This window comes from Cervus canadensis, chromosome 4, assembly GCF_019320065.1.
Source record: "Cervus canadensis isolate Bull #8, Minnesota chromosome 4, ASM1932006v1, whole genome shotgun sequence".
Classification (NCBI taxonomy): Eukaryota; Metazoa; Chordata; class Mammalia; order Artiodactyla; family Cervidae; genus Cervus; species Cervus canadensis.
In genome coordinates this window covers 510,659-651,662 of record NC_057389.1, presented here as the reverse complement: position 1 = coordinate 651,662, position 141,004 = coordinate 510,659, and the positions used below count along the sequence as shown (strand labels likewise).

The following is a 141,004-nucleotide window of genomic DNA, read 5'->3' as shown; positions in this document are numbered from 1 at the left end:
CAAAGAACAGAGCTTGCTGGAACCAAGGCAGTGTGTTCAACATTATCGTGACAGCTGTCAAAACAGTATCAGACAGAACGAAAGGGCAGAAGAGGGGGACTTCTCTGGGATGAGAGAAGTTTCTAGGAACCCCCGACTCGTTTCCGCCGTTAGGGCCCAGCCATCAGGGACCTGGTGTCCTAACCAAGAGTCACGCAGCCCCAGATGCAGGGTTTGGGGACCGTGTGGGTCTCACCCCATCCACACGGGTCCGGATCCTGTGCCCAGAGACCCCGTGTCTGCTCTTCACCTCTGTGTGTCTTGCCCCTTGGAGATTCCCAACATCTGAATGGAGGATATTGCCCTGATTAACCTGTGGTCTTTCTTCGCTTCATCTTGTGACATTCACATGAGGTCAGGCACCTTTGAATGGGTTGCTGCTCTGTGTTCTGCTGGGTGAAAACCTTTGGCGGTGTCATATTAACATCATAGTGTATCACAGACCTAATCTGTAGGGTCGCCACTGTCTGGGGTCCCCTAGATGGATTTTCTGTAATTTAATTTTGATTTTCTATTGGAGTCAGGTTGATTTCCATTGTTTTATTAGTTTTAGCTGTACAGGAGCTGAATTTGATTTTACATAGAAGTGAATCTATTCTTTTTCCATTTTTTCCCTCATATAGATTATTACAGTCTCTCTAGTAGAGTTCCCTGTTGTTTTCACTAGGTCCTATTTGCTCATCAATTTGTTAGATCTTAGTGTGTATGTAAATCTTAAACTCGTTATCTGTTCTTTCTTTCTTTTGATACTCATAATTTGATTTTCACAGGCTGTGAAGTCCGTTTTGTACATTAGGTCATTGGTATGAATTTATAAATTGTGCCCATAAGTGATATCTCATGATATTTTTCTTTCTGTCTCTGAGTTCCCTCACCTGGTGTGATGATTTCTTAGCACACCCATGCTGCTGACAGCATCCTTGTTTCACTCTGTTTTATGGTTGAGTGGTGTTCCTGTGTAGATGTACCGCCTTGTCCTCACTTTTCTTCCACTGGACCTTTTGGTGGATTCCATGTCTTGCCTATTGAAAGAGTGCTGCCCTGAAAATCAAGGTGCACGTGTCATTTTGAATGGTGATTTTCTGTGGACCACGCTTCCTTTATAGCTCAGTTGGTAAAGAATCCGCCTGCCATGCACGAGACCCCAGTTCGATTCCTGGGACAGGAAGATCCGCTGGAGAAGGGATGGACTGCCCACTCCAGTATTCTTGGGCTTCCTTTGTGGCTCAGCTGGTAAAGAATCTGCCTGCAATGTGGGAGACTTGGGCTTGATCCCTGGGTTGGGAAGATCCCCTGGTGAAGGGAGAGGCTACCCACTCCAGTGTTCTGGCTAGAGAATTCCATGGACCGTATAGTCCATAGTGTTGCAAAGTGTTGAACACGACTGAGTGACTTTCACTTCACATTCTCAGGACCTAAGCCCATGAGTGGGATTGCAGGGTCATATGTTACCTCTATGTCTTGTACTTCTTGGAAGCTCCATGCTGTTTTCCATAGTGCCTTCACCATTTACATTCCGAAAAAGATTGTAGGAGGATTTCATTTTCTGCATATTCTCTGCAGATGTTTTATTTTATTTATTTATTTAATCTTTATTCTTTGTAGATCATTTTGATGATGGCCACTGTGACCAGCGTGAGGTGATACCTTAGTGCAGTTTTGATTGGCATTGATTTAATAATTATTGGTGTGGACTATCTATCCATGTGCTTTATTATTTTACACTTTGTGAGTACAACATCTCTTGAAACTGGCCTCTTGCAACTTGGCCTTGTTTGGAATTCTTTTCTGATGAAATACCCCAGGACATTTCTTGAGGGCAGATGTCATTTAAAGCTCTGTCAAACTTGTGACTATTTAGAGCCCTTCAGCACCTGTTTTATGGCTTCCCTGCTCACTCGGTGGTAAAAGAATCCACCTGCAATGCAGGAGACTTTCGGAGACCTGGGCTCCATCCCTGGGTTGGGAAGATTCCCTGAAGAAGGAAATGGCAAACCACTCCAATATTCTTTCCTGGAGAATCCCATGGGCATGCTTTGTCCTGGCAGCCTACAGTCCATGGGGTTGCAAAGAGTTGGACACGGCTGAGCAACTCCGCACAGCACACAATTCACTATTAAATTAACTGATGGTGAAGTTTGGTATAGCACAGACAGGGGTGCAAGTTTTTGTCATGTTCATAGGGTTAAGCGAGATGTTAGTAAAATGTCTTGTATACCTTCTGGTACTCCAATGTGAAATGCAGATATTTCCAGTTTTATTCTTAATGCTATTGTTATTATTATGGATGCTGTTGGATTAAATAGTTTTGCAGCAGTCCATTGGCCTGAGAATAATAAATAATGACAGTTATCATGAGTAATATTGATGTGGTGGATTGTGTCAAGTATTTAGTTGATGCTTCTGTTGTTCCTGGGTTGAATTATTTATTATGATGGGGATCATGCCTAATATATTTATTTCAAAGCCAAATCAGATAAGTAATCAATGGAGATAATTATAATGACAATAGATCCTGAGAAAATAGTTGATAGGATAATGATAAAGATGGTGGGACTTATTAGTACAGAAAGGATATAAATGAACATTTTTGGGGTACAGGCCCAATAGTTTAATCAGTTGACCTTACTTATAGAATGTGGTGTAAATTGGTATCACAAAGAGCCTTCAATTCTTAGGGGTATGTTCAATTCCTATAATTCTAGATATAAGAGGATTTAAACCTCTATTATTTACTCTCTCAAAGTAACTCTAGTCAGACACATTTCTTATGCTTGTGGAAGAGTACTTGATAATAGGATGGATAAGGATATGTGTCATATGTATAAGGCTTAGTGTTAGGGATAGAAAATATTTGAGAGTAAATGTATTCATTGGTCATATTGGAATCAGGGGTATAATGCTCAAATTGATAGGAAAGAGACTGTTAATAATAGTGATTTGGTTCAGTTCAGTTGCTCAGTCCTGTCTGACTCTTTGTGACCCCATGGACTGCAGCATTCCAGGCCTCCCTGTCCATCACCAACTCTTGGAGTCGACCCACACCCATGTCCATTGAGTCGGTGATGCCATCTCACCATCTCATCCTCTGTCGTCCCCTTCTCCTCCCGCCTTCAATCTGTCCCAGCATCAGGGTCTTTTCAAATAAGTCAACTCTTTGCAGCAGGTTGCCAAAGTATTGGAGTTTCAGCTTTAGCATCAGTACTTCCAGTGAATACCAATGAATATTCAGGACTGATTTCCTTTAGCATGGACTGGTTGGATCTCCTTGGAGTCGAAGGGATTCTCAAGGCTTCTCCAAGACCACAGTTCAAAAGCATCCATTCTTCAGTGCTCAGCTTTCTTATAGTCCAATATTCACATCTATACATGACTACTGGAAAAATCATAGCTTTAACTAGACAGATCTTTGTCGACAAATAATGTCTGTGCTTTTTAATATGCTGTCTATGTTAGTCATAACTTTTCTTCCAAGGAGCAGGCCTATTTTAATTTCATGACTGCAGTCCCCATCTGCAGTGATTTTCAGTTCAGTACAGTTCAGTTGTTCAGTCGTGTCTGACTGTTTGTGACCCCATGAAGTGCAGCACACCAGGCCTCCCTGTCTGTCACCAACTCCCTGAGTTTACCCAACCCATGTCCATCGAGTCAGTGATGCCATCCAACCATCTCATAATCTGTCATCCTCTTCTCCTCCTGCCCTCAGTCTTTCCCAGCATCAGGGTCTTTTCAAATGAGTCAGCTCTTCACATCAGGTGACAAAAGTACTGGAGTTTCAGCTTCATCATCAGTCCTTCCAATGAACATCCAGGGCTGATCTCCTTTAGGATGGACTGGTTGGATCTCCTTGCAGTCCAAGGGACTGTCAAGAGTCTTCTCCAACACCACAGTTCAAAAGCATCCATTCTTCGGCACTCAGCTTTCCTTATAGTCCAACTCTCACATCCATACATGACTACCTGAAAAACCATAGCTTTGACTAGACGGACCTTTGTTGGCAAAGTAATGTCACTGCTTTTTAATATGCTGTCTAGGTGTGTCATAGTTTTTTTTTTTTTTCCCAAATAGTAAGCATCTTTTAATTTCATGGCTGCAGGCACCATCTGTAGTGATTTTGGAGCCCCCCAAAATAGCCTGTCACTGTTTCCAAAGTTTCCCCATCTATTTGCCATGAAGTGATGGGACCAGATGCCATGATCTTGGTTTTCTGAATGTTGAGTTTTAAGCCAGCTTTTTCATTCTCCTCTTTCACTCTCATCAAGAGGCTCTTTAGTTCTACTTCACTTTCTGCCATAAGGGTGGTGTCATCTGCATATCTGAGGTTATTGTTATTGCTCCTGGCAATCTCGATTCCAGCTTATGCTTCCTCCAGCCCAGCATTAGTCATGATGTACTCTGCATATAAGTTAAATAAGCAGGGTGATAATATACAGCCTTGATGTACTCCATTTCGTGTTTGGAACCAGTCTTTTGTTCTATGTCCAGTTCTAACTGTTGCTTCCTGACCTGCATATAGGTTTCTCAGGAGGCAGGTCAGGTGGCCTGGTATTCCCATCTCTTTCAGAATTTTCCATAGTTTTTTGTGATCCACACAGTCAAAGGCTTTGGCATAGTCAATAAAACAGAAATAGATGTTTTTCTGGAACTCTCTTGCTTTTTCGATGATCCAGCAGATGTTGGCAATTTGATCTCTGGTTCCTCTGCCTTTTCTAAAACCAGCTTGAACATCTAGAAGTTCACAGTTTATGAACTGCTAAAGCCTGGTGGAGCCCCACCCCCCAATAAATTCTGTCACTGTTTCCATTGTTTTCCCATCTATTTGCCATGAAGTGATAGGACTAGAAACCACAACCTTAGTTTTCTGATTGTTGAGTTTTAAGTACACTTTTTTCCAAAGAGGGTGTTTGCTTTTACCAGTGCATTCACTTGGCAGAACTCTATTAGCCTTTGCCTTGCTTCATTCTGTACTCCAAGGCCAAATTTGCCTGGTACTCCAGGTGTTTCTTGACTTCCTTCTTTTGCATTCCAGTCTTGCAGGTCTTCATAGAACTGTTCAACTTCAGCTTCTTCAGCAATACTGGTGAGGGCATAGCCTTGGATTACTGTGATATTGAATGGTTTGCCTTGGAAATGAACAGAAATCCTTCTGTCGTTTTTGAGACTGCATCCAAGTACTGAATTTCAGACTCTCTTGTTGACTATGATGGCTCCTCCATTTCTTCTGAGGGATTCTTGCCCACAGTAGTAGATATAATGGTTTCAATAATACGTCAACTGTGAACATCGAGATGTTCAAGCTGGTTTTAGAAAAGGCAGAGGAACCAGAGATCAGATTTCCAACATCCACTGGATCATTGAAAAAGCAAGAGAGTTCCAGAAAAAGATATATTTCTGCTTTATTGACTATGCCAAAGCCTTTGACTGTGGATCACAATAAATTGTGGAAATTTCTGAAAGAGTTGGGAATGCCAGACCACCTGACCTGCCACTTGAGAAACATGTATGCAGGCCAGGAAGCAACTGTTAGAACTGGACATGGAACAACAGACTGGTTCCAAATTTGAAAGGAGTATGTCAAGGCTGTATATTGTCAGCCTGCTTATTTAACTTATATTCAGAGTACATCATGAGAAACGCTGGGCTGGAGGAAGCACAAGCTGGAATCGAGATTGCTGGAAGCAATATCAATAACCTCAGAGATGTGGATGACACCACCGTTTGCAGGAAGTGAAGAAGAACTAAAGAGCCTCTTGATGAAACTGAAAGAGTAGAGTGAAAAAGTTTGCTTAAAGCTCAATATTTAGAGGAGAAGGTAATGGCACCCCACTGCAGTACTCTTCCCTGAAAATCCCATGGTTGGAGGAGCCTGGTAGGCTGCAGTCCATGGGGTTGAGAAGAGTCGGACACGACTGAGCGACTTCATTTCACTTGTCACTTTCATTGATTGGAGAAGGAAATGGCAACCCACTCCAGTGTTCTTGCTTGGAGAATCCCAGGGATGGGGGAGCCTGGTGGGCTTCAGTCGATGGGGTACTCAGTTGCACAGAGTCGGACACGACTGAAGCGACTTAGCAGCAGCAGCAGCAACATTCAGAAAACTAAGATCATGGCATCTGGTCCCATCACTTCATGGCACATAGATGGAGAAACAGTGGAAAGAGTGGCTGACTATTTTCTTGTGCTCCAAAATCACTGCAGATGGTGATTGCAGCCATGAAATAAAATGACGCTTACTGCTTTTAAGAAAAGTTATGACCAACCTGGACAGCATGTTAAAAAGCAGAGACATTACTTTGCCAACAAAGATCCGTCTAGTCAAGGGTATTGTTTTTCTAGTAATCCTGCATGGATGGGAGAGTTGGACTATAAAGAAAGCTGAGTACTGAAGAATTGATGATTTTGAACTGTGGTGTTGAAGAAGACTCTTGAGAGTCCCTTGCACTGCAAGGAGATCTGACCAGTCCAGCCTAAACATAATCAGTCCTGACTGTTCATTGGATGGACTGATGTTGAAGCTGAAACTCCCATACTTTGACCACCTGATGTGAAGAACTGACTCGCTGGAAAAGACCCTGGTGCTGGGAAAGACTGAAGGCAGGAGCAGAAGGGGACGACAGAGGATGAGATGGTTGGATGGCATACCAACTCAATGGACATGAGTTTGAGTAGACTCCGGGAGTTGGTGATGGACAGGGAGGCCTGGTGTGCTAGAGTCCATGGGGTCACAAAGCGTCAGACATGACTGAGCGACTGAACTGACTGACTGATGTTTCTATCATATGCTGGAGCAGCAACTGCGTCACACTCGAGTGACTCTGCAGAGATACCCCACGTCCAGGGGCAAAAAGGAGAAGCCCCAGAAAGATGGTACAAGGGGCACAGTCACATTCAGAACCAAACCCCACACCTGCCAGAGACACTCAGAGGCTCAAACGCACCCTGTGCACACCAGGACCTCAGCCACACGGAGACTGAGACAGAACTGTGTCTGGGTGTGTCCTGAGGAGATACGGGTCAGCAGTGGGCTGCCGCAGGACCAGGGACTCTGGGTGCAGTAGACCTGGGTATGGCATAAGCCCTCTGGGAGAAGTTCACCGTTAACCCACCACAGAGCTGCCAGGACGTCCACAGGACTGGGGAAGCCGACTCTTGGAGGGCACAACAGAACCTAGTGCACACCAGGACCCAGGAGAAAGGAGCAGTGACCCACAGGAGACTGACCAAGATGTGCCCGTGAGTGTCCAGGAGTCTCTGCTGGAGGCGTGGGTTGGTGGCGGCCTGCTGCAGGTCTGGGGGCCCTGACTGTAGCAGGGCCCGCATGGCATCTTTTGAAGGAGGTCACCGTTATCTTCATCACCTCCACCATAGTTTGGCCTCAGGTCAAAAAACAGAGAGGGAACACAGCCTCACCCTTCAACAGAAAATTGGGTTTCCATCAGAGGGCAGACAGACTGAAAACCACAATCACAGAAAGCCAACCAATCTGATCACATGGACCACAGCCTTGTCTAACTCAATGAAACTTTGAACCATGCTGTTTAGAGCCAGCCAAGATGAACGGGTCAAGGTGGAGATTTCTGACAAAACATGGGCCACTGGAGAAGGGAATGGCAAACCACTCCAGTATTCTTACTTTGAGAACCCCATGAGCAGTATGAAAAGGCAAAAAGATAGGACACTGAAACATAAGCTCCCCAGGTCGGTAGGTGCCCAATATGCTTCTAGAGACCAGTGGAGAAATAACTCCAGAAAGAATGAAGAGACAGAGCCAAAGCAATAGCAACACCCAGTTGTGGTTGTGACTGGTGATGGAAGTAAAGTCTGATGCTGTAAAGAGCAATATAGCATAGGAACCTGGAATGTTAGGTCCATGAATCAAGGCAAATTAGAAGTGGTCAAAGAGGAGATGGCAAGAGTCAACATTGATATTTCAGGAATCAACGAAACAAAAAGGAATAGGATGGGTGAATATAATTCAGATGACTATTATGTCTTTTGGGCAAGAATTCCTTAGAAGAAATGGAGCAGCCCTGATAGTCAACAAAAGAGTCCGATGGAGTACTTGGATGCAATCTCGAAAACGACAGAATGATGTCTGTTCATTTCCAAAGCGAACCATTCAATAGCACAGTAATCCAAGCCTATGCCCTGACCAATAATGCTGAAGAAGCTGAAATTGAATGGTTCTATGAAGACCTACAAGACCTTCTAGAACTAACACACAAAAAAGATGTCCTTTTCATTAAAGGGGACTGGAATGCAAAAGTAGGAAATCAAGAAATACCTGGAGTAACGGGCAAATTTGGCCTTGGAGTACAGAATGAAGCAGGGCAAACCCTATTAGAGTTTTGCCGAAAGAATACATTCATCATAGCAAACACCCTCTTCCAACAACACAAGAGAAGACTCTACACATGGACATCACCAGATGGTCAATACCGAAATCAGGTTGATTATATTCTTTGCAGCCAAAGATGGAGAACCTCTATACAGTCAGCAAAAAGAAGACTGGGAGCTGACTGTGGCTCAGACCATGAACTCCTTATTGCCAAATTCAGACTTAAATAGAAGAAAATAAGAAAAACCACTAGACCATTCAGGTATGACCTAAATCAAAACCCTTTTGTCTATATAGTGGAAGTGACAAATAGATTCAAGGGATTTTATCAGCCAGAAAGAGTGCCTGAATAACTATGGATGGAGCTTTGTGACATTGTAGAGGAGTCAGTGATCAAGACCATCCCCAAGAGAAAGAAATACAAAAAGGCAAAATGGATGTCTGAGGAGGCCTTACAAATAGCTCTGAAAAGAAGAGAAGTGAAAGGCAAAGGAGAAAGAGAAAGATATACCCATTTGAATGCAGAGTTCCAAAGAAGAGCCAGGAGAGATAAGAAAGCTTTTCTCAGTGATCAGTGCAAAGAAATAGAGGAAAACAATAGAATGGGAAAGATTAGAGATCTCTTCAAGAAAATTAGAGATAAGAAAAGAGAGCATTTCATGCAAAGATGGGCCCAATAAAGGAGAGGAATGGTAGGGACCTAACAGTAGCAGAAGATATTAAGAAGAGATGGCAAGAATACACAGAAGAACTGTACAAAAATGATCTTCCCGACCCAGATAATCATGATGGTGTGATTACACACCTAGAGCCAGACATCCTGGAATGTGAAATCAAGTGGGCCTTAGGAAGCATCACTATGAACAAAGCTAATGAAGGTGATGAAATTCCAGTTGAGCTATTTCAAATCTTAAAAGATGATGCTGTGAAAGTGCTGCGCTCAATGTTCCAGCCAATTTATAAAACTTAGGGGTGGCCACAGGACTGGAAAGGTTAGTTTTCTTTCCAATCCCAAAGAAAGACAATGCCAAAGAATGCTCACACTAGGGTACAACTGCACTCATCTCACATGCTGGCAAAGTAATGCTCAAAATTCTCCAAGTCAGGCTTCAACAGAGCATGAACCATGAACTTCCAGATGTTCAAGCTAGATTTAGACAAGGCAGAGGAACCAGAGATGAAATTGCCAACAACCACTGGATCATTGAAAAAGCAAGAGAATTTCAGAAAAACATTTACTTCTGCTTTATTGACTATGCCAAAACTTTTGACTGTGTGGATTACAACAAAGTGTGGCAAATTCTTCAAGAGATGGGAATACCAGACCACCTGAGCTGCCTCCTGAGAAATCTATATGCAGTTCAGGAAGCAACAGTTATAACTGGATATGGAATAACAGACTGGTTCCAAATAGGAAAAGGAGTATGTCAAGGCTCTATATTGTCACCCTGCTTATTTAACTTATATGCAGAGTACATCATGAGAAATGCTGGACTGGATGAAGCACAAGCTGGAGTCGAGATTGATGGGAGAAATATCAGTAGCCTCAGATATGTAGATGACACCACCCTTATGGCAGAAAGTGAAGAAGAACTAAAGAACCTGTTGATGAAAGTGAAAGAATATAGTGAAAAAGTTGGCTTAAAACTCAACATTCAGAAAACTAAGATCATGGCATCTGGTCCCATCACTTCATGGCAAGTAGATGGGAAACAGTGGAAACAGTGGCTGACTTCATATTTTTGGGCTCCTAAATCACTGCAGATGGTGAGTGCAGCCATGAAATTCAAAGACGCTTGATCCTTGGAAGATAAGAAAGGAAAGAAAAGAAGAAAAGAATACCTAAATGGCATATTAAAAAGCAGAGACATTACTTTGCTAAGAAAGGTCTGTCTAGTCAAAACTATGTTTTTTCAGGTATTATGGCTGTGCGAGTTGGACTATAGAGTAGTCATGTATGGATGTAAGAATTGGACTATAAAGAAAGCTGAGAGCTGAAGAATTGATGCTTTTGAACTGTGGTGTTGGAGAAGACTCTTGAGAGTCCCTTGCAGCACTGAGATCCAACCAGTCCATCCTAAAGGAAATCAGTCCTGAATATCCATTGGAAGGACTGATGCTAAAGCTGAAATTCCCATACTTTGGCCACCTGTTGTGAGGAAGTGACTCATTGGAAAAGACCCTGATGCTGGGAATGATTGAACGTGGGAGGAGAAAGGGGTGACAGAGGATGAGATGGTTGGATGGCATCACTGACTCCATGGACATGAGTTTGAGCAAACTCCAGGAGTTGGTGGTGGACAGGGAGGCCTGATATGCTGCAGTCCATGGGGTCACAAAGAGTCAGACATGGCTGAACGACTTAACTGATGGTTTGTCAGTTAAGTAGAGGAATTCATATGGTTAAAGTTAGGCTCAAGGCAAAGATAGGTTCAAGGATAAGTACAGAACCTGAGGATGTGGCTGGTCATAGGGCTTCTTTAATAAATAATTTGACTGCATCGCCAATAGTTTGGAGTCGGCTGTATGGCCCTACAACATTTGGGCCTTTTCAGAATTGTGTATAGCCTAGAACTTTTCATTCTACTAGTGGCAAGAATGCTATAGCTAGAAGGATGGGCTTCACTTTCACTTTTCACTTTCATGCATTGGAGAAGGAAATGGCAACCCACTCCTGTGTTGTTGCCGAAGCATCCCAAGGATGGAGGAGCCTGGTGGGCTGCTGTCTATGGGGTTGCACAGAGTCGGACACGACTGAAGCGACTTAGCAGCAGCAGCAGCAGCAGCACGGGATTATACAAAACAGGTCCACACCCCCCCGGCCCCACTTTCTCACATCCACGCCCCCGTGCCCTGCATCCCCACATGCACCCAGTGCAAGCCAGCAGTCTGCCTCCTCTTTCCAGTCAGTCTTTGGGCTTCGCTGAGGTGTTTTGGCCCTGGGGAAGGAAATGGCAACCCACTCTAGTGTTCTTGCCTGGAACATCCCATGGACTGAGGGGCCTGGTGGGTTACCGTCCTTGGGGTCACAAAGAGTCGGACACAGCTGAGCGACTGAGGTGTTATACAAAATTGCCTGTAATGCTGCCGTGTTTGCATCTGCCGTCCACACCATCATCCAATGAGCAGGAAGGACATAATCCCGGCTCCTTCTCAGCCAGTAAGTAACTGGAAGAGATTATTAGTGGTAACAAGAATTAGTATTGTAACAAGGAAAAGGAATGTTTGAAGAATCAGTTAATGTTGGGGTCTGAGTGAATGGATCATATTGAGAAGTCTATAGTTGATCATATGACAAATAGGGCCACCAGCACACATTATTGAGAAATAATCTATTTTAGAACTGAATGATAGCTTAAGGGTTTGTAGTGTGATTCAGTGCCAGTTTGAGATAATTATCTCTTGGTCTGTATACATGAATATTATTGTTGGAACTAAGCTAATGGTGAAGGCATATGAGATAATCTTACATATAGAGGGTATGTGGTGGTTTTATAAATGTTAGTGCTTGTTATTATGATCAATGATGTAAATAGTGAGGCTAGAGTGAAAGAGGAAATTTAATTTATTACTTTTATTTGGAGTTGCACCAATTATTTGGTTCCTAACACCAATGGATAAAAGTTTGAAAAAGCCATGCTGTTAGTCAAGGGAGTAGAAAACCAGCAATTCTTATCTACTTCTGTGGTAAATAAGAAGGTATTGTCTTCTCTTCCTAGATTCACAATCAAGTTTTTTTTTCTAAACTATGTATACAGTATAAGGGGCCTAGAATGATTTTTGGGTTTAAGGATAGGAGTAGAAGAGGTAGGATGGGTAATGATATGAGAGCATTTTCTCCTGTAAAAGATGGAGAGATACTGTTTATGTGGTGTGTGTAGTTGCCTCACTGTGTTGTAATGACTATATATAAAGAGTATAGGGCAGGAAGTATTATATAAATTCCTATTAAAATAACTGCAATGTTTGATCATGAGAAGGATATTACTACAAATAGCTCTCCAGTCAAGTTAATAGTTGGGTTAGAGCTAGGTTTGTTTAACTTGCTGGTAGTCATCAGGTTGCTATTAGTAGGAGGAACATTTGTAGGCTTTAGGCTAGGATTATTGTTTGGCAATGGACCTGGTAATTTGAATTTCCCAAGCAGAACAATACAGAGGATGTAAGACTATGAGCAATTATTAGGGCTGTGGCTCCTATAGAACTTCAAGGTGTTCGGGTAAGGATAGCAAAGTGCTATGTGGCTGACAGAAGAGTATGCAGTGAGTGATTTTAGGTCTGTCTGGCATAAGCAAATTGAGCTGGTTATAATTATACCTCATAAGGACAATAGAATGAGTGGATACCCTATGAAGTCTGTTAGTGGGTTTCAAATTATTGTGATTCGTAATTCGTAGTATACCATAGCATCCAAAGTTTAGTAGTGCTGGCAGCATAGCTAGAACTATGAAGCCTGCAATAGGGGCCTCTTCATGTGCGTTAGGTAGTCAAAGGTGGAAGCCATAAAATGGTATTTTTACTATAAAGGCAATTATGCCTACTAACCATATGAAACCGTTGGATCAAGAGTTGGATACTGATTGGGCTCAGCATTAGAATATTGAAAAGTCCTACTGTATTTTGAATGTAGACAAGTATTCCTAAGAAGGGGAGAGAGCTTTCCAAGGTATAAAATAAATAGAGAGCTGCATTAACATGTTCTGCTTGATTTCCTCTTTGGGTAATGATGATGAGTATGAAACTAGTGTTGCTCCAAATAGAATATATAAAAGAATTAATTTTATGGCAGTAAATGTTATAATTAAAGTAATTATAGTATGACTAGCAGTGATAATATTTTTCTTCTGGTAGAGATTCTTTTAATACATAGTGTTGACTATTAGTATAAGGGGTCATAAGCATGTAGTTAAAATCAGTGGTGGTGTCCATAGGGAGTGGGAGAAAACTAATGAGAAATTGAGGCTGTTATTATTGATTAAGGAGGAGTAGGCTTGTGAGTCTAATTAGTAGACTATGCGTGGTGGTGTTAATTCAGATTATCCTGGTGATTAGGTTAGTGGTATTGTTGCTGACCAAAATCTTGGCCTTCTCTGCCCGCTGAAGCTGAATAAAAGAACATGGAGACTGAGTCTGGAGGAAATACAAAGCTGGCTTCAATTCTCAGCTGGCAGAGAGGGGAACCCAGCAGGCTCATGCCTCAAGACCTGTGCCTGCCCGCCTTGAGGAGTCTAGGGGCTCATAGAAGGAAGGGCTCACATTCAGGAGGCAGTATGATAAACAAAGGGGATAGGACTTTGATTTCTTCCTCTTGCATTTATTCACAGTTGCATCAGTTCAGTTGAGTTGCTCAGTCATGTCTGACTGATGATGGGAAAGACTGAAGGCGGGAGGAGAAGGGGACGTCAGAGGATGAGGTGGTTGGATGGCCTCACCGACTCAGTGGACACGGGTTTGAGTAACTCCGCATGTTGGTGATGGACAGGGAGGCCTGGTGTGCTGCAGTCCATGGGGTCGCGAAAAGTTGGACACGACTGAGCGACTGAACTGAACTGAAACCACTCCAGTAGATTGTTCCAAGTGTGTAGCCCAGAGCGTTCTGCCTGAGGGAGCTGAGATCACACAGGTAAAACGTGTAACAGCTCACAGGGTGCTCAGGACTGTGGAACTGACAGCCCATCCCTGAGCAGCGATGAGAGCCTCGCCCCCTCGTGGTCCCCGGGAGAAGGAAGCTGATCGGCCTGCCGGCTGGTCCGAAATACTGCTGGGAGTTCCCTGTCTACCCTGACCACTGGAGCAGCCCAGGGGCCCACTCTCTCGGGCCCCACTGAGCCCCTGCCCCACACCCATGTGGAGAGTCCTTCCAGGCCGTTGGGACAGGAATCTGTGGTGGGAACTCAGCAGAAAGGGCGTGAGGGCAGCCGGGACCTTCCTTCACCGAGAACGTGAGATCGCCAGGTACACTGAGGTCGCAGAGGTGGCGGGGAGGCCGTTTCAGATGGTGGTCTGTGCTGAGAAGGACACAGGACTCGGGGAGGCAGGGGCTGACGGGTGGCGAGTCTAGAGAGGCGCCTTCTTGGAGGAGGGGGGATGCTCAGACAGAACTGCATCTGAGCCTGGAGCTCCAGCGGCCTGGCCGGTGGGTGAGGAGAGCAAGGCTGCGGGTCGGCCACAGTAGCGGTGCATCTGGCCTCTGGTAGAGTTTCTGCTCCCCAAGGACTGTGGTTATTGTCTGTCTCCTCAGGCTGTCCCGTGCCTGGAACACGACCTGGCCAGAGGCAGGTGCTAAGCAAATATCTGTGAATGAGTGGACGGTCCAAGAGTGGAGATGCGGAGGACAGGCGGCGTCAGGCTGCAGAGTGGGGGTTAAGTAGATTAGGAGGCCGAGACTGGAGAGAGGCATACAAGGTTTTTAAACCCGTACTCCCAGCCCCCTTGGGCTCAGCTCCACCCAAGCCCGTCTGTTCCCCAGACACTCTGTTTTCTATGGGTACATTCCCTCTGGCCTTCACTCACCTGCATGTCCTGCCCTGCATGACTTAAAAGCAGCTCCAAGTCTGTTCCTACCACCTGTGCCTGAAGCCTCTTTATGCTTAAGCTGGGGGATCTCAAGGGCGACCCCTGAGATGGGGCCCCTTCCCTGCCTGGGGACGGGTGCACCTTGTCTGTGCCGTGGGCTCTGCTCTCTGCAGTTGTCTGCCTGTTCGGGTCTCTGCCTGACCCAGGGCCGGGAGTGTTCATGGGTCGGTGTGTCCCCGCTGATTCTAGCAATCTGCCAGGCTGAGACCTGCTGGCCTGCATCGTGACACTGCCATTTACTGGTGACACTGGGCCCACCCTGGAGCACCACTGACAAGGTGCCCGCTGGTCTCAGCTGGACCTCGCTGTTGGGCCGGGAGCCAGATGGTCAGAGCTGCTGGTGCCTGTGGGCATGGCTGCCATCACAAGCCTTCTCCTTGGGGCTCAGCGGCTGAGCCGTCAGGGTGTGTGCAGAACGCGCTGCAGACCGGCCCAGGGGGCCAGCGCTGGGCCTCAGCCAGAGAGCGGAGGCACGGACTTGGGTCCTGCCCTCCATGAGGACACTTTCCGGCCTCCTGGGCTCTGTTTTGTCCGACCTTCGAGGAACGGGCGGAGCTGCTGCGCTCATCCTGGCCCACCCGCTCCGGAGCTGCCCTCACAGACCTCCCCTGCACTGGGGTCTGACCAGTACATTCCTGGTCCCAGCACCAAGCCAGGGCGTCCCGGGGCCCCTTCAGTTAAGGGGTCAGGGGAAGCAGAGCCGCTTTGTTTTGAACTGGAGGGGAGGTCGTGTGGGTAGAGTTCTCATTTCCTCCAACAACACTTGTGGCTTACGGCGCCCAGGGCTCCCAGCCAGCCTGTGGGCCGCCGTGGGACCCCGTCTGCTGTTGGCCCCTCTTCTGACTGGTTGGTCCATGTTCTGACTGCTCGGGACTTGGTGCTCCTGGGTTGAGTGTCTATTGTAATTGGCTAGGGTCTGTTCTTTTTTTTATCTTTTTTATCAGTATTTTTTTTTTTTTTGAAGTATAGCTGGTTTACAATGTGTTAATTTCTGCTCATAGCTCAGAGATACACTTATACACACATATACATTCTTTTTAAAAATATTCTTTTATAGTTTATCATTGGACACTGAATATTGTTCTCTGCTATGCAGCAGGGCCTTCTTTAACCATTCTACTTACAAAAGCTACATCTGCTGACCCCAGCCTCCCACTCCATCCCTGCACCGCCCCCTCCTCCTCGGAGAGCGCCAGTCTGTTCCCTCTGTCCCTGAGTCCATTTCTGTTTCATATGTGTGTGTGCTCAGGTGTTCAGTTGTGTCTGACTCTTTGCGACCCCATGGACTGTAGCCCACCAGGCTCTTCTGTCCATGGGATTCTCCAAGCAAGAATTCACCGCTGGGTGAGTGCAGGCTTGTGGTCACTCTGACCTGTCTCAGACCTCTCAGACGGCATCCACTGGGTGAGTGCAGGCTTGTGGTTACTCTGGTCTTTCACAGACCTCTCAGAGGCCATCCGCTGGGTGGGTGAATGCATGCTTGTGGTCACCCTGGTCTCTCACAGACCTATCAGAGGCCATCCGCTGGGTAAGTGCAGGCTCATGGTTGCTTTAGTCTGTCACAGACCTCTCAGAAGCAATCTGCTGGGTGAATGTGGGCTCCTGGTCACTCTGGTCTGTCACAGAACTGTCAGAAGCCATCCGCTAGGCGAATGCATGCTTGTGGTCACTCTGGTCCATCACAGACCTATGAGAGGCCATCCACTGGGTGAGTGCAGGATCGTGGTCACTCTGGTATGTCACAGACCTATCAGAGGCCATCTGCTGGGTGAATGCATGATTGTGGTCACTCTGGTCTTTCACAGAACTCTCAGAGGCTTTCTGCTGTGAGTACAGGCTCATGGTTGCCTTAGTCTGTCACGGACCTCTCAGAAGCCATCTGCTGGGTGAATGTGGGCTCCTGGTCACTCTGGTGCACAGTTTCCACAGGGCTGTCGAGAGGCACTGTGTGGCTGCCCCAGCTGGGGGCCACTTATTGCACTCTTGCTGCCCCCAAGCTACGTCTGGAGAAGGCTAATCCCAATGAGAAGCTACTTTCAGACTTCAGCTCACATGCCAGGAACTAGTCTTCCAGCCTAAGCAGGTCACTTGGGATTTCCTTTGTTGGTGTTCACAGCTCACATTTCCTAGAGGGTGGGCTGGATCTGGGGACACATGTCCTCTGCTGCTGAAAGTGACATTAGACTGTGTTCCCAGGGATGGACCACAAGGTGAGATAGGAGAACGTCTGCCCTACCTGCTTGGAGGCACTGTGCCCCCAGCCCCTGCCTTCTCCCCACTCAGGTACGGAATGTGGGAGAGCAGGAGGGGGAACCTGGGTCCCCAGTGAGACCCTCTCAGCAGAGCTGGGCGTGGGTCAGGCTTGGAGGGTGTGACCGAGAGTTTGCTGGACAGGACGCCACATTTAGAGGGCCTCATGCAGTGCAGGTTTCAGGGCTAAATAGCAACTAAGTGCAGAGCATGGTGGCTGAGCTGACGGCTGTGGATCCTGCAGGCTGAACGCTGAGCCCTGAACGTTGGAAGGTTGTCTGGAGTCACAGGACGTGCTTGCTCTCTCTGCTGAGATGATATCAATGGGGACCCAGGTTCCCCCTCCTACTCTCTCGAAGCTATCAAACTGAAGCCACTTCACATGGTGAGCTCTGAGGAAACTCAGGAAAGAGAAGAATACCTGCTTTCCAGCAGCCATCAGACTGCAGCCACTTCCCACTGTGATCCCCGAGGAAACTCAGGAAGGGGAAGTCAGGATGCTGGTCCCAGGTGGTAAGGTATGTATCAAAGGGGATGCTTTCAGTGAGATGGCTGGTGCATCTTCCCACACATAGAAAAGTGCTAAGTTCCTTAACTTTAGATGCTGCCCCCTGGTTTTGAAGTCCTAAAAGATTTGTACTGAATAAAACAACTCTCAAGTCCTGTATTATAATATTATTATGTCTATATATATGAACTAGAGACTTTCCAAAGAACAACAAAGACAGATCTCAACATTCAGCACACTGGCACCAGTGGTGAGCACTCCCCAAAACATGCAACTAGTGGAGCAATTAGAAAACTCATCACCCCTTTTCCCATAAGATTGTGGAATGGACGCTGACACTGGGGAATTGTTACAGGGAAGAACAAAATCTGACTCCATGTTGAATCTTTTACTTTAACCTTTGCTTCCTATTGGTCTGTTTGCTACAGGGATACTGTCCATACATAATGGCCTGCCTCAGGAAACCCCGCCCTCTGCCTCTGTCCAGGACCTGTCCACCTGTGGATGGCTATAGCAGGGAGAAACTAACACATCTCCCTCAGAGGCTGGACATTCCAGATATTTGCCAGATTAGTGGCATTTTTACTTTATTTCCTCACCTCCCAGCTCTGTGTTCTATGAAAGACACTGGCATCCAGACGCTGACAAAATGGTTTCTTGGAGATATTAGTCTGCTATCTTCTCAGTCTGCTGGCTTTCCAAGTAAAGTCATCTTCCTTGCCTCAGTACCTCGCCTCTGATTTATCACCCTGTTGTGAGGCATGCAGAGTGAGCTTGGACTTGGTAACAACCCCACATACCTTTCAGTCAAAAAATCAAAACATAAAATGGAAGCAATATTGTAAGAGATTCAATAAAGACTCTGAAAATGGACCATATAAAAAGATCTGAAACCAAAAACCAGAAGGAACTCAATGGTTGTCTGAAATATTTAGAAAGGATTTAGTACCCCTCTTGCCAATATCCCCTGAAGCTACAGTAGACAGTTAGGCCCTGTTCATTCAGGACACCCTCTCCAGACTCCAGCTGGAGGTGCTCTGCCCCCAATGCCCTCCTGGGTCTCAGGAGTAGAAGAAACACAACCTATGGGGTCTCCTCTGTGGTCCAGGGGAGCGTCACATCAGCCACCCTGTCTCCCTGCCCTTAATAAATAAGGAGGGTTGTCAGCACCTGGGCAAGTGATGCTGTGGGCACCTGGACTGCCTCATCCTTGTGAGATTTGGTGTGAAGACAACACAAACGGAGAACCAACCAAGAGGGATCCAGGGAGCAGTGAACCCCTCTTCACAGGGACCCTGTGAGACCCAAGACTCACTCTGCCCACCCTGCTCTGACTTTTGGGAACTGGCCTTTGCCATTCTCTGGGCAGGAGGTGGGAAGGTCCACAGGGCCTCTCTTCAACCTCTTGAGACCCAGGTGGGCACCAGGGGAAGCAGCCCTCCACCTGGGGTCCAGAGAGGGTGTCCTGAGTGCACAGGGCCTAACCGTTCAGTGAGGCCGGCCCTCGTCCACAGTGCACTGACCTGCTGCAGGGTCTCGGGTTCCCTGGCATCCAGCTCCCCCATCGCTAACCCCAGCTTGGTGTTTTGGGAGCCCCTCACTGGCAGGCACCCAGCAGGTGAAAGCTGCATGCCCAGCGAGAAGGAGGAGATGCCGGTGGGGCAGGGGTCCAGCGTGCAGTGTCCAAGGCCCCTCTGCTCCCCCAGGAACACCCCACCCCGCCTGCCATGGGCTTTCTCCTCTTCAGTATGTGTCTTTGTGGCTGATGTTGCCAAACACCTTCCCCTGGAAGAGAAGGCTCCATGACCGTGGAAGGGGTGGAGGTGAGGAGGTGCTGTAGCCCTAAACCCAGAGAGCTTCAGAACTAACTTCCCTGAGCCCTGAACGTACTGCCTGTTACATCTGTACCAACCGAGGCCAGATCCAGGCAGATTCTCTGTGGAAACACTTTTCTGTCCAACAAGAGAGGACTTGTTAACCCACAGCTGAACCCCGAGACGTGGGACGTGCTGTAACTGTGGAGACTGCAGGGAAGGTGTTTGAGAGGCTTCTTCCCGGGCGGCTCCCCGAGGCCCCTGGAGTTACTGGACCCAGAGGGGGAGCACTCGCGCTTCTCTCCTCACTGCAGGCCAGACGGTGCCCCCAACCACACAGCCCTGCTCCTCCGCCTCCCTGAGTTCAACAGAAACCCCCCGGTCACGAGTCCAAAGCGCAGTCTTCTTGGTGAGCAGAGCAAATGCCAGTGGGAAGGGGGGTGGAGGCTGAAAGCTTCTTTGTAGAGGAAAAACACGGACATGTGTTCCCGTGTGTGGTGGCCGCATGCTGCAGTGATTGATGTTCCCCACACATTTATGGGTGGGTTTTAGTTTCTGTATTTTCAAAATTTCTTTTTTTTTTTTAACAGCTGCATATTATGAGAAAATTTTTGCAATCAACCATGAGCACTTGCAAAATAAGCTCTTGTTTTTTTTTTCCTTTTCCTACAATGTCGCAGTTTTCTATGGTGACAGATGAACAGCCTCCTACTTTTAAGTATTCATTTAATTGGCTGCACTGGGTCTTAGCTGTGGCATGCAGGGCCTTCAGTTGCAGCATGTGGGAGATAGTGCCCTGACCAGTTATTGAACCTGGCCCCCTCTGTTTGGAGCTCAGAGTCCTAGGCTCTGGATCAGCAGAGAATGCTGTGATCTCCTACTTAAAGCAAGGTTATTTATTTATTTTCGGCTTGCTGGGTCTTCGCTGCTGTGCGGGCTTGTCTCTGGCTGTCGGGCATGGGGGTTGCTCTCTCGTTTCTGTGCTGAACTTCTCCCCATGGCGGCTGCTGTGTTTGGGAAGCAGAGACTCTAGGCTCTTGGGCTGCAGTAGTTGTGAATGGACTTAGTTGCTCCACGGCACGTGGGGTCTTCCCAGATCAGGGATTGAACCTGTGTCTCCTACATTGGCAGGTGGATTCTTAACCACAGCACCACCGAGGGAGTCATTCCCCTCCCTGCTTCCTGCCAACATCCCCCTTTTAAAAAAGGCTATAAATAATCTGTTAAGTAAGTTTTCAGGAGTCTGAGCTCTGGGCTCAGCGTCTGTGGTGTCATTCTCCCAAAGGCATCTTGGCTTCAGATACTGGCTGGGCTCATGAGTCCAGTAAGCAGGGCAGGTCTGGTGGCTGAAGACAGGCTTGGCCTCTGAGCTCTGCCCTCAGCGACTCACCCAGGGTCCCTGAGCCCTGGCAGCCAAGCAGAGCCGTGCCCAGGCGGGGCAGGTACAGCTATGGGGCCGCCGTGGTCAGGGTGGAGCGGGCAGCGGAGGCAGCTGGCTGTCCATCCGGTGACTGCTGGTGTCCTGTCTGACCGTGCAGGGCAGTCACGGTGTCAGGTGGGGCCTGGCCGCTGTCCTGGGGACAGGATGGGACCTCAGAGAGCTCGCTTCCCCACTCCCCATCTCCCAGCTCCGCTTCAGATCATGGCTTGTGGCTGCTGGCAGCTCCCTGGGCTGGGAGGCTGTGTAAAGCACCAGCCTCCTTGCTCAAGGTCAGCTGAGACCCCCAACTCTGGGGGTCACACACCATCTGTGCCACCATCCAGGTCATCCCACTTCTGTGAGGGAGGGCCTGTGTGGGGCTGTGGGTGATGGGGGATTTGGGGGTGTTGTGGGCTGGCCCCTGGAGTCAGCTTTTTGAGGGGACGGGAGCACAGGGGAGGGGAGGGGAAGCTTTGACCTGCTCAGCCTTCCAGGGGATTCCAGGCCCAGCTCTGGTGGGAGGTTCAGGTGAAAAGCCCCTGCAGGTTTCTGGATGCCCACCGTTTTTCAGTTGAAGCCCCTCTGCCTGCACCACCCCTAACTCTCCCTCCCATGGCCCAAGCCTGAAGCCACAGAAGATGGGGAGTTTACATGGCTTCCCTTCCTGTAGGGAAGCCAAGCCAGAGACAAACACGTTCCTTTAAGAAAGCATAGAAACCGGAAAATAATAGTGGGTGGTTATTACTGAGGCGGTTCATGTAGAGACGCTTCACAAGCCTGGCACATGGAGGGAACTGAGGGCCGTTGCCCCGAGTCCTGGACTTCGCACCCTCCGCCCCCCTCCCCGTGGCCCACTCTCCCCTTGGTGTCTTCTGGTGGCCGGGCGGACTTCAGCCTCCTGAGCCCCTTCTGGAAGGATCAGGCCAGGGCAGAGGTCATTCACAGAGGGGAGGGTGTGGTCAACCTTAAGAACCCCATTGCCCCCACTCTGTGTCGGAGCTCAGTTCCGGGTCTGAGCAAGCGTGGCTTCCTGGTGCTGTCCCCATCCTCACTCACCCAGGGTGGGGGGGCTTTGTGTCCACTTTGTCCCCTCGTGCAGCCTGGTCACCCCGGGACCCGTGATGTGTGTGCATCTGCTCTGCTCACAGCGCACCCCGGGGCCCATCAGACTTCACTCATGACAGGGAAGTGTAAGGATGAACTTTTCCATGGTTAAGAATTTCAAGGTCGCGACAGCGTTGCCCAGAGCGAACGGGCACAGGTACGAGGCCCATGCAGAGAGAAGCCACGGTGTGGGCTTCAAGGACCCTCCGTGTGGGGGTGGGATGGGGGCGGACAGGGATTTCCTGCAAACGCGGCTCCAGGCTCTGTTCTCGGCAGGGGGAAGACTGTGGGCACTGCCTGTCTGTGGAGGGGCCCTGGGGCTGCCCAGCTCAGCAGGAACAGCAGGGGTGCGAAGGGAGGTCGGCCTCCCTTAGCACCCCTGACCTCACACCCCCTCATCAGGGCAGCCCAGTGCCTAAACGGACCCTTCCTCGTCTAGCTCTAAAGACCTGGAAGGTGTGGCGGCTGAAGGACATGCAGGAAACAAATTCTGTAAAGCAATTATCCTTCTATTAAAAAGTAAAAAAGATTGATGAAAAAAACGCAAAGGACAGCAATGGTGGGGCTTGCGTTCTCAGCCAGCCACTGCCAGAATCCGCCTGTGCTTCCACATCAGAGCAAAATGCTGGTGCTCCCACCCCGAATCACAGATGAGAATAGAGACACAGAAAGGTTGAGCTCTTGCCCCAGCTCACAGAGCTGCTGTGGGCAGGGTTGAGAACTGGACCCCTGTGGTCGCATCTGGAGTCCAGATGCTCTGATGACCCTGAGGGGGCGGCAGAGACCAGACGGCCCATACTGAGTCAGGCGCGCGCATACACACACACACGTTCACGTGGCCTTCACCTTTGCGGCTATAGAAGTCAGAGGGAACCAGAGGGCCACCAGGAGAGGCCAAAGGAGAGTCGGGGTCTATAAGGAGGAGGGGCCCCACTTCGCAGGAGGCCAGGGAATCCCTTTCCTAGTGAGTCTGTCTCAAACCCTAGATTCCTCTCCCTGGACCCAGGAACTGACTGTCCAGTGACCTAACTGACTTGTCTCCAGAATGATGCCTTCCCAGGGGTTCAGCTACGAGTGGACCCCACTGATGTCAGTGATAAGTGGGGAATGAGTACATAGTCTGGGATTCAGATTTGTTTGGAGACAAAATTTATTAGAAGAGGAGACCTAAAAAACCACGAAGGCAACTGGCATGAACATCTCCAGAAGACCTAAGAAACCCTCTGCGGTTTATCTACCTCCTGTCCTGTCATGAAGGTGGAAGGTCTATATAACAAGTAATTCTTAATTAAAAAAAAAAAACAAAAACAAAAACAAAAAAAAACAAGTAATTCTGTGCTTATCACACTTTCTTTAAAATATTTATTATATATTTATTTACTCAGCTGTGCTGTGTCTTAGTTGCAGCCTGTGGGAGCTAGTTCCCCAATCAGGTATTGAACGTGGGTCTCTGCATTGGAGTCTTGACCCCTGGACCACATGGGAAGTCTCTTTTCTTACTCTTGTGGACAGTAATGGGTCACAGGCCTCCTCTGAGGCCCCCTTAGAGCTGAGACATGGGGTGGCTGCAGTAATCCTCCTGTGGCTAAGGTGTGGTTTGTTGGTCATGACTCACTCACACTCCCTACAAACATAGGGCTACTCTCCTGTGTGTGTCCTCTGGTGTCTGATGAGGGCGGACTTCCGACTGAAGCTTCGCCCACACTCCCCGCAAACATAGGGCTTCTCCCCTGTGTGTGTCCTCTGTGTGTGATGAGATGAGACTTGTGACTGAAGCTTCGCCCACACTCCCCGCAAACATAGGGCTTCTCCCCTGTGTGTGTCCTCTGGTGTCTGATGAGGGCTGACTTCTGACTGAAGCTTCGCCCACACTCCCTGCAAACATAGGGCTTCTCCCCTGTGTGTGTCCTCTTGTGTGAGATGAGATGAGCCTTCTGAATGAAGCTTCGCCCACACTCCCCGCAAACATAGGGCTTCTCCCCTGTGTGTGTCCTCTGGTGTCTGATGAGGACGGACTTCCGACTGAAGGTTCGTCCACACTCCCCGCAAACATAGGGCTTCTCCCCTGTGTGTGTGCTCTGGTGGGTGATGAGGACGGACTTGTGACTGAAGCTTCTCCCACACTCCCCGCAAACATAGGGCTTCTCCCCTGTGTGTGTCCTCTGGTGTCTGATGAGGGCGGACTTCTGACTGAAGCTTCGCCCACACTCCCCGCAAACATAGGGCTTCTCCTCTGTGTGTGTCCTCTCTTGTGTACTGAGACTTGACCTGTCCTTGGAGCCTTGCCCACACTCTCCATATGTGACTCTCATAATCACTGAGACCCCTGCCCCCGTGAGCAATGTGTCTGTGTCCTCTGCATTCAGTTTCTGGCTTGTGCTGGGCTCGTCTTTCATTCTCTCATGCACCCCAGGACACCCCATTTGTCCTCCGGGTGAGTAGGAAGAGACACTTGAAATCCTCTTCAGCCTTACGCTTTTCAGCAATTGTTCGGGCCTGTCCTTGGCCCCCTGACCCTCAGGTATGTCGCTCGGGCTGTGTTGATCTGAATATTGCTGATTTTGATTGCCTGGGCAGCGATCCTCTGGTTGGAGGAGGCCTCTTTTGGATGGTCTCAGGAGGGTCTGAGAGGGGTGACTGCGTTGGGTGTGTTGGCTGAGGAATTTCTGACTGGAGAAGGCCAGAGAGCAGGAGGCACATGGGTGGATCTTGGGCTTCGGTTCTGCTGAAAGAGGAAGCTTTTGGTCAGGTAGCTGGTTTGCCGTGGTCAGGCCTGCCTCACTAATTATCTAAGTGTTGACAGTGCACGATTTGTCTCCCATCAAGTGTCTTTATTGTCCACTTTTCCATTCCACTCTTATTCTCTACATCTACAGAAATCCAGGAAGCTTGTGTCACGGGCCTTTTCTACATATCACCCAGATAGGGACCTTCGCAGCAGCATCGGAGGCAGCGTCTCTCCTGATAGAGGTGGATCTGCAGGGACTTTCCCTGCGTGTAAGTATCGGAAAAGTCACATCACAGTGGCCACAGGTATTTACCCTACTGAGGGATAAGACTTGATGACTTAGGTGAAATCCCCTGATTGGCTCCTTGTGAGGGGAAAGGGTCTATTAAGTTAGGGGCGCCTGGCCTGGAGCTCTCTGCATATGGGAGGCAGCACAGGGGGTGGTTACAGCAGGTGTGAGTAAATCTGACTTTGTGGCTCCTTGTTCAAAGAGCAGCCTTTGTGCCGATCTCTGCAGGAAGTGGGTTTGAGACTAGATGAGACTGAGCGGCCCAGGTCCCACTGACTACAGGTCTGGCTCCTGCTGCCCAAACTGGTTCACAAATTGCTCCTCTCTCAGTTTCCCATAAATCATAAAATAAAGGCATATCCTTTCTCAAGCCTCACCAGTACTCTTACCTCATTTATTTCATTCAGGCTTAGTCCACTTAACATGCACTAGGAAGCCCTGTTTAAAAATACATCTCCAGTCAGACTCTTCACATCCACACTCCCAAGCATCTTTAGCCAGCCCACTCTCCCCTCATGTCTGGCAATGAACTGACCTCTGAGGGGACTCCCCGCTGCTGTCTCTTCCCAAAAATGAACCAAAGCATCGTCTTAGCACAGAGAACATGCTGCTTGCAGCTGAAAGCCTCGCGGTTGTTCTGTGTTACCCAGGAAGACCCCTGGGGCCTGCACGTGGACACAGGCCCTGAGGCTTCCGTGTCCCATCCAGCCTCCTTCCTCTCCATCTGTGCTTCCTCCCGCGACCCCTGGCATGGCCTCTCTTCCCGGCCCTGGGGCTGCGGCACTGGCTGCTCCCCTGCCTGGAATCCTTCCCCGCAGGCGTTATCTATGCAGAGACCCTGCCCCACCGTCCTGCACCACACCCCACCCTCTGCTCACGCTGACCTGAGGCACGTTCCCTGCGCTGGTTTTCCTCAGAGCACCAGCCCCTGTCTGGTGTGAAGCCCCTGCTGCCCCAGGGCAGTGGTTCTGTCTGTTTCTGTGCATGGAGCCCTGTCTGGCACAGAGTGTGAACTCACATGACAACAAACTGGAACAGTAACTGAATGCACATCACTGTACATGTGTCGTTTAGAAATGGGACGAAATGAGGAAGAAACAGGTAAAGGGCAGAGAGCTGGTAGGTGCCAGAAGTGTTGCTTTTTGCTTCTCAGCCTTTCAGCAGAAGGTGATGTTACACATTTTTTTTGCATGAAATATTAAAAATTAGAACTAGCATTTTTAATATAAAAATTTTTCCTAACAATCATGAAAAGAATCAAATTCTGAGGCATTTTAATTGCCACTCTACTGACTTTACACTGGATTGTCCTCTGCTTTGAAATCGGACCACGGAGGCTCCCAGGATGGGGTGGGGTGCTGGAAGAGGGCTGACACTCACCTCTCCCGGTCGCGAGCTCACTCTTCCCCCGGCTGTCCCGCTTGATGCCAAGGTCCTGACCATACTCGTCCCCGTACCAGACCAGCAGCTCACAGCCCGGCCTGACCACCTGGCAGGTTCGGTAGAAGATCTGCCCGTGATACTGGAAGGCCACCAGGTTCTGCTCCTCGTCGTCCCGGGCACAGTTCACATACCTGGGGGCGAGGCCGGGAAAGGGAAAGAAACCTCAGGTGATGAGTGCCCTCCACTCTCCGACCATGCCCAGCTCCTTGCCTTCCGCCTCTGAGGCCGCCCCTCATGTGGACCTTCTGTTCACACCTTCGACCAGGCCATGTGAATACCCATGCTTTTCTCTCCTTACCTAATTAGCCATTTTTCCAGAGCCCAGTTCCAGACTCATCTCCACCTGGACTGTCCTAGAGGCTGGTGACCTCCAGCTCCTCTAAACTCTGAATTAAGTTCTCTTCCATCCACAGGACTTGGTGCTCCTTGGCTAGCACGCAGCCCTCACACTCACCCTAGCCTGCCTTCTCTCCCGAGTCTTTCTCCCATCTCCCCACGTGTATCCAGGGTCCTATTTGCTTGCCCACCCCCTCCCACGGAAACTTGGATATAGCTTGAGACACGGAACAGTAATACTTTGTTCACTGTCTGCCTGCCCTGATGAAAGGAGAGGCCCTCAGAAAATGGCCCCACTCAGGGCCATCCTGCCCCTCATTCCTTCTGAGGCCTCAGTGCCCACTTCTCACTGGAACCAAGCCTGAAGAGGTTGTTGCCCACATAGAGTCAAGGTCTCCTGTGTTAGTTTATCCTGGAACTGTGCAGTTACTCAAAGATAGAAAAACTAAGGTTACTATTCCTAAAATCAATTGGCTAATGTCTGTCTGCAGTATGTTCTCCAAAAGGACATGGGTTGTGTGATCTGGCTCAGTAACGAAGTTCACTGTCTAAACTGAAACATAAAGTGCGTGGTAAGTGTCCATTAAGTCAGTTAAAGTGTCCCTGGTGAATCTAGGCTCCTCAAGTTGTTTTCAAGTCCACCAGTTTTGTTCAGCATATAGACTTGTATCTTGACGGCACATGCCATGTTTTTATTTCCTTCTTTCTAGTGTCTTTTGAAATGAAAGAGCATGATATGGAAGGAAAAGAGGAAGGAAGATGTGAAAGCTGTGGAGGGAGCCAGGTTGAGAAGGAAAGGGGCGTGGGATGGAGGGAGTCTCAATGTCTACACACTGCAGCCTCACTGCACTCACCTCATCCAGTTGGCCCAAGACGTGTCCTTTCCATCCACATACTCATAGCAGTTCCTCCCTTTGGTGATCTGAGTGTCAGAGAAAGAGTTACAAGCTTTCCTCTTTCTTTTATTTTTTCTTGGTAGGAAGCAATAGAAGAGCTATTTCCCTCTGTAGTCATTGGTGCTTTTCAGCCTGCATGGATTCACCTGCCAGTCGGACCACAGGGTAAACACCTTACTCATCATTCCAAGTCTGATTCCTTGGCTCATTGAAGGCAAGGGCTCCACAAGGGAGGAGTCACTTCTGTGTGTCTCTACACTGTGTTCCCACCTCTCCTCTGACCTTTAGATAGAGGTCCTGAGTGTCTGTACACTGTGGTCTCACCTCTCCTCTGATCTTTAGATAGAGGTCCTGAGTGTCTCTACACTGTGGTCCCACCTCTCCCCTGATCTTTAGATAGAGGTCCTCTATCTCTATACACTGTGGTCCCATCTCTCCTCTGACCTTTAGATAGAGGTTGAGTGTCTGTACACTGTGGACCCACCTCTCCTCTGATCTTTAGATAGAGGTCCTGAGTGTCTGTACACTGTGGTCCCACCTCTCCTCTGACCTTTAGATAGAGGTCCTGAGTGTCTGTACACTGTGTTCCCACCTCTCCTCTGACCTTTAGATAGAGGTTGAGTGTCTGTACACTGTGGACCCACCTCTCCTCTGATCTTTAGATAGAGGTCCTGAGTGTCTGTACACTGTGGTCCCACCTCTCCTCTGACCTTTAGATAGAGGTCCTGAGTGTCTGTACACTGTGTTCCCACCTCTCCTCTGACCTTTAGATAGAGGTTGAGTGTCTGTACACTGTGGACCCACCTCTCCTCTGATCTTTAGATAGAGGTCCTGAGTGTCTGTACACTGTGGTCCCACCTCTCCTCTGACCTTTAGATAGAGGTCCTGAGTGTCTGTACACTGTGTTCCCACCTCTCCTCTGACCTTTAGATAGAGGTTGAGTGTCTGTACACTGTGGACCCACCTCTCCTCTGATCTTTAGATAGAGGTCCTGAGTGTCTGTACACTGTGGTCCCACCTCTCCTCTGACCTTTAGATAGAGGTCCTGAGTGTCTGTACACTGTGTTCCCACCTCTCCTCTGACCTTTAGATAGAGGTCCTGAGTGTCTGTACACTGTGGTCCCACCTCTCCTCTGACCTTTAGATAGAGGTCCTGAGTGTCTGTACACTGTGGTCCCACCTCTCCTCTGACCTTTAGATGGAAGTCCTGTGTTCACGCCCAGGGCACACAGTACACAGGGCTGACTGTGTCATTGCCGACCATGTTATCACCATCTGCGTCCTCGCATGTAGACATGAAGTACCCCCCACCACGTACAAGTGATTAGAGCCCAGAGGACAGGGAAACGGGTGCTTCTCACCAGCCAGGCGTATCCACTGTTGGCGGCCTCTTCATCGTCTGTGATCTGGCCCTCATAGGGGCCAAAGTGCAGGCCCAGCGGCAGATCGGACGCCTCGTTCCACACTCCAAGCCAGCACCAGGGATGCCCGACAGTCTGATGCTTAACCCAGGGGGCAGCGTGAGGGCTGAGCGGTTGGCATGCCCCTTTTCCACTGCACAGTCCTTTACAAAGGTTGGGGGCCCATGGGCAGCACAGCTGTCGATGAAGAAGTTCTGACACTCCTCACAATCTGGAGGTGAGAACAGGGATGAGAGGAGGTATCGTGATGTTGCTGGTCGTAACGACCTTCAGAAAGAACTGGGGCATTCATGGCATTTGGCCTCGATCCTGCACCCCAAGTCATAGAGGAAGGGGATGACCGGGGGACCAGATGGTGAGGTGAGGTTAGTGGACCAAGGCCTCGTAGCCCCTTCTCCGTGAGTGGGCCACCAGGGTCACTCACAGAGGTAGTCATCATCCTGGGGCTCGCTGACCTCTTGGTACACGTGGCCCTTTCTTTCTCGTAAACTGTACCTCTTCACTCCAGTCTCCTTTCTTCTGAGTTCTAAGATGGAGAACAGAAGCTAAGCAAGGCTGGCGGGGTCTGGGGAGTTAGTCCCTGTTTTATCAGAAAGTGTGAGATCTCCTACCTGTCCATCTATACACTTTGTTAAAACTTTCTTACATGTATTTTTCAAACTTTTACTTTTGTAATTTTATGTTTTAATGTTACATTATTTATTTCTTGGCCACGCTGCATGGCTTGTGGGATCTTAGTTCCCTGACCAGGAATGGAACCCACACCTCCTGCAGTGGAAGCATGGAGTCTTAACACTTCACCCCCAGGAAGTCCCTTCTCTATACTTTGTTTCTTCTCCCTTTAACTACGGGTTCAGGAACTGAGGCTCCACTGACCACAGATGCCCAGTTCAGTGATAGCTTCCTGCACTTCCCGTTAGTAGGTTTAACTTCCAAACCTTCCTACTTAGGAAATAGTTCACCGACACATCTACTCAGAAAATATATGTTAAGGGCACATGACATGTAAGGCACTGAGCAGAGGTCTGGGCATAAACACTAACAAAGCATGGGTTCCCATCATCACAGTTGGGTTTATTGAACTACTTGTAGGTGTCAGACTTTTGCATTTAATGTAAGGCTTTCAAGCACTGTATGAGTTATGTATCCTTATCTTCACTTTACACATAGCAATCAGGAACTCAGAAAATGTATAAGATTTTCCCAAGGCCCCAGTGCTAACTTCATGTCTCAGATCAGTCCACCTTAAACTCCCACCTACCCAAAGTCCATGCCACACACCTAGGTCATACTTATTAGTTTTTCTACAGGGATTAGAGGAACTAATTAGAGGAACTCCCCAAATTTTCTCTTACCGACTTTTTGTCTGGGGTGCTGTCCAGGGGTGCTTGCTTTTCTGTGATGGGGCACTGGTTTCTGAGCCTGCTTGGAGCCACTTGTCTTCAGTGATTTTGCTACTCCCGGCAATTCCTTCAAACTAGATTCCTTACTTAATGGTGCCCTGGACATTCTCTTCTATGTGAGTAAAAGACAACATGCATTTCTTTAGTTCTTTAGGATTTTATGAAGTGTTTTGACATGCATGACTTTAGTTAATACTTTGACAATTCTTGGAAATACCTGATTTGGGGGGGGGGGGTGGGTCTGAACACTGGAGTGTAACAAAAGGACCTAGGTAGATAGTGAATCAAAACTAGAATCCATTTCTTAAGGTTCTTCCCCTTCAACTTTCTGCATAAAATTGAGAGCAAGGCAGGGAGAATAGCTGGAGGTCAGGGAAAGAAGAGGGTAAGAGCTCGTAGAGACTTTCGAGGGGCTTGTATTAATTAGTGGCCCTTTGATGGATGAGGAAGTATGGAAATTTACAGAGGGGACAAAACACATCTGGAAAATAAGGTGACAAAGCAGTGAGATTAAGAAGAGAAAAGACGATCAGCAGAAACACATTTAGACAATAAAGAAAATGAGATGAAAGTTGCAGGTTGCCATATCCTATAGACAATGTTTGGAATTAAAGTAGCTGGTCTCATCAGTTCTCCTTGAACAAGGCTGTACGACTAGCTGATTCTCCTCAGTTTCCTGATCCATGAATTGGTATTCAGGCTAATTCTTAATATTATAGTGGACATGAAATTTAATAACCTTCAACAAATTGTTGTGTGAGCTATTTAATACAGTAAGAACGTGAGTGTACATCCCTGGTATCAATTTATTCCCTAAACTGCATCTATATTTGAAGTCTAGCTCACAGATACTATCTTCAGCATCCTTTGACCTTTCTACTCCTAGATGAATGCTCAAATGTGGAGTCACTCATTCACAAAACATTCAGTGTTCCCTCAGGGGCTTTGAGCTGGGCCTGGACTTCTGAGAATGAATGGGTGTGGGCTAGGATCTCAAGCTCACAACACAGGGGCAGGCTAAACAAATGATTCCAAACAGGAGAGTTGCCTATTAGAGCTCAGAGGGGGAGCTGTTACTCCTCCTGCAAGAAGGAGCATTTGAAATGATGCCCAGATGATGAGTTTCTACTCAAAAGTGGGTAATCTATGTGAAGTCCTTCTGTTATTTTCTTAGTTGTTGCTTTTCAGTCATAAACCTGAGGCTTCTCAGGGTGGCGACTTGCTTCCTCTTATTGGAATGGGAGGCTTTGAGGTAGGGGTCCTGTCTCCTTCTTCATCTTGGACTGTCCACTCTACACACTGCCCAGCATGTCCTTAAGCTTCCCTTAGTCAGATGTCTTAGCATATCCCTCCCTAGCACAGCACAAAAGAACTGAGGTTGAAAACATCTCTCAGATGAATGATATAAAGATGTATGAATAAGCTTCATAGAACTATGGAAGTTTTCATCAGTTTGTAAGGGGTTTATAGAACGTGCATTGGTTTAGATTGCACTACCAGTGATATTGTGATCTCAGACATATAATCAAAGGTTTTTTACCTCATTTTTGGGATCTATAATGGTGATAGCTATATACCTACTTATAGGTACTGTAGGACTGATTTAAGGTTTAAGTAAGTTTATTCACATAAAATGCTTAAAGTCTGAAATATTATGAAAATAGTGTAACAACAGAACCGCCTACTACTGCTGTTGTTCTTACTGACTGTAAAGATGGTGATGGTATCACACAGTGTGCTAAAGATCCAGGGCAGGAAGGCAGCCGTCTCCAGGATCTCTGTGTTTTCTCCTATTTTCCCCTGTGACTGGATCCATGAGGAGGACATTTTGGCAACAGGATTTGGGAAATACTCACCTTCTGGTGTTTACTGTGCTCCACTCTGAAGGCCATCGAGGAAGGTTTACCTAAAAAATGGTGAGAATCAGTGTTTTGGTTGGTAAATATTTCCAAACTCTGGGTATTCTAACTAAGGAGACATAAATCTAAGCCAGAGAGTGACAAAGACAATGATTAACAAAGGAGGAATCGAAAATGATTTCTGTATCATCAACTTCTATGCTTCCACTGGGAGCATTACATAATTTTCTTAAAATTAAAAAAAAAAAATGAAACTTCATCTGGTCCTCATCTGATGTTCATAAAGTATCTAATAAATTTACTAGTCTTTCATGACAAAAGTACTCAACACTGTAGAAATAGGAGGAAGTGACTGCAATATAATAAAGGTCATATATTGAAAGTCTACCTCTAACATCATAGTCATCAGTGAAAAAGATCAAGAAAAAAAGGCAAGGATGCCCATTATCAACATTTCTGTTCACCATATTAGAAGTTCTAGCCAGGGCTTTAGGTTAGAATTGGAAACGAAAGGCTTCCCTTTGGAAAGAAAGAAGTAAAATTATGTCTCTTCACAGGGCCATGGTTTTATGTGCTGAAAACTCTTTAAATCCACACACACCAAAAACTTGCACAGAACATTGCACGGTACAAAATCAACATTCAAATATCTTTCTGTGCATGAAGAATGACCGTTCCACAAAGGAAAATAAGAAAACAATCCTATTTATTTTTTATTTTTTTAAAGCTATATTCAAGAGCTAAATTAAAATAAAAATATTTCTTTTTATTTATTGGTTTGTGCCAGGTCTTTGTTATGGCATGTGGGATCTAGTTCCCTGAATAGGGACTGAACCCAAGTTCTCTGCATTAGGAGTGTAGAGTCTTAGCCACTGGACAAATAATCTTATTTATAATAGCATTGAAAAGAATGAAGTAATTAGATATAAACTTAAGGAGATGAGAGACTTATATGTTGAAAACTACAAAATATTGCTGAAAGGAATCCGACATAAATAGATAGGTGTCTCATGTTTATGGATTTGGAGGCTTAATATTATTAAGCTGTTCATACTACCCAAAGCAATCTAAAGATTCAATGCAATTCCTATTAAAATCCCAATGGGATTTTTTTCAGATATAGAAAATCCATCCAACAGTTAACATGGAATCTCAGAGCACCCCAAATAGGCAAAGCAATCTTAGAAAGAACAGCAAAGCTGGAGGCCTCTGATTTCCGAACATACTACAAAGGTACAGGAACCAAAAGAGTGTAGATTTGGCAAAAAATGTGTGCTTAGTCTCTCAGTCTTCTTGACTTTTTGTGACCTTCTGGAATGTAGCCCACCAGGCTCCTCTGTCCAGGGGATTTCTCAGGCAAGAATACTGGACAGGGTTGCCATTTCCTTCTCCAGGGGATCTTCTTAACCCATGGAGTGAACCCGCATCTCCTGTGTCTCCTGCACTGAAGGCAGATTCTTCACCTGCTGAGCCACTGAGGAGGCTGGCTGGCATAAAGACAGATATGTTAATCAATGGAACAGAATAGACAGCCGGAAATAAACTCTTGGATACATGGTCTAGTGATATTCATCTAGGGTGTCAAGATAATGGGGAAAGTTTAATGCCTGTAATGAATGGTGCTGGGGAAACAAAATAACCAATTGCAAAATAATGAACATCTCACATCTTGAAGAAAAATCAACTCAGAATGGATTGAAGACCTAAATGCAAGACTTGATAAGACTCTTAGAAGACAACAAGGATGAAGAGTTCAGGACATTGAATCAGCAATGATTTCTTAGATATGGTACCAAGTGCACAAGTATTAGTAACAAAGTGAAAATAGACAAATGAGATTAATCTTAAAACCTCTGTGCAGCAAAGGACACTGAACAGAGTTGAAAAGGCCACATACAGGATGGTAGAAAATATCTGTAAACTATGCATCTGATAAGGGGTTACTAAGCATACACCAGTATGAAGGCTCCCTATAAGCCAGGAAGAGAACCTGATTGACCATGATGGCACCTTGATATCAAATTTCCATGCTCCAGCATTGTAAGAAAACAAATTTCTGTGGTTTAAAGAACGCAGTCTGCTTTGTTATGGCAGTCTGAGCTGACTAACAGTGAGAGAAGGAATTGAATAGACATTTCTCCAGAGAAAATACACAAATGGCCAACAAACATATGAAAAGATGCTCAATATTACTAATCAATAGGGAAATACAAACTGAAACCTTCTGTTATGGGCAATATGTATAAGAAGACAATAGCAAGTTTGGTAAGGATATGGATAAATTGGAACCCTTATACACTACTGTTGGCAATGTAAAATGTTGCAAGCTTTCTAGAAACAGTATGGAGTTTCCACAAAAAGTTAGAACTGCTGTATGATCTAGCAATCCCACTCAAGAGTGTGTTTCCATAAAGAATTGAAGCAAGACATTGAATAAATAGTGGGCACATGTATGGTCATTGCCGCATTATTCCCAATGGGCAAGATGTGTAAGCAATCTAAATGTTCGTTGGTGGATAAAAGATAAAGATTATATATAAGATATATGTTATAGCTCTTATATCCACATGCACACAACGGAATGTTTTGAAGCCTTAAAAAAGAATTCTGTCATATGCTATAACATGGATGGGCCTTGATGATATTTTACTAAGTGAAATGAACCAATCAAAAAAGACAAATATTGCCCGATTCCACTTCTATGAGGTATCTAAGTTAATCAAATCCATGGAAACAGAAAATAAAATCGTGGTTGCCAAGGGCTGTGAGGAGGAAGGATTGGAGAATTGTTCCTCAGGGGGTTAGGGCTTCAGTTACGCAAGATGTAACATTTCTACAGATTTGTTGTACATCAATGTGTATATATATCCCCGGTGGCTCAGCGGTAAAAAATCCACCTGCAATGCAGGAGATGCAACAGATGCAGGCTCAATCCCTGGGTTGGGAAGATCACCTGGAGCAGGAGATGGCAACCTACTCCAGGATTCTTCCCTAGAGAATCCCACGGAAAGAGGAGCCTGGTGGGCTACAGTCTATGGGAACGCAGAGTCAGACGTGACTGAGCGATTAGCACTATGGCCACTAACCCTAACGTTCACATAGTTAGCAACAGTGTGCCATACACTCAGAAATTGTTAAAAAGGTAAATAAAGATGTGCAAGTGTATGGTGAACCGAGGCGTATGGTGATCCGAGGCGTATGTATTCCCTATGAAGAATCTCTCCTTATACCAAAACCTTTGCAGACAACCCAATATTTGTTTTCATGTCCCTTTTACTAGTTTTAATAAATTAAGGGAACAGAGGTTCTTCCTTGGTGCACAGTGGATGAGAATCTGCCTGCCAATGCAGAGGACACAGGTTCGATGGCTGGTCCAGGAAGATTCCACTTTCTGTGGGACAGCTAAGCCTGTGTGTCACAAACAACAGAGCCTGCATGTGCTCTGCAACGAGAAGACACTCACCACAACCAGAGAAAGCCCATGGACAACAACAAAGACCCAGTGCAGCCAAAACTAAATAAATAATTTTTAAAAATCTGGGAGAACAGAAATCCATAGATGGAGAATCATAGAACTATCTAAATTGTTTTCTCCAGTCTAGGCAGATAACTCTCCTAAACTCTTTGAGCAGCAGAAAAGGAAGTGAGCTGCTCACTTCTATTTTATAATAAGTGTACTTCATTTTATTTACATGATGCCATCTCTGGTCAGTGAAATGTGGGAAAGATCATGGAGAATAAATAGTTCTCTCAAACATTTCCAGAATCAAAATATAGAATTAGTTTAACCTCAGGGTAAGAAGATCATGGGTTTTGTTTTATATATATAACATACATAATATATCTTGACATAATATGTTAATCATTTCTTCTTTGAAGAGATTTAATCCAATAACCAATGAGATTAGTATTAAATCTGTTTGGTGAATTTATTTCTAAGGTTTCTTTAACTGCCTTTCACTAAGAATGTTTAGCAAAAATAATTCTTTGTAAAAAGAATGATAAATTTTAACCATAAAACTTTTGAGAATTACACTGGAAAACCTATACATTCATCTTCATTCAGGCTAATGTCAATATTCAGGCACAACCACTTGGGAATGCTGAAAATTATGTTTTCCTTACAACTGGCTGAGATGAAGTTGAGACCTAAGCCCAGGCTGGTTTCAGGAAGACACCTCCAAATCCTCCTGGCTTCTCACCTTGCTGCCTTGGTGTCCATTCTTCATCAGAATCCTCAGGGTCATCTACCTGGGGTTTGATGACCTGCCTGTGGTGATGCATGAAATCCGGTCGAGTGGCTCTGAAACCTGGAAAGAAGCAAACCATTTGTTCTAAGAAGGAGAAATAAAGCATAGAAGCAATGGAAAGTGTCACAAAGTCAAGGAAATCTGTAGGATGGGCTGGGGGAATCTAGAATAAGGCAAGAGGTGAGCTCTGCACTGCAGGGTCAACCTCCCTTTGGTACAAAACTCTAAACATTTCCTCCAGGTTAGTCTCCACACAAAAGGGAACTGTGAGCAGATGAAGCCACCTGAGAGCGGGCCAAGTGAACACTGAGGGTGAAGACCTGTTTCATGTTTCCCAGGGTCACAGGCACCCAGGACTTCCTGTTACCTATAGCAATCAGCGCTTCATAGTTTCTTTTCATATTCCTATATCGGATTTTTTCCCATTCTCCCATCTCTTCCCATTGTTCCTTGGAGAAGTATACGGAGATGTCTTTGAAAGCATCTTTGGCCTAAGGAAAATAATCGATTTCATCAGTGATTTACTAATCTAAGTCAGACCTTAATGCTGATCCTTCTCCTCCACCTTTTGTGCAGGGAGTAGCCTGAAGCTCCTGGATGGTCTGTGTGAGACAGGGATGAAGACTTTCCTTCCCGACTGTGTCCTGCTTACCTGAACAAACGCTGAGCATTTTCCTAACTCTCCCTGGACACAGAGCAGTTGACGAAGCTAGTGTCCTGTTTTGTCCCACTCCACCCCCCCATCTCAGATAGGACCAGGCATTCCCATCCTGTGTACAGTCACAGGGAAGTTCACTCAGCTGCCCAGGCAAGCAGTCTGTGGTGCTTCAGGGACCAGCGCCATGCCCTTCCTATAGAGCTGACTTAGAGCCCAGCTTTGCCGCCTCCACCTCTCACCGTGGGCTTCCACTCTGTTCTCCTGGCATCTCCCTCAGTGCTCTCCTCTGGAGACCTGTTGGGCCTCATGGCCATTGGAGTGCTCAAGACCAAGGTGCCTGTGGAAGAAGATGGTGCTGAGATAGCCCAGACCAGTGTCCAGAGCCTGGTCTGTCTTCCTTGGGTTGAGTGTCCAGGGCAGGAAGGTGAGGGGAAAGTCAGGGTGAGGGTATTCGTGGGATGGACGGATCCTGACTAGATATGACAGATCAGCCTCTTGTGAACTAGATTTGGTTTCTTTCGTTCCCCTACAATTCAGCCCCTCTGAGGGAAGGCACTGGGAGGTATGTGTCTGTGGATGATGGAGGAATCCTTGAGGAGACCCGGAAACCCCTAACTGCTGGACTCGGGTCAGGCTGAAATCAGGGCTCTGTTCCAGTGCAGCAGAGGGAATGTTTCTCCAAGAAGGGTTTTGAGGATCTCCTCCTGGACACTCAGAAAAATCTGGGCATAACGTAGGTTCTACGTCTAAGGGACAAGACGCTCGGCTTGAGGAGATCTGGGTCCCACGGGCTGAAGTAACTGGGGTCCTCAGACAGAGGGGACTGGGATCTTTTGGCTGATGTAGAATGCGGAGGCTGAGAAAATTTGGGATCTGTGAGGCTGAGGAAATCGGGGGTTTCTTATTAAGGGACTTTAGGTCTCCGACAGGCAGGACAGTTAGGGTCTTGAGGAGAAAGTTTTAAGAGCTCCCAGGCTGAGGGGTTCAGGGTCTCCGAGGCTGAGGTAATTTGGTCTCTCTGCGGGTGGTATTTTTAGGGTGCCTCAGGCTGAGGGGAACTGGGCTTAATCTAGGTATTTGAGGGTCGCAGCACTAGGGGATTCGGTGTTTCTGTGGGTGAAGGGACTTGTAATCCCTGAAGCTGACAAGACGCAAGCCCCCTTAAGATTAGGACTCAGGTTACTCAAAGTTGACGGGATATCGGGCCTCCCAGCCTGGAATTTGAAGCCATCAGGCTAAGGGTTTATGAGGGCTGCGCAGGACGCGTTCCCGTCAGCCTCCCCGCTGTCCTGCCGCGCTGCCCAGCCGGTCCCCAGGAGCGCTAGGGGTTCCGCGAAGTCCAGTCCTTCCGCGCTGAGGTGAAGTGAAGGGCCAGCAGCCTGCCTGTACCCTGTCAGGCACAAGCGACCAATCGGCGTTGTGACTGAGGCAGTCTGGCCAATAGGCGCCCGGAGGGTGGGGAGCGTGATGGAGGCCCCGCCCCACCGCTCAGGGATTGGCTGCTCTGTGGGCGTGTCTGTCACTCTTCCAGTGCGCAGGCGCATCGTGGCTGGTTTGTTTGTTTTCAGGCATGGCCTCTTAGGCTTGGATGCTCAAGTGGGCGGGTTGTCCTCAGGCTGAATGGTTCTTTCCAGTGCCCTCAACTGGTATATCGGCTCCACCAGACTGTAACCGTGCTCCCGGAGTTTATGCTAGGCCTACCTGTGCTCTACCTTATCAAATCCAGTTTCCGCAAGAACTCTTATGTGGTGAGTACTACATTATTCAAGGGAAACGGTGTAATTAACTGCATTCTGATGAGACACAAGATAAACACCGTGTGGTCAGAGATTTAAACACAACGCATGGAATAAGGATGTTAGAAAAAACTTGGAGGATTTTTAACCTGAAAGTGGAAGTGTCACTGATGAGCCATCTGTATATGTAATGTAGGTATGAAAAGCCTTCAGAAATGAGGTATAAGTAAAATCTCAAACCCTTGCAAGTGTTTTCTCTAAGCCGAGGCATCGATCTGGAGGACTGTGGATCCACTGAGCTGAGTTTGCCTGACACCTACTGGCTTCATAAGATAAAATGGGGACACTGTTTCTGGTCCTTAGGTAGCTTTGCTCACAGAAAAATAATGTGATTTCCATGTTTTGGAAGCAAAGCGACTGTCTGTAAAATTAGAATGAAGTGGTGGTTGGGAGTCTGTATGGAGAAATGTTACCAGAAAAGTGAGTTTACCTCTTGGTGGGTGGAGAGCCAGAAGGTACAACCCAGCCAAAGTTCATGGGAAGGAAAAGTGTATTACTTGGAGAACTCTGGAGAACACCATGGAGCTTTCCAGAGCAGTGTCTCTGTAAACTACAAAGTTGGGTAAGCTTTAATCTATGAGTACAGGCATATTCTGGCTTCTGTGGTGACTCAGATGGTAAACAATCTCTGCATAGCAGAAGACTCGGGTTCAACCCCTAAGTGAGGAAGATCCCAAAAGGAGGGCGGGGCAGTCCACTCCAGTATGCTTGCCTGGAGAATCCGATGGACAGAGGAGGCTGGTGGTCCATGGGGTTGCAAAGAGTCAGACATGAGTGAGTGACTAACACTTTAACTTTCCAGGCATGTTCATTAAGAGTCTTGGGCTGTGGGAGACTCCAAGCTTCAGTTGATTGAAGACATGAGAGTCAGAACCAGTCACCATCAGCATGCCTTACATTCCAGCTGGTCTGGTATACATATACCTATCTATTCTTGATATAGATATAGATATAGATATCTATTCTTCTTCATATTCTTTCCCCTTATCAGTTCAATTCAGTACTCAGTCATGTCTCACTCTTTGCATCCCCATGGACTGTAGCATGCCAGGCCTCCCTGTCTATCAGTAACTCCCGGAATTTACCCAAACTCATGTCCATTGAGTTGGTGATGCCATCCAACCTTCTCATCCTCTGTCATCCCCTTCTCCTCCTGCCCTTAATCTTTCTCAGCATCAGGGTCTTTTCAAATGAGGCATTTCTTCACTTCAGGTGGCCAAAGCATTGGAGTTTCAGCTTCAACATCAGTCTTTCCAATGAACACTCAGGTCTGATCTTATTTAGAATGGACTGGTTGGATCCCCTTGCAGTCCAAGGGACTCTCGAGTCTTCTCCAACACCACAGTTCAAAAGCATCCATTCTTCAGCACTCAGCTATCTTCACAGTCCAACTCTCCCATCCATACATGACCACTGGAAAACCATAGCCTTGACTAGACAGACCATTGTTAGCAAAGTAAATCTCTGCTTTTTAATATATTGTCTAGGTTGGTAATAACTTATCTTCCAAGGAGTAAGTGTCTTTTAATTTCATGGCTGCAGTCACCATCTGCAGTGATTTTGGAGCCCCCAAAATAAAGTCAGCCACTGTTTCCCCATCTATTTGCCATGAAGTGATCTGACCAGATGCCATGATCTTAGATTGCTGAATGTTGAGCTTTAAGCCAACATTTTCACTCTCCTCTTTCACTTTCATCAGGAGGCTCTTTAGTTCTTCTTCACTTTCTGCCATAAAGGTTGTGCCATCTGCATTGCTGATATTTCTCCCGGCAATCTGGAATCTAGCTTGTGCTTCATCCATCATGGTACTTCTCATGATGTACTCTGCATAGAATTTAAATAAGCAGGGTGACAATATATAGCCTTGGTATGCTCCTTTCCCGATTTGGAAGCAGTCTGTTGTTCCATGTCTGGTTCTGACTGTTGCTTCTTGACCTGCATACAGATTTCTCAAGAGGCAGGTCAGGTGGTCTGGCATTCCCGTCTTTTGGGAATTTCCCACAGTTTATTGTGACCCACACAGTCAAAGGCTTTGGCATAGTCTATAAAGCAGAAATAGATATTTTTTCTGGAACTCTCTTGCTTTTTCGATGATCCAGTGGATGTTGGCAATTTGATCTCTGGTTTCTCTGCCTTTTCTAAAACCACCTTGAAGATCTGGAAGTTCACAGTTCATGTATTGGTCAAGCCTGGCTTGGAGAATTTTGAGCATTATTTTGCTAGTGTATGAGATGAGTGCAATTGTGCAGTAGTTTGAGCATTCTTTGGCCTTGTTTTACTTTGGGATTGGAATGAAAACTGACCTTTTCCAGTCCTGTGGCCACTGCTGAGTTTTCCAAATTTGCTGACAGATTGAGTGCAGCACTTTCACAGCATCATCTTTTAGGATCTGAAATAGCTCAACTGGAATTCCATCACCTCTACTAGCTTTGTTTGTAGTGATGTCTCCTAAGGCCTGCTTGACTTCACATTCCAGGATGTCTGGCTCTAGATGAGTGATCACACCATCATGACTGTCTGGTTCATGAAGATCTTTTTGTACAGCTCTTCCGTGTTTTCTTGCCACCCCTTCTTAATATCTTCTGCTTCTGTTAGGTCCATACCATTGATGTCCTTTACTGAGCCCATCTTTGCATGAGATGTTCTCATAAGCATAAGTTTTAAGGTTGCTATTGCAGGCAATGGCCACAAGGCGTCAGGACTTTTCATGCCCAGTTGTGATTACCTTGAAAGTGAAAACTTTCAAGTTTTAACTCAAGACTGTAATTCAATATGTAATGTAGCTGAAGAAACACCCAAAAGCTTGTGTGTTCTTTCTGAACATTCTTATTTATTTAATAATTTTTAAAATTTACTTGCAGGTCCATGTGCATGTTGGATTTTTAGTTCCCCGACCAGGTGTCAAACCCTCACCCCCTGCATGTGAAGCACAGAATCTTAATCAATGGACTGCAGGGAAGTCCCCCTAAGCATTATTTTTTTAAAGTAACCTTTATTTCATATTGTAGTAACATTGATATACCATGTGTTGTTGGTGGCAGGTGAACCGAGAGTATTTTCTATTTTGTTGTTGTTCAGTTACCAAGTCAGGTCTTTTTGTAGGAGCGTTCCCTTTTCTACAGGCCCTGTTATACTGGTAAGACATCTATTTGTATATACATAAGTGTACATAAATGTAAATATCTAGGTACATAGATATGTAAATATCCAGAGAGAGATATAAATGTCTAGGTACGTAGATGTACAAATGTTTATATGCATAGAACTGTACATATATCTAGGTACATAGATATATAAATACCTAGGTTCATAGAGACATAAATATCTATATACTTAAACATATAAATATATATGTACATATAGACATAACTGTCTATGCAAAACAGAAAAAGAGACACAGATGTACAGAGCAGACTTTTGGGCTCTGAGGGAGAAGGCGAGGGTGGGATGTTTTGAGAGACCAGCATCAAAACATGTATATTATCTAGGGTGAAACAGATCTCCAGCCCAGGCTGGATGCATGAGACAAGTGCTCAGGCCGGGTACACTGGGAAGACCCAGAGGGATCGGGTAGAGAGGGAGGTGGGAAGGGGGATCGGGATGGGGAATACATGTAAATCCATGGCTGATTCATGTCAATGTATGACAAAAACCACTACAATATTGTAAATTTATAGCCTCCAACTAATAAAAATAAATGAAAAAAAAAAAGAATTCTTTTATTATAAACCATGCGCCCCACCCAAACCCAATTAATCAGAAAATTTTGAATTGGGGCCCTGAAATTCATGTTTTCTAAGCAAGATATTCAGTTGATGGTGATGCACATGAAATTTGGGAACATCAGTGGCTGTTTTTTAAAATCACCTTGGAAAGGGAACCCTCTTACACTGTTGGTGGGAATGGAAACTAGTATAGCCGCTATGGAGAACAGTGTGGAGAGTTCTTAAGAAACTGGAATTAGAACTGTCATATGACCCAGGAATCCCACTTCTGGGCATATACACCATGGAAACCAGATCTGAAAGAGACACATGCATGCCAGTGTTCATCACAGCACTGTTTATAATAGCCAGGACATGGAAGCAACCTAGATGCCCACCAGCAGACGAATGGATAAGGAAGCTGTGGTACATATATACCATGGAATATTACTCAGCCATTAAAAAGAATTCATTTGAATCAGTTCTAATGAGATGGATGAGACTGGAGCCCATTATACAGAGTGAGGTAAGCCAGAAAGATAAAGACCAATATAGTATACTAACTCATATATATGGAATTTAAAAAGATGGTAACGATAACCCTATATGCAAAACAGAAAAAGAGACACAGATGTACAGAACAGAATTTTGGACTCTGTGGGAGAAGGCGAGGGTGGGATGTTTCGAGAGAACAGCATCGAAACATGTATATTATCTAGGGTGAAAGAGATCACCAGCCCAGGCTGGATGCATGAGACAAGTGCTTGGGCGTGGTGCACTGGGAAGACCCAAAGGAATTGGGTGGAGAGGGAGGTGGGAGCAGGGATCAGGATGGGGAATACATGTAAATCCAGGGCTAATTCATGTCAATGTATGACAAAAACCATTACTATATTATAAAGTAATTAGCCTTCAAGTAATAAAAATAAATGGACAAAAAAAGAAATATACATTCTAGGTACATAGATGTATAAATACCTAGGTTCATAGAGACATAAATATTTATATACATAGACATATAAATACTTATGTACATATAGACATGACTATGTATATACAGATATAAATATCTATTATAGATACATATAGACACAGATATCTATATACATAGACATGTAAATATCTGTATACACAGAGGATGGTTACACAGTGGACAATGAAGGAGACCACCTTATAGACAAAATAAGTGATACAGATAGTAGCATTCATAAGAGCATACTAGGAGAGAGAAAGATGAACAATTTCAAACAAAGAGAACACACCTAAGCAAGATACATGTGACTAGTTTTAATCTGAGGGCACTAAACCAACAAGTCCACAGGGGGTCAGTAGATGAAGGCAAAGTCTGGAAGGGTGAAATAGTGAAAACTAGTTAAATGTTTCATCTTTGTTTACAAAGTATACCTCATACATTTTTGGATTCATACTTGTTACCTCCTTAAGTATGTATCACCTATATATCCTCATATGCCCACATCCAAACTGTTTCAACTCAAATCAAGCATAACTCCAACTTGTTGCAACTCTAGTTAGTCATCTGTTGCAATTTCATGAAAAAGACACATTGTGATTCTTTTGTATAGACCAGTAATAGTTAGGATTTCTGTCTAATGTTTTTTTTTTTTTAGGGTCCTTAGAGATCATTTAAAATTTCAACACTTCTCCCTGCTTCACCTTGTTCTGATTCAGTTGACATTGGAAAAGTTATGGAAAGAGTGTTTAATATAATCTGAACTCACCAGGTATCTATTGTTTGGTGTACATAAAGATGTGAGAAGTAGGCTTCGATGGAGGTAAAAATAAATATTGTAGATACAGAACATAATTCGAAATTGCGAGAGTCATTTGACCAGAGAGCAATCACAATGGATCCACTTCATCTCCCACACCCATGAGGACAAGTTTATCTTGGTAATAATATCAGCAACTGAAGAGTTAAAGTGTTATCACTGTGAAAATTGATTATGAAAAGAAATCTATGGAATGTTTTCATAGATAGGATGCAACTTTCCAAGAGGCTTTAAATTTCAGGTGAATGTTTTATTATTTGGAACTTGAGTGGATTACAGACTCTGTAAGTTTTATAGACTGTTCAAAGTTACATTCTGTTCCACCCCAGAATGAATCCATTATCTTTTGGTTCATGCACTTGTGACATCCTTAATCAGACTTAGAGACAATCTGAGTTGGAGAGTGTTCTAAACCAATGTGTGCGTACCAGCTGCAGGTCTGTCAAGAAACATTCACTCTCATGTTGTTGTAGTTGCTGTTCAGTGGCTAAGTTGTGTCTGACTCTTTGTGACCCCATGGACTGCAGCACGCCAGGAATCCCTGCCCATCACCAACTCCCGAAGCTTGCTCAAGTTCATGACAGCTGAGTCAGTGATGCCATCCAACCATCTCTTCCTCTGTCATCCCCTTCTCCATTTGCCTTCAGTCTTTCCCAGCATCAGGGTCTTTTCCAGTGGGTCGGCTCTTCACATCAGGGGGCCAAAGGATTGGAGCTTTGGTTTCAGCGTCAGTCCTTCCTATGTATGTTCAGGACTGATTTCCTTTAGGATTGACTGGTTTGATCTCCTCGCAGACCCAGGGACTCTCAAGAGTCTTCTCTAGCACCACAGGTCAAAAGCGTTAGTTCGTCAGTGCTCTGCCTTCTTTGTGGTCCTACTCTCACGTCCGTACATGACTACTGCAAAAACCAGTAGCTTTTACTCTCACATATGGGATATCAAATTTGTTTTTACATATTTCCTGCTATGTTTAGGCTCTTGGTTCATACTTCATGTACCCATGTAGTGTTGTATTTCAATCCAGTTTGAAACAGAGCTTTATTTGAAGAATGCTTTGCCCACCAGCAGCGTTCTATTCTCACCAGCACCTGTTACCTTGCTGTGACATCTCAAAACTCAGAAACTCTTACATGTTGATATGAATATCAATTTCATTTTAGCAGAGTTTAAACAGAGAAGTGACAAAATCAGGGTTCCTATTTTATCAGGTTTCTCCAGGCAGAAAGTTGAAGCTTGATGTGGTTCAGATGCTCAGTCGTGTCCAACTGTTTGCAACCCCATAGACTGCAGCATGCTGGACTTCCCTGTCCTTCACCATCTACCAGAGTTTGCTCAAAGTCCTGTTCATTATGTTGGTGATGCTATCCAACCATCTCGTCCTCTGTCATCCCCTTCTCCTCCTGCCCTCAGTCTTTGAAATTGAAATTGTTAGAAGGCAGAGTTCATACAGCTTATGGGCTCCTTGACTCAATTTTTTTTTGCAAGAATTTTCTTATGTATTTTTTCAAGTGTGACCTTACATTCATATAATAGCAAATAACAGAATTAGAAGAAACCAATTTGAAACAATGGATTGTTTCTACCCTGACAATCTGAACACAAAGGAACCAGTGGGAACCACAAAGATCTGGGGGCCAAGCTTTTAAGAATATTTTAGGTTGGCAAATACTAACTAGTATGTTTTCCATTTCAACAATTTTTATTCTGATAAAGAGTATCCTTTTGTAGAAGGCTTCCAGTGTGGCTGCCTCCAGCTGGAAGCATGGGAGAAGGAATCAGGGCACTGTCTGTCTGTCTTTACAAGACACTGGACTCAACTCTAAGAAATCCCTGGATCTTCGCTGGATCCTGACCACCACAAGCCAAAGATACTGGTGACAGTTTTGTTTTGCCTGTTAAAGTGTTTAATGACAAAGATTCTCTCAGTTTCCTGATGTGGGTGACATGTGGGGCCCAGTGATGATTTTTTCTTTAAGAAACTTACTTGCCAGTTCCTACCTGAGGGTGAGGCCCCTGTTCAATGATGAGAGACCTGTGCCTCCAGGGAGAGCAACTTTAAGCTAGTTTAAACCTGACCAAGTTCTGTCTGCTTGGTAGGTTTAGACCTCTCTGTCTTGTCTGGGATTTTCCCTGGTGGCTTAGATGGTAAAGAATCTGCATGCAGTGCAGGAGAATTGGGTTCATCTCTGGACTGGGAAGATCCCCTGGAGAAGGGAATGTGACTGAATCCAGTATCTTGACTGCAGAATCCCATGGACAGAGGAGGCTGGAGGGCTACAGTCCATGTGCTCACAAACAGTCAGACATGTGTGAACGATGAATACTTTGACTTTTCAATCCTGTCTGCACTGATTATGTTTAGACAAGACTGCTTGCTTTCTGCAATGAGAATATTGACACCTGACCATGTTCTGTGTGCATGAGGACGTGGAGACCTGGGTGCGGACTGGGCCTGGCCTCCGTCCTGCCAAACTCCGTGCCTGTGTCTGAATGTCAGTGCTCAGAGGTCTGGGGCCTGGAGCTGAGGTGGGCTTCTCTGGGTAATGTGCCCTCCTCTGAGTGGGGTTCCATGGCCCTCCCAGGGGTCAGTGCTGCAGTAGGGCTCTTAGTCTTTCCTCCTGCCATGCTCACCTGCCCTGAGGCTCATGGAGACTCCTCAGGTGGGCTACGTGGTAATTATTCCAGTTTTTCAGTGCATTCAGTTTGAGTAGGGAGGCAAGTTCACCTGGCTAATTGATTCCAGGGTACAAGGATCAGGCAAAAAACCTACGGGCAGCAGGTGAGGTTGCTATGTGATGGCCTTCCCGTCAGCCATCCCTGCTCAGCAGACACCAGACCTGCTGTTATAGCCACGCTTTCCAGGAAACAGACTCACTCAGAAGGACAATGCAGATAGTGAAGTACAGTTTATTACGCCGGCGGGCCCAAGACAGAGTCTCCTCTTAGCCGAGGACCCCATCCAGCATTTGTGAAATTCTTTTATACCCCATGCGTACGTGTCCTAACCCACCACCCACCCCATGTGTACGTGTCCAAACCCACCACCTACCCCATGTGTATGTGTCCAAACAGTCAATAATCAATAAGCCCGCAGTTACATTCCAAACAGTTAATAACCGATAAGCCTGTGCTTACATTCTGATAGATAGTGTCCGGAGGCAGGGGTGATTAGTGTCTGTTTTCTCTTAGGTGATGAGTAACCTGGATATGATCTTCAAGATTCCCCTGTCCGGAGGGAGTCTTATCCTTCCACTGTCGTTTCCACAGGCACTAGGCAGAGAGTTGAGAGTCCACTGGAGAGGTGGCCGAGCACGATCAGCGCAGACAGGCCTGAGATGGAGTCCAGGCCCTATGAATTCCTTCTTCACTGCCCCCCGTCTTCTAGCCCCGCACCTGGTGTATTTTCTCAATACCTCAGTGGGAAAACAAAGAATGGAGCCTGCCGGAACCAAGGCAGTGTGTTCAACATTATCGTGACAGCTGTCAAAACAGTTAGTATCAGACAGAACCAAAGGGCAGGTGAGGAGGACTTCTCTGGGACAAGAGAAGTTTCCAGGAACCCACTCGTTTCTGCCTTTGGGGCGCAGCCATCAGGGACCTGGTGTCCTAACCAAGAGTCATGTAGCCCCAGATGCAGGGTTTGGGGACTGTGTGGGTCTCACCCCATCCACACAGGTCTGGATCCTGTGCCCAGAGACCCTGTGTCTGCTCTTCACCTCTGTGTGTCTTGCCCCTTGGAGATCCCCAACATCTGAATTGAGGGTATTGCCCTGATTCACCTGTGGTCCTTTCTCTTCTCTTCATCTTGGGACATTCACATGAGGTCAGGCACCTTTGAATAGGTTGCTGCTTTTTGTTCTGCTGGGTGAAAACCTTTGGCGGTGTCATATTAATATCACAGTGTATCACAGACCGAATCTGTAGGGTCGCCACTGTCTGGGGTCCCCTAGATGTATCTTCTGTAATTTAATTTTGATTTTCTATTGGAGTCAGGTTGATTTCCATTGTTTTATTAGTTTTAGCTCTACAGGAACTTAATTTGATTTTACATAGAAGCGAATCTCTTCTTTTTCCATTTTTTTCCTCATATAGATTATTACAGTCTCTTTAGTAGAGTTCCCTGTTCTTTTCACTAGGTCCTATTTGCTTATCAGTTTGTTAGATATTAGTGTGTATATAAATCCTAAACCCGTTATCCGTTCTTTCTTTCTTTTGATACTCATAATTTGATTTTCGCAGGCTGTGAAGTCCGTTTTGTACATTAGGTCATTGGTATGAATTTATAAATTGTGCCTGTAAGTGATATCTCATGATATTTTTCTTTCTGTCTCTGAGTTCCCTCAACTGGTATGATGATTTCTTAGCACACCCAGGCTGCTGACAGCATCCTTGTTTCACTCTGTTTTACAGTTGAGTGGTGTTTCAGTTATAGGTGTTCTGCCTTGTCTTCACTTTTCTTCCACTGGGCAATTTGGTGGATTCCATGTCTTGCCTATTGAAATAGTGCTGCCCTGAAAATCTAGGTGCACGTGTTGTTTTGAATGGTGATTTTCTGTGGACCTGCGCTTCCCTTTATAGCTCAGTTGGTAAAGAATCCACCTGCCATGCACGAGACCCCAGTTCCATTCCTGGGACAGGAAGATCCGCTGGAGAAGGGATGGGCTACCCACTCCAGTATTCTCGGGCTTCCTTTGTGGCTCAGCAGGTAAAGAATCTGCCTGCAATGTGGGAGACCTGGACTTGATCCCTGGGTTGGGAAGATCCCCTGGAGAAGGGAAAGTTTACCCACTCCAGTGTTCTGGCCTAGAGAATTCCATGGACTGTATAGTCCATAGTGTTGCAAAGTGTTGAACACGACTGAGTGACTTTCACTTCACATTCTCTGGACCTAGGCCCATGAGTGGGATTGCAGGGTCATATGATACTTCTATGTCTTGTATTTATTGGAAGCTCCATGCTGTTTTCCATAGTGCCTTCACCATTTACATTCCCAAAAAGATTGTAGGAGGATTTCATTTTCCATATATTCTTTGCAGAAATTTTATTTATTTATTTATTTAATCTTTATTCTTTGTAGATCATTTTGATGATGGCCACCATGACCAGCATGAGGTGATACCTTAGTGTAGTTTTGATTGGCATTGATTTAATAATTATTGGTGTGGACTGTCTATCCATGTGCTTTATGATTTTATACTTTGTGAGTACAATTTATCTCCTGAAACTGGCCTCTTGCAACTTGGCCCTGTTTGGAATTCTTTTCTGATGAAATACCCCAGGACATTTCTTGAGGGCAGATGTCATTTAAAGCTCTGTCAAACTTGTGACTATTTAGAGCCCTTCAGCACCTGTTTTATGGCTTCCCTGTCACTCAGTGGTAAAAGAATCCACCTGCAATGCAGGAGACTTTCGGAGACCTGGGCTGGATCCCTGGATTGGGGAGATTCCCTGAAGAAGGAAATGGCAAACCACTCTAGTATTCTTGCCTGGAGACTCCATGGACATCCTTTGTCCTGGCAGGCTACAGTTCATAGGGTTGCAAAGAGTCTGACATTACTGAGCAACTAAACAACAAAAACCGCACCAGTTTTGACATGTAAATATTGATCTGTACCAGCTAATTACTCCCCCCACCCCCTGCCACCTTTCCATTTTGGTAAGCGTAAGTTTCTGAGTCTGTGAATCTGCTTGCCTTTTGTAATAACGCTCATTGGTATCCATTTTTAGATTCCTCAGAAGTGATACTCTCTATTATCTGTCTTTCCCTTTCTCAGTTATTTCACTTAGTTTGATCACCTCTAGTTTCTTCCCTGTAACTGGAAATGGCATAATTTCATCCTTTTTTATGTCTGAGCCATATTGCATTGTGTATATTTACCTCATTTTCTGTATCCATTCGTCTGTCCTTGTACACTTAAGTTGCTCCCCTGTCTTGGCTATTGTACCTAGTGCTGCCATGATCTTTGGAGTGCAGGTGTCTTTTAAAATTTTGCTTTTTTTCTGGATCTACTTCTAGGTAATAGATTTCTGGGTCACTGGGTACTTCTGTGCTTAGTTTTAAAAGAACCTCCATAATGTTCTACCAAATGGTTGTACCAATTTACATTCTAACCAACAGTGTTGGAGGCTTTCTTTCTTTCCACACCCTCTGCAGAATTTATTGTTGTAGGTTTTTTATGTGGCCATTCTGATCAATGTGAGGTGATATCTCATGATACATTTGATTTGCCTTTCTCAAAGCACTAGTGATGCTGAACATCTTTTCATGTGCTTTTATCACTGTTGCTATGACCTCTTTAGAGAAACATGCATTTAGACCTTTGGCTGATTGTTTTTGGTGAGTTTTTTTTTTTTTTTTTTAATTGAGCTGTACTAATAATTTCTATGTGTTGAAGAGAAAGTTCTTGTGAAATCAACCCTGAATATTCATTGGAAGGACTGAAGCTCCAATCTTTTGGCCACTTGACGCAAAGAGTTGACTCATTGGAAAAGACCCTGATGCTGGGAAAGATTGAGGACAGGAGGAGAAGTGGGCAGCAGAGGATGAGATGGTTGGATGGCTTTACCTACTCAACAGACTATGAGTTTGAGCAAATTCCCAGAGATAGTGATGGACAGAGAGGCCTGGCGTGCTGCAGTCCACGGGGTCACAAAGAGTCAGACAAGACTTAGCAAGTGAACAACTACAAAAACCTGAATCCTCCTGAATATTAACTGCCTAACAATTCAGCTGGCATTTAATATTCAGTTGTCCAGTATGAAAAGACAAAAAGATATGACACTGAAAGATGAATTCCCCTGGTTGGTAGGTGCCCAATATGCTACCAGAGAAGAGTGAAGAAATAAATCCAGAAGGAATGAAAAGGCTAAGTCAAAACGGAAACAGTTGTGGGTGTGTATGGTGGTATAAGTAAAGTCTGATGCTGTAAAGAGCAATATTGCATAGGAATGTGGAATGTTAGGTCTATGAATCCAGGTGAATTAGAAGTGGTCAAGAAGAAGATAGCAAGAGTGAACACTGACATTTGATGAATAAGTGAACTAAGATGTGTGGGTTAGGGTTAGGGTTAGAATGTGGTCCACTGGAGAAGGGAATGGCAAACCGCTTCAGTATTCTTGCCTTGAGAAGCCCATAAACAGTGTGAAAAGGCAAAAAGATAAGACATTGAAAGATGAACTCCCCAGGTGGGTAGTTGCCCAATTTGTTACTGAAGATCAGTGGAGAAATACCTCCAGAAATAATGAAGGGATGGAGCCAAAGCTAAAACAACACCCAGTTGTGGATGGGACTGGTGATAGAAGCAAGGTTCGAAGCTCTCAAGAGCAATATTGCGCAGGAACCTGGGAATGTTAAGTCCAAGAATCAAGGCAAATTGGAAGTGGTCAAACAGGAGATGACAAGAGTCAACATCGACATTATAGGAATCAACAAACTAAGGTGGACTGGAATGGGTGAATTTAACCCAGATGAGCATTTTATCTACTACTGTGGGCAGGAATCCCTTAGAAGAAGTGGAGTAGCCATCATAGTCAACAAACGAGTCTGAGATGCAGTAACTGGATGCAATCTCAAAAACATCAGAATGATCCCTGTTAGTTTCCAAGGCAAACCATTCAATGTCATAGTAATCCAAGTCTATGGCCAAACCAGTAATGCTGAAGAAGCTGAAGTTGAACAGTTCTATGAAGACATACAAGACCTTCTAGAAGTAACACCCCCAAAAAGATGTCCTTTTCATTAAAGGGGACTGGAATGCAAAAGTAGGAAGTCAAGAAACACCTGGAGTAACAGGCAAATTTGGCCTTGGAGTACAGAATGAAGCAGGGTAAAGGCTAACAGAGTTTTGCCAAGAAAATGAACTGGTCATAGCAAACACCGTCTTCCAACAACACACGAGAAGACTCTACACATGGACATCAACAGATGGATGACCCCGAAATCAGGTTGATTATATTCTTTGCAGCCAAAGATGGAGATCCTCTATACAGTCAGCAAAAACAAGACCAGGAGCCAACTATGGCTCAGATCATGAACTCCTTATTGCCAAATTCAGAGTGGAAATAGAAGAAAATAAGGAAAACCACTAGATCATTCAGGTACGACCTAAATCAAATCACTTATGACTATACAGTGGAAGAGAGAAATAGATTTAAGGGACTAGATCTGATAGACAGAGTGCCTGATGAACTATGGATGGAGGTTCATGGCATTGTAGAGGAGACACTAATCAAGACCATCCCCAAAAATATAGAAAAGAAAAAGAAATACAAAAAATCAAAATGGCTGTCTGAGGAGGCCTTACAAATAGCTGTGAAAGGAGGGAAGTTAAAAGGAAAGATATTCCCATTTGAATGCACAGTTCCAAAGAATAGCAAGGAGAGAGAAGAAAGCCTTCCTCAGTGATCAGTGGAAAGAAATGGAGGAAAACAATAGAATGGGAAAGACTAGAGATCTCTTCAAGAAAATCAGAGATACCAAGGGAACACTTTATGCAAAGATGGGCTCAATAAAGGACAGAAATGGTAGGAACCTAAGAGAAGCAGAAGATATTAAGAAGAGGTGGCAAGAATATACAGAAGAACTGTAAAAAAAAGATCTTCATGACCCAGATAATCATGATATTGTGATCACTCACCTAGAGCCAGATATCCTGGAATGTGAAATCAAGTGGGCCTTAGGAAGCATCACTGTGAACAAAGCTAGTGGAGTTATGGAATTCCATTTGAGCTATTTCAAATCCTAAAAGATGATGCTGTGAAAGTGCTGCACTCAATATGCCAGCAAATTTGGAAAACTCAGCAGTGGCCACAGGACTGGAAAGGTCAGTTTTCATTTCAATCCCAAAGAAAGACAATGCCAAAGAATGCTCAGACTACCCCATGATTGCACACATCTCACACGGCTAGTAAAGTGATGCTTAAAATTCTCTAAGCCAGGCTTCAGGAAGATGTGAACCGTGAACTTCCAGGTGTTCAAACTGGATTTAGAAAAGGCAGAGGAACCAGAGATCAAATTGCCAACATCTGCTGGATCATCAAAAAAGCAAGAGAGTTCCAGAGAAAGATCTATTTCTGTTTTATTGAGTATGCCAAAGCCTTTGACTGTGTGGGTCACAATAAACTGTGAAAAATTCTGAAAGAGATGGGAATACCAGGCCACCTGATCTGTCTCTTGAGAAACCTATATGCAGGTCAGGAAGCAAGAGTTAGAACTGGACATAGAACAACAGACTGGCTCCAAATAGAAAAAGGAGCACGCCAAGGCTGTATATTATCACCCTGCTTATTTAACTTATATGCGGAGTACATCATAAGAAATGCTGGGTTGGAGGAAGCACATGCTGGAATCAAGTTTGCTGGGAGCAATATCAATAACCTCAGATATGCAGATGACACCACCCTTTTGGCAGAATGAGAAGAAGAACTAAAGAGCCTCTTGATGAAAGTAAAAGAGGAGAGTGAAAATATTGGCTTAAAGCTTAACATTCAGAAAACTAAGATCATGGCATCTGGTCCCATCACTTCATGTTAAATAGATGGGGAAACAGTGGTTGACTTTATTTTTCTAGGTTCCAAAATCAGTGCAGATTGTGATAGTAGCCATGAAATTAAAAGACACTTGCTCCTTGGAATGAACGTTATGAGCAATCTAGACAGCATATTAAAAAGCAGAGACATTACTTTGTCAACAAAGGTCTGTCTAGTCAAGTGTATCCTTTTCCCAGTGGTCATGCATGGATGTGAGTATTGGGCTATAAAGCAAACTGAGCACAGAAGAATTGATGCTTTTGAACTGTGGTGTTGGAGAAGACGCTTGAGAGTCCCTTGGACTGCAAGGAGATCCAACAAGTCCATCCTAATGTAGATCAGTCCTGGACGTTCATTGGAAGGACTGATGTTGAAACTGAAACTCCAATGCTTTGGCCACCTGATGCAAAGAGGTGACTTATTTGAAAAGACCCTGATGCTGGGAGGGATTGAGGGCAGGAGGGTAAGGGGATGACAGAGGATGAGATGGTTGGATGGCATCACCGACTTGATGGACACGGGTTTGGGTGGACTCCGGGAGTTGGTGATGGACTGGGAGGTGTGGTGTGCTGCGGTTCACGGGATCGCAAAGAGTCAGACATGACTGAGCAACTGAACTGAACTGAATTAGTGTTAGAAAAATTGTTTGATATAGGTGCCCTGGGATCGCATCTGATTTTTGTCCTAGAGAAGTCACAGCTCATGAGCGTAGCACATCTGTGGAAATTGACATTCATTTAACTATCGCTATAGGTAAAACAACCCAATCATCTGCTTCCAAATACCCTGGCTTTAACTCTGATGTTGGAATTATATAGGAGGAAAATTTCAAGTCTTCATAAACTGTATATTCATAGCTTCAATGTCTTTGGTGACTGATAGTTTATATCATAAGGCATGGAGTGTTAATTTTGTCTATTATGTATAAAATTTATAGGGATGGAAAGGCAATTAAGATGAAAATAATAGCTTGTAAGATTGTTCAGATAGTCTACTTCTTGTGTGTCTATAGTGCCAGTGTGTGTGAGTTTTGTTGTCAAAATAAGTGAGATAATATAAAGTACTAGTGAGCTGATTAAGAAAACAATTACTAATGTGTTATCATGAAGTGTAAGAATTCTTCTATGATGGCTGGTGTTGCATCTTGAAAGACTAGTTGTAGAGGATATGCCATTGATATATACAGATTTTTCATCTACAACTTAACTTCAACAAAGTGATACAATATTTCACTAATATCTCCTAAATAGAGAAAGAAATCATGGTTATGATTTTAGCTTGAAATCAGTAGTTGGGGGTTCGATTCCTTCCTTATTTATTTTAAAATGATGTGCATAGGTTCTTTGAATGTGTGATATGGTTGGTCTACTGTTAAGACCTCGTCTTGATGCAAATGCTTCTCAGGTAATAAGAATTATTGGTATTACTGTGGTTAAAGAAGTGAATGGGCCTATAGATGAAATAGTATTTCATACTGTGTATGCATCTGGGTAATCAGAATATTGTTGTGGTATTCCAAACAGGCCTAGAAAGTGTTTTTGAGCAAGGTTATGTTAACATCTACAAATACATTTATGAAGTGAATTTTTGCTCATGTCAAGTTGAGTATAGCCTGAGAATAATGAGATTCAGTGCAGAAAGCCCCCTATAATAGCAAATCTCCCACTGAAAGTACATAATGCAACTATGTAACTACATAGTATATATCATGAAGAAAATATCTGAAGGTGAATTAGCCAGGAAAATTCCTGTTAACCCTCTGACTGTGAAAAGAAATACAAAACCTAGGCCTCACATTGTAGCTGGGGTCATTTAATGTTACTGTCATGAGGCATTGCTAATCAACTGAACATTTTTACTCTTGTTGGCCTGGTAATAATTATAGTGGCTGATGTGAAATAGGCTTGTGTGTCAACATACATCCTTACTGTGAATATATGATGTTCTCATACAATAAATCCTAAGAATCCAGTTGACACTATAGCTCAGACCATTCCCATGTACCTGAAAGTTTCTTTTCCCCTAAGTAATAGGTTACAATATGTGAAATCATCCTAAACCCTGGCAAAATCAAAAGATATACTTCAGAGTGTCTGAAAAATCAGATCAATGTTGATACAGTATTGGGTCCCCTCCTCCTTCAGGATCAAAGAAAGCTGTATTTAGATTTCAGTCTGTGAATAGCATAGTAAAAATACCAGCTGCCAATACAGGTAGTGATAGTAATATGGCTGTGATTAGGACTAATCACATGAATAACAGTGTTTGATATTGGGGAATGGCAGGGGTTTATATTAATAGTTGTAGTAATAAAATTGGTAACACCTAAGATAGAAGAAACACCTGCTAGGTGTAGAGAACAAATAGTAAAGTCTACTTAAGCTCCAGCAGGAGCTAGATTTCTGGCTAAAGGTGTAGACAGCTCAGCCTGTGCCAGTGCCTGCTTCAGCTATTGGTGATGCAAGCAGGAAGAGGAAAGAGGGAGGGATAAGTCAGAAGCTTATTTATTCAGGGAAAACTATGTCATTAGCTCCACCTATTAGGGAAACTAATCAGTTACCAAAGCCTCCAATCATCATAGGGAGTACTATAATGAAAATTATTACAAATGCATGAGCTGTTACAATTACATTGTAAATTTGGTCATCTCCAAGTCGAGTTCCAGGTTGGCCCAACCCAGCACAGATTAAGAACCTTGGGGCTGTGCCTACTGTTGCCAGCCAAAATCTTGGCCTTCTTTGCCCATTGACGCTGAACGGAAAATATGGAGACCGGGCTTGGAGGAAATAGAAAGGTGGCTTTTATTCTTAGCTGGCAGAGAGGAGAAACTGCAGTAGGCTTTTGCCTCGAGAGCTGTGCCCTGCCCCCCCGAGATGAATCTAGGGGCTTATAGAAGGCAAGAGCTCACAGTCAGGAATCAGTGATGAGGAACAAAGGGAATAGTATCTTGATTTCTTCCTTTTGCATTGTTTCAAAGACAGTAGGAGACTGATGTCAATAACCCAGTAATTGAGTCTGGCATTCGGTGATTCTGTGGCCTACTTTCTGATACGCAACTACAAGGGCAAGAGTGTTCTGAGGGTAAACAGCAGATAGGGGATATATTTAGCGCAGTCAAAGGAAAATAGGTGCCAAGTGTAGCTTCTGCAGAGTTTAGGGACAGAAAAGCAAACTTAGTCACAGACATTCAGCGTGAGGAGCAGTTACAGGAAAAAGAAAAGTTAGCAATGTTCAGGCCTGCTCACTCTTCTCTTTATCTTCTTTGTTGTCAGAAAAGAAAGGAGAAAAGCTCATTCCTCCTTTTTCCCTTTCACTGCAACACTGCTTTCCTGACTCAAGCACCAAATAGTACGTATATAGTACCGATATCTTTACGGTTAGTTGAAAATAATAGGCAGTTAATGAACATAGGCAGAATGGCTGAGCAAGCTTTAGATTGTAAATCTAAAGACAGGAGTTTAATGCACTTTTTCTTTTTACTAAGTCCTGTGATGAATATTTCACGTTGAATTGCAAATTCAAAGAAGCTGGTTCAATTTGCTATGACTTATACCGCTTTTATTTTATTTTTTTTTCTATTTTCCTTTTGCAATAGAAGTAGGTTGAAGTCAGTTGACCAGGGTATTTAGCTGTTAAATAAAAGTTCCTGGGGTTATAGCCCACCAATCTAGAGAGGGTTTAGCTTGAAGTGGCTGGTTTGCATTCAATTGATGTAAGATATAATCTTGCAAACCTTATGAACAGGAATTAAGTAAATTATACTTGCTTAGGGCTTTGAAGTATAAGGAACATCCCTGTAGTACAGGAATTTTCCTATAGTTCATAAAATAAAGAACCTGCTTGCAATGCAGGAGACCTGGGTTGCATCTGTGAGTTGGGAAGATCCTCTGGAGAAGGGAATGGCAATCCACTCCAGGATTCTTGCCTGGAGAATCCCATGGACAGAGGAGCCTGGTGGGCTACAGTCTATGGGATCGCAAAGAGTCGGACATGACTGAGCGACTAAGCCCACAGCACACAGGGCATTGAAGCCTCTTGGTCTAGTTAACCTAAATTCCTATTCCCGCACTGAGAGAATTGGTGTTATGGGTAGAATTGTTGTGGCTATTGCAGTTATTGTGGATAGGAGTGTTATTTGTTTCATAGTGTAGAATCGTCATGTTTTCTCTGTTATTTGCAGAGAGGAATAAGGTTAGTGCCGAGGAGTGTGTGTGTCATATGTTGAAGTATGGTAGTGCCATGATTGCTATTACTGTTGGTAAAAGGATGCTTTTTTTGGTTGTTGTTATTTTTTCAATAATTATTCATTTGGGTCTGAATCCTAATAGTGGTGGGAGGCCTCCTGTTGATAATAGAATGATGAGGATAAGGGTTGTTATGATTGGTATCTTGTTGCATGTATGTGATGGTGATAATGTGGTGGTGGTGGAGTTGGTTATGGACATTCTGAATATGGTGGAAGTTAAGATAATATAACGAGGTTTGGTGGAGAAGGCAATGGCAACCCACTCCAGCACTCTTGCCTGGAGAATCCCAGAGTCGGCAGAGCCTGGTGGGCTGTCGTCTATGGGACTGCAGAGTCGGACACGACTGATGCGACGCAGCAGCAGCAGCAGCAGCAACCAGTTTTAGTGCTGTCAGAGTGGGATTACATAATAGGATGGCGTTTATACACCCTATGTGGGCCGTTGATGACTAGGCTGTGATCTTTCATACTGCATCTGATTTCACCATCCTCAGCCTCCAATTATAGTGGATAATGTGGATATAGCTTGTATCAACGTGGGCTTCCCTGGTGTCTCAGATGATAGAGAATCTGCCTGCAATGTGGAAGACCTGGGCTTGATCCCTGGCTTGGGAAGACCCCCTGGAGGAGAGCATGGCAACCAACTCCAGTATTCTTGTCTGGAGAATGCCCACAGCAGAAGAGCCTGGTGGGATACAGTCCCTGGGGTCAAAAAGAGTCAGACACAGCTGAGCGACAAAGCCCAGCACACAGTACACTATTAAATTAATTGATGGTGATATTTGGTATAGCACAGACATGGGTGCAAGTTTTTGTCATGTTCATAGGGTTAAGCCAGATGTTAGTAAAATGTCTTGTATACCTTCTGGTACTCCAATGTGAAATGCAGATATTTCCAGTATTAATCATAAGGCTATTGTTATTAATATGGATGCTGTTGGATTAAATTGTTTTGTGACAGTCCATTGGCCTGAGAATAATAGATAATGACAGTTATCATGAGGAATATTGATGTGGTGGATTGTGTCAAGTATTTAGTGGATGCTTCTGTTGCTCCTGGGTTGAATTTATTTATTATGATGGGGATCATGCCTAATATATTTATTTAAAAGCCAAATAGATAAGTAATCAATGGAGATAATTATAGTGACAATAAATCCTGAGAAAATAGTTGATAGGATAATGACAAAGATGATGGGACTTATTAGTACAGAAAGGGTATAAATGAACATTTTTGGGGTACAGGCCCAATAGTTTAATTAGCTGACCTTACTTATAGAATGTGGTGTAATTTGGTAGCACAAAGAACTTTGGATTCTTAGGGGTATGTTCAATTCCTATCATTCTAGATAGAAGAGGATTTAAATCTCTATTATTTACTCTCTCAAAGTAAGTCTAGTCAGACACATTTCTTATACCTGTGGAAGAGTACTTGATAAGAATGGATAAGGATATGTGTCATATGCATAGGGCTTAGTGTTAGGGATAGAAAATATTGGAGACTAAATGTATTCATTGGTCATATTGAAATCAGGGGTCTAATGCTCAAATTGATAGGAAGGAGACTGTTAATAACAGTGACTTGGTTCAGTTCAGTTGCTCAGTCCCGTCCGACTCTTAGTGACCCCATGGTCTGCAGCATTCCAGGCCTCCCTGTCCATCACCAACTCCTGGAGTCGACCCACACCCATGCCCATTGAGTCGGTGATGCCATCTCACCATCTCATCCTCTGTCATCCCCTTCTCCTCCCGCCTTCAATCTGTCCCAGCATCAGGGTCTTTTCAAATAAGTCAGCTCTTCGAATCAGGTGGCCAAAGTATTGGAGTTTCAGCTTTAGCATCAGTCCTTCCAATGAACATCCAGGGCTGATCTCCTTTAGGACGGACTGGTTGGATCTCCTTGAAGTCCAAGGGACTCTCAAGAGTCTTCTCCAACACCACAGTTCAAAAGCATCCATTCTTCGGCGCTGAGCTTTCTTTATAGTCCAACTCTCAAATCCATAAATGACTACCGGAAAAACCATAGGTTTGACTAGATGGAGCTTTGTCGACAAAGTAATGTCACTGCTTTTTAATACGCTGTCTAGGTGTGTCATAGTTTTTTTTCCAAATAGTAAACATCTTTTAATTTCATGGCTTCAGTCTCTATCTGTAGTGATTTTGGAGCCCCCCCAAAATAGTCTGTCACTCTTTCCAATGTTTCCCCATCTATTTGCCATGAAGTCATGGGACCAGATGCCATGATCTTGGTTTTCTGAAAGCTGAGTTTTAAGCTAACTTTTTCACTCTCCTCTTTCACTCATCAACAGGCTCTTTAGTTCTACTTCACTTTCTGCCATAAGGGTGATGTTATCTGCATATCTGTGGTTACTGTTATTGCTCCTGGCAATCTCAATTCCAGCTTGTGCTTCCTCCAGTCCAGGGTTTCTCATGAGGTACTCTGCATATAAGTTAAATAGGCAGGGTGATAATATACAGCCCTGATGTACTCCATTTCATGTTTGGAACCAGTCCATTGTTCTATGTCCAGTTCTAACTGTTGCTTCCTGACCTGCATACAGGTTTCTCAGGAGGCAGATCAAGTGGTCTGGTATTCCCATGTCTTTCAGAATTTTCCATAGTTTATTGTGATCCACAAAGGCTTTGGCATAGTCAATAAAACAGAAATAGATGTTTTTCTGGAACTCTCTTGCTGTTTCGATAATCCAGCGGATGTTGGCAATTTGATCTCTGGTTCCTCTGTCTTTTCTAAAACCAGCTTGAGCATCTCGAAGTTCACAGTTCATGTATTGCTGAAGCCTGGTGGACCACCACCCCCACCCCACAAATAAATTCGGACACTGTTTCCATTGTTTACCCATCTACTTGCCATGAAGTGATGGGACTAGATGCCACGACCTTAGTTTTCTGATTGTTGAGTTTTAAGTACACTTTTTTCCTAAGAGGGTGTTTGCTTTTACCAGTGCATTCACTTGGCATAACTCTATTAACCTTTGCCTTGCTTCATTCTGTCCTCCAAGGCCAAATTTGCCTGGTACTCCAGGTGTTTCTTGACTTCCTTCTTTTGCATTCCATTCTTGCAGGTCTTCATAGAACTGTTCAACTTCAGCTTCTTCAACAATACTGGTCAGGGCATAGCCTTGGATTACTGTGATATTGAATGGTTTGCCTTGGAAATGAACAGAAATCCTTCTGTCGTTTTTGAGACTTCATCCAAGTACTGCATTTCAGACTCTCTTGTTGACTATGATGGCTATTCCATTTCTTCTAAGGGATTATTGCCCACAATAGTAGATATAATGGTTTCAATAATACATGAACTGTGAACATTGAGATGTCCAAGCTTGTTTTAGAAAAGGCAGAGGAACCAGAGATCTGATTTCCAACATCCACTGGATCATTGAAAAAGCAAGAGAGTTCCAAAAAATATCTATTTCTGCTGTATTGACTATGCCAAAGCCTTTGACTGTGGATCACAATAAATTGTGGAAATTTCTGAAAGAGATGGGAATGCCAGAGCACCTGACCTGCCTCTTGAGAAACCTGTATGCAGGTCAGGAAGCAACTGTTAGAACTGGACATGGAAAAACAGACTGGTTCCAAATTTGAAAGGAGCATGTCAAGGCTGTATATTGTCAGCCTGCTTATTTAACTTGTATGCAGAGTACATCATGAGAAACGCTGGGCTGGAGGAAGCACAAGCTGGAATCGAGATTGCTGGGAACATTATCAATAGCCCCAGAAATGCTGATGACACCACCCTTATGGCATAAAGTAAAGAAGAACTAAAGAGCCTGTTGATGAAACTGAAAGAGGAGAGTGAAAATGTTTGCTTAAAGCTCAATATTTAGAGGAGAAGGCAATGGCACCCCACTCCAGTACTCTTGCTTGGAAAATCCCATGGTTGGAGGAGCCTGGTAGGCTGCAGTCCATGGGGTTGCAAAGAGTCGGACACGACTGAGTGACTCCACTTCAGTTTTCACTTTCATTGATTGGAGAAGGAAATGGCAACCCACTCCAGTGTTCTTGCCTGGAGAATCCCAGGTATGGGGGAGCGTGGTGGGCTTCTGCCTACAGGGTTGCAAAGAGTCGGACACGACTGAGCGACTGAACTGACTGACTGATGTTTCTATCATATGATGGAGCAGCAACTGCGTCACACTCGAGTGACTCTGAGGAGATACCCCACGTCCAGGGGCAAAGGAGAAGCCCCAGAAAGATGGTCCGAGGGGCACAATCACATTCAGAATCAAACCCCACACCTGCCAGAGACACTCAGAGGGCTCAAACGCACCCTGTGCACACCAGGACCTCAGCCACACGAAGACTGAGACAGAACTGTGTCTGGGTGTGTTCTGAGGAGATATGGGTCAGCAGTGGACTGCCGCAGGAACAGGGACTCTGGGTGCAGTAGACCTGGGTATGGCATAAGCCCTCTTGGAGAAGTTCACCGTTAACCCACCACAGAGCCGCCAGGACGTCCACAGGACTGGGGAAGCAGACTCTTGGAGGGCACAACAGAACCTAGTGCACACCAGGACCCAGGAGAAAGGAGCAGTGACCCACAGGAGACTGACCAACACTTGCCCGCTAGTGTCCAGGAGTCTCTGCTGGAGACGTGGGTTGGTGGTGGCCTGCCGCAGTGTTGGGACACTGACTGTAGCAGGGCCCGCATGGCATCTTTTGAAGGAGGTCACCGTTATCTTCATCACCTCCACCATAGTTTGGCCTCAGGTCAAAAAACAGAGAGGGAACACAGCCTCACCCTTCAACAGAAAATTGGATTTCCATCAGAGGGCAGACAGACTGAAAACCACAATCACAGAAAACTAACCAATCTGATCACATGGACCACAGCCTTGTCTAACTCAGTGAAACTATGAACCATGCTGTGTAGAGCCAGCCAAGACGAATGGGTCATGGTGGAGATTTCTGACAAAACATGGGCCACTGGAGAAGGGAATGGCAAACCACTTCAGTATTCTTGCTTTGAGAACCCCATGAGCAGTATGAACAGGCAAAAAGATAGGACACTGAAAGATAAGCTCCCCAGGTCGGTAGGTGCCCAATATGCTTCTAGAGATCAGTGAAGAAATAACTCCAGAAAGAATGAAGAGACAGAGCCAAAGCAATAGCAACACCCAGTTGTGGATATGACTGGTGATGGAAGTAAAGTCCAATGCTATAAAGCACAATATTGCATAGGAACCTGGAATGTTAGGTCCATGAATCAAGGCAAATTAGAAGTGGTCAAACAGGAGATGGCAAGAGTGAACATTGATATTTCAGGAATCAGCTAAATAAAATGGACTAGAATGGGTGAATATAATTCAGATGACCATAATGTCTTTTGGCAAGAATTCCTTAGAGGAAATGGAGTAGCCTTGATAGTCAACAAAAGAGTCTGATGAAGTATTTGGATGCAATCTCAAAAATGACAGAATGATCTCCGTTCATTTCCAAGGTGAACCAATCAATATTTACAGTAATCCAAGTCTATGCCCCGACCAATAAGGTTGAAGAAGCTGAAATTGAATGATTCTATGAAGACCTACAAGACCTTCAAGAACTAACACCCAAAAAAGGTGTCCTTTTCATTAAAGTGGACTGGAATGCAAAAGTAAGACATCAAGAAATACCTGGAGTAACGGGCAAATTTGGCCTTGGAGTACAGAATGAAGCAGGGCAAACCCTAATAGAGTTTTGCCAAAAGAATGCATTCATCATAGCAAACACCCTCTTCTAACAACACAAGAGAAGACTCTACACATGGACATCACCAGATGGTCAATACTGAAATCAGGTTGATTATATTCTTTGCAGCCAAAGATGGAGAAGCTCTATACAGTCAGCAAAAAGAAGACTGGGACCTGACTGTGGCTCAGGCCATGAACTCCTTATTCCCAAATTCAGACTTAAATAGAAGAAAATTGGAAAAACCAGTAGATCATTCAGGTATGACCTAAAATAAAACCCTTATGACTATATAGTAGATGTGACAAATAGATTCCAGCGATTATATCTGCTAGACAGAGTGCCTGAATAACTATGGATGGAGCTTTGTGACATTGAACAGGAGGCAGTGATCAAGACCATCTCCAAGAAAAAGAAATGCAGAAAGGCAAAATGGATGTCTGAGGAGGCCTTACAAATAGCTCTGAAAAGAAGAGAAGTGAAAGGCAAAGGAGAAAAAGAAAGAGATACCCATTTGAATGCAGAGTTCCAAAGAAGAGCAAGGAGAGAAAAGAAAGCCTTTCTCAGTGATCAGTGCAAAGAAATAGAGGTAAACAACAGAATGGGAAGGATTAGAGACCTCTTCAAGAAAATTAGAGATACCAAGGGAATATTTCATGCAAAGATGGGCCCAATAAAGGAGAGGAATGGTAGGGACCTAACAGAAGCAGAAGATATTAAGAAGAGATGGCAAGGATACAGAGAAGAACTGTACAAAAAAAGATCTTCCCGACCCAGATAATCATGATGGTGTGATCACTCACCTAGAGCCAGACATCCTGGAATGTGAAATCAAGTGGGCCTTAGGAAGCATCACTATGAACAAAGCTAGTGAAGGTGATGAAATTCCAGTTGAGCTATTTCAAGTCTTAAAAGATGATGCTGTGAAAGTGCTGCACTCAATGTTTCAGCCAATTTATAAAACTTAGGAGTGGCCACAAGACTGGAAAGGTCAGTTTTCATTCCAATCCCAAAGAAAGACAATGCCAGAGAATGCTCAAACTCTGGTCCAACTGCACTCATCTCACATGCTGGCAAAGTAATGCTCAAAATTATCCAATTCAGGCTTCAATGGAGCATGAACCTTGAACTTCCGGATGTTCAAGCGGATTTAGAAAAGGCAGAGGAACCAGAGATGAAATTGCCAACAACCATTGGATCATTGAAAAAGCAAGAGAATTTCAGAAAAACATTTACTTCTGTTTTATTGACTGTGCCAAAACTTTTGACTGTGTGGATTACAACAAAGTGTGGAGTATTCTTCAAGAGATGGGAATACCAGACCTCCTCACCTGCCTCCTGAGAAATCTGTATGCAGGTCAGAAAGCAACAGTTATAACTGGACATGGAATAACAGACTGGTTCCAAATAGGAAAAGGAGTACGTCAAGGCTGTATATTGTCACCCTGCTTATTTAACTTATAAGCAGTGTACATCATGAGAAATGCTGGACTGGATGAAACACAAGCTGGAATCGAGATTGGTGGGAGCAATATCAATAACATCAGAGTTGCGGATGACACCACCCTTATGGCAGAAAGTGAAGAAGAACTAAAGAACCTCTTGATGAAAGTGAAAGATGAGAGTGACAAAGTTGGCTTAAAGCTCAACATTCAGAAAACTAAGATCATGGCATCTGGTCCCTTCACTTCACGGCAAGTAGATGGGGAAACAGGGGAAACAGTGGCTGACTTTATATTTTTGGGCTCCTAAATCACTGCAGATGGTGAGTGCAGCCATGAAATTCAAAGACGCTTGCTCTTTGGAAGAAAAGAAAGAAAAGAAAAGAAAAAGAATACCTAGATGGCATATTAAAAAGCAGAGACATTACTTTGCTAACAAAGATCTGTCTAGTCAAAACTATGGTTTTTCTTGTATGTATGGCTGTGCGAGTTGGACTATAGAGTAGTCATGTATGGATGTAAGAATTGGACTATAAAGAAAGCTGAGAGCTGAAGAACTGATGTTTTTGAACTGTGGTGTTAGAGAAGGCTCTTGAGAGTCCCTTGGACAGCAGAGAGATCCAACCAGTCCATCCTAAAGGAAATCAGTCCTGAATATCCATTGGAAGGACTGATGCTAAAGCTGAAACTCCAATACTTTGGCTACCTGATGTGAGGAAGTGACTCATTGGAAAAGACCCTGATGCTGGGAATGATTGAAGTTGGCAGGAGAAAGGGGCGACAGAAGATGAGAGGGTTAGACGGCATCACTGACTCCATGGACATGAGTTTGCGCAAACTCCCGGAGTTGGTGGTGGACAGGGAGGCCTGGCGTGCTGCAGTTCATGGGGTCACAAAGAGTCAGACATGGCTGAACGACTTTACTGATGGTTTGGGTAGAGGAATTCATATGGTTAAAGCTAGGCTCAAGGCAAAGATAGGTTCAAGGATAAGTATGGAAGGTGAGGATGTGGCTGGTCATAGGGCTTCTTTAATAAAGAGTTTAACTGCATCACCAATAGTTTGGAGTAGGCTGTATGGCTCTACAACATTTGGGCCTTTTCAGAATTGTGTATAGCCTAGAACTTTTCATTCTACTAGTGTTAAGAATGCTATAGCTAGGAGGATGGGCATAATAACTATTAGAATATTATGAACAGTTTGTTAAGGATAGGATTTAAATCTCTGATCATACAGGTTCAAGTTTTATGCAATTATCAGGTTCTGCCACCTTAAATAAGGCCTATTTTTGGGTGGAAATGTTTACTTATCCAGTAAGATAAAATTATTCATTGTTTTAAGGATTTATTTAAAGTTGGCCATATTTCTCTTGTCCTTTCCTACTGGGAAAATTGTATAATAGATGGAAACCGACCTGAATGACTCTGTTCTGAACTCAGATCATGTAGAACTTTAATTGTTGAACAAAACAAATCTTTATTACTGGTCACACCATTCAGGTGTCCTGATCCAACATCAAGGTTGTAAACACTGTTGTTAATAGGAACTCTAAAATGGGACTGTGCTATTATCCCTAGGGTTACTTGTTCCATTGATCAATTTCTTGGATCAATAAGTGATAATTTGATTTGACTGAGAGGTCTTGGCTTTAAAAGTCACTTGGAGGATCTTTTGTTCTCCAAGGTCACCCAATCAAAATCATTAGCTCATTAAAAGTTCTGTTATCCCTTAATGGTTTAATTTTATTTGGGGGGCTAATTAATTAAAGTTCCATAGGGTCTTCTTGTCTCATTGGTTTTTCCCCTGACTTCATGGGAAGGTCAGTTTCACTGATGAGAAGTAAGAGTAAAACCCTTGTGCGACCATTTATACAAGTCCTTACTTAGAGAACCAATGATTAGGATACATTTGCACGGTCAGGACACCACAGCTGTTTAACGATTGTCACTGGGCACGCAGTGCCTCTAATACTAGTGATGCTAGAGATGATGTTTTTGGTAAACAGGCAGGGTTTATGTTTGCTGAGTTCTTTTTCTTCTTTTCATCTTTGCTTGAGTGAATGCCTCTGTTGGGTTAACAGTGCAATTAATAATCTAATATTAGATTATTTTTATTTACTGTTCACCATCAAGGAGTAATACAAGTTGCTGACACAAACTTGTGCAAGGAGTCTTAGGGAGATTTATTGTTTTCCTCTTCAGGTTTACAAGACCAGAAGCATGGATATACTACAAAGACTTCGCTTCATTTTAGATTATTTTAGGTAATGCTAGTTACTGGCATTGATAGTAAGATATGGAAAAACATATAATAGATGCTAGTTGTCCAGTGATGATAAAGAGATGTTCTACTTGTTGTCCTCCAATTCATGCGAGTGTTAAGAGGTTCACTACTAGAATTCAGAATAGCCACTGGCTGAATGGTCAGAATGTCATGCTTTGTTGTTTGCATGTATGAAGTGATGGCATTAATACTAAGATTAGGACAGAAAAGATGCGGGCTAAAATTCTGCCTAGTTTGTCAGGGCTTGATCGTAGGACTGCATATGTGAATAAGAAGCATCATTATGGCTTGATGTGTGAAGGTGTGTTGAGAGGTTTGCCGGGATGTAGCTAACTGTGTCTCCTAGTAGGTCAGGTGAAAATAGGACTAGTATTTTTAACCCCAGAGCTAGTAGCAAGGCACCCAAGTTGTCTTTCAATGTATAATATAGATGAAATGGGATCTTTTCTATATCAGATGAAATTCCTGCTGAGTTATTTGATCCTGTTTCATGGAGAGATAGTAAGTGGACTATAGTAAGTGCTGCAATAAATGAGCTTGTAGAGAAGGGGAACCAACCATGATACTAGTTGGTCATAATTAATTGTTATTACAGAAATTACTTGTGCAAATTTGCATTATGCTGATGAGTAAGGTGATAAGGAAAGAGGCAATACAGTGTGATTAGCCCCTTTCCATCTGATACCAATATAGACATTTGTATTTGAATAAGGGAGGTGGTTTTTGGCAAAATATCCTCTCCTCAGATTCAGTCTAGAAGGGGGATGCTGATTTTTGGCTGGTTAAATTTAAACAAGGGGTCAGGCGGTGTATGATAGTGGAAAAGTATCCTTGAATATATTTGAATAGTTGTACTTCAGGTTTTGTGTTACTGCTAGTTTTGAGTGCCAAGATGAAGCCTAGAATATTCAGCACCAGGGCAGTTATTTTGAGGTAGTAAGGTATGGTTATTTGTGGAACTGCTGTTGGGGGAATATTGTTGGAGAAAATAAAGCCAGCAAAAATACTTGCAACTAGTAGGCATTTAATAGAACTTATTAGGAGGGTGTTGTTCTTGTTAATGATAATCAGAGTAGAAAATTGAGGCCATCCCAGTAGCATGAAGAAGATAGTGAGGATGCTGAAGACGGCTGTGAGTGAGGTGGCAGTTTGTGGAGGGGATCAGGCATTGATATAAGGCATATTCACAGTTTGAATATTTAGGTCGTTAGAGTAGAATCCAGTGAGGAAAGGCATTCCTGTCAATGCTAAGCTGCCAATGATAAGGGCGGTTGTAGTAAAAGGCATAGCTTTAAACAGACCTCCTATTTTTTGAATATCTTGTTCATCATTTAGGTTGTGAATAATCTGGATTACATAAGTAGAATGGCTTTGAAAAGGCAAGAGCATTTTTTTGGAGAAAGAGGAATGCTGTGTAGAGTTGGTTGATGCCAATTGTTACTATCCTGAGGCCTAATTGTTTGGAGGTGGAGAAAGCAATGATTTATTTTGATATCGTTCTGGGTAATGGCACATATTGCTATAAATGTTGTGATAGCCCCTAGGAATAATGTAACCGATGGGGTACATTTATAGCTTTCTGTCAGAGGCTAGAAGGGAATGAGTAGGAACATATCTGCTACTACTATTGTGCTTGAGTGGAGTAGGGCTGAGACTGATGTGGGCCTCTATTGCTGAGGGTAATTATGGGTGCAGCCCAAATTGGCAAATTTTCCCATTGCAGCTAATACTAAACCTAATATAGGCAAATTTGAATTAAGTTGAGCAAGAGAGTTCCAGAAAAACATCTATTTCTGCTTTATTGACTATACCAAAGCCTTTGACTGTGTGGATCACAATAAACTGTGAAAAATTCTGAAAGAGATGGGAATACCAGACCACCTGACCTGCCTCTTGAGAAACCTGTATGCAGGTCAGGAAGCAACTGTTAGAACTAAACATGGAGCAACAGACTGGTTCCATATAGGAAAAGAAGCATGTCAAGGCTGTATATTGTCACCCTGCTTATTTAACTTATATGCAGAGTACATCATGAGAAATGCTGGGCTGGAGGAAGTACAAACTGGAATCAAGATTACCAAGAGAAATATCATAAACCTCAGATATGCAGATGACACCACCTTTATGGCAGAAAGTGAAGTAGAACTAAAGAGCCTCTTGATGAAAGTGAAAGAGGAGAGTGAAAAAGTTGGCTTAAAACTCAACATTCAGAAAACTAAGATCATGGCATCTGGTCCTATCACTTCATGGCAAATAGTTGGGGAAACAGTGGAAACAGGGCTCCAAAATCACTGCAGATGGTGATTGCAGCCATGAAATTAAGAGACGCTTGCTCCTTGGAAGGAAAGTTATGAGCAACCAAGACACATATTAAAAAGGAGAGACATTACTTTGCCAACAAAGGTCCGTCTAGACAAGGCTATGGTTTTTTCAGTAGTCATGTATGGATGTGAGAGTTGGACTATAAAGAAAGCTGAGCACCGAAGAATTGAGGCTTTTGAACTGTGGTGTTGGAGAAGACTCTTGAGAGTCCCTTGGACTGCAAGGAGATCCAACCAGTCCATCCTGAAGGAGATAAGTCCTGGGTGTTCATTGGAAGGACTGATGTTGAAGCTAAAACTCCAATTCCTTGGCCACCTGATGCAAAGCGCTGACTCATTGGAAAAGACCCTGATGCTGGGAGGGATTGGGGACAGGAGGAGAAGGGGACAGCAAAGGATGAGATGGTTGGATGGCATCACCAACTCAATGGACATGAGGTTGGGTAAACTTCGGGAGGTGGTGATGGACGACGAGGCCTGGCGTGCTGAGGTTCATGGGGTCGCAAAAAGTTGGACACGACTGAGCAACTGAACTGAGCTGAGGATAAAAACTTGTTGTAAGTGTCATGCATTGAAGTTAAGTAAGAATCATGGTGTTGTTTTAATAAAACCTGTATCAGCCTAGGGTTTGGAGAAGGCAATGGCACCCCACTCTAGGACTCTTGCCTGGAAAATCCCATGAATGGAGGAGCCTGGTAGGCTGTGGTCCATGGGGTCGCCAAGAATGAGACACGACGGAGTGACTTCACTTTCACTTTTCACTTTCATGCATTGGGGAAGGAAATGGCAACCCACTCCAGTGTTGTTCCCCAAGAATCCCAGGGACAGAGAAGCCTGGTGGGCTGCCGTCTATGGGGTTGCACAGAGTCGGACACGACTGAAGCGACTTAGCAGCAGCAGCAGAACAGGGTTATACAAAACAGGTCCACACCCCCCTTGCCCCGCTTTCTCACATCCACGCCCCTGTGCCCTGCATCCCCACATCCACGCAGCGCAAGCCAGCAGTCTGCCTCCTCTTTCCAGTCAGTCATTGGGCTTCGCTGAGGTGTTTTGGCCCTGGGGAAGGAAATGGCAACCCACTCCGGGATTCTTGTCTGGAACATCCCATGGACTGAGGGGCCTGGTGGGCTACAGTCCATGGGGTCACAAAGAGTCAGACACAGCTGAGCGACTGAGGAGTTATACAAAATTGCCTGTAGTGCCGCTGTGTTTGCATCTGCCGTCCACACCATCATCCAATGAGCAGGAAGGACATAATCCCTGCTCCTTCTCAGCCAGTGAGTAATTGGAAGAGATTATTAGTGGTAACAAGAATTAGTATTGTAACAAGGAAAAGGAGTGTTTGAAGAATCGGTTTATGTTGGGGTCTGAGTGAATGGATCATATTGAGAAGTCTATAGTTGATCATATGACAAATAGGGCCACCAGCACACATTATTGAGAAAGAATCTATTTTAGAACTGAATGATAGATTATGGGTTTTTAGTGTGATTCAGTGCCAGTTTGACATAATTATCTCTTGGCCTGTATACATGAATATTATTGTTGGAACTAAGCTAATGGTGAAGGCATATGAGATAATCTTACATATAGAGGGTATGTGGTGGTTTTATAAATGTTAGTGCTTGTTATTATGATCGATGATATAAATAGTGAGGCTAGAGTGAAAGAGGAAATTTAATTTATTACTTTTATTTGGAGTTGCACCAATTATTTGGTTCCTAACACCAATGGATAAAAGTTTGAAAAAGCCATGCTGTTAGTCATGGGAGTATAGAATCAGCAATTCTTATCTACTTCTGTGGTAAATAAGAAGGTATTGTCTTCTCTTACTAGATTCACAATCGAGTGTTTTTTTTCTAAACTATGTATATAGTATAGGGGGCCTAGAATGCGTTTTGGGTTTAAGGATAGGAGTAGAAGAGGTAGGATGGGTAATGATATGAGAGCATTTTCTCCTGTAAAAGATGGAGAGATACTGTATATGTGGTGTGTGTATTTGCCTCACTGTGTTGTAATGAGTATATATAAAGAGTATAGGGCAGCAATTAGTATATGAATTCCTGTTGAAATAATTGCAATGTTTGATCATGAGAAGGATATTGCTACAGATATCTCTGCAATCAAGTTAATAGTTGGGGGTAAGGCTAGGTTTGTTTAACTTGCTGGTAATCATCAGGTTTCTATTAGTAGGAGGAACATTTGTAGGCTTTAGGCTAGGATTATTGTTTGGCTATGGACCTGGTAATTTGAATTTGCCAGGCAGAACAATACAGAGGATGTAAGACTATGGGCAATTATTAGGGCTGTGGCTCCTATACCACTTCAAGGTGTTCGGGTAAGGTTAGCAAAGTGCTATGTGGCTGACAGAAGAGTATGCAGTGAGTGATTTTAGGTCTGTCTGGCATAAGCAAATGGAGCTGCTTATGATTATGCCTCATAAAGACAATAGAATGAGTGGATACCCTATGAAGTCTGTTAGTGGGTTTCAAATTATTGTAATTCCTAATTCATAGTGTACCATAGCATCCAAAGTTTAGTAGTGCTGGCAGCATAGCCAGAACTATAAAGCCTGCAATAGGGGCCTCTTCATGTGCTTTAGGTAGTCAAAGGTGGAGGCCATAAAATGGTATTTTTACTATAAGGGCAATTATGCATACTAACCCTATGAAACCATTGGATCAAGAGTTGGATACTGATTGGGCTCAGCATTAGAATATGTAAAAGTCCTACTGTATTTTGAATGTAGACAAGTATCCCTAAGAGGGGGAGACAACTTACTAGGGTATAAAATAAACAGAGACCTGCATTAACATGTTCTGTTTGATTTCCTCTTTGGGTAATGATGATGAGTGTTGAAACTAGTGTTGCTCCAAATAGAATATATAAAATAATTAATTTTATGGCAGTAAATGTTACAATTAAAATAATTATAGTATGACTAGCAGTGATAATATATTTTTCTTGTAGAGATTCTTTTAATATGTGGTGTTGACGGTTAGTATAACGGGTAATAACCATGTAGTTAAAATCAGTGGTGGGGCCCATAGGGAGTGGGAGAAAACTAATGAGAAATTGAAGCTGGTATCATTGATTAAGGAGGAGTAGGCTTGTGAGTCTAATTAGTAGGCTATGCGTGGTGGTGTTAATTCAGGTTAACCTGATGATCAGGTTAGTGGTATTGTTGCTGACCACAATCTTGGCCTTCTCTGCCCACTGAAGCTGAATAAAAGAACATGGAGACTGAGTCTGGAGGAAATAGAAAGCTGGCTCCAATTCTCAGCTGGCAGAGAGGAGAACCCAGCAGGCTCATGCCTCAAGACCTGTGCCTGCCCCCCTTGAGGAGTCTAGCGGCTCACAGAAGGAAGGGCTCACAGTCAGGAGGCAGTATGATAAACCAAGGGGGTAGGACTTTGATTTCTTCCTCTTGCATTTATTCAGAGTCGCATCAGTTCAGTTCAGTTGCTCAGTCATGTCTGACTGAAGATGGGAAAGACTGAAGGCGGGAGGAGAAGGGGATGACAGAGGATGAGATGGTTGGATCGCATCACCGACTCAATGGACATGGGTTTGAGTCAACTCCGGGAGTTGGTGATGGACAGGGAGGCCTGGTGTGCTGCAGTCCATGGGGTTGTGAAGAGTTGGACATGACTGAGCGTCTGAACTGAACTGAAACCACTCCAGTAGATTCTTCCAAGTGTGTAGCCCAGAGCGTTCTGCCTGAGGGAGTTGAGATCACACAGGTAAAATGTGTAACAGCTCACAGGGTGCTGAGGACTGTGGAACTGGCAGCCCTTCCTGGGCAACCAGGACCGTGAGCAGTGATGAGAGCCTCGCCCCCTCGTGGTCCCAGGGAGAAGGAAGCTGATCAGCCTGCAGGCTGGTCCGAAACACTGCTGGGAGTTCCCTGTCTACCCTGACCACTGGAGCGGCCCAGGGGGCCCACTCTTTCGGGCCCCACCGAGACCCTTCCCCACACCCACGTGGAGAGTCCTTCAAGGCTACCATGACAGGGATCTGTGGTGGGAACTCAGCAAAAAAGCCGTGAGGGCAGCTGGGACCTTCCGTCACTGAGGACATGACATCGCCAGGTACAGTGAGGTCACGCAGGTGGCGGGGAGGCCGTTTCAGATGGTGGTCTGTGCTGAGAAGGACACAGGACTCGGGGAGGCAGGGGCTGACGGGTGGCCAGTCCAGAAAGGCGCCTTCTTGGAGGAGGGGGGAGGCTCAGACTGAACTGCATCTGGGCCTGGAGCTCCAGCGGGATGGCCGGTGGCAGAGGAGGGCAAGGCCGGGGCTCGGCCACAGGAGCGGTGCATCTGACCGCTGGTAGAATTTCTGCTCCCCAACGACTGAGGTTATTGTCTGTCTCCTCATGGCTGTCCCGTGCCTGGAACACGACCTGGCCAGAGGCAGGTGCTAAGCAAATATCTGTGAATGAGTGGACGGTCCGAGTGTGGAGATGCGCAGGATAGGTGGCGTCAGGCTGCAGAGTGGGGGTTAAGTAGATTAGGAGGCCGAGACTGGATAGAGGTGTACAGGGTTTCTGAGTCCGGACTCCCAGCTCTCTTGGGCTCAGATCCACCCAAGCCCGTCTGTTCCCCAGACACTCTGTTTTCTATGGTACATTCCCTCTGGCCTTCACTCACCTGCGTGTCCTGCCCTGCATGACTTAAAAGCAGCTCCAAGTCTGTTCCTACCACCTGTGCCTGAAGCCTCTTTATGCTTAAGCTGGGGGATCCCAAGGGCGCCCCCTGAGATGGGGCCCCTTCCCTGCCCGGGGACGAGTGCATCTTGTCTGTGCTGTGGACTCTGCTCTCTGCAGTTGTCTGCCTGTTCGGGTCTCTGCCTGACCCAGGGCCGGGAGTGTTCATGGGTCGGTGTGTCCCCGCTGAGTCTAGCAATCCACCAGGCTGAGTCCTGCTGGCCTGCATCGTGACACTGCCATTTACTGGTGACACGGGGCCCACCCTGGAGCACCGCTGATCACGTGTCCACTGGTCTCAGCTGGACCTGGCTGTTGGGCCGGGAGCCAGATGGTCAGTGCTGCTGGTGCCTGTGGGCATGGCTGCCATCACAAGCCTTCTCCTTGGGGATCAGCGGCTGAGCCATCAGGGCGTGTGCAGAATGCGCTGCAGAGCGGCCCAGGGGGCCAGCGCTGGGCCTCAGCCAGAGAGCGGAGGCACCGACGTGGGGCCTGCCCTCCATGAGGACACTTTCCGGCCTTCTGGGCTCTGTTTTTTCCGACCTTCGAGGAAGGGGCGGAGCTGCTGCGCTCATCCTGGCCCACCCGCTCCAGAGCTGCCCTCACAGACCTCCCCTGCATTGGGGTCTGACCAGTACATTCCTGGTCTAGCCCAAGCCAGGGCGTCCCGGGGCCCCTTCAGTTAAGGGGTCAGGGGAAGCAGAGCCACTTTGTTTTGAGCTAGAGGGGGAGTCGTGTGGGTAGAGTTCTCATTTCCTCCAGCGACACTTGTGGCTTACGGCGCCCAGGGCTCCCAGCCAGCCTGTGGGCCGCCGTGGGACCCCGTCTGCTGTTGGCCCCTCTTCTGACTGCTTGGCCCATGTTCTGACTGCTCGGGACTTGGTGCTCCTGGGTTGAGTGTCTATTGTAATTGGCTAGGGTCTGTTTTATTTATTTATTTTTTTCATCAGTATTTTTTTTTTTTTTTTGAAGTATAGCTGCTTTACAATGTGTTAATTTCTGCTGCATAGCTCAGGGATACACTAAAACACATATATACATTCTTTTTAAAAATATTTTTTATAGTTTATCATTGGATACTGAATATTATTCTCTGCTATGCAGCAGGGCCGTCTTTATCCACTCTACTTACAAAAGCTACATCTGCTGACCCCAGCCTCCCACTCCATCCCTGCACCGCCCCTCCTCCTTGGAGAGTGTCAGTCTGTTCCTTCTGTCCCTGAGTCCATTTCTGTTTCATGTGTGTGTGCTCAGGTGTTCATTTGTGTCTGACTCTTTGTGACCCCATGGACTGTAGCCCACCAGGCTCTTCTGTCCATGGGACTCTCCAGGCAAGAATTCACCACTGGGAGAGTGCAGGCTTGTGGTCACTCTGACCTGTCTCAGACCTCTCAGAGGCTGTCCGCTGGGTGAGTGCAGGCTCGTGGTCATTCTGGTCTGTCACAGACCTGTCAGAGGCCATCCACTGGGTGAGTGCAGGCTCGTGGTCATTCTGGTCTGTCACAGACCTCTCAGAGGCTGTCTGCTGTGAGTACAGACTCATGGTTGCTTTAGTCTGTCACGGACCTCTCAGAAACCATCTGCAGGGTGAATGTGGGCTCCTGGTCACTCTGGTGCCCAGTTTCCACAGGGCTGTCGAGAGGCACTGTGTGGCTGCCCCAGCTGGGGGCCACTTATTGCACTCTTGCTGCCCCCAAGCTACGTCTGGAGAAGGCTAATCCCAATGAGAAGCTACTTTCAGACTTCAGCTCACATGCCAGGAACTAGTCTTCCAGCCTAAGCAGGTCACTCGGGGTTTCCTGTGTTAGTGCTCACAGCTCACATCCCCTAGAGAGTGGGCCGGCTCTGGGGATACATGTCCTCTGCTGCTAAAGCTGACATTAGACTGTGCTCCCAGGGATGGACCACAAGGGGTGATGGGAGAACGTCTGCCTTACCTGCTTGGAGGCACTGTGCCCCCAGCCCCTGCCTTCTCCCCACTCAGGTACGGAATGTGGGAGAGCAGGAGGGGGTACCTGGGTCTCCAGTGGGACCCTCTCAGCAGAGCTGGGCCTGGGTCAGGCTTGGAGGGTGTGACCGAGAGTTTGCTGGACAGGACGCCACATTTAGAGGGCCTCCTGCAGTGTAGGTTTCAGGGCTAAATAGCAACTAAGTGCAGAGCATGGTGGCTGAGCTGACAAATGTGGATCCTGCAGGCTGAACGCTGAGCCCTGAACGTTGGAAGATTGTCTGGAGTCACAGGACGTGCTTGCTCTCTCTGCTGAGATGATCTCAATGGGGACCCAGGTTCCCCCTCTTACTCTCTCGAAGCTATCAAACTGAAGCCACTCCTCATGGTGAGCTCTGAGGAACCTCAGGAAAGAGAAGAATACCTGCTTTCCAGCAGCCATCAGACTGCAGCCACTCCCCACTGTGATCCCCGAGGAAACTCAGGAAGGAGAAGTCAGGATGCTGGTCCCAGGTGGTAAGGTGTGTATCAAAGGGGATGATTTCAGTGAGATGGCTGGTGCATCTTCCCACACATAGAAAAGTGCTAAGTTCCTTACCTTTAGCTGCTGCCCCCTGGTTTTGAAGTCCTAAAAGATCTGTACTGAATAAAACAACTCTCAACACCTGTATTAAAATATTATTATGTCTATCCATATGAAGTAGAGACTTTCCAAAGGACATCAAAGACAAATCTCAACATTCAGCACACTTGCACCAGTGGTGGGCACTCCCAAAAAGATGCAACTAGTGGGGCAATTAGAAACCTCATCACCCCTTTTCCCATAAGATTGTGGAATGGACGCTGACACTGGGGAATTGTTATGGGGAAGAACAAAATCTGACTCCATGTTGGATGTTTTACTTTAACCTTTGCTTCCTGCCGGTCTGTTTGCTACAGGGATACTGTCTATACATAATGGCCTGCCTCAGGAAACCCCGGCCCTCTACCTCCATCCAGGACCTGTCCACCTGTGGATGGCTATAGGAGGGAGAAAGTAACACATCTCCCTCAGAGGCTGGCCATTCCAGATATTTGCCAGATTAGTGGCATTTTTACTTTATTTCCTCACCTCCCAGCTCTGTGTTCTATGAAAGACACTGGCATCCAGACGCTGATAAAATGGTTTCTTGGAGATATTAGTCTGCTATCTTCTCAGTCTGCCAGCTTTCCAAGTAAAGTCATATTCCTTGCCTCAGCACCTCGCCTCTGATTTATCGCCCTGTTGTGAGGCATGCAGAGTGAGCTTGGACTTGGTAACAACCCCACATACCTTTCAGTCAAAAAATCAAAACATAAAATGGAAGCAATATTGTAAGAGATTCAATAAAGACTCTGAAAATGGACCATATAAAAATATCTGAAACCAAAAACCAAAAGGAACTCAGTGGTTGTCTGAAATATTTAGAAAGCAGTTCGTGACCCTCTTGTCCGTACCCCCTGAATCCACACTGGACATTTAGGCCCTATCCATTCAGGACACCCTCTCCAGACCCCAGCTGGAAGTGCTCTGCCCCCACTGCACACCTGAGTCTCAGGAGTAGAAGAGACACACCCTGGGGGGGTCTCCTCTGTGGTCCAGGGGAGCATCACATGAGCCACCCTGTCTCCCTGCCCTTAATAAATAAGGAGGGTTGTCAGCACCTGGGCAAGTGATGCTGTGGGCACCTGGACTGCCTCATCCTTGTGAGATTTGGTGTGAAGACAACACAAACGGAGAACCAACCAACAGGGATCCAGGCAGCAGTGAAACCCTCTTCACAGGGACCCTGTGAGACCCAAGACTCACTCTGCCCACCCTACTCTGACTTTTGGGAACTGGCCTTTGCCATTCTCTGGGCAGGAGGTGGGAAGGTCAACAGGGTCTCTCTTCTACCTCCTGAGACCCAGGTGGGCACCAGGGGATGCAGCCCTCCACCTGGCGTCCAGAGAGGGTGTCCTGAGTGCACAGGGCCTAACCGTTCAGTGAGGCCGGCCCTCGTCCACAGTGCACTGACCTGCTGCAGGGTCTCGGGTTCCCTGGCATCCAGCTCCCCCATCGCCAACCCCAGCTTGGTGTCTTGGGGCCCCTCACTGGCGGGCACCCAGCAGGTGAAAGCTGCATGCCCAGCGAGAAGGAGGAGATGCCGGTGGGGCAGGGGTCCAGCGTGCAGTGTCCAAGGCCCCTCTGCTCCCCCAGGAACACCCAGCCCGCCTGCCGTGGGCTTTCTCCTCTTCAGTACGTGTCTTTGTGGCTGATGTTGTCAAACACCTTCCTCTGGAAGAGAAGGCTCCATGACCGTGGAAGGGATGGAGGTGAGGAGGTGCTGTAGCCCTAAACCCAGAGAGCTTCAGAACTAACTTCCCTGAGCCCTGAACATACTGCCTGTTACATCTGTACCAACCGAGGCCAGATCCAGGCAGATTCTCTGTGGAAACACTTTTCTGTCCAACAAGAGAGGACTTGTTAACCCACAGCTGAACCCCGAGACGTGGGACGTGCTGTAACTGTGGAGACTGCAGGGAAGGTGTTTGAGAGGCTTCTTCCCGGGCGGCTCCCCGAGGCCCCTGGAGTTACTGGACCCAGAGGGGGAGCACTCGCGCTTCTCTCCTCACTGCAGGCCAGACGGTGCCCCCAACCACACAGCCCTGCTCCTCCGCCTCCCTGAGTTCAACAGAAAGCCCCCAGTCACGAGGCCAAAGCGCAGTCTTCTTGGTGCGCAGATCAGAGGCCAGTGGGAAGGCGGGTGGAGGCTGAAAGCTTCTTTGTAGTGGAAAAACACGGACGTGTGTTCCCGTGTGTGGTGGCCGCATGCTGCAGTAATTGGTGTTCCCCACACATTTATGGGTGGGTTTTAGTTTCTGTATTTTCTAAATTTCTTTTTTTTTTAAACAGCTGCATATTATGAGAAAATTTTTGCAATCAACCATGAGCACTTGCAAAATAAGCTCTTATTTTTTTCCTTTTCCTAAAATGTCGCAGTTTTTTATGGTGACAGATGAACCGCCTCTTACTTTTAAGTATTCATTTAATTGGCTGCGCTGGGCCTTAGCTGTGGCATGCAGGGTCTTCAGTTGCAGCATGTGGGATCTAGTGCCCTGCCCAGGGATTGAACGTGGCCCCCTGTGTTGGGAGCTCAGAGTCCTAGCCTCTGGACCAGCAGAGAATGCTGCGATCTCCTACTTAAAGCAAGGTTATTTATTTATTTCGGCTTGCTGGGTCTTCGCTGCTGTGCGGGCTTGTCTCTGGCTGTCGGGCATGGGGGCTGCTCTCTCGTTTCTGCGCTGAACTTCTCCCTGTGGTGGCTGCTCTGGTTGGGAAGCAGAGACTCTAGGCTCTTGGGCTGCAGTAGTTGTGAACGGACTTAGTTGCTCCACGGCACGTGGGGTCTTCCCAGATCAGGGATTGAACCGAGTCTCCTGCACTGGCAGGTGGATTCTTAACCACAGCACCAAGGGAGTCATTCCCCTCCCTGCTTCCTGCCAACATCCCCCTTTAAAAAAAGGCTATAAATAATCTGTTAAGTAAGTTTTCAGGAGTCTGAGCTCTGAGGTCAGCGTCTGTGGTGTCATTCTCCCAAAGGCACCTTGGCTTCAGATACTGGCTGGGCTCATGAGTCCAGTAAGCAGGGCAGGTCTGGTGGCTGAAGACAGGCTTGGCCTCTGGAGCTCTGCCCTCACCGACTCACCCAGGGTCCCTGAGCCCCGGCAGCCAAGCAGACCGCACGCAGGCGGGGCTGGTACAGCCACGGGGCCGCCGTGGTCAGGGTGGAGCGTGCGGCGGAGGCAGCTGACTGTCCGTCCCGTGACTGCTGGTGTCCTGTGTGCCCATGCAGGGCAGTCATGGTGTCAGGTGGGGCCTGGCCACTGTCCTGGGGACAGGATGGGACCTCAGAGAGCTCGCATCCCTACTCCCCATCTCCCAGCTCCGCTTTAGATCCTGGCTTGTGGCTGCTGGCAGCTCCCTGGGCTGGGAGGCTGTGTAAAGCATCAACCCCCTTGCTCAAGGTCAGCTGAGACACCCAGCTCTGGGGTCACACACCATCTGTGCCACCATCCAGGTCATCCCACTTCTGTGAGGGAGGGCCTGTGTGGGGCTGTGGGTGATGGGGAATTTGGGGGTGTTGTGCGCTGGCCCCAGGAGTCAGCTTTCTGAAGGGAGGGGAACAGAGGGGAGGGGAGGGAGAAGGTTTGAACTGCTCAGCCTTCCAGGGTATTCCAGGCCCAGCTCTGGTGGGAGGTGCAGCTGAGAAGCCCCTGCAGGTTTCTGGATCCCCACCGTTTTTCAGTTGAAGCCGCTCTGCCTGCCCCACCCCTAACTCTCCCTCCCATGGCCCCGGCCCGAAGCCACAGAAGATGGGGAGTTTACGTAGCTTCCCTTCCTGTAGGGAAACCAAGCCAGAGACAAACACGTTCCTTTAAGAAAGCATAGAAACCGGAAAATAATAGTGGGTGGTTATTCCTGACGCGGTTCATGTAGAGACGCTTCACAAGCCTGGCACATGGAGGGAACCGAGGGCCGTTGCCCCGAGTCCTGGACTTCGCACCCTCCGCCCCCCGCCCCGTGGCCCACTCTCCCCTTGGTGTCTTCTGGTGGCCGGGCAGACTTCAGGCTCCTGAGCCCCTTCTGGAAGGATGAGGCGAGGGCAGAGGTCATTCACAGAGGGGAAGGTGTGGTCGACCTTAAGAACCCCATTGCCCCCACTCTGTCGGAGCTCAGTTCCGGGTCTGAGCAAGCGTGGCTTCCTGGTGCTGTTCCCACCCTCACTCACCCAGGGTGGGGGGGCTTTGTGTCCACCTTGTCCCCTCGTGCAGCCTGGTCACCCAGGGACCCGTGCTGTGTGTGCATCTGCCCTGCTCACAGCGCACCCCGGGGCCCATCAGACTTCACTCATGACAGGGAAGTGTAAGGATGAACTTTTCCATGGTTAAGAATTTCAGGGTCGCGACAGCGTTGCCCAGAGTGAACGGGCACAGTTACAAGGCCCATGCAGAGAGAAGCCGCGGTGTGGGCTTCAAGGACCCTCCGTGTGGGGGTGGGATGGGGACAGACAGGGATTTCCTGCAAATGCGGCTCCAGGTTCTGTTCTCTTCACGGGTGACGACTGTGGGCACTGCCTGTCTGTGGAGGGGCCCTGGGGCTGCCCAGCTCAGCAGGAACGGCAGGGGTGTGAAGGGAGGTCGGCCTCCCTTCGCATCCCTGCCCTCACACCCCCTCATCAGGGCAGCCCAGTGCCTAAACAGCCCCTTCCTCGTCTAGCTCTGAAGACCTGGAAGGTGTGGGGGCTGGAGGACATGCAGGAAACAAATTCTGTAAAGCAATTATCCTTCTATTAAAAAATAAAAAAACGATTGAATAAAAAAACAAAAAGGAAAGCAAAGGTGTGGCTTGCATTCTCAGCCAGCCTCTGCCAGATTCCGCCTGTGCTTACGCATCAGATCAAAATGCTGGTGCTCCCACCTCATATCACAGATGAGAATAGAAACACAGAGAGGTTGAGCATCTTGCCCCAGCTCACACAGCTGCTGGGGGCAGGGCTGAGAACTGGACTTCTGTGGTCGCATCTGGAGTCCAGATGCTGTGATGACCCCGAGGGAGCAGCAGAGATCAGATGGCCCATGCTGAGCCAGGCGCGCGCGAACAGACACACAGGTGCACATGGCCTTCAAATTTGCGGCTGCAGAAGTCAGAGGGAACCAGAGGGCCACCAGGAGAGGCCAAAGGAGAGTCGGGGTCTATAAGGAGGAGAGGCCCGACTTCCCAGGAGGCCAGGGAATTCCCTTCCCTGGTGAGTCTGACTCCACTCTGCTTTCCTCTCCCTGGACCCAGGAACTGACTGTCCAGTGACCTAACTGACTTGTCTCCAGAATGATGCCTTCCCAGGGGTTCAGCTATGACTGGACCCCACTGCTGTCAGTGATAAGGGGGGAATGAGCACATAGTCTGGGCTTCAGATTTGTTTGGAGACAAAATTTATTAGAAGAGGAGTACTAAAAAACCACGAAGGCAATTGGCATGAACATCTCCAGAACACTTAAGAAATCCTCTGCTGTTTATCTACCTCCTCTCCTGTCATGAAAGTGGAAGGTCTATTTAACACGTAATTCTTGCTTATCACACTCTTTCTTTAAAATATTTATCATATATTTATTTATTCGGCTGTGCTGTGTCTTAGTTGCAGCCCGTGGGAGCTAGTTCTCCAATCAGGTATTGAACGTGGGTCTCTGCATTGGAGTCTTGGCAACTGGGCCACATGGGAAGTCTCTCCTCATACTCCTGGGGACAGCAACAGGTCACAGGCCTCCTCTGAGGCCCCCTTAGAGCTGAGGCATGTGGTGGCTGCAGTAATCCTTCTGTGGCTAAGGTGTGGTTTGTTGGTCATGACTCACTCACACTCCCTGCAAACATAGGGCTACTCCCCTGTGTGTCCTCTGGTGTCTGATGAGGATGGACTTCCGACTGAAGCTTCGCCCACACTCCCGCAAACATAGGGCTTCTCCCCTGTGTGTGTCCTCTGGTGGGTGATGAGAGTTGACTTATCACTGAAGCTTCGCCCACACTCCCTGCAAACATGGGGCTTCTCCCCTGTGTGTGTCCTCTGGTGGGTGATGAGGACGGACTTCCGACTGAAGCTTCTTCCACACTCCCCGCAAACATAGGGCTTCTCCCCTGTGTGTGTCCTCTGGTGTCTGATGAGGACGGACTTTCGACTGAAGCTTCGCCCACACTCCCCGCAAACATAGGGCTTCTCCCCTGTGTGTGTCCTCTGGTGGGTGATGAGAGTTGACTTATCCCGGAAGCTTCGCCCACACTCCCCACAAACATAGGGCTTCTCCCCTGTGTGTGTCCTCTCATGTGTGATGAGGACTGATCTATCATTGAAGTTTCGCCCACACTCCCTGCAAACATAGGGCTTCTCCCCTGTGTGTGTCCTCTCGTGTGTGATGAGGACTGACCTATCACTGAAGTTTCGCCCACACTCCCCACAAACATAGGGCTTCTCCCCTGTGTGTGTCCTCTGGTGTCTGACGAGGGCTGACTTCTGACTGAAGATTCGCCCACACTCCCCACAAACATAGAGCTTCTCCCCTGTGTGTGTCCTCTCGTGTGTGGTGAGACTTGACCTGTCCTTGGAGCCTTGCCCACACTCTCCGTACGTGACTCTCATAATCCCTGAGACCCCTGCCCCAGTGAGCAATGTGTCTGTGTCCTCTGGATTCAGCTTCTGGCTTGTGCTGGGCTCGTCTTTCATTCTCTCATGCACCCCAGATCCCCCCATTTGTCCCCCTAGCGAGTAGGAAGACGCCCTTGAAATCCTCTTCAGACTTATGCTTTTCAGCAAAGGTTGGGATCTGTCCTTGGCCTCCTGACCCTCAGGTTTGTCGCTCGGGCTGTGTGGATCTGAATATCGCTGATTTTGATTGCCCTGGCAGGGATCCTCTGGTTGGAGGAGGTCTCTTTCGGATGGTCTCAGGAGGGTCTGAGAGGGGTGACTGCGTTGGGTGTGTTGGCTGAGGAATTTCTGACTGGAGAAGGCCAGAGAGCAGGAGGCACATGGGTGGATCTTGGGCTTCGGTTCTCCTGAAAGAGGAAGCTTTTGGTCAGGTAGTTGGTTTGCCGTGTTCAGGCCTGCCTCACTAATTATCTAAGGGTTGACAGTGCACGATTTGTCTCCCATCGAGTGTGTCTTTATAGTCCACTTTTCCACTCCACTCTTATTCTCTACATCTACAGAAATCCAGGAAGTTGGTGTCAGGGGTCTTTTCTACATATCACCCAGATAGGGACCTTCCAGCAGCATCAGAGGCAGCATCTCTCCTGAGAGGTGGATCTGCAGGGACTTTCCCTGTGTGTAAGTGTCTGAAAAGTCACGTCACAGTGGCCACAGGTATTTACCCTACTGAGGGATAAGACTTGATGACTTAGGTGAAATCTCCTGAGTGGCTCCCTGTGAGAAGAAAGGGTCTATTAAGTTAGGGGCGCCTGGCCTGGAGCTCTCTGCATATGGGAGGCAGCACAGGGGGTGGTTAGAGCAGGTGTGGGTAAACCTGACTTTGTGGCTCCTTGTTCAAAGAGCAGCCTTTGTGCCGATCTCTGCAGGAAGTGGGTTTGAGACTGGACGAGACCGAGCGGCCCAGGTCCCACTGACTACAGGTCTCTGGCCCCTGCTGCCCAAACAGGTTCACAAATTGCTCCTGCCTCAGTTTCCCATAGATCATAAAATAAAGGCATATCCTTTCTCAAGCCTCACCAGTACTCATACGTCATTTATTACATTCAGGCTTAGTCCATTCAATGTGCACTAGGAAGCCCTATTTTAAAATACATCTCCAGCCAGACTCTTCACATCCTCACTCGAAAGCATCTTCAGCCAGCCTACTCTCCCCTCATGTCTGGCAATGAACTGACCTCTGAGGGGGCTCCCCGCTGATGTCTCGTCCCCAAAATGAACCAAAGCATCGTTTTAGCACAGAGAACATGCCGCTTGCAGCAGAAGCCGTGCGGTTGTTCTGTGTCACCCAGGAGGACCCCTGATTCCTGCACGTGGACACAGGCCCTGAGGCTTCCGTGTCCCATTCAGCCTCCTTCCTCGCCCTCTGTGCTTCCTCCCGAGACCCCTGGCATGGCCTCTCTTCCCGGCCCTGGGGCTTCAGCACTGGCTGCTCCCCTGCCTGGGATCCTTTCTCGCAGGTGTTATCTCTGCAGAGACCCTGCCGCACCATCATGCACCACACTCCACCCTCTGCTCACGCTGACCCGAGGCACGTTCCCTGCGCTGGTTTTCCTCAGAGCACCAGCCCCTGACTGGTATGAAGCCCCTGCTGACCCAGGACAGTTGTTCTCTCTGTTTCGGTGCGTGGAGCCCTGTCTGGCACAGAGTATGAACTCACATGACAACAAACTGGAACAGTAACTGAATGCACATCACTGTACATGTGTCGCATAGAAATGGGAGGAATTGAGGAAGAAACAGGTAAAGGGCAGAGTGCTGGTAGGTGCTAGAAATGTTGCTTTTTGCTTCTCAGCCTTTCAGCAGAAGGTGATGTGACACATTTTTTTGCATGAAATATTACAAATTAGAACTAGCATTTTTAATATAAAAATTTTTCCTAACAATCATATGAAAAGAATCAAATTCTGAGGCATTTTTATTGCAACTCAACTGACTTTGGACTGGATTGTACTCTGCTTCGAAATCGGACCACGGAGGCTCCCAGGATGGGGTGGGGTGCTGGAAGAGGGCTGACACTCACCTCCCCCGGTCGCGAGCTCACTCTTCCCCCTGCTGTTCCGCTTGATGCCAAGGTCCTGACCATACTCGTCCCCGTACCAGACCAGCAGCTCACAGCCCGGCCTGACCACCTGGCAGGTTCGGTAGAAGATCTGCCCGTGATACTGGAAGGCCACCAGGTTCTGCTCCTCGTCGTCCCGGGCACAGTTCACATACCTGGGGACGAGGCCGGGAAAGGGAAAGAAACCTCAGGTGATGAGTGCCCTCCACTCTCCGACCATGCCCAGCTCCTTGCCTTCCACCTCTGAGGCCGCCCCTCATGTGGACCTTCTGTTCACACCTTCGGCCAAGCCATGTGAATTCCCATGCTTTTCTCTTCTTACCTAATTAGCCATTTTTCCAGAGCCCAGTTCCAGATTCATCTCCACCTGAACTGTCCTTGAGGCTGGTGACATCCAGCTCCTCTAAACTCTGAATTAAGTTCTCTTCCATCCACAGGACTTGGTGCTCCTTGGCTAACACGCAGCCCTCAGCAGTCACCCCAGCCTGCCTTCTCTCCCGAGGCTTTCTCCCATCTCCCCACGTGTATCCAGGGTCCTATTTGCTTGCCCATCCCTTCCCACAGAAACTTAGAGAGAGCTCTGATATAGCTTGAGACACGGAACAATAATAGTTTGTTCACTGTCTGCCTGCCCTGATGAAAGGGAGGCCCTCAGAAAATGGCCCCACCTAGGGCCATCCTGCCCCCCATTCCTTCTGAGGCCTCAGGGCCCACTTCTCACTGGAACCAAGCCTGAAGAGGTTGTTGCCCACATAGAGTCAAGGTCTCCTATATTAGGTTTTCCTGGCACGGTGCAGTTACTCAAAGAGAAAAAAATAAGGTTACTCTTCCTAAAATCAATTGGCTAATGTCTGTTTGCAGTATGTTCTCCAAAAGGACAGACATGGGTTGTGTGATCTGCTTCAGTAACGAAGTTCACTGTCTAAACTGAAACATAAAGTGCGTGGTAAGTGTCCTTTAAGTGAGTTAAAGTGTCCCTGGTGAATCTAGGCTCCTCAAGTTGTTTTCAAGTCCACCAGTTTTGTTCAGCATATAGACTTGTATCTTGACGGCACATGCCATATTTTTATTTCCTTCTTTCTAGTGTCTTTTGAAATGAAAGAGCATGATATGGAAGGAAAAGAGGAGGGAAGATGTGAAAGCTGTTGAGGGAGCCGGGTTGAGAAGGAAAGGCGCGTGGGATGGAGGGAGTCTCAATGTCTACACACTGCAGCCTCACTGCACTCACCTCATCCAGTTGGCCCAAGACGTGTCCTTTCCATCCACATACTCGTAGCAGTTCCTCCCTTTGGTGATCTGAGTGGCAGAGAAAGAGTTACAAGCTTTCCTCTTTCTTTTATTTTTTTTTTGGTAGAAGCAATATAAGAGCTATTTCCCTCTGTAGTCATTGGTGCTTTTCAGCCTGCATGGATTCACCTGCCTGTCGAACCACACGGTTAGCCCCTTACTCATCATTCCAAGTCTGATTCCTTGGCTCATTGAAGGCAAGGGCTCCACAAGGGAGGAGTCACTTCTGTGTATCTCTACACTGTGTTCCAACCTCTCCTCTGACCTTTAGATAGAGGTCCTGAGTGTCTGTACACTGTGGTCCCACCTCTCCTCTGACCTTTAGATAGAGGTCCTGAGTGTCTGTAGACTGTGGGCCCACCTCTCCTCTGACCTTTAGATGGAAGTCTTCTGTTCACACCCAGGGCACACAGTACACAGGGCTGACTGTGTCATTCCCGACCATGTTATCACCATCTGCATCCTCACATGTAGATATGAAGTACCCCCCACCACGTACAAGTGATTAGAGCCCAGAGGACAGGGAAACGGGTGCTTCTCACCAGCCAGGCGTATCCACTCTTGGCGGACTCTTCATCGTCTGTGATCTGGCCCTCGTAGGGGCCAAAGTGCAGGCCCAGCGGCAGATCGGACGCCTTGTTCCACACTCCAAGCGCAGCACCAGGGATGCCCGACAGTCTGATACTCAACCCAGGGGGCAGCGTGAGGGCTGAGCGGTTGGCATGCCCCTTTTCCACTGCACAGTCCTTTACAAAGGTTGGGGGCCCATGGGCAGCACAGCTGTCGATGAAGAAGTTCTGACACTCCTCACAATCTGGAGGTAAGAACAGGGATGAGAGGAGGTATAGTGATGTTGCTGGTCATAACGACCTTCAGAAGGAATTGGGGCATTCATGGCATTTGGCCTCGATGCTGCTCCCCAAGTCATAGAGGAAGGGGATGGACGGGGGACCAAATGGTGAGGTGAGGTTAGTGGACCAAGGCCTCATAGCCCCTTCTCCGTGAGTGGGCCACCAGGGTCACTCACAGAGGTAGTCATCATCCTGGGGCTCGCTGACCTCTTGGTATATGTGGCCCTTTCTTTCTCGTAAACTGTACCTCTTCACTCCAGTCTCTTTTCTTCTGAGTTCTAAGATGGAAAACAGAAGCTAAGCAAGGCCGGTGGGGTCTGGGGAATTAGTCCCTGTTTTATTGGAAAGTGTGAGATCTCCTACCTGTCCATCTATACACTTTGTTAAAACTTTCTTACATGTATTTTTCAAACTTTTACTTTTGTAATTTTACTTTTTAATGATACATTATTTATTTCTTCTCCACGCTGCATGCCTTGTGGGATCTTAGTTCCCTGACTAGGAATGGAACCCACACCTCCTGCAGTGGAAGCATGGAGTCTTAATCACTTCACCACCAAGAAGTCCCTTCTCTATACTTTGCTTCTTGTCCCTTTAACTACGGGTTCAGGAGACTGAGGCTCCACTGACCACAGATGCCCAGTTCAGTGATAGCTTCCTGCACTTCCCGTTAGTTGGTTTAACTTCCAAACCTTCCTACTTAGGAAATAGTTCACTGACACATCTACTCAGAAAATATATGTTAAGGGCACATGACACGTAAGGCACTGAGCAGAGGTCTGGGCATAAACACTAACAAAGCTGGGTTCCCATCAGCACAGTTGGTTTTATTGAACTACTTGTAGGTGTCAGAGTTTTGCATTTAATGTAAGGCTTTCAAGCACTGTATGAGTTATGTATCCTTATCTTCACTTTACACATAGCAATCAGGAACTCAGAAAATGTATAAGATTTTCCCAAGGCCCCAGTGCTAACATCATGACTCAGATCCATCCAGCTTAAACCCCCGCCTACCCAAAGTCCATGCCACACACCTAGGTCACACTTACTAGCTTTTCTACAGGGATTAGAGGAAGTAATTAGAGGAACTCCCCAAATTTCTCTTACCGACTTTTTGTCTGGGGTGCTGTCCAGGGGTCCTTGCTTTTCTGTGATGGGGCACTGGTTTCTGAGCCTGCTTGGAGCCACTTGTTTTCAGCAATTTTGCTACTCCTGGCAATTCCTTCAAACTAGATTCCTTACTTAATGGTGCCCTGGACATTCTCTTCCATGTGAGTAAAAGACAACAGGCATTTCGTTAGTTCTTTAGGACTTTATGAAGTGTTTTCACATGCATGTTTTAGTTAATACTTTGACAATTCTTAGAAATACCTGATTTGGGGGCGGTGGGGGGGGGGGGAGGCCTGAACACTGGAATGTAACAAAAGGACCTAGGTGGATAGTGAATCAAAACTAGAATTCATATCTTAAGGTTCTTCCCCTTCAACTTTCTGCATAAAAGTGAGAGCAAGGCAGGGAGAATAGCTGGAGGTCAGGGAAAGAAGAGGGTAAGTGCTCGTATAGAGTTCTGTGGGGGTTGTATTAATTACTGGCCCTTTGATGAACAAGGAAGTATGGAAAATTACAGAGGGGACAAAACACATCTGGAAAATAAGGTGACAAAGCAGTGAGATTAAGAGGAGAAAAGACGATCAGCAGAAACACATTTAGACAATAAAGAAAATGAGATGAAAATTGCCAGTTGCCATATCCTAGAGACAATGTTTGGAATTAAAGTAGCTGGTCTCATCAGTTCTCCTTGAACAAGGCTGTATGACTAGCTGATTCTCCTCAGTTTCCTGATCCATGAATCGGTATTCAGGCTAATTCTTAATATTATAGTGGACATGAAATTTAATAACCTTCAACAAATTGTTGTGTGAGCTATTTAATACAGTAAGAACATGAGCGTACATCCCTGGTATCAATTTATTCCCTAAACTGCATCTATATTTGAAGTCTAGCTCACAGATACTATCTTCAGCATTCTTTGACCTTTCTACTCCTAGATGAATGCTTAAATGTGGAGTCACTCATTCACAAAACATTCAGTGTTCCCTCAGGGGCTTTGAGCTGGGCCTGGACTTCTGAGAATGAATGGGTGTGGGCTAGTCTCTCAAAGCTCACAACACAGGGGCAGGCTAAACACATGATTCCAAACAGGAGAGTTGCTATTAGAGCTCAGAGGGGGAGCTGTTACTCCTCCTGCAAGAAGGAGCATTTGAAATGATGCCCAGATGATGAGTTTCTACTCAAAAGCAGGTAATCTATGTGAAGTCCTTCTGTTATTTTCTTATTTGTTGCTTTTCAGTCACAAACCTGAGGCTTCTCAGGGGTGTGAGTTGCTTCCTCTTATTGGAGTGGGAGGCTCTGAGGTAGGGATCCTGTCTCCTTCTTCATCTTGGACTGTCCACTCTACAAACTGCCCAGCATGTCTTTAAGCTTCTTCATCTTGGACTGTCCACTGTACAAACTGCCCAGCATGTCCTTAAGCTTCCCTTAGTCAGATGTCTTAGCATATCCCTCCCTAGCACAGCACAAAAGAACTGAGGTTGAAAACATCTCTCAGATGAATGATATAAAAATGTATGAATAAGCTTCATAGAACTATGGAAGTTTTAATCAGTTTGTAAGGGGTTTAGAGAATGTGCACTGGTTTAGATTGCACTACCAGTGATACTGTGATCTCAGGCATACAATCAAATGTTTTTTACCTCATTTTTGGGATCTATAATGGTGATAGCTATATACCTACTTATTGGTACTGTGGGACTGATTTAAGGTTTAAGTAAGTTTATTCACATATAATACTTAAAGTCTGAAATATTATGAAAGTAATGTAACAACAGAACCGCCCACTACTGTTGTTCTTACTAACTATAAAGATGGTGATGATATCAGACAGTGTGCTAAAGATTCAGGGCAGGAAGGCAGCCGTCTCCAGGATCTCTGTGTTTTCTCCTGTTCTCACCTGTGACTGGATCCATGAGGAGGATATTTTGGCAACAGGATTTGGGAAATACTCACCTTCTTGTGTTTACTGTGCTCCACTCTGGAGGCAATTGAAGAAGGTTTACCTGAAGAATGATGAGAATCAGTGTTTTGATTGGTAAATGTTTCCAAACTCTGGGTATTCTATCTAAGGAGACATAATTCTAAGCCAGAGAGTGACAAAGACAGTGATTACCAAAGGAGGAATGGAAGATGATTTCTGTATCATCAGCTCCCATGGTTCCACTGGGAGCATTACATAATTATCTTAAAAATAAAAAAAAAAAATATGAAACTTCATCTGTTCCTCATCTGATGTTCATAAAGTATCTCATAAATTTCCTAGTCTTTCATGACAAAAGTGCTCAACACTGTAGAAATAGGAGGAAGTGACTGCAATATAATAAAGGTCATATATTGAAAGTCTACCTCTAACATCATAGTCATCAGTAAAAAAGATCAAGAAAAAAAGGCAAGGATGCCCGTTATCAACATTTCTGTTCACCATAATATTAGAAGTCATAGCCAGGGCTTTAGGTTAGAAATGGAAACAAAAGGCTTCCCTTTGGAAAGAAAGAAGTAAAATTATGTCTCTTCACAGGGCCATGGTTTTATGTGCTGAAAAATCTTTAAATCCACACACACCAAAAACTTGCACAGAACATTGCATGGTACAAAATCAACATTCAAATATCTTTCCGTGCATGAAGAATGACCATTCCACAAAGAAAAATAAGAAAACAATCCTATTTATTTCTTATTTTTTTAAAGCTATATTCAAGAGCTAAATTAAAATAAAAATATTTCTTTTTATTTATTTGTTTGTGACAGGTCTTTGTTATGGCATGTGGGATCTAGTTCCCTGAATAGGGACTGAACCCAAGTTCTCTGCATTAGGAGTGTAGAGTCTTAGCCACTGGACAAATAATCTTATTTATAATAGCATTGAAAAGAATGAAGTAATTAGATATAAACTTAAGGAGATGAGAGACTTATATTTTCAAAACTACAAAATATTGCTGAAAGGAATCTGACATAAATAGATAGGTGTCTCATGTTTATAGATTTGGAGGCTTAATATTTTTAAGCTGTTCATACTACCCAAAGCAATCTAAAGATTCAATGCAATTCCTATTAAAATCCCAATGGCATTTTTTTCAGATATAGGAAATCCATCCAACAGTTAACACGGAATCTCAGAGCACCCCGAATAGGCAAAGTAATCTTAGAAAGAACAGCAAAGCTGGAGGCCTCTGATTTCAGAACATACTACAAAGGTACAGGAACCAAAAGAGTGTAGATTTGGCAAAAAATGTATGCTTAGTCACTCAGTCTTCTTGACTTTTTGTGACCTTTTGGACTGTAGCCCACCAGGCTCCTCTGTCCAGGGGATTTCTCAGGCAAGAATACTGGACAGGGTTGCCATTTCCTTCTCCAGGGGATCTTCTTAACCCATGGAGTGAACCCGCATCTCCTGTGTCTCCTGCACTGAAGGCAGATTCTTCACCTGCTGAGCCACTGAGGAAGCTGCCTGGCATAAAGACAGATATGTCAATCAATGGAACAGTATAGACAGGCAGAAATAAACTCTTGGATACATGGTCTAATGATCTTCATCTAGGGTGTCAAGATAATGGGGAAACTTTAATCCCTGTAATGAATGGTGATGGGGAAACAAAATAACCAATTGCAAAATAATGAACATCTTACATCTTGAAGAAAAATCAATTCAGAATGGATTGAAGACCTAAATGCAAGACTTGATAAGACTCTTAGAAGACAACAAGGGTGAAGAGTTCAGGACATTGAATCAGCAATGATTTCTTAGATATGGTACCAAGTGCACAATATTAGTAACAAAGTACAAATAGACAAATGAGATTAATCTTAAAACCTCTGTGCAGCAAAGGACACTGAACAGAGTTGAAAAGGCCACCTATAGGATGGTAGAAAATATTTGTAAAATATGCATGTGATAAGGGATTACTAAGCATACACCAGTATGAAGGCTACGTATCAGCCAGGAAGAGAACCTGATTGACCATGATGGCATCTTGATATCAAATTTCCATGCTCCACCCTTGTAAGAAAACAAATTTCTGTGGTTTAAGGAATGCAGTCTGCTTTGTTATCGCAGTCTGAGCTGACTAACAGTGAGAGAAGGAATTGAATAGACATTTCTCCAGAGAAAATACACAAATGGCCAACAAACATATGAAAAGATGCTCAATATTACTAATCAATAGGGAAATACAAATTGAAACCTTCTGTAATGGGCAATGTGTATAAGAAGACAATAGCAAGCTTGGTAAGGATATGGATAAATTGGAACCCTTACACACTATTGTTGGCAATGTAAAATGTTGCAAGCTTTCTAGAAACAGTATGGAGTTTCCACAGAAAGTTAGAATTGCTGTATGATCTAGCAATCCCACTCAAGAGTGTATTTCCATAAAAAATTGAAAGCAAGATATTGACTAAATAGTGGGCACATGTATGGTCATTTCTGCATTATTCCCAATGGGCAAGATGTGTAAGCATCTAAATGTTCATTGGTGGATAAAAATAAAGATTTTTATATAAGAAATATGTTATAGCTATTATATCCACATGCACACAACGGAATGTTTTGAAGCCTTAAAAAAGAATTCTGTCATATGCTATATCATGGATGGGCCTTGATGATATTATACTAAGTGAAATGAACCAATCAAAAAAGACAAATATTGCCTGATTCCACTTCTATGAGGTATCTAAATTAATCAAATCCATTGGAACAGAAAATATAATCGTGGTTGCCAAAGGCTGTGAGGAGGAAGGATTGGAGAATTGTCACTGAGTGGGTTAGGGCTTCAGTCACGCAAGATGTAACATTTCTACAGATTTGTGGTACAGCAATGTGTATATATATCCCCGGTGGCTCAGTGGTAAAATATCCAGCTGCAATGCAGGAGATGCAACAGATGCAGGCCCAATCCCTGGGTTGGGAAGATCACCTGGAGCAGGAGATGGCAATCCACTCCAGGATTCTTGCCTAGAGAATCCCATGGACAGAGGAGCCTGGTGGGCTACAGTCTACGGGTACGCAGAATCAGACATGACTGAGCGATTAACACTGTGGCCACTAACACTAACGTGTACATAGTTAGCAACAGTGTGCCATACACTCAGAAATTGTTAAAAAGGTAAATAAAGACGTGCAGGCGTATGGTGAACCGAGGCGTATGTATTCCCTATGAAGAATCTCTCCTTATGTCAAAACCTTTGCAGACAACCAAATGTTTGGTTTTCATGTCCCTTTCCCTAGTTTTAATAACCTAAGGGAACAGAGGGACTTCCCTGGTGCACAGTGGATGAGAATCTGCCTGCCAATGCAGAGGACACAGGTTTGATGGCTGGTCCAGGAAGATTCCACTTTCTGCGGGGCAGCTAAGCCTGTGTGTCACAAACTACAGAGCCTGCATATGCCCTGCAACAAGAAGACACTCACAGCAACCAGAGAAAGCCCATGGACAGCAATGAAGACCCAGTGCAGCCAAAACTAAATAAATAATTTTTAAAAATCTGGGAGAACAGAAATCCATAGATGGAGAATCATAGAACTATCTAAATTGTTTTCTGCATTCTAGGCAGATTAACTCCTCTAAACTGTTTGAGCAGCAGAAGAGGAAGTGAGCTGCTCACTTCTATTTTATAATAAGTGTACTTCATTTTATTTACCTGATGCCATCTCTGGTCAGTGAAATGTGGGAAAGATCATGGAGAATAAATAGTTCTCTCCAACCCTTTCCCAGAATCAAAATATAGAATTAGTTTAACGTTAGGGTAAGAAGATCATGGGTTTTGTTTTATATACATACATAAATAATCTTGACATAATATGATAATCATTTCCTCATCGAAGGGATTTAATCCAATAACCAATGAGATTAGTATTAAATGTTTCATGAATTAATTTCTAAGGTTTCTTTAACTGCCTTTCACTAAGAATGTTTAGCAAAAATAATTCTTTGTAAAAAGAATGATAAATTGTAACCATAAAACTTTTGAGAATTACACTGGAAAACCTATACATTCAGCTTCATTCAGACTTATGTAAATATTCAGCCACAACCACTTCGGAATGCTGAAAATTATGTTTTCCTTGCTAATGGCTGAGATGTAGTGAGACCTAAGCCCAGGCTGGTTTCAGGAAGACACCTCCAAATCCTCCTGGCCTCTCACCTTGCTGCCTTGGTGTCCATTCTTCATCAGAATCCTCAGTGTCATCTACCTGGGGCTTGATGACCTGCCTGCGGTGATGCATGAAAGTTGGTCGAGTGGCTCTGAAACCTGGAAAGAAGCAAAACATTTGTCCTAAGAAGGAGAAACAAAGCACAGAAGCAATGGGAAGTGTCACAAAGTCAAGGAAATTTGTAGGATGGGCTGGGGGAATCTAGAATAAGGCAAGAGGTGAGCTCTGCACTGCAGGGTCAACCTCCCTTTGGTGCAGAACTGGTAAACATTTCCTCCAGCTTAGTCTCCACACAAAAGGGAACTGTGAGCAGATGAAGCCACCTAAGAGCGGGCCAAGTGAACACTGAGGGTGAAGACCTGCTTCATGTTTCCCAGGCTCACAGGCGCCCAGCACTTCCTGTTACCTATAGCAATCAGCGCTTCGTAGTTTCTTTTCATATTCCTATATCGGATTTTTTCCCATTCTCCCATCTCTTCCCATTGTTCCTTGGAGAAGTATACAGAGATGTCTTTGAAAGCATCTTTGGCCTAAGGAAAATAATAGATTCCATCAGTGATTTACTAATCTAAGTCAGACCTTAGAGCTGGGCCTTCTCCTCCACCTTTTGTGCAGGGAGTAGCCTGAAGCTACTGGATGGTCTGTGTGAGACAGGGATAAAGGCTTTCCTTCCCGACTGTGTCCTGCCTAATTGAACAAACACTGAGCATTTTCCTAACTCTCCCTGGACACAGGGCAGTTGACGAAGCTAGTGTCCTGTTTTGTCCCACTCCACCCCACCATCTCAGACAGGATCAGGCATTCCCAACCTGTGTACAGTCACAGGGGAGTTCACTCAGTTGACTGGGCAACCAGTCTGTGGTGCTTCAGGGACCAGCGCCATGCCCTTCCTATAGAGCTGGCTTAGAGCCCAGCTTTGCCGCCTCCACCTCTCACCGTAGGCTTCCACTCTGTTCTCCCGGCATCTCCCTCAGTGCTCTCCTCTGGAGACATGTTCGGCCTCATGGCCATTGGAGTGCTCAAGGCCAAGGTGCCTGTGGAAGAAGAAGGTGCTGAGATAGCCCAGACCAGTGTCCAGAGCCTGGTCTGTCTGCCTTGGGTGGAGTGTCCAGGGCAGGAAGGTGAAGGGAAAGTTAGGGTGAGGGTATTGGTGGGATGGACGGATCCTGACTAGATATGACAGATCAGCCTAATGTGAACTAGATTTGGTTTCTTTGGTTCCCCTACAATTCAGCCCCTCTGAGGGAAGGCACTGGGATGGATGTGTCTGTGGGTGACGGAGGGATCCTTGAGGAGACCCGGAAACCCCTAACTGCTGGACTGGGGTCAGGCTGAAATCAGGGCTCTGTTCCAGTGCAGCAGAAGGAATGTTTCTCCAAGAAGGGTTTTGAGGTCTCCTCCTGGACACTCAGAAAAATCTGGGCATAACGTAGGTTCTACGTCTAAGGGACAAGACGCTCGGCCTGAGGAGATCTGGGTCCCAGTGGCTGAAGTAACTGGGGTCCTCAGACAGAGGGGACTGGGGATCTTTTTTTCTGACGTTGAATGTGCAGGGTGAGAAAACTTGGGATCTGTGAGGCTGAGGAAATCGGGGGTTTCTTATTAAGGGACTTTAGGTCTCCGACAGGCAGGACAGTTAGGGTCTTGAGGAGGAAGAGTTTTAAGAGCTCGCAGGCGGAAGGATTCAGGGTATCCGAAGTTGAGGAAATTTGGTCTCTCTGCGGGTGCTATTTTTAGGGTGCCTCAGGCTGAGGGGAACTGGGGTTAATCTAGGTATTTGAGGGTCGCAGCACTAGGGGATTCGGTGTTTCTGTGGGTGAAGGGACTTGTAATCCCTGAAGCTGGCGAGACCAAGCCCCCTTCAGATTAGGACTCAGGTTACTCAAAGTTGACAGGATTTCGGGCCTCCCACCCTGGAATTTGAAGCCATCAGGCTAAGGGTTTATGAGGGCTGCGCAGGGCGCGTTCCCGTCAGCCTCCCCGCTGTCCTGCCGCGCTGCCCACCCTGTCCCCAGGAGAGCTAGAGGTTCAGCGACGTCCAGTCCTTCCGCGCTGAGGTGAAGTGAAGGGCCAGCAGCCTGCCTGTACCCTGTCAGGCACAAGCGACCAATCGGCGTTGGGACTGAGGCAGTCTGGCCAATAGGCGCCCGGAGGGTGGGGAGCGCGATGGAGGCCCCGCCCCACCGCTCGGGGATTGGCTGCTCTGTGGGCGTGTCTGTCAAGGCTCCAGCGCGCATGCGCATCGTGGCTGGTTTCTTTGTTTTCATGCATGGCCTCTTAGGCTTGGATCCTCAAGTGGGCGGGTTGTCCTCAGGCTGAATGTTTCTTTCCAGTGCCCTCAAGTGGTATATCGGCTCCACCAGACTTTAACCGTGCTCCCGGAGTTTATCCTAGGCCCACATGTGCCCTACCTTGTCAAATCCAGTTTTGTCAAGAACTCTATGTGGTGACTACTGCATTGTTCAAGGGAAAACGGTGTAATTAACTATATTCGGATGAGACACAAGATAAACACCCTATGGTCAAAGATTTAAACACAACGCATGGAATAAGGATGTTAGAAAAACTTGGAGGATTTTTAACCTGAAAGTGGAAGTGGCACTGATGAGCTATCTGTATATGTAATATGGGTATGAAAAGCCTTCAGAAATGATGTATGAGTAAAACCTCAAAGCCTTGCAAGTGTTTTCTCTAAGCCGAGGCATCGATCTGGAGGACTGTGGATCCACTGAGCTGAGATTGCCTGACACCTACTGGCTTCACAAGATAAAATAGGGACACTGTTTCTGGCCCTTAGGTAGCTTTGCTCACAGAAAATTAATGTGATTTCCATGTATTAGAAGCAAAGCGACTGACTGTAGAATTAGTTTCAAGTGGTGGTTGGGAGTCTGGATGGAGAAATGTTACCAGAAAGTGAGTTTACCTCTTGGTGGGTGTAGAGCCAGAAGGTGCAACCCAGCCAAAGCTCATGGGAAGGAAAAGTGTATTACTTGCAGAACTCTGGAGAACACCATGGAGCTTTCCAGAGCAGTGTCTCTGTAAACCACAAAGTTGGGTAAGCTTTAATCTATGAGTACAGGCATGTTCCGGCTTCTGTGGTGACTCAGATGGTGAACAATTTCTGCACAGCAGAAGACCCGGGTTCAACCCCTAAGTGAGGAAGATCCCAAGAGGAGGGCGGGGCCATCCACTCCAGGATTTTTGCCTGGAGAATCCCATGGACAGAGGAGGCTGGTGGTCCATGGGGTTGCAAAGAGTCAGACATGAGTGAGTGACTAACACTTTAACTCTACAGGCATGTTCATTAAGGGTCTTGGCCTGTGGGAGACTCCAAGCTTCAGTTGATTGAAGTCTTGAGAGTCAGAACCAGTCATCATCACCATCCCTTACATTCCAGCTGGTCTGGTATACATATAGATATCTATTCTTGATATAGATATAGATATCTATTCTTCTTCATATTCTTTCCCCTTATCAGTTCAATTCAGTCACTCAGTCGTGTCTGACTCTTTGAAGCCCCATGAACTGTAGCACGCCAGTCCTACCTGTCTATTTGTAACTCCCAGAGTTTACCGAAACTCATGTCCAGTGAGTCGGTGATGCCATCCAACCATCTCATCCTCTGTCGTCCCCTCCTCCTCCTGCCCTCAATCTTCTCAGCATAAGGGTCCTTTGAAATGAGTCAGCTTTTCACATCATGTGGCCAAAGCATTGTAGTTTCAGCTTCAACATCAGTCTTTCCAATGAACACTCAGGTCCGACCTAGTTTCGAATGGACTTGTTGGATCCCCTTGCAGTCCAAGGGACTCTTGAGTCTTCTCCAACACCACAGTTCAAAAGCATCCATTCTTCAGCACTCAGTTTTCTTTAGAGTTCAACTCTCCCATCCATACATGACCACTGAAAAACCATAGCCTTGACTCGACAGACCTTTGTTAGCAAAGTAACATCTCTGCTTTTTAATATACTGTCTAGGTTGGTAATATCTTTTCTTCCAAGGAGTAAGTGTCTTTTAATTTCATGGCTGCAGTCACCATCTGCAGTGATTTTGGAGCCCCCTGAAATAAAGTCAGCCACGGTTTCCCCATCTATTTGCCATGAAATAATGGGACCAGATGCCATCATCTTAGTTTTCCGAATGTTGAGCTTTAAGCCAACATTTTCCTTCTCCTCTTTCACTTTCATCAGGAGGCTCTTTAGTCCTCTTCACTTTCTGCCAGAAGGGTTGTGCCATCTGCATTGCTGATATTTCTCCCGGCAATCTTGAATTTAGCTTGTGCTTCATCCAGCGTGGTATTTCTCATGATGTACTCTGCATAGACGTTAAATAAGCAGGGTGACAATATATAGTCTTGATATGCTCCTTTCCCGATTTGGAACCAGTCTGTTGTTCCATGTCTGGTTCTGACTGTTGCTCCTTGACCTGCATACAGATTTCTCAAGGGGCAGGTCAGGTGGTCTGGTATTCCCATCTTCTGCAAATTTTCCACAGTTCATTGTGACCCACATATTCAAAGGCTTTGGCATAATCTATAAAGCAGAAATAGATTTTTTTCTGGAACTCTCTTGCTTTTTCAATGATCCAGTGGATGTTGGCAATTTGATCTCTGGTTTCTCTGCCTTTTCTAAAACCAGCTTGAGGATCTGGAAGTTCACAGTTCATGTATTGTTCAAGCCTGGCTTGGAGAATTTTGAGCATTATTTTGCTAGTGTATGAGATGAGTGCAATTGTGCAGTAGTTTGAGCATTCTTTGGCATTGCCTTTCTTTGGGATTGAAATGAAAACTGTCCTTTTCCAGTCCTGTGGCCACTGCTGAGTTTTCCAAATTTGCTGACAGATTGAGTGCAGCACTTTCACAGCATCATCTTTTAGGATCTGAAATAGCTCAACTGGAATTCCATCACCTCTACCAGCTTTGTTTGTAGTGATGTCTCCTAAGGCCCACTTGACTTCACATTCCAGAATGTCTGACTCCAGATGAGTGATCACACCATTGTGATTATCTGGTTCATGAACATATTTTTTGTACAGTTCTTCTGTGTTTTCTTGCCACCCCTTCTTAATATCTTCTGCTTCTGTTAGGTCCATACAATTTCTGTCCTTTACTGAGCCCATCTTTGTGTGAAATGTTCTCATAAGCATAAGTTTTAAGGTCGCTATTGCAGGGAATGGCCACAAGGTGTCAGGGCTTTTTCAGGCCCAGTTGTGATTCCCTTGAAAGTGAAAACTCAAGTTTTAACTCAAGACTGTAATTCAATATGGAATGTAGCTGAAGAAACACCCAAAAGCTTGTGTGTTCTTTCTGAACATTCTTATTTATTTATTTTAATAATTTTTTTTAATTTACTGGCAGGTCCATGTGGCATGTGGGATTTTTAGTTCCCCGACCAAATGTCGAACCCTCGCCCCCTGCATTTGAAGCACAGAATCTTCACCACTCGACTGCAGGGAAGTCCCCCTAAGCTTTATTTTTTTAAAGTAACCTTTATTTCATATTGTAGTAACATTGATATACCATGTGTTGTTGGTGGCAGGTGAACTGAATGTATTTTCTATTTTGTTGTTGTCCAGTTGCAGAGTCAGGTCTTTTTGTAGGAGCGTTCCCTTTTCTACAGGCCCTGTTATACTGGTAAGACATCTATTTGTATATACAGAAGTGTACATAAATGTAAATATCTCGGTACATAGATATGTAAATGTCCAGATAGAGATATAAATGCCTAGGTACGTAGAAATACAAATATTTATATGCATAGTAATATACATTCCTGGTACATAGATATATAAATACCTAGGTTCATAGAGACATAAATATCTATATACTTAAACATATAAATATATATGTACATATAGACATAACTATTTATGCAAAACAGAAAAAGAGACACAGATGTAAAGAACAGACTTTTTGACTCTGTGGGAGAAGGTGAGGGTGGGATGTTTCGAGAGAACAGCATCGAAACATGTATATTATCTAGGGTGAAACAGATCTCCAGCCCAGGCTGGATGCATGAGACAAGTGCTCGGGCCTGGTGCACTGGGAAGACCCAGAGGGATCGGGTAGAGAGGGAGGCGGGAGGGGTGATCGGGATAGGGAATACATGTAAATCCATGGCTGATTCATGTCAATGTATGACAAAAACCATTACAATATTGTAAAGTTATGGCCTCCACTAATAAAAATAAATGAGAAAAAAAGAATTCAATTTGTTGTAAACCGTGGACCCCACCCAAACCCAATTAATCAGAAAAATTTGAAGTGGGGCCCTGCAATTCATGTTTTCTAAGCAAGATTTTCAGTTGATGGCGATGCACATGAAATTTGAGAACCTCAGTGGCTGTTTTTTAAAATCCCCTTGGAAACGGAACCCTCTTACACTGTTGGTGGGAATGCAACCTAGTATAGCCGCTATGGAGAACAGTGTGGAGATTTCTTAAGAAACTGGAAATAGAACTGCCATATGACCCAGCAATCCCACTTCTGGGCATATACACCGTGGAAACCATTTCTGAAAGAGACACATGCACCCCAGTGTTCATCACAGCACTGTTTATAATAGCCAGGACATGGAAGCAACCTAGATGCCCATCAGCAGACGAATGGATAAGGAAGCTGTGGTACATATACACCATGGAATATTACTCAGCCATTAAAAAGAATTCATTTGAATCAGTTCTAATGAGATGGATGAAACTGGAGCCCATCATACAGAGTGAATTAAGCCAGAAAGATAAAGACCAATATAGTATACTAACACACATATATAGAATTTAGAAAGATGGTAATGATAACCCTATATGCAAAACAGAAAAAGAGACACAGATGTACAGAGCAGAATTTTGGACTCTTTGGGAGAAGGCGAGGGTGGGATGTTTCAAGAGAACAGCATCGAAACATGTATATTATCTAGGGTGAAACAGATCACCAGCCCAGGCTGGATGCATGAGACAAGTGCTCGGGCCTGGTGCACTGGGAAGACCCAGAGGAATTGGGTGGAGAGGGAGGTGGGAGCAGGGATCGGGATGGGGAAAACATGTAAATCCATGGCTGATTCATGTCAATGTGTGACAAAAACCATTACAATATTATAAAGTAATTAGCCTCCAACTAATAAAAATAAATGGACAAAAAAAGAAATATACATTCTAGGTACATAGATGTATAAATACCTAGGTTCATAGAATCATAAGTATCTATATACATAGACATATAAACATATATGTACATATAGACATGACTATGTATATACAGGTATAAATATCTATTATAGATACATATAGACATAGATATCTATATACATAGACATGTAAATATCTGTATACACGGAGGATGGTTACTCAGTGGACAATGAAGGAGACCACCTTATAGACAAAATAAGTGATGCAGATAGTGGCGTTTATAAGAGCATACTAGGAGAGAGAAACATAAACAATTTCAAACAAAGAGAACACAGCTAAGCAAGATGCATGTGACTAGTTTTAATCTGAGGGCACTAAACCAACAAGTCCACAGGGGGTCAGTAGATGAAGGCAAAGTCTGGAAGGGTGAGATAGTGAAAACAAGTTAAATGTTTCACCTTTGTTTACAAAGAATACCTTATAAATTTTTGGATTCATACTTGTTACCTCCTTAAGTATGTATCATCCTATATGTCCTCATATGCCCACATCCAAACTGTTTCAACTCAAATCAAGCATAACTCCAACTTGTTGCAACTCTAGTTAGTCAACTGTTGCAATTTCATGAAAAAGACACATTGTGATTCTTTTGTATAGACCAGTAATGGTTAGGATTTCTGTCTATTTTTTTTTTTTTTTAGGGTCCTTAGAGATCATTTAAAATTTCAACACTTCTCCCTGCTTCACCTTGTTCTGATTCAATTGACATTGGAAAAGTTATGGAAAGAGTGTTTAATATAATCTGAACTCACCAGGTATCTATTGTTTGGTGTACATAAAGATCTGAGAAGCAGACTCGATGGATGTAAAAATAAATATTGTGGATATAGAACATAATTCGAAATTGCGAGAGTCATTTGACCAGAGAGCAATCACAATGGATCAACTTCATCTCCCACACCCATGAGGACAAGTTTATCTTGGTTATAATATCAGCAACTGAAGAGTTAAAGTGTTGAAAGGTTGTTGCTGAACCATAAGACACTGGAATTCTTGGCCTCCGGAGGAGACGAGTTCAATCCAGGGCCAGAGACCAGGCTGGATCACTCAGAACTTTTGTGTAATAAAGTTTGATCAAAGTATAAAGGAGATAGAGATAGCTTCTGACATAGGTATCAGAAGGGGGCAAAAGAGTACAACCCTCCTTCTCTTTAGCTGTATGTTATATAGTCACTCACAGTCTGTTAATGAAAAGAAAGAAGTGTCATAAAATTTAGAATGGTACCAGATAATTCATCCTTGGCCATAAAACGATTGACTTGAATCTTGTAGAAGGGCAGAATACCAACAAATAGTTTCGTTTACATAGATTAGGGGAACAATACCTGAGTAAGTAGGTTGGGCCATTTGGCAGAACCAACTTGGAGATAGAATCTGGGGTACATTAACATAGCTTAAGACAACATTTCCATAAGAAAAAGCAATGTATTGGTTAACTCAAGGTTTGAGAGTAGTTAGCTTCAGGTGAAACCAGGTGTCATGGCAACACAGCATTTTAAGAGAAACCTCCTTTTAAATTTGTATAGAGAAGAAAAATATCTCTGGTTTTCTTCCTCCTGCCGCTTAAGAGAGATAAAAATGTCTGGCACTTGCAGCCTCTTTCCTCCATTTGGAGACCCCTGGCCTTCCTGCCTGTTACCCTCTCAGTGTTATCACTGTGAAAAATGATTATGAAAAGAAATCTATGGAATGTGTTCATAGATAGGATGCAACTTTCCAAGAGGCTTTAAATTTCAGGGGAATGTTTTATTATTTGAAATCTTGAGTGGATTACAGACTCTGTAAGTTTTACAGCCTGTTCAAAGTTACATTCTATCCCATCCCAGAATGAATCCATTACCTTTTGGTTCATGCACTTGTGACATCCTTAATCAGACTTAGAGACAATCTGTGTTGGAGAGTGTTCTAAACCAATGTGTGCGTACCAGCTGCAGGTCTGACAAGAAACATTCACTCTCATGTTGTTGTAGTTGCTGTTCAGTTGCTAAGTTGTGTCTGACTCTTTGTGACCCCATGGACTGCAGCACGCCAGGAATCCCTGCCCATCACCAACTCCCGAAGCTTGCTCAAATTCATGACAGTTGAGTCAGTGATGCCATCCAACCATCTCTTCCTCTGTCATCCCCTTCTCCATTTGCCTTCAGTCTTTCCCAGCATCAGGGTCTTTTCCAGTGGGTCGGCTCTTCACATCAGGGGGCCAAAGGATTGGAGCTTTGGTTTCAGCGTCAGTCCTTCCTATGAATGTTCAGGACTGATTTCCTTTAGGATTGACTGGTTTTGATCTCCTCGCAGACCCAGGGACTCTCAAGAGTCTTCTCTAGCACCACAGGTCAAAAGCATTAGTTCTTCAGTGCTCTGCCTTCTTTGTTGTCCTACACTCACATCCGTACATGACTACTGCAAAAACCAGTAGCGTTTACTCTCACATATGGGATATCAAACTTGTTTTTACATATTGCCTGCTACATTTAGGCTCTTGGTTCATACTTCATGTACCCATGTAGTGTTGTATTTCAATCCAGTTTGAAACAGAGCTTTGTTTGAAGAATGTTTTGCCCACCAGCAGCGTTCTATTCTCACCAGCACCTCTTACTTGGTGTGACATCTCAAAACTCAGAAACTCTTACATGTGATATGAATATCAATTTCATTTTAGCAGAGTTTAAACAGAGAAGTGAAAAAATCAGGGTGCTTATTTTACCAGGTTTCTCCAGGCAGAAAATTGAAGCTTGATGTTGTTCAGTTGCTCAGTCGTGTCCAACTCTTTGCAACCCCATAGGCTGCAGCATGCTGGGCTTCCCTGTCCTTCACCATCTGCCAGAGTTTGCTCAGACTCATGTTCATTGTGTTGGTGATGCTATCCAACCATCTCGTCCTCTGTCATCCCCTTCTCCTCCTGCCCTCAGTCTTTGAAATTGAAACTGTTAGAAGGCAGAGTTCATACAGCTTATGGACTCCTTGACTCAATTTTTTTTTGCAAGAATTTTCTTATGTATTTTTTCAAGTGTGACCTTTCATTCATATAATAGCAAATAACAGAATTAGAAGAAACCAATTTGAAACAACAGATTGTTTCTACCCTGACAATCTGAACACAAAGGAACCAGTAGGAATCGCAAAGATCTGGGGGCCAAGGTTTTAAGAATATTTTAGGTTGGCAAATACTAACTAGTATGCTTTCCATTTCAACAATTTTTATTCTGATACAGAATATCCTTTTCTAGAAGGCTTCCAGTGTGGCTGCCTCCTGCTAGAAGCATGGGAGAAGGAATCAGGTCACTGTCTGTCTGTCTTTACAAGACACTGGACTCAACTCTAAGAAGTCCCTGGATCTTCCCTGGATCCTGACCACCACATGGCCAAAGATACTGGTAACAGTTTTGTTTTGCCTGTTAAAGTGTTTAATGACAAAGATTCTTTCGGTTTCCTGATGTGGGTGACATGTGGGACACAGTGATGGTTTTTTCTTTAAGAAACTTACTTGCTAGTTCCCACATAAGGGTGAGGCCGCTGTCCAATGATGAGAGACCCTGCATGTGTGTGACCTGTGCCTCCAAAGAGAGCAAATTTATGCTAGTTGAAGCCTGGCCAAGTTCTGTCTGCATGGTAGATTTAGACCTCTCTGTCTTGTCTAGGAGTTTCCCTGGTAGCTTAGATGGTAAAGAATCTGCATGCAGTGCAAGAGAACTGGGTTCTTCTCTGGATCAGGAGGATCCCCTGGAGAAAGGAATGGCAACTGAATCCAGTATTCTTGCCTGCAGAATCCCATGGACAGAGGAGGCTGAAGGGCTACAGTCCATGTGATCACAAACAGTCAGACATGTCTGAAGGATGAACACTTTGACTTTTCAATCCTGTCTGCACTGATTATGTTTAGACAAGACTGCTTGCTTTCTGCAATGAGAATGTTGACACCTGACCATGTTCTGTGTGCACGAGGACGTGGAGACCTGGGTGCGGACTGGGCCTGGCCTCCGTCCTGGCAAACTCCGTGCCTGTGCCTGAATGTCAGTGCTCAGAGGTCTTGGGCCTGGAGCTGAGGTGGGCTTCTCTGGGTAATGTGCCCTCCTCTGAGTGGGGTTCCATGGCCCTCCCAGGGGTCAGTGCTGCCTTAGGGCTGTTAGTCTTTCCTCCTGCCAGGCTCACCTGCCCTGAGGCTCATGGAGACTCCTCAGGTGGGCTACCTGGTAATTATTCCAGTTTTTCAGTGCATTCAGTTTGAGTAGGGAGGCAGGTTCACCTGGCTAATTGATTCCAGGGTACAAGGATCAGGCAAAAATCCAACGGGCAGCAGGTGAGGTTGCTATGTGATCGCCTTCCCGTTGGCCGTCCCTGCTTAGCAGAGACCAGACCTGTCCCTTGTCTTCTAGCCACGTGCCTGGTGTATTTTCTCAACACCTCAGTTGGAAAACAAAGAACGGAGCCTGCCAGAACCGAGGTAGTGTGTTTAAAATGATCGTGACAGCTGTCAAAACAGTATCAGACAGAACCAAAGGGCAGGAGAGGAGGACTTCTCTGGGACGAGAGAAGCTTCCAGGAACCCAGTCGTTTCCGCCTTTGGGGCCCAGCCATCAGGGACATGGTGTCCTAACCAAGTCTCATGCGACCCCAGAGGCAGGGTTTGGGGACCGTGTGGGTCTCACCCCATCCACATGGGTCCAGAGACCCCGTGTCTGCTCTTCACCTCTGTGTTTCTTGCCCCTTGGAGATTCCCAACATCTGAATGGAGGGTGTTGCCCTGATTAACCTGTGGTCTTTCTTCTCTTCATCTTGTGACATTCACATGAGGTCAGGCACCTTTGAATGGGTTGCTGCTCCGTGTTCTGCTGGGTGAAATCCTTTGGCGGTGTCATATTAACATCATAGTGTATCACAGACCTAATCTGTAGGGTCGCCACTGTCTGGGGTCTCCTAGATGGATTTTCTGTGATTTAATTTTTATTTTCTATTGGAGTCAGGTCGATTTCCTTTGTTTTATTAGTTTTAGCTATACAGTAACTTAATTTGATTTTACATAGAAGTGAATCTATTCTTTTTCCATTTTTTTCCTCATAAAGATTATTACAGTCTCTTTAGTAGAGTTCCCTGTTCTTTGCACTAGGTCCTGTTTGCTTATCAATTTGTTAGATCTTAGTGTGTATATAAATCTTAAACTCTTTATCCCTTCTTTCTTTCTTCTGATACTCATAATTTGATTTTCGCAGGCTGTGAAGTCCGTTTTGTACATTAGGTCATTGGTATGAATTTATAGATGGTGCCCGTAAGTGATATCTCATGATATTTTTCTTTCTGTCTCTGAGTTCCCTCACTTTGGGTGATGATTTCTTAGCACACCATGCTGCTGACAGCATCCTTGTTTCACTCTGTTTTATGGTTGAGTGGTGTTCCAGTGTAGATGTACTGCCTTGTCCTCACTTTTCTTCCACTGGACCTTTTGGTGGATTCCATGTCTTGCCTATTGAAAGAGTGCTGCCCTGAAAATCAAGGTGCACCTGTCATTTTGAGTGGTGATTTTCTGTAGACCACGCTTCCCTGATAGCTCAGTTGATAAAGAATCCACCTGCAATGCAGGAGACCCCAGTTCAATTCCTGGGATAGGAAGAACTGCTGGAGAAGGGATGGGCTACCCACTCCAGTATTCTTGGGCTTCCTTTGTGGCTCAGCTGGTAAAGAATCTGCCTGCAATGCAGGAGACCTGGGCTTGACCCCTGGGTTGGGAAGATCCCCTGGAGAAGGAAAAGGCTACCCACTCCAGTATTCTGGCCTAGAGAATTTCATGGACCATATAGTCCATTGTGTTGCAAAGTGTTGGACAGGACAGAGTGACTTTCACTTCACATTCTCTGGACCTAGGCCCATGAGTGGGATTGCAGGGTCATATGTTACCTCTGTGTCTTGTATTTATTGGAAGCTCCATGCTGTTTTCCATAGTGACTTCACCATTTACATTCCCAAAAAGATTGTAGGAGGATTTCATTTTCCGTATATTCTCTGCAGATGTTTTATTTTATTTATTTATTTAATCTTTATTCTTTGTACATCATTTTGATGATGGCCACTGTGACCAACGTGAGGTGATACCTTATTGTAGTTTTGATTGGCATTGATTTAATAATTATTGGTGTGGACTGTCTATGCATGTGCTTTATTATTTTATACTTTGTGAGTACAATTTATCTCTTGAAACTGGCCTCTTGAAACTTGGCCTTGTTTGGAATTCTTTTCTGATGAAATACCCCAGGATATTTCTTGAGGGCAGATGTCATTTCAAGCCCTGTCAAACTTGTGACTATTTAGAGCCCTTCAGCACCTGTTTTATGGCTTCCCTGCTCACTCAGTGGTAAAAGAATCCACCTGCAATGCAGGAGACTTTCAGGAGACCTGGATTCAATTCCTGGGTTGGGAAGATTCCATGGAGAAGAAAATGGCAAACCATTCCAGTATTCTTGCCTGGAGAATCCCATGGGCATGCTTTGTCCTGGCAGGCTACAGTCCATGGGGTTGCAAAGAGTCAGACACGGCTGAGTGACTAAGTCCAGCACACAGTACACTATTAAATTAATTGATGGTGAAGTTTGGTATAGCACAGACATGGGTGCAAGTTTTTGTCATGCTCATAGGATGAAGCCAGATGTTAGTAAAATGTCTTGTATACCTTCTGGTACTCCAATGTGAAATGCAGATATTTCCAGTTTTATTCATAAGGCTATTGTTATTAATATGCATGCTGTTGGATTAAATAGTTTTGTGGCAGTCCATTGGCCTGAGAATAATAAATAATGACAGTTATCATGAGTCATATTGATGTGGTGGATTGTGTCAAGTATTTAGTTGATGCTTCTGTTGCTCCTGGGTTGAATTTATTTATTATGATGGGGATCATGCCTAATATATTTATTTCAAAGCCAAATCAGTTAAGTAATCAATGGAGATAATTATAATGACAATAAATCCTGAGACAATAGTTGATAGGATAATGATAAAGATGATGGGACTTACTAGTACAGAAAGGGTATAAATGAACATCTTTGGGGTACAGTCCCAATAGTTTAAATAGCTGACCTGACTTATAGAATGTGGTGTAATTTGGTAGCACAGAGAACTTTGGATTCTTAGGGGTATGTTCAACTCCTACAATTCTAGATAAGAGGATTTAAATCTCTATTATTTACTCTCTCAAAGTAACTCTAGTCAGACACATTTCTTATGCTTGTGGAAGAGTACTTGATAATAGGATGCATACGGATATGTGTCATATGCATAGGGCTTAGTGTTAGGGATAGAAAATATTTGAGAGTAAATGTATTCATTGGTCATATTGGAATCAGGGGTCTAATGCTCAAATCGATAGGAAGGAGGCTGTTAATAATAGTGATTTGGTTCAGTTCAGTTGCTCAGTCCTGTCTGACTCTTTGTGACCCCATGGAATGCAGCATTCCAGGCCTCCCTGTCCATCACCAACCCCTGGAGTCGACCCACACCCATGTCCATTGAGTCGGTGATGCCATCTCACCATCTCATCCTCTGTCGTCCCCTTCTCCTCCCGCCTTCAATCTGTCCCAACATCAGGGTCTTTTCAAATAAGTCAAGTCTTCACATCAGGTGGTCAAAGTATTGGAGTTTCAGCTTTAGCATCAGTCCTTCCAATGAACATCCAGGACTGATCTCCTTTAGGATGGACTGGTTGGATCTCCTTGAAGTCCAAGGGACTGTCAAGTGTCTTCTCCAACACCACAGTTCAAAAGCATCCATTCTTCGGCGCTGAGCTTTCCTTATAGTCCAACTCTCACATGCATACATGACTACTGGAAAAACCATAGCTTTGACTAGACCAACCTTTGTTGACAAAGTAATGTCACTGCTTTTTAATATGCTGTCTAGGTGTGTCATAGTTGTTTTTTTTTTCCCAAATAGTAAGCATCTTTTAATTTCATGGCTGTAGTCACCATCTGTAGTGATTTTGGAGCCCCCCAAAAGAGTCTGTCACTGTTTCCATTGTTTCCCATCTATTTGCCATGAAGTGATGGGACCAGATGCCATGATCTTAGTTTTCTGAATGTTGAGTTTTAAGCCAACTTTTTCACTCTCCTCTTTCACTTTCATCAAGAGGCTCTTTAGTTCTACTTCACTTTCTGCCATGTGGGTGGTGTCATCTGCGTATCTGAAGTTATTGTTATTGCTCCTGGCAATCTCGATTCCAGCTTGTGCTTCCTCCAGCGCAGGGTTTCTCATGAGGTACTGTGCATATAAGTTAAAGAAGCAGGGTGATAATATATAGCCTTTACGTACTCCATTTCGTGTTTGGAACCAATCTGTTGTTCTATGTCCAGTTCTAACTGTTGCTTCCTGACCTCCATATAGATTTCTCAGGAGGCTTGTCAAGTGGTCTGGTATTCCATGTCTTTCAGAATTTTCCATAGTTTATTGTGATCCACACAGTCAAAGGCTTTGGCATAGTCAATAAAACAGAAATAGATGTTTTTCTGGAACTCTCTTGCTTTTTTGATGATCCAATGGATGTTGGCAATTTGATCTCTGGTTCCTCTGTCTTTTCTAAAACCAGCTTGAACATCTCGACGTTCACAGTTCACATATTGCTGAAGCCTGGCGGACACCCCCCCCCCCCCACACACACACACACAAATAAATTCGGTCACTGTTTCCATTGTTTTCCCATCTATTTGCCATGAAGTGATGGGGCTAGGTGCCACGACCTTAGTTTTCTGATTGTTGAGTTTTAAGTACACTTTTTTCCAAAGAGGGTGTTTGCTTTTACCAGTGCATTCACTTGGCAGAACTCTATTAGCCTTTGCCTTGCTTCATTCTGTACTCCAAGGCCAAATTTGCCTGGTACTCCAGGTGTTTCTTGACTTCCTTCTTTTGCATTCCAGTCTTGCAGGTCTTCATAGAACTGTTCAACTTCAGCTTCTTCAGCTGTACTGGTCAGGGCACAGCCTTGGTTTACTGTGATATTGAATGGTTTGCCTTGGAAATGAACAGAAATCCTTCTGTCGTTTTTGAGACTGCATCCAAGTACTGCATTTCAGACTCGCTTGTTGACTATGATGGCTGCTCCATTTCTTCTGAGGGATTCTTGCCCACAGTAGTAGATATAATGGTTTCAATAATATGTGAATTGTGAACATTGAGATGTTCAAGCTGGTTTTAGAAAAGGCACAGGAACCAGAGATCAGATTTCCAACATCCACTGGATCATTGAAAAAGCAAGAGAGTTCCAAAAAATATCTATTTCCGCTGTATTGACTATGCCAAAGCCTTTGACTGTGGATCACAATAAATTGTGGAAATTTCTGAAAGAGATGGGAATGCCAGACCACGTGACTTGCCTCTTGAGAAACCTGCATGCAGGTCAGGAAGCAACTGTTAGAACTGGACATGGAACAAGAGACTGGTTCCAAATTCGAAAGGAGCATGTCAAGGCTGTATATTGTCAGCCTGCTTGTTTAACTTGTATGCAGAGTACATCTTGAAAAAAGCTGGGCTGACGGAAGCACAAGCTGGAATCGAGATTGCTGGAAGCATTATCAATAACCTCAGAAATGCGGATGAAACCACCCTTATGGCAGAAAGTGAAGAAGAACTAAAGAGTTTCTTGAGGAAACTGAAAGAGGAGAGTGAAAAAGTTTGCTTTAAGCTCAATATTTAGAGAAGAAGTTAATGGCACCCCACTGCAGTACTCTTACCTGGAAAATCCCATGGTCGGAGGAGCCTGGTAGGCTGCAGTCCATTGGGTTGTGAAGAGTCGGACACGACTGAGTGACTTCACTTTCAGTTTTCACTTTCATTCATTGGAGAAGGAAATGGCAGCCCACTCCAGTGTTCTTGCCTGGAGAATCCCAGGGATGGTGGAGCCTGGTGGGCTTCCGTCTATGGGATTGCAGAGTCGGACATGACTGAAGCAACTTAGCAGCAGCAGTAGCAGCAGCAACATTCAGAAAACTAAGATCATGGCATCTGGTCCCATCACTTCATGGCAAATAGATGGAGTAACAGTGGAAACAGTGGCTGACTTTATTTTCTTGACTCCAAAATCACTGCAGATGGTGATTGAAGCCAAGAAATTAAATGACGCTTACTGCTTTTAAGAAAAGTTATGACCAAGCTAGACAGCATGTTAAAAAGCAGAGACATTACTTTTCCAACAAAGATCCATCTAGTCAAGGGTATTGTATTTCCAGTCATCCTGCATGAATGTGAGAGTTGGACTATAATGAAAGCTGAGTACCGAAGAATTGATGCTTTTGAACCGTGGTGTTGGAGAAGACTCTTGAGAGTCCCTTGGACTACAAGGAGATCCAACCAGTCCATCCTAAACATAATCAGTCCTGGATGTTCATTGGAAGGACTGATGCTAAGGCTGAAACTCCAATACTTTGGCAACCTGTTGTGAGGAACTGACTCAGTAGAAAAGACCCTGATGCTGGGAAAGATTGAAGGCAAGAGCAGAAGGGGACGACAGAGAATGAGATGGTTGGATGGCATCACCGACTCAATGGACATGAATTTGAGTAAACTCCGGGAGTTGGTGATGGACAGGGAAGCCTGGTGTGCTGGAGTCCATGCGGTTGCAAAGAGTTGGACACCACTGAGTGACTGAACTGACTGACTGATGTTTCTATCATATGCTGGAGCAGCAATTGCATCACACTCAAGTGACTCTGAGGAGATACCCCACGTCCAGGGGCAAAGGAGAAGCCCCAGAAAGATGGTCCGAGGGGCACAGTCACATTCAGAATCAAACCCCACACCTGCTAGAGACACTCAGAGGCTCAAACGCACCCTGTGCACACCAGGACCTCAGCCACACAGAGACTGAGACAGAACTGTGTCTGGGTGTGTCCTGAGGAGATGCGGGTCAGCAGTGGACTGCCGCAGGACCAGGGACTCTGGGTGCAGTAGACCTGGGTATGGCAGAAGCCCTCTTGGATAAGTTCACCATTAACCCACCACAGAGCCGCCAGGACGTCCACAGGACTGGGGAAACAGACTCTTGGAGGGCACAACAGAACCTAGTGCACACCAGGACCCAGGAGAAAGGAGCAGTGACCCACAGTGGACTGACCAAGATGTGCCCGTGAGTGTCCAGGAGTCTCTGCTGGAGGCGTGGGTTGGTGGCGGCCTGCTGCAGGGTTGGGGGCACTCACTATAGCAGGGACTGCATGGCATCTTTTGAAGGAGGTCCCGATTATTTTCATTACTTCCACCATAGTTTGGCCTCAGGTCAAAAAACAGAGAGGGAACACAGCCTCACCCTTCAACAGAAAATTGGATTTCCATCAGAGGGCAGATAGAATGAAAACCGCAACCACAGAAAACTAACCAGTCTGATCACATGGACCACAGCCTTGTCTTACTCAATGAAACTATGAACCATGCTGTGTAGAGCCAGCCAAGACAAACGGGTCATGGTGGAGATTTCTGACAAAACATGGGCCACTGGAGAAGGGAATGGCAAACCACTTCAGTATTCTTACTTTGAGAACCCCATGAGCAGTATGAAAAGGCAAAAAGATAGGACACTGAAAGATAAGCTCCCCAGGTTGGTAGGTGCCCAATATGCTCCTGGAGTTCAGTGGAGAAATAACTCGAGAAAGAATGAAGAGACAGAGCCAAAGCAAAAGCAACACCCAGTTGTGGATGTGACTGGTGATGGAAGTAAAGTCTGATGCTGTAAAGAGCAATATTGCATAGGAACCTGGAATGTTAGTTCCATGAATCAAGGCAAATTAGAAGTGGTCAAACAGGAGATGGCAAGAGTCAACATTGATATTTCAGGAATCAACAAAATAAAATGGACTAGAATGGGTGAATATAATTCAGATGACCATTATGTCTTTTGGGAAAGAATTCCTTAGAAGAAATGGAGTAGGCCTGATAGTCAACAAAAGAGTCTGATGGAGTACTTGGATGCATTCTCAAAAATGACAGAATGATCTCTGTTTCCAAGGTGAACCATTCAATATTCACAGTAATCCAAGTCTATGCCCCGACCAATAAGGCTGAAGAAGCTGAAATTGAATGGTTCTATGAAGACCTACAAGACCTTCAAGAACTAACACGCAAAAAAGGTGTCCTTTTCATTAAAGTGGACTGGAAGGCAAAAGTAAGAAATTAAGAAATACCTGGAGTAACGGGCAAATTTCGTCTTGGAGTACAGAATGAAGCAGGGCAAACCCTAATAGAGTTTTGCCAAAAGAATGCATTCATCATAGCAAACACCGTCTTCCAACAACACAAGAGGAGACTCTACACATGGACATCACCAGATGGTCAATACTGAAATCAGGCTGATTATATTCTTTGCAGCCAAAGATGGAGAAGCTCTATACAACCAGCTGAAAGAAGACCAGGAGCTGACTGTGGCTCAGACTATGAACTCCTTATTGCCAAATTCAGACTTAAATGGAAGAAAATAGGGAAAACCACTAGACTGTTCAGGTATGACCTAAATCAAAACCCTTATGACTATATTGTAGAAGTGACAAATAGATTCCAGGGATTATATCTGCTAGACAGAGTGCCTGAATAACTATGGATGGAGCTTCATGACATTGTACAGGAGGCAGTGATCAAGACCATCTCCAAGGAAAAGAAATGCAAAAAGGCAAAATGGTTGTCTGAGGAAGCCTTACAAATAGCTCTGAAAAGAAGACAAGCAAAAGGCAAAGGAGAAAAAGAAAGATATACCCATTTGAGTACAGAGTTCCAAAGAAGAGCAAGAAGAGATAAGAAAGCCTTTCTCAGTGACCAGTGCAAAGAAATAGAGGAAAACAATAGAATGGGAAAGACTAGAGTTCTCTTTAAGAAAATTAGAGATACCAAGGGAACAGTTCATGCAAAGATGGGCACAATAAAGAACAGAAATGGTAGGAACCTAAGAGAAGCAGAAGATATTAAGAAGAGGTGTCAAGAATACACAGAAGAACTGGACAAAAAAGATCTTCCAGACCCAGATAATCATGATGGTGTGATCACTCACCTAGAGCCAGACATCCTGGAATGTGAAATCAAGTGGGCCTTAGGAAGCATCACTATGAACAAAGCTAGTGAAGGTGATGAAATTCCAGTTGAGCTATTTCAAATCCTAAAAGATGATTTTTTGAAAGTGCTGCACTCAATACCAGCCAATTTGGAAAACTTAGCAGTAGCCACAGGACTAGAAAAGGTCAGTTTTCATTCCAATCCCAAAGAAAGACAATTTCAAAGAATGCTCAAACTACTGCACAATTGCACTCATCTCACATGCTTGCAAAGCAATGCTCAAAATTCTCCAAGCCAGGCTTCAACGGAGCATGAACCATGAAGTTCCAGATGTTCAAGCTAGATTTAGAAAAGGCAGAGGAAACAGAGATGAAATTGCCAACAACTACTGGATCATTGAAAAAGCAAGAGAATTCCAGAAAAACATTTACTTCTGCTTTATTGACTATGCCAAAACTTTTGACTGTGTGGATTACAACAAAGTGTGGAAAATTCTTCAAGAGATAGGAATACCAGACCACCTGACCTGCCTCCTGAGAAATCTGTATGCAGGTTAGGAAGCAACAGTTAGAACTGGACATGGAACAATAGACTGGTTCCAAATAGGATAAGGAGTACGTCAAGGCTGTATATTGTCACCCTGCTTATTTAACTTATATGCAGGGTACATCATGAGAAATGCTGGACTGGATGAAGCACAAACTGGAATCAAGATTGCCAGGAGAAAAATCAATAACCTCAGATATGCAGATGACATCACCCTTATGGTAGAAAGTGAAGAAGAACCGAAGAGGCTCTTGATGAAAGTGAAAGAGGAGAGTGAAAAAGTTGGCTTAAAAATCAACATTCAGAAAACTAAGATCATGGCATCTGGTCCCATCACTTCATGGCAAATAGATGGGAAAACAGTGGACACAGTGGCTGACTTTATTTTTTGGGGTTGCAAAATCACCGCAGACAGTGATTGCAGCCATGCAGTTAAAAGGCACTTGATCCTTGGAAGGAAAGTTATGAGCAACCTAGACAGCATATTAAAAAGCAGAGACATTACTTTGCCAGTAAAGGTTTGTCTAGTCAAGGCTGTGGTTTTTTCAGTAGCCATATATGGATGTGAGAGTTGGACTATAAAAAAAGCTGAGCACAACAGAATTGATGCTTTTGAACTGTGGTGTTGGAGAAGACTCTTGAAGAGTCCCTTGGACTGCGAGGAGATCCAACCAGTCCATCTTAAAGGAGATCAGTCCTGGGTGTTCATTGGAAGGATAGGTGTTGATGCTGAAACTCCAATACTTTGGCCACCTGATGGGAAAAACTGGCTCATTTGAAAAGACCCTGATGCTGGGAAAGATTGAAGGCAGGAGAAGAAGGGGACGGCAAAGGATAAGATGGTTGGATAGCATCACCAACTCAATGGAAATGAGTCTGGGTAAAGTCCAGGAATTGGTGATGGACAGGGAGGCCTGACGTGCTGCGGTTCATGGGGTTGCAAAAAGTCGGACATGACTGAGCAACTGAACTGAACTGAGGATAAAAATTTGTTGTAAGTGTCATGCGTTGAAGTTAAGTAAGAATCATGCTATTGTTTTAATAAAACCGGTATCAGTATAGGGTTTGGAGAAGGCAATGGCACCCCAGTCCAGTACTCTTGCCTGGAAAATCCCATGAATGGAGGAGACTGGTAGGCTGTGGTCCATGGGGTCGCGAAGAATCAGACATGACAGAGTGACTTCACTTTCACTTTTCTCTTTCATGCATTGGAGAAGGAGATGGCAACCCACTCCAGTGTTGTTGCCCGAAGAATCCCAGGGACGGAGGAGCCTGGTGGGCTGCCGTCTATGGGGTTGCACAGAGTCGGACACGACTGAAGCGACTTAGCAGCAGCAGCAGCAGCGCAGGGTCATAGAAAACAGGTCCAAACCCACCTGGCCCCGCTTTCTCACATCCACGCCCCCGTGCCCTGCATCCCCACATGCACCCAGCGCAAGCCAGCAGTCTGCCTCCTCTTTCCAGTCAGTCTTTGTGCTTTGCTGAGATGTTTTGGCCCTGGGCAAGGAAATGGCAACCCACTCCAGGATTCTTGCCTGGTAAATCCCATGGACTGGGGTGCCTGGTGGGCTACAGTCCATGGGGTCGCAAAGAGTCGGACACAACCTAGCGACTGAGGTGTTATACAAAATTGCCTGTAGTGCCGCTGTGTTTGCATCTGCCGTCCACACCATCATCCAATGAGCAGGAAGGACATAATCCCTGCTCCTTCTCAGCCAGTAAGTAATTGCAAGAGATTATTAGTGGTAACAAGAATTAGTATGGTAACAAGGAAAAGGAGTGTTTGAAGAATCAGTTAATGTTGGGGTCTGAGTGAATGGATCATATTGAGAAGTCTATAATTGATCATGTGACAAATAGGGCCACTAGAACACATTATTGAGAAATAATCTATTTTAGAACTGAATGATAGCTTAAGGGTTTGTAGTGTGATTCAGTGCCAGTTTGAGATAATTATCTCTTGGCCTGTATACATGAATATTATTGTTGGAACTAAGCTAATGGTGAAGTCATATGAGATAATCTTACATCTAGAGGGTATGTGGTGGTCTTATAAATGTTAGTGCTTGTTATTATGATCGATGATATAAATAGTGAGGCTAGAGTGAAAGAGGAAATTTAATTTATTACTCTTATTTGGAGTTGCACCAATTATTTGGTTCCTAACACCAATGGGTAAAAGTTTGAAAAAGCCATGCTGTTAGTCATGGGAGTATAGAATCAGCAATTCTTATCTACTTCTGTGGTAAATAAGAAGGTATTGTCTTCTCTTACTAGATTCACAATCAAGTGTTTGTTTTTGTTTTTGTTTTTTTTTTTCTAATCTATGTATATAGTACAGGGGGCCTAGAATGATTTTTGGGTTTAAGGATAAGAGTAGAAGAGGTAGGATGGGTTATGATATGAGAGCATTTTCTCATGTAAAAGATGGAGAGATACTGTTTATGTGGTGTGTGTATTTGCCTCACTGTGTTGTAATGAGTATATATAAAGAGTATAGGGCAGCAATTACTATATGAATTCCTATTAAAATAATTGCAATGTTTGATCACGAGAAGGATATTGCTACAGATAGCTCTCCAATCAAGTTAATAGTTGGGGGTAGAGCTAGGTTTGTTTAAGTTGCTGGTAATCGCCAGGTTGCTATTAGTAGGAGGAACATTTGTAGGCTTTAGGCTAGGATTATTGTTTGGTGATAGACCTGGTAATTTGAATTTGCCAGGCAGAACGATACAGAGGATGTAAGACTATGGGCAATTATTAGGGCTGTGGCTCCTATACAACTTCAAGGTGTTTGGGTAAGGATAGCAAAATGCTATGTGGCTGACAGAAGAGTATGCAGTGAGTGATTTTAGGTCTGTCTGGCATAAGCAAATTGAGCTGGTTATAATTATGCCTCATATGGACAATAGAATGAGTGGATACCCTATGAAGTCTGTTAGTGGGTTTCAAAATATATTAATTTGTAATTCATAGTATACCATAGCATCCAAAATTTAGCAGTGCTGGCAGCATTTCCAGAACTATGAAGCCTGCAATAAGGGCCTCTTCATGTGCGTTAGGTAGTCAAAGGTGGAGGCCATAAAATGATAATTTTACTATAAAGGCAACTATGCATACTAACCATATGAAACCATTGGATCAAGAGTTGGATGTTGATTGGGCTCAGCATTAGAATATTTAAAGGTTCTACTGCATTTTGAATGTAGACAAGTATTCCTAAGAGGGGGAGAGAACAAACTAGGGTATAAAATAAATAGAGACCTGCATTAAGGTGTTCTGTTTGATTTCCTCTTTGGGTAATGATAATTAGTGTTGGAACTAGTGTTGCTTCAAATAGAATATAGAAAATAATTAATTTTATGACAGTAAATGTTATAATTAAAGTAATTATAGTATGACTAGCAGTGATAATATTTTTTTTTTCTGGTAGAGATTCTTTTAATAAGTGGTGCTGACTATTAGTATAAGGGGTCATAATCATGTAGTTAAAATCAGTGGTGGTGTCCATAGGGAGTGGGAGAAAACTAGTGAGAAATTAGGCTGTTATCATTGATTAAGGAGGAGTAGGCTTGTGAGTCTAATTAGTAAGCTATGTGTGGTGGTGTTAATCCAGATTAACCTGATGATCAGGTCAGTGGTATTGTTCCTGACCACAATCTTGGCCTGCTCTGCCCACTGAAGCTGAATAAAAGAACATGGAGACTGAGTCTGGAGGAAATAGAAAGCTGGCTTCAATTCTCAGCCGGCAGAGAGGTGAACCCAGCAGGCTCATGCCTCAAGACCTGTGCCTGCCCCCTTGAGGAGTCTAGGGGCTCATAGAAGGAAGGGCTCACAGTCAGGAGGCAGTATGATAAACAAAGGGGATAGGACTTTTATTTCTTCCTCTTGCATTTATTCACAGTCGCATCAGTTCAGTTCAGTTGCTCTGTCATGTCTGACTGATGATGGGAAAGACTGAAGGCGGGAGGAGAAGGGGACGTCAGAGGATGAGATGTTTGGATGGCATCACCGACTCAATGGACATGGGTTTGAGTAAACTCCGGGAGTTGGTGATGGACAGGGAGGCCTGGTGTGCTGCAGTCCATGGGGTCGCCAAAAGTCGGAAATGACTGAGCGACTGAACTGAACTGAAACCACTGCAGTAGATTCTTCCAAGTGTGTAGCCCAGAGCGTTCTGCCTGAGGGAGTTGAGATCACAGAGGTAAATCGTGTAACAGCTCACAGGGTGCTCAGGACTGTGGAACTGACAGCCTTTCCTGGGCAGCCACCACCCTGAGCAGCGATGAGAGCCTTGCCCCCTCGTGGTCCCAGGGAGAAGGAAGCTGATCAACCTGCACAGACCTCCCCTGCATTGGGATCTGACCAGTACATTCCTGGTTCCAGCACCAAGCCAGGGCGTCCCGGGGCCCCTTCAGTTAAGGGGTCAGGGGAAGCAGAGCCGCTTTGTTTTGAGCTGGAGGGGGAGTCGTGTGGGTAGAGTTCTCATTTCCTCCAACGACACTTGTGGCTTATGGCGCCCAGGGCTCCCAGCCAGCCTGTGGGCCGCCGTGGGACCCCGTCTCCTGTCGGCCCCTCTTCTGACTGGTTGGTCCATGTTCTGACTGCTCGGGACTTGGTTCTCCTGGGTTGAGTGTCTATTGTAATTGGCTAGGGTCTGTTTTTATTTATTTATTTTTTTAATCAGTTTTTTTTTTTTTTGAAGTTTAGCTGGTTTACAATGTGTTAATTTCTGCTGCACAGGTCAGGGATACACTTATACACATATATACATTCATTTTAAAAATATTCTTTTATAGTTTATCATTGGATACTGAATATTGTTCTCTGCTATGCAGCAGGGCCTTCTTTATCCATTCTACTTACAAAAGCTGCATCTGCTGACCCCAGCCTCCCACTCTGGCCCTCCACCGCCCCCTCCTCCTCGGAGAGCGCCAGTCTGTTCCCTCTGTCCCCGAGTCCATTTCTGTTTCATGTGTGTGTGCCCAGTTGTTCAGTTTTGTCTGAGTCTTTGCAACCCCATGGACTGTAGCCCACAAGGCTCTTCTGTCCATGGGATTCTCCAGGCAAGAATTCACCACTGGGTGAGTGCAGGCTTGTGGTCACTCTGACCTGTCTCAGACCTCTCAGAGGCTGTCCGCCATGTGAGTGCAGGCTTGTGGTCTCTCTGGTCTGTCACAGATCTCTCAAAAGCCATCCGCTGGGTGAGTGCGGTCACTTTGACCTGTCTCAGACCTCTCAGAGGCCATCCACTGGGTGAGAACAGACAAAGGAATTCAGAATATTGGTGAGAAAGCAAAAACAAGATGTATGATCGTGTCTGAATAGTTTCGGGTAAGGAATCCCTAGGATAGAAAGAGCTATCTTTCTATCAAGAAAGATAGATACAGAGCTAAGCTAACATATTAGTACTAAACCTCTGATCATTTCTGAACTTTCACTCAAAAAAAAAAAAAAAAAACCTTTTCTCCCACTCTCCATCATTAGCCCAACAACTTTGCTTCCAGAAATTTATCTAACAAATATTACTATACATATGCAAACTATATTCACTGCAACATAGTCTGTTTTAGCAAAAGACTAGAAACAGCATGAATTCCCATCAATAGAGATCTGGTAAATGAATAACAGTGCAACGAAATAACAGAATACTAAGCAACAAATAGAGTGAGGCAGGTCTACATGGACTAATATGCTACAACTCTTAGGATGTGTTAAGTGAAAACACAAGATGCAAATGAATGTGTATTATGTGTTACCATCTGTATAAAATCAAAGTAATGTGTGTGGATGCACACACAAACATACACACATACGTGCATCATCTCTCTGGAAGGATAGGGAACATCTGGATATGGTGTCTGCTCTAGAGCTGGTGCAATATGACTGGGGAAATGGTGAGGAGGAAGGACTTACCTTACCATGTATATTTCCTATTTTTTCAATTTTTTAAAACATACATATAATCACTTGGACAAAAAAAGATTTTAAAATTATCTGCTATAACTAGATACTCTTTCCATTAGAGCTGAGGGCTTGTGGGGTTAGATGCTTAAATACATCTGTGCTTGCCTTTATCCTGAGTCCTTCTGGACTAGTTGATTTTTAGTTATACTAGGTAAAGTGAGGTAGTTTAGTATCGTAATATTCATTACGCTCTATACCAGCAAGACTTTCAGCTAAGGTTCCAAAGAAGAGAGGGCTATTTCTGATAACAATGACATGGGGAATGATTGTCCTACTGACAAATGCTAAGCTGAAAGAGACTTCTATAGAAATGCACATCCATCTTCTTCAGAGCTTAAGGCGTAGAATGAATTTATGGATGTTCAGGTATAATTCTACTGAAACTTAAATATAATACTTTAAGTAACAAATCTTTCTTGATTATTGAATTTTCTCATAATCTAAGAGAAATTTTTATTTAAACATCTCTAGGAGTATGGCTTAGCTATGAGGGAATGTACCTCCTAAGTGAAAACTGTTAGTACTTTTCTCCATTTATAACAAGCTAGAGATAGTATTAAGCTTCTATCTATATAGACAACACTTACATTTCAGCCTTATTTCTGAAGAGACATAAGTAAGATTATGTACCCGATAGCTTGCTAAATAAGTCTGGATAGAATCCAGAGTCATATTATTTGGTGGGATATCCCAAAAGTCCTGTGCAAAGCTGTAAGGTAGACACAATACAAATCCTGAAAAAAAAGTATAATGTACCACACAGGCAGCTCTTGTAATTCCCAAGTCTGGTATGTATTCATCACTCAAAATTAACAGCAACTACTGCCAAGGCCCACATTGTTTTCTGTGTTGATTTATATTGTGGTTGGAGTAGGGGTGTAGGGAGGAAAAAAGAGAAAAAACTAAAGAGCAAAAGACTAAGTTTTTACACCAAATATTAGTTTCAAGTGTTCTCTTCTTTGGTTTATTGGAAATCAGATAATTTTGAGCCATTTCATCAGCCAGTCTCATCATTAGTGTACCTGTGTTTGGCTGTCAACTCAGAAGGTGAGCCAGGGTTCAAGAAGAAACATAGACAGCACTGCTCCTCCTGTTGATAATAAACACTCTTGTGAAACAGTGGAAACAGTGGCTGATTATTTTTCTGGGCTCCAAAATCACTGTGGACGGTGCTTGCAACCATGAAATTAAAAGACACTTGCTCCTTGGAAGGAACGTTATGACCAACCTAGACAGCATATTAAAGAGCAGAGGCATTACTTTGTCAACAAAGGTCCGTCTAGTCAAGGCTTTGGTTTTTCCAGTGGTCATGTATGGATGTGAGAGTTGGACTAAAAAGAAAGCTGAGTGCCAAAGAATTGATGCTTTTGAACTGTGGTGTTGGAGAAGACTCTTGAGAGTCCCTTGGACTGCAAGGAGATCCAACCAGCTCATCCTAAAGGAGATCAGTCATGGGTGTTCATTGGAAGGACTGATGCTGAAGCTGAAACTCCAATACTTTGGCCACCTGATGCAAAGAGCTGACTCATTTGAAAAGATCCTGATGCTGGGAAAGATTGAGAGCAGGAGAAGGGGACGACAGAGGATGAGATGGTTGGATGGCATCACCGACGCAATGGGCATGGGTTTGGGTGGACTCCAGGAGTTGGTGATGGACAGGGAGGCCTGGCGTGCTGCGGTTCATGGCGTTGCAAAGAATCGGACACAACTGAGTGACTGAACTGAACTGTGTCTCTACAATCTAAGACTCCTCTTGACCTTGACTAGAATTCATTTTACTCCTTTTAAACCTGGAGAGATAAACATCTTTCCAAATTTGGTTTAGATGTCCTTTCTACAGTTCTCTCTCTGCTTCAATGCTCCCAGGTATCAGTCTTTTTCTTACTACAATTCTGTGCCGCGCTAAGTTGCTTCAGTCATATCTGACTCTTTGTGATCCTATGAACTGTAGCCTGCAGGCTCCTCTGTCCATGGGGATTCTCCAGGCAAGAATACTGGAGTGGGTTGCCATGCCCTCCTCCACGGGATCTTCACGACCCCGGCGTCGAACCTGTGTTTCTTACATCTCCTGTATTGGCAGATGGGCTCTTTACCATTAGCACCACCTGGGAAGCCCACTATAATTCTACATTTACAATCTATTATAGCACTTCCCACAGGATTCTATGATGATTAATTTATGTCTATACCTATAACAGTGGAGAAGGCAATGGCACCCCACTCCAGTTCTTGCCTGGAAAATCCCATGGACGGAGGAGCCTGGTAGGCTGCAGTCCATCGGGTCACTACAAGTCGGACATGACTGAGCGACTTCACTTTCACTTTTCACCTGCACACATTGGAGAAGGAAATGGCAACCCACTCCAGTGTTCTTGCCTTGAGAATCCCAGGGACGGGGGAGCCTGGTGGGCTGCTGTCTATGGGGTTGCACAAGGTCGGACACGACTGAAGTGACTTAGACGCAGCATACCTATAACAGAGCTTTCTAGGTGACTCAGTGGGTAAAGAATCTACCTAACACGCAGGAGACTCAGGAGACACGGGTTTGATTCCTGGGTTGGAAAGATCCCCTGGAAGAGGGCATGGCAACCCACTCTAGTGTTCTTTCCTGGACAATCCCATGGAAAGAGGAACCTAGGAGGTTATAGTTCATAGACTCACAGAGAGTCGGACATGACTGAAGAGATTGAGCACACATGCATACCTGTAACAATGAATATCTGCTTCATCACTGGACTGTGAAGTCCCTGAGGGCAGAGGCCTTATCTTTTTATCTTTGAATCCCCAACAAATGACAATGACTTGGGGGGAGGGGCACAGACTCTCTCAGCTTCAGTTTCCTCATATGTGATGCAGAAAGAATAATTTCAGCCTTGAAAGGTTATTGTAAAGATTAAAAATAATACATATGCATTGCTGACAGAGGAAAACCAAGAGGGGCTTAAGACCAAGAAAACACTTAGCAGCCATATTCTACTCTGGGTAGTCAGATTTTGTCAGGCAGCTTTCAGGGCAGAGAGAGTCTACAGAGAGAAGAACGACATGCAGAGAGAAGCAGGGATGAGAAATGGAGTAAAGTCATGCATGGATCTTCCTACAACTTTCCAATTCCAAGTTCCAGTCTTTCTGCAGAATACCTGGATTCTTCAGCATTAAAGTAAACGGGCTTAAAGCATAACATGCTCAAGAAAGAAACATTTTTTTTTTTATATTTAAGTGATAATCAGCTTCCAAAGAGGAGAACAGAAATAGAAATGGCAAACTAGGAGGAGCTCATATAATGATGTGTATATTATACCTTTTGGCTGTCTTGGGATGATTTGTTATGAGACATTCAAGGTTTCCTTGAAACATATGTATGAACATAAAACATGCTGGCACTTTCCATAGTCTAGAGTATGCATTGTGACTTCCACTAGTTGGTATATAAATATAACCTGACTTGCCAAGCAAATGGTAGGATCCTAGAGTGGGAAAATTATATCTTCTTCCTTTCTATTCCCCATAAAGCCTAGTCCACTGTTGAACGCATAATTGATACTCAGTAACTTCATCAATATTTGTTAAATGAATGAGTCCAACTTTAATTAAGATGTGATACTTGTATGAGATTTTTACATAATATATTTAAGAGGGATCTAGAGACTAATGAATCAAAGATGGATGTTAAAGACTCTTAGCCTGCACACTCCTGGGTGATTCAATACATACCCAGAGTTTCAACTACTACGCAGGTACTATGGTGCTCATGCCTTTATCTCCAACACATTCCTATAGCTTGTGCTATAGATCCTCTTTCCCATTGCTCATGGTAGCTGAACATAACTGCCTACAGGCATCCAGCTCTCAACATCACGAAACACTGATCTACAAGTATCTCAAAATATCATGTTCTCTTCCAAACTTGCTCCTCAACTGGATCCTGGGTCTAAGAATACAGGCACCATCAATTGCCATTCAGTGTAACTTGCTGGAAAACTGTGGGTCATCCCTGACTCCTGAATTTTCTTCCCTTCTTGAACCTGGCAGGAAGAGCAATGTGGCACATATAAAAGGGCATAGGCTTAAAAATCTTACAGGTCTGGATTTGGGTTCTGCCATTTATCAGTTGTGTGACCTTAAAAACATTCAGTCCAGTTCAGGCGCTCAGTCATGTCCGACTCTTTGTGACCCCATGAACCGCAGCACACCAGTCCTCCCTGTCCATCACCAACTCTCAGAGTTTACCCAAACTCATGTCCATTGAGTCAGTGATGCCATCCAACCATTGCATCCTCTGTTGACCCCTTCTCCTCCTGCCCTCAATCTTTCCAAGCATCAGGGTCTTTTCAAATGAGTCAGCTCTTCCCATCAGGTGGCCAAAGTATTGGAGTTTCAGCTTCAACATCAGACCCTCCCATGAACACCCAGGGCTGATCTCCTTTAGGACGGACTGGTTGGATCTCCTTGCAGCCCAAGGGACTCTCAAGAGTCTTCTCCAACACCACAGTTCAAAAGCGTCAATTCTTTGGTGCTCAGCTTTCTTTATAGTCCAACACTCACATCCACACATGACCACTGGAAAAACCATAGCCTTGACTAGACGGACCTTTGTTGGCAAAGTAATGTCTCTGCTCTTTAATATGCTGTCTAGGTTGGTCATAACGTTCCTTCCAAGGAGCAAGCATCTTTTAATTTCATGGCTGCAATCACTATCTGCAGTGATTTTGGAGCCCCAAAAAATAAAGTCTGACACTGTTTCCCCATCTATTTGCCATGAAGTGATGGGACCAGATGCCATGATCTTAGTTTTCTGAATGTTGAGCTTTAAGCCAACTTTTTCACTCTCCTCTTTCACTTTCATCAAGAGGCTCTTTAGTTCTTCTTCACTTTCTGCCATAAGGGTGGTGTCATCTGCATATCTGAGGTTAGTGATATTTCTCCTGGCAATCTTGATTCCAGCTTGTGCTTCTTCCAGCCCAGCGTTTCTCATGATGTACTCTGCATATAAGTTAAATAAGCAGAGTGACAATATACAGCCTTGACGTACTCCTTTCCCGATTTGGAACCAACCTGTTGTTCCATGTCCAGTTCTAACTGTTGCTTCCTGATCTGCATACAGGTTTCTCAAGAGGCAGGTCAGATGGTCTGGTATTCCCATCTCTTTCAGAATTTTCCACAGGTGTTATGATCCACACAGTGAATGGCTTTGGAATAGTCAATAAAGCAGAAATAGATGATCTTCTGGAACTCTCTTGCTTTTTCGATGATCCAATGGATGTTGGCAATTTGATCTTTGCCTCTTCTAAAACTAGCTTGAACATCTGGAAGTTCATGGTTCACATATTGCTGAAGACTGGCTTGGAGAATTTTGAGCATTACTTTACTAGTGTGTGAGATGAGTACAATTGTGCAGTAGTTTGCGCATTCTTTGACATTGCCTTTCTTTGGGATTGGAATGAAAACTGACCTTTTCCAGTCCTGTGGCCACTTCTGAGTTTTCCAGATTTGCTGACATATTGAGTGCAGCACTTTCACAGCATCATCTTTCAGGATTTGAAATAGCTCAACTGGAATTCCATCACCTCCAGTAGCTTTGTTCATCATGATGCTTTCCAAGGCCCACTTGACTTCACATTCCAGGATGTCTGGCTCTAGGTGAGTGATCACATCATCATGATTATCTGGGTCATGAAGATCTTTTTTGTAAAGTTCTTCTGTGTATTCTTGCCACCTCTTCTTAATATCTTCTGCTTCTGTTAGGTCCATACCATTTCTGTCCTTTATTGAGCCCATCTTTGCATGAAATGTCCCCTTGGTATCTCTAATTTTCTTGAAGAGATCTCTAGTCTTCCCCGTTCTGTTGTTTTCCTCTATTTCTTTGCATCGATCACTGAGGAAGGCTTTCTTATCTCTCCTGGCTATTCTTTGGAACTCTGCATTAAAATGGGAATATCTTTCCTTTTCTCCTTTGCTTTTTGCTTCTCTTCTTTTCACAGCTATTTGTAAGGCCTCCTCAGACAGCCATTTTGCTTTTTTGCATTTCTTTTCTTGGGGATGGATTTGATCACTGCCGTCCTGTACAATATTATCGAACTTCCGTCCATAGTTTCATCAGGCATTCCCTGTCTATCAGATCTAGTTCCTTGACTTATTTCCTCCTCACTGTACTGTAATAATTGTAAGGGGATTTGATTTACGTCATAACTTGAATGGTCCTACGGGTTCCTAACTTTCTTTCAATTTCAGTCTGACACGGCAATAAGGGTTCTGATCCATGAGACACAAGGTCAGACTCCCCAGTCTTTGTTTTTTGCTGACTGTAATAGAAGCTTCGTCGTCTCCACTCTTTGGGCTGCAAAGAATATAATAATCTATGACTTTGGTGTTGAACATACTGGTGAAGTCCATAGGTATAGAGTCTTCTCTTGTGTTGTTGGAAGAAGGGTGCTTTCTGCTATGACCAGTGCTTCTCTTGGCAAAACTCTATAAGCCTTCTGCTGCTTCATCTGTACTCCAAGGCCAATTTGCTGTTTACTCGCCAGGTATTTCTACTTCCCAACAACTTGCATTTCCATCCCAGCCCCATCAATGACAAGGACATCTTTGGGGGTGTTAGTTCTACAAAGTCTTGTAGGTCCTTTATAGAACCATTCAACTTCAGCTTCCTCAGCATTAACTGGTTAGGCGGCACAGACTTGGATTACTGTGATATTGAATGTTTGCCTTGGGAATGAAAGAGATCATTCTGGGTCCGTTTTTGAGATTGGCACCCAAGTTACTGCATGTGTCAGACTCTTTTTGTTGACTCTAGGGCTCTTCCATTTCTTCTAAGGGAGTCCTGCCCATAGTAGTAGATGTAATGGATATCTGAGTTAAATCCTCCCATTCCTGTCCATTTTAGTTTGCTGATTCCTAGAATGTTGAGATTCACTCTCGCCATCTCCTGTTTGACACTTCCAATTTGCCCAGATTCACGGACCTAACATTCCAGGTTCCTATGAATGCAGGCATGGCAACCCACTCCAGTATTCTTGCCTGGAGGATCTCATGGACAGAGGAGCCAGGAGGACTACAGTCCATGGGGTTGCAAAGAGTCTCACACAACTAAGTAACTAAACAGCAACAACAATATCTGCTTTCCCCGCTCCCACTCACTAGAGACCTGGAAGTTCTAACCAATGCAATTAGGCAGTAATAAGAAGGATGAGCTATCTGATCCTTAGAGCTAGCTCAGTAACTATCAGTATAAGCACTGATACCTGTGGCACATATATCAGAGGTGGATTGTCCCAATATTTCCACTTTTGTTCAAAATTTTCACACCTGTAACTCTGCTAGGACTCATTATTTGATGCAAGAAATTTCCTTTATCCAGTCCATCAAATATCCACTAGCATGAATGGCTATGCAGCCACTCTCTTTAAATATATTCTAACACATATCTCTGCATGCACCTGCCCTCTCACCATCACCTTCAAACCCCTTATCAAAAAATCATCAGAGAGGACTTTCCCCAGTGGTCCAGTGGTTAATGCTCCACACTACCAATGCAGGGGGTACAGGTTCAATCCTTGATCAGGGACGTAAGATCCCACTTGCTGTGTGGGACAGCCAAAAAAAAATTTTTTTTAACTCATATTTTTTTTATTTCCTCATGGGTGAGGAAACCCAGAATCTCATAAAAAACCAAGGCCATTGCTATAATGAACCAAACATCTGAGTTAGAATACAGTGAGTCAGCCAGTTAGAATGACTGAGTCTATATTTCAAAACCTAGGTCTCACTGTTTTGTGTATTCTCTGGTTTTACGTGTATGTGTTTTAATTCATTTTTAAAACTAGGTTTTTGCTGCTTCTTTACAGATATGTTCTTTTTCTGCAGTGCATACAATGACTGATAGATCGATACTCGCATGCATATGCACATACATAGATGTGAGAGAGAGAAACCTTTAAAAACCTTTTAACTTTGAGATCCTAGAATTAATAAAAGTGTAAAACACAATTTTCATGTACAAATATTGGTCAGAGAAAGGATATGTCTTCAAAAGGTTTAGTTTGATATTCCAGGAGTATTCAGATAGATGCATTTGATGTTACACAACCTACCATCTAGAGCAATGAAGCAGCAGGTTTCATATTTCAATCTTGGAAATTCATATTCGCAACAACTCACACTGGGAAAACCATCCTGGGTTATAAAAACATAATTCCCTTCAAAGACTACCTGTTTCTTTTCCTAAATTACATTAAAAGAAACTTCCAATATAAAGGGAATTTCACAACATTCTTTGGATAGGTGGAAAAGGATGATGGTAATACTACTGAGAAATATGCGGAATGAAAGGGGATCTGGTGAGGCAGGTATGGTCTCATATATTTCAACAAGGAGGCTTGAGAACTCTGAGATTTAATTTGGTCACTCCAACTGCAAACAACATTTATACACACACTTATGTGAATTGTTGGCATATTTACTGCACATTATATTCTTATGTCTAGAGGGCTTCTCTGGTGGCTCAGTGGTAAAGAATCCTCCTGCTGATGCAGGAGACATGGGTTTTATCCCTCATCCAGGAAGATCACACATGCTGCAGAGCAACTAAGCCTCTGCACCACAACTATTGAGCCTGTGCTCTAGAGCCTGTGAGCCATGACTACTGAGCCCAGATGCTGCAACTACTGAAGCCTGGGTGCCCTTGAACCCACGCTCCACAACAAGAGAAGCCCCCACAATGAGAAGCTCCCACACCACAACTAGAGAGTAGAACCCACTTGCCTCAACTAGAGAAAAGCCTATGCAGCAATGAAGACTGGTAGCACAGTCAAATAAGTAAACAAATAAAATTACAGAGATGAGAAAGGAGAGTAAATTACAACTGAAAACCAAGAAATAAAAGAATAAGTAATAAAATGAGGGAATTAGGTCAACAAATATTTACTGTTGGCTCGTGGAAGGATTGGGCTTCCCTGGTAGCTCAGACGGTAAAGCATCTGCCTACAATGCGGGAGACCCGGGTTCAATCCCTGGGTCGGGAAGATCCCTTGGAGAAGAAAAGAGCAACCCACTCCAGTATTCATGCCTGGAAAATCCCATGGACCGAGGGGCCTGGGGGGCTACCATCCATGGGGTCGCAAAGAGTCGGACACGACTGAGCGACTTCACTTCACCTCACTTCACTTCATGGAAGGATTAGCAGTGGAAGGGAAACTACAAAGGAGTTTGGAGATGAGCTCTGCTCTCAAGGACCTTCCATTCAAATCCAGAGTAAAGATAAGTCTACATGAAACATGTAGATAAGTTAACTGCAAAAACTAATTTGGGCTCTTATAGTAATTCAGATTCCTTGGCCAAACTTACAGAATCAATCTCTACTGGTGTTGATCAGAAATCTGTATTTTTAACAACCTCTTCCAATAATTCTGATCACTGGCACATTTTCAGAACCACTGAAGGAGAGGCAACACAAAAAGGTACATAAAGAAGTGCTAGATAATTTTTTGATGGGGAAGAGGTGGGAGAATCAAAATGCTTTAGGAAATCAGGGAATAAAAGGATCAACAAGGCAGGAGTGATCAGGAAAGGCTTCCCAGAGAAGGTGAGACCAGAGCAGCACCATGAAGGATGGGTAAGATTTGAACTGGCAAAGAGGAAAAGGGATGGCATTTCAAGATGAATGATATAACAAAGATTGGGTGTGAAAAGGACCAATTCAGAGTACAGCAACAGACCACTGGTTGCAGGGAAGCCACTGTTGAGAAATAAGAGTGAGGGAAGATTGGACCTATCTGAGGAGATTAGGATACTAAAACTAGTACACCAAGGATGCTTTCAGCAAAAATGGTTCCTCTGGGCATCATAATTGTGACTGTCTTTGCAACCAGACATTCCTTTGATTACAGGAAAGACAATGAGATATGAGATAGGCAAGGAACCTGGGAGTAAACGGTAAATGCAGTGTCTTCTTTGGAGGCACAAGTTGTCCCAGATGCCACTCTAACTCTTCAAAACCATCGGGTGATGGTTCTGAACCAAATGCTTAAAACTTGTCAGTGGCTTCCCATTTTCCTTAGGGTAACGTTCAAACTTTTGAATGTAGTTTTAAAGGTGCTTTATGATCTCTTCCTTTTCTGATCTCTTCCATCATGTATGTACCACTTCTCTCATTGCACTCTATGCCCCAGTTATATTCAACTGCTTTCTGTCTTTCTCCCCCAGCTGCCTTTCATCTCCCTATCACTTCTCCACTCTACCATCCTCTTGGCAAATTATTACTTGCTTTCAAATTTCCTATTAAAATTGATCTCCTCCAGAAAGCCTTCCCTGAAACTCAGATTCTGTATTCTGTGTCCCTCTGATTTCCCAGAGCACTTTGTACTTCCCCCATTACAGTAGTCACCATACTCTATTATAAATACCATCTACTTGTATGTTTCTTTTGCTACACAGGGTCCTGACATCAATTAGGTCACAATATTTCCTGTTCACTCTTGGCAGCTGTAATACCTAGAAGAGTGGCAAGGATATTTTAGGTTCCCAATAAACATCTCTTGAATGAACCAGTGGATTTTTAAATTAATTTATCAAATTAATTAATAGGTAAAAACAAATATTACTGAGACAAGTCAAATCACCTCCTACACAGCCCTTGGGCTGGACCAAACTGACAAAATCAAACTTCCAGGCATTTTACAATTAGTAAAAGAAATCCATGAGAGCATTCTGTACATTGGCCCTTTTCTCCAATGCCCCAAGAGTGATTCAGAACTTTCATTTCCCCTGTTACAGTATCAGTGGTCAATGAAGAGATGGCTCAAATGAGAAAAAAATATTCCATGAACATGTAGGCAATAAGTGAAACCCAGTTCATGATTACTTGCTCTCCACCACACAACCCAACACACAACCTTGCTTCCTCAAATATTACTTATCAGTCAAGAGCTGTTGTCACACCTACACAAAAGACTCTAGCACCCATCTTTCTAATATAAAAGAAGCCAACACTCCTGCAAAACCCGATTATTTTATGCTCAGATGTTACAACACTCATCTGGTTCTGGTAATAAGGTTTCAATCTCTGGCTGATTTGAGCTCAGTTGCCTCTCATTTGGTAAACAGTATCACTGAAAAAAGCCAGAAGTAATACTCCTTAGCAGTTTTAGTCTCCTATTAAAGACTCAATGCCCTCTAACATCAAGTGAGAAACCACTTGATATCACAGAGGTGCCCTGATTAAAGTTAAGGCCATACACAAAATATTTCAATTCATTCCAGAGATCAATTTAAAAGTGAGTGGTCATTTGCTTCCAAAAAAAAAAGAGAGAGAGAGACATAAGAAACCTATTTTCATGCTTTTTTCAAACAGATTTACAGTGGGATGCTCAGCTAGTGAGTGTCCCTAGGGCTTGGTAAACAGCGTTATATTTATATTTGTCCTACCTAAATGTAAGTTCTTGGTAATAATACTGTTTGGGATGGTGGAAGGAGTTTAGACTTTGAAGATGAGGTGTTTCAATCACCACTCTTCCACTTTTGTGTGTGCAAGCCTGAGGTTCAAAAAGGTTAAATAACATGGCTCAGTGTCCTCATATATAAAACGAGGATAATAGCAATGCCTATTTCATAGGGCTGCTGGGAGGATTCTGTGAGATAAGGGGAAGATATTTGGTAAATGCGAGCCTATCCATGAGCTACACATTTTGTGACTGGCACTTTATAATAATTTTTATTTTATTCATTTGTTATTGCTTAATGATTTTGTCATCAGTCTGGCGGTATAGAGTACGTTGGCTTTGGCATTAGATAGCCCTGGAGTCAAATCCCATTTCTGCTACTAAATGTTTTGCATTAGGCAAGTTATTCAACATCACTGATCTTTCACTTTATGTACAAAATGGATTTATTTTAAAAAATACCTACATTCTGAAGTTTGGGGGAAGAATGAAAAAACATGCAAAGTATCTACTGATCACAATGTGTGATACACTGAAAATTTGCAATAAACGGTGTGCCTGCTTAGTCACTCAGACATGTCCGACTCTTGTGACCCTATGGATGTACCCAGCCAGGCTCCTCTGCCCATGGGGATTCTCCAGGCAAGAATACTGAAGTGGATTGCCATGCCCTCCTCCAGGGGATCTTCCCCACCCAGGAATCAAACCCACATCTCCCGTGTCACCTGCATTGCAGGTGGATTCTTTACCTGCTGAACCATCTGGGAAGCTCACAACAAATGGTAGCCATTATTATATTTCCATATTATTATTTTTCTATAATGAGATACACTATGCAATAAACAATAATGGTAGTTGGAAATTTTTTAATGGCTACTGTTTATTGAAGATTTTCAATGTATCAGGTTCTGTGATCAATAGATACTTTACATGTTTTTTCACTCTTCCCTGAAACTTTCGGAGGTAGCTTTTTTATTTATTTATTAATTTATTTATTTTATTAAATCTATGTTGTGCTGACTTCCAAACAGAGAGACCTCAGTGAGGCCAAAAAGGGCAAAAAAAAAAAAAAAAAAAACTTTAGGGCTATTTCAACAGCTGGTTTGGGCCATCTGATTTTTATAGTCAATTTAGTTAAACCCGTATGAAAGAGAGCAAAACAAAGCTGTCCATTCAACTCACTGATATTTGAGCAGCACAGACCAAAAAATAGTTGAAGAAATTATTACTATTTGGCTGATTGTGTTATCACAGTGTACACCTGGCCTAATGCTCACTCGCTCATTAACCTGAACTAATTATTTGATGCTATTCTATCTACGGCAAAGAGTTTGCATCATTTTAAGGCTGCATGTTCTGATGAACAGAGAAGTTAACAGGATATAGAGGAGAAAACATAATCTCTGAATACTCTTCAAATTGAGATTCTGTGAATCTCTAGAATCTCACTCAGTTTGTGACCATGACCAAGCCATTTCATCTCTCTGGGTCTAGGTTTCTCCATCTTTAAATGAGGGAGTTGGCACTAAGAATCTGTGATTCTACTTTAAAATTATAGTCATTCTGCAATCCCCACAAGGGCAGAGAAGCTGAGACTCTTGAAACTACTGCTCTTAGCAAAAGCAACTCCAAATAAAGTCATGGAAAAAATTCTCTCCTTTAGCTTTTTCATTGCTCTCCCCTTCTCCAGGACCCAAGTGATTTGTTATAATGTCAGTGTAAAGCAATTACTAATATGCTCACCAAAATTCAAAAAGGAATAAAAACAAATCAGAAGCCCAATAAATGCCTTTTTTTCCGGAAAAAGAATTTAATTTAATAAAAATAAACTCTGTTTTCAAGGAGCCTATGCTGATACTGCAGATGAGAGAAGTTACCTGCAGAAACACTCTCGAATACCATACAATTCGACTCCTTCTAATAATCCAGGCAGGAGAGAACCGGAGGCATGTTTCATAAGAATGGCTTGGTGGAGAAAAAAATATCTGTTGAAATTTCTACATTAAATATGAACTAAACACTTTGCAGAAGACAAGATGGGTACTAGATTTTTTTCAGTGCTTTTAGTGATACCCAGTAAAATATTTATTAACCAAAACTCTACAAATACAAATATATATTTCCAGAGTATTTCCTGCTACACTCTGCTCTAAAGAAAATACAGCGGGGGAGGAGCCAAGATGGCGGAGGAGTAGGACCGGGAGACCACTTTCTCTCCTACAAATTCATCAAAAGAATAACCGAATGCAGAGCAGTTCAGTTCATTTCAGTTCAGTTCAGTCGCTCAGTCGTGTCTGATTCTTTGCGACCCCATGAGCCAGAGCACGCCAGGTCTCCCTGTCCATCACCAACTCCTGGAGCCTACCCAAACTCATGTCCATTGAGTCAGTGATGCCATCCAACCATCTCTTCCTCCATCATCCCCTTCTTCTCCTGCCCTCAGTCTTTCCCATTATCAGGGTCTTTTCAAATATGTCAGCTCTTTGCATCAGGTGGCCAAAGTATTGGAGTTTCAGCTTCAGCATCAGTCCTTCCAATGAACACCCAGGTCTGATCTCCTTTAGGATGGACTGGTTGGATCTCCTTGCAATCGAAGGGACTCTCAAGAGTTTTCTCCAACACCACAGTTCAAAAGCATCAATTTTTTGGCACTCAACTTTCTTCACAGTCCAACTCTCATATCCATACATGACTACTGGAAAAACCATAGCCTTGACTAGACGGACATTTGTTGGCAAAGTAATGTCCCTGCTTTTTAATATGCTATCTAGGTTGGTCATAACTTTCCTTCCAAGGAGTAAGCGTTTTTTAATTTCATGGCTGCAACCATCTCCAGTGATTCTGGAGCCCAGAAAAATTAAGTCAGCCACTGTTTCCACTGTTTCCCCATCTATTTGCCATGAAGTGATGGGCCCAGATGTCATGATCTTAGTTTTCTGAATGTTGAGATTTAAGCCAAGTTTTTCACTCTCCTCTTTCACTTTCATCAAGAGGCTCCTTGGTTCTTCTTCACTTTCTGCCATATGGGTGGTGTCATCTGCATATCTGTGGTTATTGATATTTCTCCCAGCAATCTTGATTCCAGCTTGTGCTTCAATAATTATTCATCTGAGAAGACTGCAACCAAACATTTAGTGGATAAATAAGTGACCTTGTGTTCTAACTTGCTAGTTCCTCTTCTCAATCTCATCCTGAAATGATGACTCGAATGTGAAATTTCTTGATCTGCACCATAAGCCTCCAAACTCCCTAAACTTAGACAAGCCCTTAGGACACTGTTCAAAAGTACATCAAATACCAAAGATTATGACCTGTCTTTTTCTTTACACCAAAACTGGAGTGTGTTGGCTAAAACTGGAGTGTGTTAATTAAAATAAGGTATAATTTTATCTCATCTGAGGTCAAACAGTGATGTCATGCTGTGATGGTATATTTTTAGGAGAGCCACTGAAGTCTCTTTGTGTGTCTAGCTATAGGAAGCTAATTTCTGTTTGCATATTCAATTGCAGATATAAATGAATGTAGCGCTGACAATGGTGGCTGTCAGGACCAGTGCTGTAATACAATTGGCAGTTATTACTGCAAGTGTCAAGCTGGCCAGAAGCTGGAGGAAGATGGCAGAGGATGTAGAGGTAACAGTTGGGACTGTCTGCTTCCTGATAAGAGAGAACATCTATGTAATGCAAAAGAGGGGGATGTCTTTGATCCAGAGCCAGTTGAAATGCCTGTGCTGAATGTTGTCAAGAGCACAGATCTTCCTCTCATGTCTAGATTACAAAATTGTAACCCTAAGAACACTTCAAGTAGCTTATTATAAGAAACATATGATTATACGCTGGTTTGGTTGTGTCATGTTCTGATTATGGAATTTCAATCGTTCATTGAAATCCCTGGGTAAAGTACATATTTGTGAAAGCATTTTGTTTAATTCTAAAGTGAAAATGGTGCTTATCATAAAATACTCGTGTGTTGTTACAATGGAAATAAAGAGACGCAAAAGCAACCACAGGACCAGTATTTTTGATATAGAATTAGCTTTTTCCCCACAAACTTCCATTTTCTGACTCCTTTTAAAATTAATTCCCTCCTTCCTTTATTTATTAATTCATCATTTTGTTCATTTGACAGTCATTGAGTTGCTGCTCCGTATCAGGCATTATTCCATGCTCTAGGGATATAAAAATTAATGAGAAATAAATTCTGCCCTGAAGGAGCTCACTGATTAGAGGCAAAGATTGAAACATAAGCTGAAAACTTTACAGAATAGTGTTTTAAGACATTATAGAATGAGGTTAAGTGCATTGGATTCAAAGAGACCTGGATTTTAGTTTCAACTCTGTCACTTACAATTTCTGTAACCTTGGGCATGTTATTTAATCTTGCTAAGACTCTTTCCTCATCTGTAAAATTTAGGATAATGGTAGCTCCTAAAACCACAGAAGTTGCTGAGGGAATTAAATAAGATAATGCATCTAAAGCACTTAGCATAGTGAGTGGCTATAGTAGGTATTCAAACGATAACTATGAATTGTACCCTAATTTATGACCACATTGTTTCCCAGATTGGGAAAGTAATTGGGACCAGAGATCACGTCCATGTCTTCTTCTCAAAAAGAAGAGATACCCAAAATATAATAATCTCTTGTACCATGCTTTTTAACTGTCCTTTCTGACTTTTTCCCCTATCTATTTTTACCATTTAAATGCTTGAGCATTTAATGTATTCAGCCTTTTTCTTTAGATCACATAGAAATGCATTTATTTGGTTTCCCCATTGACCTTACAAAATCAAACTCAATTTTTCCCCTGACAATGTCAGTTCCTAATGGGACGTGTATGAGTAAGTTAATGGGCGAAAACAAGAGAAGAGTCATCCCACTGAAGGTGTCTGGGACTGGGGCTGTGGGTTTGTTGGGACTGCCAAGACAAGTTAAGTTGTGGATGTGAGTAGGTTGGAGAATTTCTCAGATTCTCAGGAAGCAGTGCAGCTCACTCTCTTCTGGACCATCTCTGGCACATAGCGACAGGATGGGCTGCAAGTAGACAACCGTATGTTTGAGGGTGACTACATCTGGAACTTCCTGAGACAAGTTTCATTCCAGACATGGTCCTCTGCCTGTAAGGGTGTGCATTTATAAAGGCACGTCCTAAATTCAACCAGGTCCTCTTTCATTCAAGTGAGATCATCTTTATTTCTGATGAGGCTGATATGATGTTTTCAGTATGGATTCAATATCAGAGAACCAGAGGGGTCAAGCACCTCATGGTGTCCAAATGATAGGTAGGCTAATGCCCACTGAAGTTAGCATGATCTGCCTGATGAGAATATTATTTTCACAACCCTCTCCACTTCCTGACAAGCAGTGAACTCTTTGTTTCTTTTTGGCTGAGTATTATTATTATCAACATGATCATTATTATGATACATTTGAAATGCCAGTAGAGCAATTAGCTGTTACGTTTGACAATTATTGTTGTTATTTTTTTTTCTGTTTTTTTAATTGCTTTTTTTTTTTTTTAATCTTAAATTTTTTTTTTCCAAGTGGGTTTATGTCATACATTGATATTAATGCAGCCATGGGATTTACAGTGTTATTCCCATTCCGATCCCCCATCCCGAACCGTCCTCTAGCCACCGCCACGATTCCTACTGGGTCTTTCCCAGGTGGCATGTCCGAGGGCCGGGCACTTTTGCTCTCATGCATGCCCATCTGGGCTGGATCGATCGTGTTTTCAGAACCATAGGAATAGTATATCGATGCTGTTTCTTTGAAAATCCCACACTCTCGACATTCTCTGCCGGCGAAAGTTCAAAAGTCTGTTCTGTAGTGTTCTGTGTCTCTTAGTTTCTCTGTTTTGCATATAGGGTTAGTCGGTTATCACCTTTCCCTTAAATTCTCATATATATGTGTAGTACTGCTGTAATGTTCTCTTAATCTTTCTGGCTTACTTCACTCTGTATAAGTGGCTCCAGTTTCATCCATCTCATTAGGACTGGTTCAAATGAATTCCTTTTGACGGCTGAGTAAAATTCCATGGTGTATATGTACCACAGCTTCCTTATCCATTCATCTGCTGATGGGCATCTAGTTTGCTTCCATGTCCTCGCTATTATAAACAGTGCTGCGATGAACATTGGGGTGCACGTGTCTCTTTCAGATCTGGTTTCCTCCCCACAGTCCATGTGTGGTAGGACTGGGCGGGAGAATGCATGCAAAAAGAGCCATATAAAATCAGTTGTTGTTTCCTAAGATACTTAGACTTGTGCTCTCTTTGATGGCGCCCTCTTTTCCCATCCTCAAATTCCACTTACTTTGGGTATTAATGTATTTTGAAAATTATGTAGTAACTTTCACACAAGAATCCAGATTTCTGGCTGCCTTTGAAAAGTTGAAGGTCTGTTAACTACAGACTGTGCCTTGACGGGGGGTTTCTCCCTCACAAGGGGCAGGTGTTGCCCAGTCTTTCCCCCACCTGACCCCGTCAACATCAGGATCCTCTTCCTGTCTTCATAACCTCATGCTCTGCCGTCTTTTCTGGGACCCTCCTGCATCCTGCCTGGTACCTTCACTTCCATGCCTTTGTCCAAAGTCTTTTCCTCTTCCTCCCTAGCAGTCTAAATCCCATCCATCCTTGAAAACCAATTGAAAACCAGGACTCCCTCAAACCTCCTCTAAGCATCCCAACTCTCAGAGTGTTCTCGTCTGCTCTTATCTATAAGGACATCCAGAGATGGCCAGAACTGCTCAGGCTGTGAGTCCCCAAGTAACTGTGAGTGTGGGAGAGACGCACCCACACTGCAAAACTGATGAGGTGTACAAAGAAAGGGTAGAGGCAGATGATTATGCCATCCCTGAGACAAGAGAAGATAAATTGGAATTGACCTGGCCAAGAAATTGAAAAAGGTATTTATCATCTCTTTTGAAGTAAATTTCTATACCCTATTTATAATTCAACATATGGGAACACACAGAGAATGCTCCCTCACGGCAACCAGTTTTAAAGCATTATGAGGGTATTGCTTAGTTTCAGAAGTAAAGACGTCAATGTAGTTGGTGTTCAGGGTTTCCACCGCAGCCGTAAAGGAGACTCGTGAGTAGGAATTGTGATAGACCTGGAATAAGAGAGTGAAAATAATTCCCTTTGACCGAGGGACGAATGCCTCTGCATTTTGATTTAATTCTCTCCTACAGTAAAATAACATTTAGAGATGGTGTTCTGAGGGCTAATATTAGACTACTTTAATCTATGAACATCGTATCAGTGCAAAGAGGAGTAAGTGTGTGATGCAAATACTTTTCTATGATTCAGAGAGTAATAATAGCAAGGCGCTACCGTTCAAAAGAAATAGTATAGCAATTTAGAATAGTA

The 141,004-nt window shown here is 44.5% G+C and overlaps 2 pseudogenes; both read right to left on the bottom strand.

Moving 5' to 3' along the window:
* Positions 1–23,687: 23,687 nt before the first annotated feature.
* Positions 23,688–96,508, bottom strand: LOC122439453 (annotated as a pseudogene).
* LOC122439375 lies at positions 24,520–37,640 on the bottom strand (annotated as a pseudogene).
* Positions 96,509–141,004: the final 44,496 nt, after the last annotated feature.